The sequence below is a fragment of the Thunnus thynnus genome, chromosome 22, assembly GCF_963924715.1.
Source record: "Thunnus thynnus chromosome 22, fThuThy2.1, whole genome shotgun sequence".
NCBI lineage: Eukaryota > Metazoa > Chordata > Actinopteri > Scombriformes > Scombridae > Thunnus > Thunnus thynnus.
This window is the reverse complement of record NC_089538.1, coordinates 15334528-15472786: the sequence shown is the minus strand read 5'-3', so window position 1 is coordinate 15472786 and position 138259 is coordinate 15334528. Positions and strand designations below refer to the sequence as shown.

Below are 138259 nucleotides of genomic sequence, written 5' to 3'. Positions count from 1 at the left end.
TTGAAATAAATGATCTTTATATATTACATATAATAAATCATAGTCTAGCTTCAGCACCATTAAACACTCAATCAAAGGAGATACAGAAGATAAAAACACATCTGACTGTCCAGAGGTCATGTGGATTCCTGTAAATGACTGTAAATGTAAATAAATGAAAGTGAAACTCGAATCTCAGAGCACAGTAACACAACACAGTCTATTAGATTGATGACAGCTTTATTTAGGACAGGGCGGAGGCCAAGTGCTTGATTCTTTCAGTAATTCTCATTTTAATACAGTACATTTTATACAGTGTACTAAGGTTTACATAGAATATCTGGATTTGGACTTTTGACTACTTTTTCATTATAAAAATATGAAGTTATTAAATCTTGAAATAAATGATCTGGCTGCATTTTAACTGTGAAGTAATCCATGCAGTGAATCTTTTTATTTTAAACAGTAAACAAGTAAACTGGTGCATCATTCTGAGTTTTGACTCTGAATACATGATGTCCTAATGGCCATATGATTACTTACAATATAAAGTGACATGTAAACATTCAATTATAGGAGATTAGAAGAGAAACACACACCTGACTGTCCAGAAGTCAAGTGAATTCCTGTAAATGTGAAAGAGACTGAAAGTGAAAATCAAATGCAAGTGTTTTGACAGTGGCACAACATAGTCTCTCAGGGCAGGGCTCGATGTGCAGGAATTTCACAGCTGATGTTTCACTCACAGGTTTCTGAGTCAGTGGCAAAGGTATCTAGATCAAGATATATTTCCTGGTTCAAAGAGTTCTATCAAAGTGTACATAACATTATCTCAGATCAGGTTAAACCAGGAGAACAACAGGAAAAACATGAGTCAGGCTGACTATGGGGAAGATGATAGTGTGAAGGAGCATGACAATAATCCTGAACAGTCTTGCAAATTGATTCTGCCACAAAGACAAATGTGGTCAAAAGTCTTTAAATGATCAAATCTGGCTGCACCGACAGTGAGAAACAATTTGAATCAGCAAAGTGATTTGCTGTTTCCACCTCCTTGTAGTTCAGTCCACTGATCATTTGTTTTTATTTAGATAACTTGAACATTTATAGTGAAAACATTCTCAACATCTATTTAACATGTTTTCCAACTTTATTCATCTTCCATCAGTAAAATAGTTTCAAGTGTGATTCCCTCATGTCCAACACTCCCCAATAACAACAACTATTTCTGTACAAGTGACAGTCACATGATGTTCAATAGATCATGGTTTACAATCTGTAGCTGAAGTGTGTTAGAAAGAGTGCAGGGAGTGTTTGCAGTGGACACATATCAGAGAGATGATAAACAGGGAGAAGACCATGTGACTCATCAGAGACACATGTATAAAATCACACACAACAAACTTCATTAATGACTTTCCTCTAATTAGTGACTTTAACACAAACACAATGCATGCTGGTCCTTAGTTTCTAAACACCTTGATTTGATGCGATAAGTGAATGAGTGAATTTAGTCAACACATGCATTGTAAAAGTTCCAAAAGTTCATAGAAATTTGGGTAACACTTTAACTTTTACCACTTTCATTTTTAGATTATAACACCACATGTAATTGCATATTTATATATATATACACAGTTAACACTTGTGTCTCCAACTGTTCAATAAAAGTCAATAAGGCAGGGCAATCTCTCCTGCCCTATAAACTATATGACATGTGAGATGAGTCCAAAGCATTTGTTTTTTAATATTTTATATTATTAATATATCCTGTAGTACAGATTCCACATATCTGCAGCCACATGTTTGATGTGTAATTTATACAAGTGACACACAAAATTTAAACCTTTTTACACAACAATAGTCAGTGGGTTTGGTTCACAAGTGTACTCACTGAGACCAAAAGGCCGTTTCCCCTTATTAAAGTAGTTTATTACAGTGTATAACAGTAAAATAAAAAAACAAACAAAAATGAAAAAAACTTAAAATATCTATGAAATATCTACTGATGCAGATATTTATATGAAATATCTATCTAAGATACATGTGAGATTGAATTTCCTCGGTTCTATCGTTAGATGGACTGAAGAAGACAATGAAAGACTTACAACAGAGCACTACAAACAGAAACTCATAATACATGAAACAAAAATCAAAAGAAAATGATTCTACAGCACTGCCAAAGTTGCCAACTGATCTCTGGCAATGAGAGTGTAAAACTGCAAAGCATCAATCAAAAACTAAACAATACAATAATCTTATGTGTCAAGATGACAACATGCAGTGTTGTAAAATAACAATTTGCGTTATCCTGGTATATCATATATCCTGTTATCCATATTATTCTGACTCTGAATGCCGGTCTCTTTTTCTTTTGTGAAGAAGACCACATGAAATATGCTCCAGCCAACTCTTTCTTCCTTTTTTGCGTCGCTTTTTCTTACTTTCATGTTCAGCCTTTGGACTAAATTCTCCTTCACCTTTTCTTTTATCATCACTTAACTGCCCGCCTCTGTCTTCCATCACATTTTTCTTCAGACTATACAACTCTGATCCCTCTTCTGCAGTATCCCCCTGTCTTTTATATTGGTCACATGGTCTCATCTGTCCACTGTGTACTCTCTGGTTCTCTGTCAGATCTCTGCTTCCTGCTGATCCTGTTTGTCTAAAAGACTCCTTTCTGTTTTGAATATGTCTATTACATTTTTCTGCCACCTTGATTCTTGTCTCATCACCAACATCTTTATGTCCAATTTCCTTTTCCAGTTGCTCTTGTGGTTTTTCCTCCACACCCTCACTACCGTGACTCCCTGACGTCCTTTTCCTTTGTGTACATTCATTGTGTCCTCTCTTCTGCTGTCTGTCTCTGTCACTATCCCTGCTTTCTCCCTGTTTGCCCTCCTGCGCATCATTTGGTTTGTTCTGTCTAAAGTCATTAGCTGTTCTATTATTCATGAGAGAATTTTGTCTTGATCTCTGTTCCTCTCTAACATCACCTAATTTTCTACTGTGCTGGTGTGTCATGGATGTGTCTCCCATTTGTGCATATTTACACTCTATTGTCATTTGTTTCTTGTCTTTCTTAACATCCCTGTTCTCCTCTCCCGGTTGCTCATGTGTGGTAGGTGAAGTGTTACTGATTCCCTGATTCTTTGACATGTTTTCTTCACAATCACCAACTCCTTCATTCTTCTGAAACCCATGACAGGGATCAGAGTTCCCCTTTCCACTCACTGATGCCTTTTCTCTTTCACTAGCTTCAGGTGTGATATCCTCATCTACCTTAACATCTTTTACTGGCTTCTCTTCATTTCTCTGTTTGTCCACACGAACAGAATCTTGCTCCTGTTTACCTTCCTGATCTTCAGTTTTATTCTGTCTAACATTATCTAATGTTTCTTCGCCCTGATGCTTGACATCCTTGTTGTGGTGCTGTTTTGAGGGATTTCTTCCTTTACTTCTCGTAGACTGTTTGTGTCTTGTTGTCTGTTCACTGTTCTGATAATCAGCTGTACTTTCCTGACTGGTTTGATCAACATTGTCTTGTCCCTCACCATGGTTATTTTTCACTAGGATATTTTCTCTCTCTACTGCAGGCTTATCATCTCCAGTCTTTATCTCAGTGTCTCTATTATTATCCACTATTCTCTTCTTATTTTCCTGTTTGTCCACAGTGTAACAATCCCCTCCTGCTGCTTCCTCATCCTTTTTCCTCTTTCTGGTATGACTGGAATCAGACTGGGAGCCTGCATTGGTGGACACCTCCTTGTCTGCAGCTTTCACTGGAAAATGAAACAAAGATAAAAGTAAAATTAATTCAGACAAACTACTAATGTCCTACAATCATTCAGACAACACATCAGTGAGCATAATGGAAATGGTTGCTATCTTACCAGTCTTTTTCCTGTAAAACACAAGATAAGCACTGCTGGATCTAGCAGGAAAAATATGACAAGAATGAAATGTCTGTTTCATATTCAGCAAAATGTATGTTGAGGAAAAATAGATGAAAACTTACTTCATAATGTTATCCATCTGTATTGGCTGGTTATCAGGCTGTTGATGATAAGAATAACAAGGTGTTACATGATGAATAGTTTTTTTTGTCATCTGTCACATAACTGCACAAGATGAACTACTGATACTCTGGGAACAATAACACTGGAGTGGAGGTGATCAGTCTTACCAGTCTGGTAACCATGGTATCATTAAAGTTATACCAACTCTTGTCATCCTGGCACTTGATTGTTGCGGTGTAATGTCCACCTCTCAGATCACCAAAGTGATCAACAAACCCATACAGTTCATATGTCTTGTTCTGAAAACCAATAAAGGACAGAAAAGACAGAAATCAAGTATTGAATTAAAGCTGCAAGCAGCGATGATCGGGCCCTCACACCCTTGCGCACATCGGGGCATGGCGCAGTCGAACGGCTTCTGTCACGGACATGTAGATGTCTCCAGACCCGGGCTGTGTTCAGACAGCCCGAGATAAATGTCACTTCCTTTGTCCACTATTTTACCTGCTGCAGGAGCTGCTGCATTGAAATGTTGTAGGGGGCGCTATGGAGCCAGTTTTCATCAATGACTGAATATTGACATGTAAACGTATTCAGGCCGGGACTCTTATCAAACATGTAAAGTTTCAGGCAGATCCAGCCATGTACACTAAAGTTATAGCAATTTCCTCTGTCATGGCGAAACATCAAATCTCAACGCCACGCCACGGCCACACACTTCAACCATAACTAAATCCTTTGATAACTTTTGATCACATAGTAGTCTAGATGACACACATTGATAATTAAGTCATTATGATGAATTCTGTAGGAGGAGTTCGTTAAAATATAAGACATGCAAAATTGCCAAAATTGACCACTAAATTCAAAATGGCCGACTTCCTGTTGGGTTTCAGCTATGGGTCCAAGAGACTTTTTATGCGCCCTGGCATGATACATGTGTGTACTGTTATTCATACATGTAGGTTTAACGTGGGGCGGGGGCTGCTTTGTTGAAATATTGTAGGGGGTGCTGTAGAGCCATTCTGCCACATTTATGTCAGCCAGTGATATGAAATTACAGACTTTAAGAACTGCCATGTGTGTGCAAAGTTTTGAGTTTTAAAGCATGTCTTGGCCCTTAAAAACAGCTTCGTATTTTGTGGCAAACAATGTGTTGCTTTTGATGAAAACTCAAAAGCTTCACGAGTTATCATCATCAAGGTTTTACACCTTGGCTGACCAAATTTGATGTGTTTCTGACTAACCTGCTGGGAGTAGTTCACAAAAGAGTGGCGCTTCAAACTTCCTGTTGCCAGTAGGTGGCGCTATGACTGTCACTAAATATGGGCCTTTACAGGTGTTCAGACCGGGACTCTTAACAAGCATATGAAATTTGGAAAAGATCAGATCATGTGGAGTCAAGTTATAAGTTATCACCGTGCTACCCACAGGGCGTCACAGCGTAAAACATGTAGCTTCATGTTGCCAGTAGGTGGCGCTATGACTCAGATCCAGTATTGACACATGAATGTGTTCAGGGCGGGACTCTTTCCAAGCTAAAAAGATTTGGGTCTCTTAGGATCATGTATGCCGGAGTTATAGCCATTTCAATTTTCATGGCGAAGGATCAAAATTAACCGCCCGGCCACACCCCCTTGGCAATGTCGAAAACTCACCGTTTTGATAACTTTTAATCTCCAAGGCCTGTAATTGATACTGACTGAATTTGAAGTCGCTGGGGTCAAATCTCTAGGAGGAGTTGGCTAAAGTATGCGGCCTGGAAATGGCAAAATCGGCGTCAAAATCACAGATTTGATCCAAAATGGCTGACTTCCTGTTGGATTTAGGGTATGTCTCCAAGAGACTTGTTGGTGCGTCTGGTCATGATACATATGCATACCAAATTTTATTCTTCTACGACAATCCGTGTCGAAGGGCTCAATTTTCTTAATTTTCTAGGGGGCGCTGTCGAGACATTTTGCTCCGCTTTTTTTATGAGACCCATAAATATTAAATTTTTTTACCACTTCTGATGTATGTGCAAAGTTTAACAACTTTTCGTGCATGTTTAGGCCCTCAAAAATGCATTTGGTTTGGAAGAATAATAATAATTCCTTCAGATCCAATAGGGCCTTCGCACCGCTTGGTGCTCGGGCCCTAATTAAAAATGTTTTAAGAAGTAGAAAATAATCTGTATATAGTATACCTCTGGTATCTTTAGGGTGCAGGGAACATCCACACAGCGGCTGATTTTTACATATTCCATGTAACGATAGTCAAACTCGAACCTTTTCAACAGCAGCACTAAAACCTCTGGATGGTGCTTCATCACACATTTCTAATCAAAATACACAAAAACAATAAGAAGAGATGAAGATTAGTTGGTACCTAAATAAGAAGAAACTATTTGTATCACACTTTGTCCAATAAATCAATACAATGTGAAATGTGTTGCTCTAATCAGACAAATTATCGGTATAATATGACAGAGACTGAACATCTGTGTGTTCTGTCCAAAGACTCTTCAGATAACAGGCAGAGTAGGTGAAATATTCCTATCACACCCACATCACTATACATCATCTAGCTACTCAGTGTAAAGTGCAACAGGACCGCTGGTGTTATCAGCTGTTAGCATCAGTTTACTGCCTTGACTGGTGTTCTTAGAGTTCATGTACACAATGAGTGTTTACTTATAACTCACCATAGTAGCGTCCGCTTTGTCATCACACTCATCACAGTACATCTGGTTATCTCCACTGACATCTGAAGCTTTGAAAAACTCTTTAATCCCATCCACCTGAAATACATTCATGGAAACTGAGTTTTACTTGATACATGGAATATTTCCCATCCTGTGATATATCACAAAGGCCCATGTGAGTAATGTTTGATTGAACCATGAGATTTTATTTTCCTCAGTCACAGTTCTGAACTAAATGTCTGAAAACATTTCATTTAGTCTGCAAATGGCATATTTATTCCAATAAATGACTTCTGGCGAAATAAAATGTTTTAAAGCTGGCAGTTTTGTTCTTACCACTCTATAGTTCTCACTGTAAGAGTCCTTCAATGCAAGAGGTAAACTCCAAAATGGTCCATCAGTGTCAGTCTCTGTGTGACACTTAGAGCATCTGTTCTTATGCGTCAACTGTCCTTGAAATATCTAAAAGAATACAGAGAAAGCTAAAGTGGTATCATCTGAATTTACTCACTAACACTTCACTTAAGACAACAATGTCTGTTAGATTTCATGTTGATAATGTCAATACCTGCGAAGCCTCTGGACTGGTGTGACTTAAAATCTTCTCAAAGTACTCAGCAGCATCACGTTGTTCATGCACTGGAGGTGTAATGAGTACAAATTAAATGTGCTTCTTTACTCGAGGGGTACAGTTATCATGTGACTTTTCAGAAAACTGGTCATTTGTTTAACTTATACTTTATCTGATGACAGCATTGGCAGAAGAAACACTATCTCTAAATCTATAAAATGTGTGTATTCTTAATGCAGACTTTAACTGAGGCTTTTCATGTTAAGAACTACTTTAAGATGTTGCTTCATGTAACCAAATGTAAAATGATCAGTGAAAGATTTTTCCATTTTGTCTTTAAACATTCATGTAAGTCTACTTGCTAACATATACTGTACCTCTACTGATGCCCAGATTCTCTGTGATCTGACGGGTTTGAGCTGTACGCTTTGTTAAATTATCAAACAAGTTTGTAAGATGAAGATCAATATGCTCAGTCTCAGGTTGTTCCCTAAACAAAATAAACACATATTGGCCATGAGTAATGCAAAAAACACTGTAGCGTCACTTAAATATACATGAATAGATAATAAAAGACAAAAATAGCATGGCATTATAAGTTTGGTAACAAACCTTTTCACAGCCTCTCTGAACTCTTTGGTCATGAACAGCACCTGCAGCACACTGTTCAAGTAACATGTAGCTCCCTGGTTCTTTAAGCCATGGTATCTATTGGCTGTTGAAAGGCGACAATCAGTAATGCACGTAAACTACACATCTATCTCCAAAACGTTGTTTTGAATGAAATACTGGCCTTGCAGAGGCGTGTATTTTACCTGGAGGGATAACACTCTTTTTGCTTTCTTTCATTTTGATTCCTTCGATCTGCCGAAAATATCAGTCCACGACTGCCAAATCTTCATCGAGCTGTTATATTAACAATTCAAAGGCACTCCTGAAGATCTTGTTCTCGCGTTTGTCGTGCATGTACACTCGTATCATACAAACCTCTGAATACTTTCTATTTCGCGTAACGCCACACCTACCGGAATGCTGCATTCATGGGTATTGGAAACATTGCATTAGAATCAGGTTTAGCACGACCCACAAGGAAGGTTTATAGTATTATGAGAACCTATTTCAAAACTAAATGATAAAAAATAGAAATGCAAGTAGGATTTGGCTAGTAATGACACATCCTACAATGGTGCTTGCACATTTTGATATGATTTTTCAAAATAGTTCAACACCCAAAAGCATTATTTGTTGTCAGCCAAAATCAGTTGAGGATGTATGTACAAGACCAATTTACAGAGTGAAGTCTAGAGGAGAAGAGGACTATAGTAACATCTGCCCATGCATAGGTGCAATATATTTTTTAAAGAGGTGAGAAATGGTAAATTGCGTAACTGTGTAATTATTTCATCATGAAAGAGCGTTTCAGAATAGGATATATTAAGTATCAAAGACCCCCAAGTGTCAAGTGAAATTTGATAAATGTAATTTTGTCAAAGATAGTCCATTTAAAAAAAACGTGGCTGTAAATGTAATTGTTTAATTTTCTGCAATATGTGGAAAAGGCAGGCTATTGTTGTGACAGTTGAATTAATTATTAACACGTTATTTCTTGTCCTCATGTTGTTGGGGACTTGTTAGATATTTCAGGGCCCTCAGGATCCTATCAACCAGAGAATGTACTGCTCTATTCAAGAATATGTGCTTTGGGTCATTGGCTAGACCTCCTATATCGGCACTAATGGCTTTATGACATGACATAATAATCATTCATGTGACTTCTTGTAAATGCCTACAGGAACTGATACAAAAACCAATCAAACAGGATGTGCCTGCGCGTACCACAAACATATGCCTATGCTTTTGTGGTGTTTATGTAATACTGTAATACAATTGTCAGAAAATATTTAATGTCCAAATGTTCTCATACTGTTGACTTATTTTATATTTTATGTTTACACGGTATTTGTAGTTGTCTGTACTTATCTGTAACACATGGTTCTTTACTTTGCATTTAGCATTTTTTGCCTTTATGTCATTACAAATAATATAATGGATGTGACTTATAATGTGCTTTGAAGAAAACTGTTTTGGTGGCTGGTGATCATAGGCATATTATGCATAATGGGTCCTTATAAATGGCACAGACTATTATCATTGATGTCTTCTATGACATTTTTAGAAGACTTGCCTGATGTGTAACTGTGTTAGTTAATGTTATTTCTCGTATCATGTTCCTGTTATTTTGTCCATCCTTTGTAGACCAGGAGCCTGTGTCTGCTCGCTTGCAGGTTTTCTTCAACAAACCCTGAGTTTCTCTATGTCTCCTCCCTCTTACAGAGCCAGATACTCATCCATTCAGTCCATATCAAAGCGTGTATTGAAGCACATTGATTAGTGGAGGTTAATTGTATGTCAGAATCAAAATCCTGGTTGGATATTAGTTTTTTACTTGGGACTTTCTAAAGTTACTGGTTTTATGTGCATCAGTCATTTCTTTTTTATGTCAGACCCTTAAATGTGAAGGCAGGGGCTACTAAACCAGATTTTACCACTCTTAAAAAGATTTGCTTTGCTCATGCTGCCTGGTAGGCTACTGTTTTGTTTTTTGTTTAACTAATTAGATTTGGAATTTTGACTATTTCTATTCTTCATTTAGTTCACTGTCAAAATATGCAGCTATTAGATCTTGAAATAAATGATCTTTATATATTACATATAATAAATCATAGTCTAGCTTCAGCACCATTAAACACTCAATCAAAGGAGATACAGAAGATAAAAACACATCTGACTGTCCAGAGGTCATGTGGATTCCTGTAAATGACTGTAAATGTAAATAAATGAAAGTGAAACTCGAATCTCAGAGCACAGTAACACAACACAGTCTATTAGATTGATGACAGCTTTATTTAGGACAGGGCGGAGGCCAAGTGCTTGATTCTTTCAGTAATTCTCATTTTAATACAGTACATTTTATACAGTTTACTAAGGTTTACATAGAATATCTGGATTTGGACTTTTGACTACTTTTTCATTATAAAAATATGAAGTTATTAAATCTTGAAATAAATGATCAGGCTGCATTTTAACTGTGAAGTAATCCATGCAGTGAATCTTTTTATTTTAATCAGTAAACAAGTAAACTGGTGCATCATTCTGAGTTTTGACTCTGAATACATGATGTCCTAATGGCCATATGATTACTTACAATATAAAGTGACATGTAAACATTCAATTATAGGAGATTAGAAGAGAAACACACACCTGACTGTCCAGAAGTCAAGTGAATTCCTGTAAATGTGCAAGAGACTGAAAGTGAAAATCAAATGCAAGTGTTTTGACAGTGGCACAACATAGTCTCTCAGGGCAGGGCTCGATGTGCAGGAATTTCACAGCTGATGTTTCACTCACAGGTTTCTGAGTCATTGGCAGAGGTATCTAGATCTAGATATATTTCCTGGTTCAAAGAGTTCTATCAAAGTGTACATAACATTATCTCAGATCAGGTTAAACCAGGAGAACAACAGGAAAAACATGAGTCAGGCTGACTATGGGGAAGATGACAGTGTGAAGGAGCATGACAATAATCCTGAACACAGTCTTGCAAATTGATTCTGCCACAAAGACAAATGTGGTCAAAAGTCTTTAAATGATCAAATCTGGCTGCATCGACAGTGAGAAACAATTTGAATCAGCAAAGTGATTTACTGTTTCCACCTCCTTATAGTTCAGTCCACTGATCATTTGTTTTTATTTAGATAACTTGAACATCTATAGTGAAAACATTCTCAACATCTATTAAACATGTTTTCCAACTTTATTCATCTTCCATCAGTAAAATAGTTTCAAGTGTGATTCTGGCCTTACAGAGGCGTGTATAAATTGCATAATTGTGTAATTATTTCATTATGAAAGAGCGTTTCAGAATAGGATATATTATGTATCAAAAAAATGTAGTTGTAAATGTAATTGTTTAATTTTCTGCAATATGTGGCAAAGGCAGGCTACCTGAAGATTCCCTAGTGTTTCCCTGCTTTTTCCAGTGCTCCCCTGTCTGTTTTTCTCTGTTTATGTTGTGGCCGTGTGTGTGTGTGTGTGTGTGTGTGTGTGTGTGTGTGTGTGTGTGTGTGTGTGTGTGTGTGTGTGTGTGTGTCTGCTCACCTGCCGGTGAGAACCTCCCGGTCGTTGTTTCTGCCCAAGTGGTAGCTTACACCTCAGGCCTCTCACTTATATTTAGTGATTTCTCAAAGTTTGGACTTATGAATTCACCTTCACATCTTTCCTTGACCTCATGACGTTTTCCATCGAGGTCAAAGAAAAATGGTTAGGAAAAGACGATAGGAGGGACTTTTCGACTGCAGCCAGGGTGAACATACTCAGAGTTGATTGAACGGACTGATCAGCTGTTCTTTTGTCTTCATTTTTAGAAGGCTTGCCTGATGTGTAAATGTGTCATTCTCGTGTTATGTTCCTGTTGTTTTGTCCATCCTCTGAAGACCTGGGTACTTTCCACAGTCTATATTTACTTTCCACAGTCTATAGCCCAGGTCTGAAAACATCTACATGCCTGTGACAGAAGCCCTTGGACTGCGCCACACTCCAGTTACTTAGTGTTTCTACACATCCGACAGCAGTGTTCAATTCTTACTTTTTTTCAAGGAGTACATGTGCTCCTAAATAAAAAAAAATAGGAGCACACATATAACTTAAGGAGCACACTGAAAAATGTTCAAGTTTCTAAAAGAAAACAATTCATTACATACATATTTACAATTTATCACATACATATTTAAACTCTTTGTGTGTGTGTGTGTGTGTGTGTGTGTGTGTGTGTGTGTGTGTGTGTGTGTGTGTGTAAATCAAAATTTATGTTGTTTTTAGGGGTGCTCGATTATGGCAAAAATCATAATCACAATTATTTTTGTTCAATATTGAGATCATGATTATTTAACATAATCACTTTTTGTCATTTTTGCCAGTTGCTGATGTTGATATATACACATATATTTTCCACTTGGCTGAGGAGACTATTATACATGTAATCATATATTGTATTAATGATCAAGAAAGACTATAGGGAAGAACTTTAATGCTGAGCTACTGAACTCCAGTCTTCCTAAGTCCTTCCTTCATATATTGTCTTTCTTGATCATAGTATAATCTATGCTTGCGTGCATAATAGCCTCCTCAGCCAGCTGGTAAAAATATGTGCATACATCGGCAATCGGCCACAATGAGTTGGAAATATCAGCATATCGGATATCGGCAAAAATCTAATGTTGTGCATCCCAAGTTAAAAGTCTTTACATTCCTAAAAATAGACTTGATGAAAATTAGGAAATTAATTTGTTTTACACACAAACTCATCAAAGGTTTTCAATTTACTAATTGAAATTCAAGTGAATGGGCACAAAACTTGCATGATTTTTATGGCACAGGTGTGAGCAAGGCAGCCATGTCTCACCCTGCAGAAAATTCTCATCCTCACACAATTGAGATTTGATGTTTCGCCATGACAGAGGAAGTTGCTATAACTTTATTGTAAATGCTCCAATCTGCACCAAACTTTACATGTTTGATAAGACTCCCGGCCTGAACGCGTGTGCATGACAATATTCCATCAGTGATGCAAACCGGCTGAATAGCGCCCCCTACGACATTTCAGTAAATCAGCCCCAACAGCGGGCAAAATAGTGGACAAAGGAAGTGATGTTTATCTACTTCTTGCACAGTCTGAAAACAGCCTGGGTCTGAAGACATCTACATGCCCGTCACAGAAGCCCTTCGATTGCGCCGCGGCCTGACGTGCGCAAGGGCGCGAAGGCCCGTTCAACGCTGCTTGCAGCTTTAATTTTTAACGATATTTCTATTAATCATGATCATCAATATATTTAAGCAGAATATATTGTAGCTGTCTGTACTTATCTGTAACTCATAGACCTACTTCACTTTTTTGCATTTAGCTTTTTTGACTTTATGTCGTTACAAATAATATAATGAATGTAACTCATAATGTGGTTTGAAGAAAACTGTTTTGATGGCTGGTGATCATAGGCCTATTATGTATATCGGGTCCTCGTACATGGCACATTCAATGCCGCAAAGATTGACAAGAATATCATAACAGTGAAACTGTGTTAGTTAATGTTATTTCTCGAGATAAGTTCCTGTTATTTTGTCCATGCTTCGTAGACCTGGGTACTTTCTATGAAAATCACGTTACTTATTAATGTGAAACCTAATCAGAAATGAAACCGAAAACGTCTTGTCTTGTAGCATAGAGACTCGCCTACCACTGCTGTTTGTCGTTATTTACAGCAGACAGCAGCGTAAAATGGAGAAGTGTTATGACCCTCGCGACACCAGTCTTAAATTTGTCGATAGAGATGATGATTTAGATTGTAAGTAGCCGAATTTGTCCTCGGTCAATCCATGAGAAAAAGTAATTTGCATGAAAAGAAAAGTAATTTGAAAATCAGTTTATGTTTTTTGAGCTAAGATAAACACAAGCCTAATGCTCAAGCTTTTAATAACGCTTTCGTGTGTTTTTCTCAGTTCTGTGTGAAGGCTTCAAGTCTAGAAGAGCGCAGATGTCCTGTGGTCATGCTGTAACTCCGACGTCTCTCACCAACTGGTGTCGCAGATTATTAGACGAGGTAGGATGTTATGACCTGCATTTCAAAAATGCTTCACGGAAGACATTTTGAAATGTCGCCGTAGCAAAAGCTCAGGTGTAATGAGGATGAATTCCTTTTAGCTGCTTGAGGTGCTGTTATTGTGCAGTTGAGGAAGTACTACCTTTAAGAAGGCTAATATGCTCCAACTTTTAAAGAAAACACTCTACACTAAAAGTAGTACGGGTACTTAGCAGCAAAATGTAGACTAAAAGTAGTATCAAACGTAAAAGTACACGTCCACAGAAAAAGCATCCTGTCACTGATCTATTACTGTAGGCTATAAAGCCTGAAAATAGCCCTATTCAATTAAGGGGTGGTTTTCATGGTTTTCGCACCATTTTTAGTTGTTTTTACCCAAAGTACACAAATTGCCTCTAAAATATTTAAATAGAAGTAGCCTTTAAAGTAGCAAAAAATACTCAACAATAGCACGAGTTCCACAAAATTATAGTTAAGTACAGTTCTTTAATAAATGTATTTAATTACTTTCCACCACTGATACTGAGGATGCTGGTTCACTGGGTAACTTAGACAGAGTATTAGTAACACCTGTGTTTTTCCTACTATAACAAATCAAAGTTAAAATCCATTAATACTTGGTCATCAGTCACAATATTGACCAACAATTGATTTGACATAGAAATTGATTACAGCAAGTTATGAAATAATCATATATTTGACGATACAACCCTAGAAATACCAAGACTAGGATATTATGTTTCATTAGGTGATAGAGGGAATTAATTAACAAATGTTTAAATGCTATTTACACAGTAACCCTTCACAATATGACACTTGTAGTCAAAGTTTGACCTTGACCAAAAATCAAGACTCCAAGTGAATTCAAAGTCATTCAAATTTCCAGGATGCAGATTCTTGACACTGACATTGTTGACTCATAGCAGCCGTAGAGAATGGCTGTTAGTACAGTCTTAAGATTTTGCATAGTGTTAGTGGCTTGTTTCCAACCTGCGATTCTAATGAATTAATTTACTTTTCAATTTTTCAATAAAGGGTAAAAGCAGATTTGTGTGTGGCTGTTGTCGTCAAGAGTGGTCTTACGTGGAGGTTCGTAAAATGGCCCTTCTGACCCCTGAAGAAATGGAGTACTTTGAAAAGACCATGGCTGTCAATGCCATCAGGGACAACTTTCATGCCAAATTAGTAAGTGTCTCATTGAAACCACAATATTTAATAGCTGTACTTGAAAACAACATTTGCTATTTAAATGTGTTCTTCATGCTAATAAAATGGTGAAATATAATAATATCCTTCTCTATTTTCCCTCTTCTTTCACCACCTACAATATCACAGTGTCCTGGATGCAAATCTTCTGTGGTGAGAAAGGATGAATCTAATCTGAGTGTCCGCTGCACATTTTGCACTGCTAATAAACAAAAGCCCTATGAATTCTGCTGGCAGTGTTTAAGTGAATGGAAAGGTCCATCTCCAAGATCAGACCGCTGTGAAAATGATGGCTGCTGCAACAGTCTACTAGAAACACTGAGAACCTGTCCAGACATCGTCTTTGACAGAGTGGTGGTCTCTGGCTGTCCCTCCATCCGTGCCTGTCCCACCTGTGGTGCACTGGTGCAGCATGACAAAACAAAATGCAAAAACACAGTCTGTCTCCAGTGCAAGAAGGAGTTCTGCTTTGTTTGTCTGAAGCTAACTAAAGAGTGCATGATGGGAAACACAGCGTATTACGCACTCTGTTCTAGCGGTGTAGCACCTAGACAGACCTCTATACCTGTATGGCAGCAGAATTAATGTAAACAACACGAGACCATATGTGCTTTGGTTTCTGTTGATATCTGTCATAGAGGCATCTTTCTGGCAAATATAATCATCTTTGTGTTTTGTTGATGAGAAATTGGCAACTAAATGTAATCATCATAACTAGTCTCTGAAATGTGAAGCATTTATCAATTCAGAAATTTGAAACTTAGCTGGAACATACATATACTTATCCTTTCATATCCACCACCACATTTTGTTATTTGTTATCCTTTCTTTGTGTGTCGCTTCTTTAATGTCAGCTAATTGTAATTTAGCCCTTGTAATCTCCACAATGTTACCCAATGTTTGTATATTTTTTGACAAACATGCTATTTGTTTAACTAAATAATTTCTGTTTCACATAAAAATAGTAATTTAGACCTGGATTAAAAAATCAAACCAGAAAAGTCATATTTTATTCAAGTTTCTGTACTGATTGTTGATTGATTGATTATTGATTGATATTGTATATCACAGAAACCCTAAAGGCAAACAAATGTCAAGTGAAATTTTATAAATATAAATTTGTCCCAAATAAGCCAGAGAGAAGATGGAGAAATTGTATTGCTAATTAACTAATTATTTATCTAACATATGAGATAATGTCTAGTCCTCATATTGTTGGGGACCTGCTATAGATATTTCAGGGCCTATAGTTTTCAATGAAGATGCACCTAAACATCATCAAATTTGACAGGAACACTTTAGTTTTCATCCAAAACTCCTGAGAGAAGGTCTTCCTCTAAGCTAATTCTACAGACTGCAAAGAGTTTGCTCCTCTATTCTTAAAGACAAGTACCAAGCAAGGGGTTCCCCTTCTCAATGGATCGATTGTGCTCACAACAAGGCCAGAGAAAGACCTGGAGAATCTTTAATGAAAGAGTTCAGCTTGTTTGATAACATGATGAACAAATGTACAATGCGTTTTACATTTCTCGTATGAATAAATTTTAAAAAAAGAAATTCACGTGCTTTTCCCGTTTTCGTCTGCAATTGGAATAGATATTTAACCAAAACCAGAAAACAACTTGTTTTTCACTTTTATTGTTATATCTGTATTATCTGCCCCTACTGAATCTCTACAAAAACACTGTCGCTGACCATGCATGCTATAAGATAGATAGATAGATAGATAGATAGATAGATAGATAGATAGATAGATAGATAGATAGATAGATAGATAGATAGATAGATAATGATCAATGAAGTTACGCTGCTGTGCCTCGTGCGTAAATGCGCACAGCGTCTGTCTTAATGGGGAAAAGCACGTATCGTTTCTGCTGCAGGGGGGTGATCACTGCAGGTATTTAATAATCCTTCCTCTGTAGCTCAACCAGGAAACACTGTCTATTAACTTTTAATTTATATTAGATCCTAACCGGTCCTGCCGGCGTATCTGGAGATTTGAATAATCAATGATGTTTCGCTGCTTTCCACTTTTTCTTTCCCTGTACAGTGTTTCCATGTCGAGCTGCAGTAGAAGTATTATAACAAAAAGAAGGAATTTCGACTGTAACGTTGAAAGATATCTACTTGAGTTTATTAAATACTTGCAGGGATCACCCCCATTAAGAGAGACGCTGTGCACATTTACGCACGAGGCACAGCAGCGTAACTTGTATTATTTAAATCTCCAGACACGCCGTTTTACTTTACACGAAAAACGGCAACAAAATAATGCGTTGTATATTTGTTTATCCTGTTATCATACAAGCTGAACACAGCTTTGGACGGAGGGTACACGGACGCACAGCTTGTATCAACCATAACAACTTTAAAGCACAAACAAGTCAACATTTCAAGGTGTTTGGGTTTGTATGTGGTGGTTCTTAAACTATTATATACATTATAGGCTATTAACAGATTATAATCGGCATATTAACCATAACACAGTAGTCTGTCTTTCAAGAAAAAGGGATATGAGATTTATTTAGTCAGATGATGCTTTTAATTCAACATGTTTGAAACTTAAGAATGAGTGATGTGTACAGTAGTAGATTTGTAGGTCTAACATGTTCTGCCTATCTTTGATACATTTCACATTACTTTTCATACTATAATTGGGATTCAGGAGGGTGAGTGTGACTAAGCATTCTCAATGTGACAATTTCGTTTCAGTTTTGTGGCTGGTAGCCTGTATTCCTTTTTTAAAAATTCAATTCTGACCATTGTAATGAAGTTACTTTTCAGCGTGTTGTCCACGTTTATGTAGCTTGCATGAAAGATGCGCTTTTTGTAGTCTATCTTCAGAGCATTGTAGTTTCACCACGGCAGACCCACGTCAATAACATCCGCCGTCTCATAATTACGTATTCGAGTGTAAATGCAGTCAGATTCTCTCAGCACAACGATTGTCCTTTCCTAAGTCCTTATGAGTTCTCCTTCACATCTTTCCTTGACCTCATGACGTTTTCCATCGAGGTCAAAGAAAAATGGTTAGGAAAAGACGATAGGAGGGACTTTTCGACTGCAGCCAGGGTGAACATACTCAGAGTTGATTGAACGGACTGATCAGCTGTTCTTTTGTCTTCATTTTTAGAAGGCTTGCCTGATGTGTAACTGTGTCATTCTCGTGTTATGTTCCTGTTGTTTTGTCCATCCTCTGAAGACCTGGGTACTTTCCACAGTCTATACTTCTCACGCGCATGGGCAAAGGTCACACTGGCTTCTTAACGTTTCAGTTGACGGGAAAACAAATGTGAAACCTAATCAGAAATGAAACCAGAAAAGTTTTATCTTGCATAGCATGTCATTTCACAGAAGACAGCGGCGTAAGATGGACCCAAATTTTTGATGGCTTGCACGTTTCAGATTAGGATATATCATATATCATAGATCCCCAAGTGTCAAACGAAATTTGATGAATGTCATTTTGTAATAGATAACCCATCATAGCAAAAAATGTAGTTGCAAAATGTAATTGTTTAATTTTTCTAGAATAAATGGAAAATGTATGCTATTGTTTTAACAGTTTAATTAATCATTCATTTAAAACATTATTTCAGTCCTCATGTTGTTGGGGACCTGCTTCAGGGCCCACAGTTTTTTATACATCAACCAGAGAAAGGTTATGTGCTTTGGGTCATTGGCTAGACCTTCTATGTCTGCGATGAGGAGACGTTGTCTGCTTTACATAGAGAATCAGAGAGAAGCTGTTTATTTTTTCTATTACAACAATTTATTTTTCAAAAATCTGTCAACAAGATGTACATATTGTAATAAAAGTCTGGGCAGTAAAGCCTTGGAATCTATTAGCATCAAGGGTCTTTAGAAGATATGACATAAATCAGCAGAAGCACGAGGAGATGATGATGATGACGATGACGATGACGATGACGATGATGATGATGATGATGATGATGGTCTCTGCCTCTCTCTAAGGTGTCAGAGCTGTCAGTCCTCCAGGAAGTCTCGCCACCAACTGGATAACTGACATGTGTTGGATTCCATATCCAGACAGCAGGGTGGCGTCTCCTTCCAGCTCCTTGTTTGTGAAGATCAGCCGTATATCTACACACACACACACACACACACACACACACACACACACACACACACACAAACAAAATAAATTCATCATTGATCGTTAAAATTTAATCGCAAGTTGATTTAATACTCAGCTGCATTAAATGTTATTATTGCTATTGGAAACACAGTGAATATCGCAGGTGGCAGTGAGTTATGAAATAGTTCAAAGCTACGTTTGTATTTCAAAATATACAACAATGAATTGCATTTGAAAACATTCGACATGTATGAAGTAAATACTTCAATTTTCTAGCTTAAGTGTGTCAGATGGCTAAGCTCACTCATGGCACTGTAATTTTCTATTCATCAGTTTTAAGTATAGCTATTACCTTCTTCCCAATGAAACTTATCCGATATTTTCTTCTTCAGCATCAGCACAGTCATGCTCTTCATCTCCTCCTCTGTGGTGCACAGGTCGATCATTTTCATCTCACCTGTAATCCCGAACACCTTGACCTGGTAGATTTTACCCATTTTATTCACTATATTCGTGTGTGAGGCTCACCGGGTTTAACAGGAATGCAGGTTGACTGTGTTGTTCTCGATAAACGGGATGCTACCTACGTCACAGAGGGCACGCCTATTTTTTTTTAACGATATTTCTATTCATCATGATCATCAATGTATTTAAGCAGAATATATTGTAGCTGTCTGTACTTATCTGTAACTCATAGACCTACTTCACTTTTTTGCATTTAGCTTTTTTGACTTTATGTCGTTACAAATAATATAATGAATGTAACTCGTAATGTGGTTTGAAGAAAACTGTTTTGATGGCTGGTGATCATAGGCCTATTATGTATACAATATGTCCTCGTACATGGCACATTCAAGGCTGCAAAGATTGACAAGAATATCATAACAGTGAAACTGTGTTAGTTAATGTTATTTCTCGAGATAAGTTCCTGTTATTTTGTCCATGCTTTGTAGACCTGGGTACCTTCTATGAAAATCACGTTACTTATCAATGTGAAACCTAATCAGAAATGAAACCGAAAACGTCTTGTCTTGTAGCATAGAGACTCGCCTACCACTGCTGTTTGTCGTTATTTACAGCAGACAGCAGCGTAAAATGGAGAAGTGTTATGACCCTCGCGACACCAGTCTTAAATTTGTCGATAGAGATGATGATTTAGATTGTAAGTAGCCGAATTTGTCCTCGGTCAATCCATGAAAAGAAAAGTAATTTGCATGAAAAGAAAAGTAATTTGAAAATCAGTTTATGTTTTTTGAGCTAAGATAAACACAAGCCTAATGCTCAAGCTTTTAATAACGCTTTCGTGTGTTTTTCTCAGTTCTGTATGAAGGCTTCAAGTCTAGAAGAGCGCAGATGTCCTGTGGTCATGCTGTAACTCCGACGTCTCTCACCAACTGGTGTCGCAGATTATTAGACGAGGTAGGATGTTATGACCTGCATTTCAAAAATGCTTCACGGAAGACATTTTGAAATGTCGCCGTAGCAAAAGCTCAGGTGTAATGAGGATGAATTCTTTTTAGCTGCCTGAGGTGCTGTTATTGTGCAGTTGAGGAAGTACTACCTTTAAGAAGGCTAATATGCTCCAACTTTTAAAGAAAACACTCTACACTAAAAGTAGTACGGGTACTTAGCAGCAAAATGTAGACTAAAAGTAGTATCAAACGTAAAAGTACACGTCCACAGAAAAAGCATCCTGTCACTGATCTATTACTGTAGGCTATAAAGCCTGAAAATAGCCCTATTCAATTAATTTACCCATTAATGATGATGGAATTAAGGTATTTATTAATGAGTATTTAAGGGGATAATTCATGTATAAATTATTGGATTGAAATAAATTAAAGTAAGGTGTTTGAAAAAAAAAAATTTCAATCAAGGGTTTTGTGCCCCTTAAAATGGACCAAAACCCTGGAAAACTACCCCTGAGTTTCCCCCTTAATTAGAAAATTAAGGCATTTAAAGGTATAAATTAAGGGGTGGTTTTCATGGTTTTTGCACCATTTTTAGTTGTTTTTACCCCGAGTACACAAATTGCCTCTAAAATATTTAAATAGAAGTAGCCTTTAAAGTAGCAAAAATACTCAACAATAGTACGAGTTCCACAAAATTATAGTTAAGTACAGTTCTTTAATAAATGTATTTAATTACTTTCCACCACTGATACTGAGGATGCTGGTTCACTGGGTAACTTAGACAGAGTATTAGTAAAACACCTGTGTTTTTCCTACTATAACAAATCAAAGTTAAAATCCATTAATACTTGGTCATCAGTCACAATATTGACCAACAATTGATTTGACATAGAAATTGATTACAGCAAGTTATGAAATAATCATATATTTGACGATACAACCCTAGAAATACCAAGACTAGGATATTATATTTCATTAGGTGATAGAGGGAATTAATTAACAAATGTTTAAATGCTATTTACACAGTAACCCTTCACAATATGACACTTGTAGTCAAAGTTTGACCTTGACCAAAAATCAAGACTCCAAGTGAATTCAAAGTCATTCAAATTTCCAGGATGCAGATTCTTGACACTGACATTGTTGACTCATAGCAGCCGTAGAGAATGGCTGTTAGTACAGTCTTAAGATTTTGCATAGTGTTAGTGGCTTGTTTCCAACCTGCGATTCTAATGAATTAATTTACTTTTCAATTTTTCAATAAAGGGTAAAAGCAGATTTGTGTGTGGCTGTTGTCGTCAAGAGTGGTCTTACGTGGAGGTTCGTAAAATGGCCCTTCTGACCCCTGAAGAAATGGAGTACTTTGAAAAGACCATGGCTGTCAATGCCATCAGGGACAACTTTCATGCCAAATTAGTAAGTGTCTCATTGAAACCACAATATTTAATAGCTGTACTTGAAAACAACATTTGCTATTTAAATGTGTTCTTCATGCTAATAAAATGGTGAAATATAATAATATCCTTCTCTATTTTCCCTCTTCTTTCACCACCTACAATATCACAGTGTCCCGGATGCAAATCGTCTGTGGTGAGAAAGGATGAATCTAATCTGAGTGTCCGCTGCACATTTTGCACTGCTAATAAACAAAAGCCCTATGAATTCTGCTGGCAGTGTTTAAGTGAATGGAAAGGTCCATCTCCAAGATCAGACCGCTGTGAAAATGATGGCTGCTGCAACAGTCTACTAGAAACACTAAGAACCTGTCCAGACATTGTCTTTGACAGAGTGGTGGTCTCTGGCTGTCCCTCCATCCGTGCCTGTCCCACCTGTGGTGCACTGGTGCAGCATGACAAAACAAAATGCAAAAACACAGTCTGTCTCCAGTGCAAGAAGGAGTTCTGCTTTGTTTGTCTGAAGCTAACTAAAGAGTGCATGATGGGAAACACAGCGTATTACGCACTCTGTTCTAGCGGTGTAGCACCTAGACAGACCTCTATACCTGTATGGCAGCAGAAATAATGTAAACAACACCAGACCATATGTGCTTTGGTTTCTGTTGATATCTGGCATAGAGGCATCTTTCTGGCAAATATAATCATCTTTGTGTTTTGTTGATGAGAAATTGGCAACTAAATGTAATCATCATAACTAGTCTCTGAAATGTGAAGCATTTATCAATTCAGAAATTTGAAACTTAGCTGGAACATACATATACTTATCCTTTCATATCCACCACCACATTTTGTTATTTGTTATCCTTTCTTTGTGTGTCGCTTCTTTAATGTCAGCTAATTGTAATTTAGCCCTTGTAATCTCCACAATGTTACCAAATGTTTGTATATTTTTTGTCTTATTTTATCACTATATTACTTTGTTCCTTTGTCCTCACTGTGGGACAACTGTCAAGCCCACAGCAGACAATGTTATCCTTGTAGAATTTAACTGTTTTTCTTGTTAAATAAAAGTTAAGATACAAACATGCTATTTGTTTAACTAAATAATTTCTGTTTCACATAAAAATAGTAATTTAGACCTGGATTAGAAAATCAAACCAGAAAAGTCATATTTTATTCAAGTTTCTGTACTGATTGTTGATTGATTGATTATTGATTGGTATTGTATATCACAGAAACCCTAAAGGCAAACAAATGTCAAGTGAAATTTTATAAATATAATTTCGTCCCAAATAAGCCAGAGAGAAGATAGAGAAATTGTATTGCTAATTAACTAATTATTTATCTAACATATGAGTAATAAAAGTAGAAGCATGTCGGGGGTGGGTGTATTGGGTATTCAAACAGCAGGGTGGAGTCTCCCTGTAGCATGATGATGAAGGGTTTAGGTAATAGAGCCAAAGAAACACAGAGCCTAATAGATCTACATGTGTTGTGTAGCACAAAAAGCTCTATACTGATCTAGTCAGAAAGTAAACCCTAAGTTTCGCTTTTGTAGTTCAGCAACCAAAATAGGAGTTTTGTATGACACAAGATTTGTATACTGCTGATGTAAAATTTAATTATCAAACTTTCTATAATGTGATACAAATTAAAAAGAGATTTGAAAGTTTTAGGAATTGTTGTAGGTCACTAAAACCCTTTCAGCGAGCCATGGTGAACACTGTACAACAATCAAAGAGCCTGAAACTCTAAATTACAGCTTACTGTGCTTCATTTGTCAGAAAATAGCAATGCGACTTTCTTTGCGTAGCGTATGCCTCCTAATATCTGCATATTTAAGCAAAGATGAAGCATTAGAGAGGACTTTTACCTTTTTATTTAACAAAAAACATGAAATTTTCACCGGAATGTAGCAATAAAATGAGAGCAGAGCAGTCTCCAAACTCTCTCCTGTACACAGACACACACACACACACACACACACAAACAGAGAGAGAAATGAAACCATCAACGATTAGTCATCCAAAACCAAAAACATCATTTTTTATCCCATAAAGTGACACAGAGGTACATTTAAAAATGCAAACATTGTGGCACAAAGCTGGACTTAACAAACCTTTCCACAGCCTCTCTGAAGTATTTGGTCATGAACAGCATCTGCAGCACACTGTTCAAATAATCTGTTGCTCCCTGGTTTATCAAACTATGGTACTTGTCTGCTGGGATGAGATTTTTAATAATGCATGTTTATATGTATATGTATTATGTTTATATGTATGATATTATATAACACTTATCTTACCTTGAGAGGTAAAAATGCCGGCCATTTTCCCAGAGATTCATTTTGACACCTTCATTTGAAGTTCATATAGGCCTATAGGTCGTCAACTACAACACATTTTCTAGAAACTGATACACTGGATTACAAGAGAAATCCAAATGCAGGACAGAAGGAGGAGATATTAGCATACCCTCAGCTGGTATTTACAGATGAATTAACAGAAAGCCTCTGTTTTATATTCTTTAGTGAGTCAAAGCTGTTTTAGCAACAAGCCCATCCATTGTTGTTAATATAAGGTGTTTTAAACCTTTTATGTCAGACCCTAAATGTGAGGGCAGGGGGTACTAAACCAGAATTTACCACTCTTGGAAAGATTTGCTTTGCTCATGCTGCCTAGTACTGTTTTTTGTTGTTGTTGTTGTTGTTGTTTTTGTTTATTTGTTTGATTTTTTAGTCGTCATGTGTGGACAGATTAGGAGTGAAACTAATATGATTTGGAATTTTGACTATTTCTATTCATCATTTAGTTCACTGGAAAATATGAAGCTATTGGATCTTGAAATAAATGATCTTAATATATTACTTATAATCAGTTATACAGACTGGCTTTGTGAGGTTGTCATGTGAGGACAGATTAGGAGTAAAACTAATTAGAGTTGGACTTTTGACTATTTCTTTTCTTCATTTAGTTCACTCTAAAAATATGAAGTTATTAAATTTTGAAATAAATTGTCTTTACTATATTATGTATAATCAATTATAGTCTAGCTTCAGCACCTTTACACATTCAATTAGAGGAGATACAGAAGAGAAAAACACATCTGACTGTCCAGAACTCATGTGGATTCCTGTAAATGACTGTAAGTTTAAATAAATGAATGTGAAACTCTTATCTCAGAACACAGTGACACAACACAGTCTATTAGATTTATGATGACTTCATTTAGGACAGAGTTAGTGCTTGATTCTTTCAGTAATTCTCATTTTAGTACAATACATAACACTAAAATAAGACAACACATAATGGAAATAAAATATTTACATATATAGGTTATATATATATATATATATATAGGTTTACATGTAATATTTAATTTCCGTCAAACAATCTCTTGTCATAGATCATATTATACGTTACGTTCTGTGCCGTCTATTCATGTATCTTTGAGCAATTCAACATGAAAATAAAATGTTAGCCTATAGGTCGATACATTTGACTGTAAATTTTTTTTAAAAACTTCAAAGGATCAACAAAAGACAAAAAAAGTATGATCACTCAGCAAGTACATGTGAAATGAATTTTACACACACAAAAAACTTATTGCTTCATACCTTGACATTTTTGACGTTAAACATTTTTACATTTGTTGCACACACAAAACAATCCAAACAAACAAGATGATCTGCTGCATGGACTGAACCAGAATAAAAATCAAAAGAAACCCTCAAACTGCACTAACCAAAAACAAAGGAAAAAAGCAAAAAGCAAAGGAAAAATATATCATAGTTCTGCTGACAAAGTGTAAATTACCAAGTAGCTTATCAATCAACAGGATGAGAGTCTACAGCTATGCTAACAGCTCTGTGAGGCTGTACTTAGTCACAGCTGTGTTTTGAGCTAAATGCTAACATTAGCATGCTTACATGTTCACAATGACAATGCTTGCATGGGTCCTTACATATTGATATTTAGCAGGTATGTTTACCATGTTCACCTCTTAGTTCAGCGTCTTATGCTCACATTAACATAGCATTACATTTACATACTCACACAGCAGTAAACACAGGAGGAACATGCCAAATTATCTCACAATCAATCCAATACTTGTTGAAACTTTTCACTAAAAGCCAAAAATGTCACCCTTGTGGTGGCACTTGAGGAAAACTCAGGGGATCACCAAAGTCAGGAGGATTCATCCTCTGGGGTAATAAATGAACAAAATTCCAATCCATCCAATACATGTTAAGATTTTTCATTGCTGGACCAATAAACAGACAGTACCAATTATAGAGATCATCATTTAAACTAAAAAATATAAGAATCTTGTGAATCACTGCTAAAATATCTGTGTTATCATGGACAAAGTTTGTATTTCATTTTTATTCCGACTCTGAGATCTGGCCTGCACAAAAACAAAAAGTAGTTTTGTTTTGTCCCTTTTTTTCTTCTTTTTTCCCATCCACATCTTTTTTCTTACTTTTATGTTTTATTTCAGCAGCCTGTGTGTCAGGCACAACTCACAATATTTTGGCATTTGAATCAGTTGCAAGTTTGTCTCATCTCCTTCTTCTACACTTCCAATAAGTCTTTTGGTAGTGTTTCTTTGACTCATTCAGGTTCAAATTGCACACACTCATTGACAGATTGTCCTGTGGCTCTGTTTTTGGATTAGATTTTCTTTAAGCATTTATTTTAATAAATCTTACATCTTACATGACTCTACTGCTGCTTCTTGGGGTTTCCATCACAGTTATTCTTATGTTCTTCGTAACACTGCTTATTTTAATACCACTATCAGTTTTTTTTAATATTGTTTCTCAATTATCTTGACATAATATTATTTTAATAATATTTTTTTCTGCTTTGTACCATCTTTAACGTCCATCGTATCTTCCCTTAATCCAGATCTTGCATTTGGCTGAGAATTCACGTGTCTTGCCTTTTCGTCACTGCCAACTCTCTGGTTCTCTGTCAGTCTTCCCCTTCCTGCCAATCCTGCTTGTCGAGAAGAAGAGTCCTCCCTGTTTTGAATATTTTCATTCTGCTCTTTGGCTTGTTTCTCCATACCAACATCTTTATGTGTTGTAACACTGATTTCCTGCTTTACATTGTTTGGATACTCTACACCCTGACTGAAGTGCTGTTGTTTCTGTGATGGCCCTACCCTTTGTTCATTATCTCCTCTCTTTTGTTCTCTCTGTTGCTGATGTCTTTTACAAAAAGTGTTACTGATTCCCTGATTATCTTTTGGCATGTTCTGTTTACCATCACTATCTCTTCTATTGTTAAAATCCTCTGATCTTAGCACATATAATAGCGTCACACTCCCTGATGCTGATTCATCATCTCCAGTTTTTCTTTCCTTGTTACCTTTAACATTTATTTCCATCCTCTCCTCTTCTCCCTGTGTGTCCACACCAACAGGTTCAAGGTCATAATATTGTTTCTGTTTACCCTCCTGATCTTCATATATGTTTTGACATATATGAACATTGTCTTCATACTCCTTGTCATTCTTGTTGAGGTATTTTATGGAGGATTTTCTTTTTTTTGACTGACTGTCTCCAGTCTTTCCATCCTCTTCTGTCATCTGTGTATTGCTCATGTCATCTTGTTTGTTAAAATAACCATGCCCACCACTGACATCCTGTTTAAAATCACTAATATACGGTATGTTCTGTCTGACATCTCCTTCCACGTGTTCCTGTGATATTTTCTGTGTAACATCATCTAGTCCTCCATTGTAATTGCTCTGATCCCCTACATTCTGATCAGTGTGAGTTTCTACAGAGAACACTTTTCTCTTTTTTGCCTGGTCATCAGCTCCTGTCTTTCCTCCCATATCCTCCTCCTCAACCCTCATCATTTTCACTTGTCTAGACCCAAAACTGTGCATGTCTCTGCTCTCTTTCTCTTCATATCTGTCAATGGAAACAGCCTCTGCAGTGTCATTACTCACTTCTACTTTTTCCCCACCCTCATGGTTCTCTCTAATCTTTACAGCATCTTGAAGTTGCTCGACATTATCACTGATGTCCATTGGTAGGCCTTCAGAAGTGGACATCTCCCTGGTGTCTTGAGTACAAGTATCTGCAGCATCCGCTAGAAAGTAAGTATAAAATCAATCAAGTACCAAACAATTTGATGCAGTCATTCACACATACATAACTATAAGTATAATGAAAATGTATGCCTCTTACTTTTCTTTTTCCTGTAAAAAAGAAGATGAGCAGTCTGGGATCTAGAGGAAAAAATATAGAAAGAAAGTAAAGTTATTTTCATATCAGCAAACTGTACGGTGGGAAAGAAAAGACAGATGGACACTTACCTCTCAGCGTTATCCACCTGGAATGGCTGGTAATCAAGCTATTGATGAAAAGAATAACCAAGCATTTAGATGATTAAATAATTATCATATAAAGTAAATTTGGAACAATTTTCCACAATACTATAGTTGAAGTTATCATTCTTACCCTTGACACTCTGGCATCATCAAATTTATACCATATGTCATTATCATCAGACTTGATTGTTGCAGTGTAATGTCCACTTCTCAGATTTCCAAAATGATCTACAACTGCATATAGTTCATATATCTGATTCTGATCAGCAGTGGAAAAAAATTAGACATTAGGATCAGAATTTAAAAAGAAATGCAATGTGATGCCCATTCATCCTTCTCTAAATGTACACACACACGCACACACACAAATACATGCATAGGATATACTGTATATACATATGATTCATATATATCAATCTTAATGTTGTGTTTATGTTCATATTACTGTTATTGTGTACTGTCCAAATATTTGGACAAATTGTACTTAGATGTTTTGGTAACATTGTTCTTGAAACTTTCATGCTAATAAGGCCCTTTGAATGGAATTAAATTGAAATAAAATAGTAAAATATTCAGCATACCTCTGGTATCTGCAAGGTGAAGGGAATATTCACAAAGTGGTTGATTTTAACATACGCCATGTAACGGTAGTCAAACTCGAACCTTTTCAACTGCAGCATCAAAACGTCTGGATGATGTGTCATTAAAGATTTCTGAAAGAAAAACACCGGTCCCCAACATTAGTTGTTATGTCGTTATAATTCCCTTAAAACATCATAAACTCTTAATGTTATCATTGCACAACTATAGAGTTAATATACACAAATTAGATACTCACAAAAGTAGCATCAGCTTTGTCATCACACTTTTCACAATACATCTGGTTTTCTCCGCTGACCTCTGAGGTGCTAAAAAACTTCTCAATGCCATCCACCTGAAAAATACACTGATGTCATTTGCGTTTGAAATTAGCCTCTGCACAGATGTCCTAAACAGCTTTATGAGTGTGTCAGAGGTCAACTGATATTTAAAAGATTGTTTATGTTTATTATTTGGGGTATTTCCTACTGTTACCTGTTTTGTATTTGTCATCAGGGATCCTGCAATTTTTTTTTGTATAATTAAGTTTAATTAATTTAACAGGTTAATTCTTCATTTCTATGCAGGTAATGTTTATAATTCAATAAACAATTAACCTTAAGCTGCTTAATCGAACCTTTTGATAATGCATTAGGAGTTTGACAGAATAGAATGACTCTGTAATCAAATACTGACATAAAAGTTAAAAGACAGTCTTCACAAAAAGGTAGTGTTCTGGGGGTAGATATTGAACATCACTGTACTTGGTCTTACATGCATTTAAAAGTGACGATTAAAAAAGGGTGTCTGGCATGCCTCAGAGGCAGACTAAAGATGAGTTAGGAGGTTGGAGTAGAGCCAGGGCCATATAAAATTGTCGTCGGCATATAAATTGATAAAGTAGTGCTTAGATAATGTAAATAGTAAATGACCTAGACCAGACCCCTGTGGCACCCCATTATTGATTGCAAGAAGTCTCGACTCAACACCATCACCAACAACAGTCTGAGTTTTCTTGGCTTTCACTTCTCATAATTACATAAAAGATCTCTAGCGTTGTGTTTTGCACCATGTTTCAGCAAAGCATCTCTCACTGCCAGTTAAAACACACAAACAGAGGCTCCTGCTGTGCCATTGCCACTGGCAGGTGAGAGCCAATCCGCACTGCCCAACCTGCAAAAATATGCATTAATCAACCACCCGAACTTGACCCAACCTGCAAACTGCAACTTCTTTTTACCAACCATGTTCACTAAATACCAGTAGGCTCAGTGAGCTCTGGCCGGGGAGCAACGCACTGCTCTTTTGTTATGAAATGTTTTCTTACTACCACCTTTGGTCTACCAACAGAAAAAACAAAAGGGGTAAGCTATGTTCTGTTATCGCTCTAGAGCTTGTTGTCTGCTCCTTTATTGAGGAAATAATGTTGTTTATCTGTGCTCAGGAGTAGGCGACTTGTCATTGCGGGGGTGTTTTGTTGTGAAGTGTGTTGAGCTCGACAGAGGCAGCTAGCTGTCTCATTCACTGGAGAGCTAATATCTGCAGGGTGTTTCTACTCAGATAGCACTGTTGTTTTATTTTGTTGTTTTGTTGTGTCGTTATGCTGGTTGTTTGTTGATGTTTTCCAAAAGTTGACTCTAGCTCAACTTTCCGGCCACAGGCCAGTGTGGCGCCGCTGCAGCCAAAATGCCCACAGGCTAAACACACTACCTCCATGTGCATGAGACAAAGGCAGGACTGCACACAGTCACAAAGCCTGATAGCAAAGAAAGGCGCCATGTCAAACAAAAGGAGTCCAAAACGGACTTAAACTCCCATTATGCTCTGCTCAACTCTCGGCTCTCATTGGAAAAGACCCACCGGAAAAGCATGGGATTTCCTCTTCCCAGCCGTGACTTCACTGTCAGAACTTTACTTCCAACTGCCTGCACAGTTAATGAAAGGAATGAACTCCCGCACGTATGTTAAACTCTAACCAGGCCGCACAATCTCAACCTCGCTAGGCGAGTAGAGATTCCTCTGTGTTCAACCAAGCACAATTACCGGATCCGAAAGAAGCCGCTGTTGCAACCCAGCACTCCCTGTTTGCCTGCAGAAGAAAGAAAAGGATTTTTTCACGAAGACTTGTGAAGACTTGCCTCAACTCCGTGTTTTCACCACACCCCCACCGAAGATCAGCTGCCTTGAAACCCACCGATAGAGCATGAAGAACTGAGCCGGACCCGAAAGACGGACTGAAGATTAAGTCTGGGCAGAGATAGGTTACTGTGTTATTTTCAGCCTTACTGCTGTTGTTTGTTATGAGGTTAATGGACCATGAGTCCGGTTGCTGCTGCTGAGGATACTGTCAAGTATTGTTGTTGTTTGCTGCTTGCTAAATTGATTTGTGTCTGTCCGACTGCTTGTGATAACAGCTTGTTGACGGGGTCAGCGCTCAAATTCAAACCTTCACTGTTCATCCTATAATGTTAATATCTCTCGGATGTTGACATTCTCGGATCAACACCCTTTTGAGACTGTTGTAACTGTTTGGTTACTGGTCCCTGACTCTCAGGGTGGTGCCTCATTATTATTCATTCACATTAATATTTTTATTGATTTGTTATAATTAATCATTATTTTCGATAATGATTAATTACTGCTAATAACCAAACCTACTCCTAACTGAGTACCAACACCTTATTCAAATGAATGGGAGGACCAGCGTTTTCACTGTACCGCCTGATTTGGTCTGAATACAGCCTTAGTGGGAGAGAGGCAATGCACTAAGGAGCATACAAAAATATCACTTCCATTGGATTTTTGCAGAAAATCTGGCCTGGGTCCCTCACATAGAAATCAGTCCATAGGCTGTTACAGGCAACCAGGAAAGTCAGAGAAGGTCTCATTTTTTTACGTTATATTACTACCCGTTCACTAATTGACAATAAAAAACCATTAATACATGTAAATTGTTTCATAATTCTACATATAAAACCTTTAAGCCACCTGCTCTGACATCACTGAGCATTCAGCTGTCATGCTCAAAGATTTCGACACATGCATTAGAGGGCAGTGCAGCAGCATTTCTCTGTGGACCCCAGGAAGACTAGCAACGACTTTGAGGAGGCTATTGGGGATCTAAATAAAGAATTTCTCCCACCTGTATGATTCAATGCCATGTTCACACAAGACATTTACCATTGATTATATTCAAATCTCATCAGCTCTGCACTGAAAAACCTCATGTTGTATCTTTGTGGGTGTCTCCAAAACCTGTAAGACTGTCTGTTCAAATTTCATTATATAATGAAGTCCATTGGTGGATGACTTAAGCTCCATGTTAAGTTTAACTAGCTGAGATTTTTAGATGGACTGTGACACACCCCAAAAACATATAATATATAACAATATTTCCTAGTTTTTTATATACTAGTACAATGCCCGTTGAAAATGTGCCTGTTCAGAACAGGCCAATTGCTTATTTTTTCTTGAGAACCACATATATATGTCAATTGACAAATGTCTCGATTGAAACGATACGGATTTAATAAATTAAATGGTTTTAATCCAGACAGAAACTTCACCAGTGAGACTAAACTGAGGTTGAACCGTAGAAGCAGTTTACAGCCTTCCATTGGTTGATTCTGATGCCAATAAAATCAGGCTGCGTTCCTATTGGCTAGTTTTACTGCCTGTGCCTCTGTTTTTTTTCTCCTATGTATGCTCGTTCTTCTCTCTTGGGCACTTTAACTTAGAGGCGTGCGTGCCATTGTCCCACTCAGTAAGTCAGACCCCAGAAGCCCTGCCCTGTCGCTGCAGAGCGGAGCGGCTGATGGCTTGTTTATTCAGAGTTTAAGCTTATTAATATTAATCGTGCCGTGTGTCCAAACTGCACCAAATTCGACATTGTAATCCATTTGTTCCCCAGCAATGCACCAGCCAAGTGTCATCAAGAGATGTACGAAGGACATACAGACATACAGAGATTCCCTCCTTTAGTAGATAGATAGATCACAAATGTTTCACTCAGCTGACTTGATAAACTGAATATCTAGTCTGCCAATGATGCATTTAGTCTACTAAATGTCTCCTGACAAAAGAAAAATGTTTAAAAGTTTGCAGGTTTTCAGATCCTTACCACACTATAGTCTTCACTGGAGGAATCAACCAATGCAAGAGGAAGATGCCAAAATGGACCATCAGTGTTTGTCTCTGTACGACATTCAGAGCATTTGATCGTATGTGTCAACTCTCCATGGAAAATCTGAAAACAGAAAAAAACTGAAATTGATATTTAAAAAAAAACAAACAGATATTGATATAAAAGTGTTATGTTTAATTTCAGCTACAGATAATTTTCCTTGAGGCCATGTCTATTTGAGTTGATATTAATGATGAATTTACCTGCATTGCCTTAGAACTCATCAGACTTAATATCTTCTCAAAGTATTCAGCAGCATCACGTTGTTCAAACACTGAGGGTAGAAAGATTACAAATCATTTGGTATTTCATTTTGGATACTTTTGGTATCCCTTATAACTAAAGAAAAAATAAAAACACAAACTCTGTACTACTACAGGGGCTATCTCCTAACACCAGAAAATCTATTTGGCTTAAAGGTTCTATATGTAAAATTATGAAGCAATTTACATTAATTATTATATTATTATTATAATATTAATGGTTTTTTATTGCCAATGAGTGAACAGGTAGTAATATAACGTAAAAAAATGAGACCTTCCCCGACTTCCTCAGTTGCCTGTAACAGCCTGTGGACAGATTTTTATGTGAGGACCCAGGCCGGATTTTCCACAAAAACCCAGTGGATGTGATATTTTTGCATGCTCCCAAGTGCCTTGCTTCTCTTCCACTAAGGCCATATTCAGACTAAATCAGGCAGTGCGGTGAAAACGCCAGTCCTCTCATTAATTTGAATGGGGGAGTACGTTTAGCCGGCAGGCGTTTTGGCCGCAGCAGCGCTGCATCGGCCTGCGGCCAGAAAGTTGAGCCAGAGTCAAGTTTTGGAAAACATCAACAAACAACCAGCATAACAACACAACAAAAACGGTGCTATCTGAGTAGAAACACCCTGCAGATATTAGCTCTCCAGCTAACGAGACAGCTAGCTGCCTAAATTGACCACAACACATTTCACAACAAAACTCCCCTGCAATCACAAGTCGCCCTCTCCCTAACACACACAGCTAAATAACATTATTTCCTCAACAAAGGAGCAGACAACAAGCTCCAGAGTGATAACAGAACATAGGTTACCCCTTTTGTTTTTATGTTGGTACACCAAAGGTAGTAATAAGCACACATCTCACAACAAAATCGAAGCCTGTTGCTCCCCAGCCACAGCTCACTCAGCCTAGCAGTGTTTAGTAAACACCTGTGTGTGTGTTTGTTTGTTTGATTGTGTGTGAGCAAGTGAGCATGCGCACATACAACAAGGAAGGGGGCTGACTGCAGTGAGAGATGCTTTTTACCATACAATTTACTGTATGTTAAAACTTTTTGTGCATACAATGCAGATCTAAATCACAAGGTATTACACTTCATGTAACCTAAATTTGAACTGAGAAAATTTCCACCAAATAAGTTTTGGTCCTCTGACATGTAGCCTATTCAAAGACTTTGTTGTTCCATGTGCCAATTTACTGTATTAACTCTGGATTTTCTAGGATTCGGGACTGACCGTATATCAGATATGCTGTCTATTAATGAGACTTAATTTACTGATAACTGTTAAAGTGTTCTGCACACAAGATGCAGATATCTAAATCACTAGATATTATTTTAGGCTGTACTACTACATGTAATTACCCAAAGTAACTGTAACTTTGGTCATGTAAGGTGTAAAGAATATACTGTACCATTCTTGATGCCCAGCTTCTTTGTGATGTTAAAGGTGTAAACTGGATTATATCTCTTTAAGTCTTCAAACAAGTTTTTAAGATGAAGCTCAAAACACTCAGTGTCAGGATTTTCACTGGTGTGCCTACAGAAAGTAAATACAGACCATGAGTGGTGCAGAACAGCACTAACCTCAGTTCAGTTCAAATAAAGACAACATTATATTGAAATATAAGTTTTGTAACAAACCTTTCCACAGCTTCTTTGAACTCTTTGGTCATGAACAACACCTGCAGCACACTGTTCAAGTAACACGTAGCTCCTTGGTTCATCAAGCCATAGTACTTAATATCAGCCGCTGGGAGAACATTAATACAGGCGCCATACTGCAGAACGGTCTTCATGCCATTACTATGGATGATAAAACACGCAACAGCACATATTGTATATCTTACCTGGAGAGGTAAAACCATGGTTAAGAAACCGTCGATCATTTTCCACCAATGTATTCATTTTGATTCCTTTTGGATATCAGTCCTCTTTTACCTCGGTGCAAAGTATTTGCAGTTGACACTCAGTTGCTGAAAATCAGTAGGCCTAGTTATTTTAAGAACGAATACAAATTCATGACAAAAAAACTGAGCAGAAATACCTTCAGTTGTAAGATTCGCACTTTCAAGACATTTCCCCAGATTCCTGTAAAACAAGTTGTCCTCTCTGTTTATTCTCGATGGACACGAACAGTCCTATCTCTATATCCTGCTAAATATAACCTTCCCGAAGCTTTCTTTCGCTTGTGGAAACGCCTGCTGGAAGGCTGCATTCAGAGTGTGTCGGAAATATTGGATTTGTTTACAGACGGCTCACACGTCTAACAACGAAACTGAATATTATTCGCGAGAAAAAAAGGTAATAGATTCAAAGAAACACATAGCCTAGACCTACGTGTGTCATATAACCATAAAATGTGTCATATAATAAACCACAAGCCTCTCTACCGTAGTTCAACAACCAATATAGGAGTTTTGTATAACCTAAAATAAATAGTAACATGTAGGATCTCTTTTCAGGAAGACATCAATGCAGCATATGCAGCTGGAAATATATATATATATATATATATATATATATATATATATATATATATATATATATATATATATATAATGTAATAAAGTGAGAAATAGCAAATTGTAATAAAGTGAGAAATAGCAAATTGCCTACTTGTGTATGATATATTGAAGCTAATATCATTTCTATATTCAAAACGTAAGAGTTATTTTCCTTTTGCATATCACAAAATCCATATAGTCACACTAGAGGTGTTGTGATTTTGTTCATAAATTTGATCAAATGGGTTTGTACTAAATTCCCTTGAAAGATTTGTATATTGCTGATGTAGAATGTAATTATCCAACTTTCTATAATGTGATGCAACTTAAAGAGATTTGACAGTTTTAGATATTGTTGTAGGTCACTAAAACCCTTTCAGGGAGCCATGGTGGACACTGTATAACAATTAGCTTTCTTATTCGTCAGAAAATAGCGATGAGACTTTCATATTGTTGTTACCTGTCTTGTATATGTGGGTTCTTAGTGTAGGACTCCTAATATCTACATGTTGAAGTAAAGATGAAGCATTAGTGAAGACATTTTTATTTAACAACAAACATTTTAGAAGTAACATGAACTTTGAACAAGAATGTTGCAATAAAATATCCTATACAGTAAAATCTTTAAAAATCTGTAAACAAATATATGACATAAAACAACAGCCAGCAGAAGGACGAGGAGTTGGAAGAACACTAGGAGATGAAGATGGTGATGGTCTCTCTGCCTCCATCAAGCTGCCAGTCCTCCAGGAACCCTTATCACCATCTGGATGACGGACTTGTGCTGGATCCCATATTCAGACAACAGTTTGGAGTCTCCCTCCAGGCTCTTGTTTGTGAAGATCAGCCGCAGAGTGTCCAAACTCTCTCCTATACACACACACGCACGCACGCGCGCGCGCACACACACGCACACACACACACACACACACACACACACACAGAAACAAAATCAGTCGTCAGTCATCCAAAACCAAAAACAACATTCCTCAGCCCTTAAAAGTTCACTTTCAAGTTCAACTTCAAATTAAAGTTCTCAGCCCTGCAACCATAGAACAGTTCTCTTAATTATGGGACTTTAATGTGACTGAAAACAGTAATGGATTGAAATCGCAGGTCGGAATCAGCTGAAGTTCAAAATAGGCTAAATCAAGGTCGTCCACTTTTCAGGGAAAACAAAACTAAAGCTTCCTCGTCTGCTGACTATATTGAACACATAATGTATCTGTATTTCTAGACATCCTGTTATATTTTAAAACATACAACAATATATTTATAGAAGAGAATTCACAATTTCACTATTCAGTGTATTGTTTTTAGTTGCATTAGCCCACCTGTGCTCCCGGGAAGCCTCTCTGCTATCTTTTCCTTCAGCTGCAGCACTGTCATACTCTGCATCTGCTCCTCTGTGTTGCACAGGTCGATCACCATCTTCTCCCCCCTTAAACCATGAACAACGACCTGGTAGAGTTTTCCCATTCTGCGCTGCTTCTGTGTGCGAGCTGCTGCTCCTGTCAGGTTCTGTCGCTGAGAGCCAATGCCTCTTCAGGGTGTTGACTGAAATAACCAAATGATCTGACGTCAGAGAGGGGCAAGGGATACTTTCACTTTCATCTTAACAAAAATGTAACAACAGTAATACATATTTTAATCTCCTCAGCGTCAAGAACTGTTTTAAAATGTATTCAAACCTTTATTTAACCACCTTTACTTTCAATGGTGCCCTGACACACACATGAAAACTGTAAGCTGCTTAAATTGATCAAAGGGAAATAGTGTGTCTAATTTTATTTGTCTTTGTAGACTGTTCCATGTTTATGGGGCGTGATAACTAAAAGACATTTTTCTCACAGTGTTCTCAAAGTGAGATTTCCTGTCATCGAGTGTGGTACATCGATGGATGCAGATGCAGGTGGCTTTTTGTAGTTGTTCTCAAACATTTTCACGTCAAGGACCCCTAAACTGAGACAAATTAGACCAAAGACCCTCATGTGATAAGACTTTTGCTTTTAGATGTCATATTACAGAAAGTGTATGAAACCAATGACGAAAACAGTAATACATACTGTCATTGTGTTACTTATGGATGGAATTATAGTGAAAATAAATTATTCTCCTTTTTGCTGGGGACCCCTGGAGCCCCCTCAATGACCTATGGGGGTCCCCAAACCCCACTTTGAGAACCACTGGTTTACTGAGTAAGGCTTTATAAATCATAAATAAATAAAATACAATGATGTTTCCTTCTCAGGGTCAAAGGTGGCCATCCCATTTTCTGATAATTTCACAATGGTGAGTCCTGAAAGTGTCTCTGGTAACAAATAATCTAATGAAAGATATTGAGGCAGAGGTGTGCATATAGATAACATTGCCGTAGTCCAGTACAGATAAAAATGTTGTAAATGCAAAGTGAAAGCTAATTTCCCTGTTTTTGTGAAACACACAGGCAGGATGACATGTGATCACATCAATTCCTTTATAACTATACAGTATGTGCTTTTATTGCCTCTTCCTATTTTTCATAACAGCATCGAGTCTTGCCATAAAATCCCTTGGAAATCGCCCGATATTCCAGCAGCGCTTGTTCACCACCGTCTCCACATTCTGGATGTTTTATTAAAAGCTGCTGTGTGAAGAGGAAAAAAATAAAAGTGATCATTTTGTGTATAACCTTTGCATTTAAATGTGATTCTCTGTGGTTTACAATTTTGTGGAAAGCAGGACTGGCTCCCTTTCTGCTGAACTTTGCTCGTACCCCTGATACTATAAATGAACTGTCTTTCTGAATACAATGCCTGATCTGTGTACCACATTTATGTATTTAATGATGTAGCGTTGAAACCCCATTAATCTGAGACAAGAGTGTACCCTCATTAGGGGAATGCCTTAATTTAATCATTGATGTGTTTCCCCTCATTGAATGTAACTATTGACTCTTTGTTCTTATGCATATAAAAACTCTGATGACGATGCACTCGGTATTGATTCCTCGGTGGTCGCTGACTGTCACTTTGTAGGTTTCAGTCCTTTTGCGCAAAAGCTAAATACACAAAGACAAATTTCTCTTTGTTGGTCTCCTTTATTCGGTCAACTTCCACCACACTGTGAAACAACTTATTAATAACATAGTGTAAAATAATATTCATAAACAGTATCTAAATAATTATTAATATAGGAGAATGTAAATAAATACCTTTAAAGTAAAAGTAAAGTCAAATAAAGACCTTTTACCCACAAATAAGCGCATACATCAAAGCTGCCTGTAGCCTTAATAATGCTTAAAAATAAATCAAATGATATAGACAGAATCTAGAGCTACTAACTTGCATTCACGTGACTTCTTGTAACTACCAGGAAGAAATCGAAAGTGAGAATGAACCTGCATGGGTGTATTACTGATCACTGTACTACTGACAGCGACACAGCCGGCAGCCTCAGTGTTTACTGAGTGCAGACAGAGAAGCAGTTTGTCCACGGAGGAAAGAGAGGCTGATCTAAAACAAAATGTCTACACAGAATCAGGAGGAAAAAAGATACGACCCCAGAGACACGACTCTGAAATTTGTCAACAGACCAGATGATCTGGATCCACTACGTAAGTACTAAGAAGAAATGACCCAAAGTATTTATACTGTGGCACTCTGCAAGGTCTCCTAAACTCATGTTTGTTATTTGTAATGGTTTCATTACTGTGGTGCTTACATAAAGTTAACTAAATCAAGTCAATTCACGCACCCAGTGGTGCTGCTGCTGAACTTTCGGGATGAGATTTTGGCACTGTCGTATAAATTTCACTTTGTTGACATGTAACGAAAGATGGCTATGTAAAACATTATTTTATATTTTCCTCTCTATAGGAAGGTATGTGGGATCAGTTGTGCAAATATGTGACTGTGATGCTGAGTATAATGTGTCTTGCTGTTGTGCTCTTCAGCCCCAGAGGAAGGAGACCAGGGTCTCCGAGCAGAGATGTCCTGCGGTCATGCCGTCACTCCAGAGTCGCTCACTGGGTGGTGTCGCAGTCTGCTGGATCAGGTACTTTCCACTACCTTACTGACACTAAACAGGGTGTGTTTAGCTCCATCCGTCATAAGAGTTAGTTTCCCAAATCTGTCTCCTAAGAATTACTTTCCATTTACTGTAATATGGGTCCATTCAGGGCAGTTTGAAGCCCCCACAAAGGCATTTTGACAATATATTAATTCAATTAAATTCAAAATACTTCATCCCCCAGGGGAGCTTGCAAAAACAAGTACACAACACAAAAACATAGAAGAACAGAGGAAAATAGTTGAAATGTTGTGTTAATGGCAGAGATTAATCTATAGCTCGATATCCAACACCATAAAGGCTACCATATTTTCTATTTTGATACATGTTTCCTTAAAATTGGCAACGGCACACTGACTTTTAACTACTAATTGTACATCTTTTTCATCTTCAAATTTTAAAATTTTATTTTATTCTTGGAAACTAAGACACATTTCTACAGTGTCATGTCCTCAGTTTGTAAGTGTGCAGTTTTTCCAGGTCTGATCTGAGTTTAAATGTTTTAGTCATTTAAAGTGTTGTCGATTAATTATTCTGAATTAAACCTCTCTCAAGTCTACATGTACGGGATATTCAACTGGCTGCTGTGATGGCAACCCTAGACAGGTACACCACATCTTGGAGTGGCCATATTACCTAATCTGTTCTTTAATTTCTAGGGCCAGTACAAATTTAAGTGCCCTGCTTTGAAGGACGGCACCTTACACAAGTGTGATGCTGAGTGGTCTTATCAAGAGGTGCGCAGGCTGGCAGTGCTGACAGCTGAAGAGATGCAGTACTTTGAAGAGAACATCGCTCGTCTGGCTGCTACAGAATACTGTGAATTCAAAACAGTGAGTGCTTCTACCTTCAAAAAGATACAGACTGGGTCAATTATGGGTTCAGCAGAGATTGTTTTTTTCTATAACATCCAGTAATCATGAAAAACACATAGATAACTTAATGTTTCTCACATCCTTTCCAACAGTGTCCTGGGTGCAAAACCTGTGTGGAGAGAGAGGACCTCACCAATCTCTGTGTGCATTGCACAATCTGCACAGCAGATAAGCAGAAAGTCTATGAGTTCTGCTGGCAGTGTCTGCAGCAGTGGAAAGGTAAAGCTCCACGCTCTGACCGCTGTGACAACAATGGCTGTGTCAACCATGACCTCGAGCTGCTCAAGAAGTGCAAGATGACTGCCCTCCCTCAGGTGGAAGGGGTCAACGAGTGTCCCTCCATCCGGGCCTGTCCCACCTGTGGTCAGAGGGTGGAGCACGACAAGACGGGCTGCAAGAACGTCCTGTGTCCTCGCTGTCAGATTGAGTTCTGCTTTGTGTGTCTGAAGCTCACTCCTGAGTGCCTGAAGACAAGTTCCTACTTCATCCCCTGCAGTGGTGGTGTGGCTCCCAGACAAACCTCCATACCCGTGTGGCACAGAAACTAAGAGGGAATATGCACTCACAATCTGTACTCATAATGTGTATTTACAGCTTTCTTCTGTCACACTAAACTTTTCCTGTTAGATTTCATTGGGAGATGCTCATTGCAACAGTAACCAAACATGTAGTCTTCATTTAAATAAATATTATTACAACATATCTGCTGTATTCACTTAATTCTGTATAATTCACATTTTTTTCTTTTGCCACTCAAGGTTAATTCCAAATTAAGGTCTGCTCAATGATGGTTCATCATTAATAACTGCATCACTTAATAAAGTTTACATCCACATGAAAGCAGAATGTCTATGTTTTCTCCAAATATGGGACTGAATTTGCTGGATGTTGTACAAGATAAACAAGAGTCAAATTATAACGTTTATTCACATGCAATATAAAATTCAAAATACCAAATAGATATTTTACATGAAGCATAAAGAAGGTAAAGAAGTGTAAAAATTTGCACAACCCTATGACCTTTCATCCTAAACAAAACCTGTTGTGGAATCAATTTTGCAGCAGAGGTCCAGTAGCACCCTATAGGTCAATCATCAAATAACCCTGCACAATAATGACACTGATGACAAAAAGCGCTTTAATTTCCAATAAAATCTGAAAAATTGTCAAAAAAGATTTTTTTTAAAAAATATTTCTTAACATTTTGGGGAAAAAACAACAGACCCTTGACTTACTGACAAAATTACACTTAAAAATTTTCTTAATATCTTTGAGTGCCATGATTTTCCATGAGCATGAGCCCATAAAAATGCTTCAGTTTAATACTAAGGTCTGGAAAGCCTTGCATGTGACTACAAAGCAAAGAGAATTAAAATAAGAACTAGTACAGACTACATCATATTAAGAGTTAAGGATTTAAGGATACAATTCAGAGGTTTTTAACCAGCTTTATGGTGGCTATAAACAGCTCCACAGAGTGTTTATCATTTACAGGGACAAGACAAGGTCAAAAAACTTGTTTTTAACAAGGTTAGTGCAAATAATCAGTGTGTGCTGGTCAGTATTAATCTGATTTTTGTTTGTTTTGCAGCCACATCAGTTAATTTAAAAGTACAAAGACATTTTAAAAAATCATAAGTAATACAACACAATACAACTTTATTAGAGTCCAACACTGTTATTTTAAAAGATCCCTGATTCTGTGTCATCCAAAACCTGATACATAACTCAAGTAGAAAAAAGTAGACTGTATGATTTTGTCCATTGAATCCTGAAGTGACGACCAAATGGCAATAACTCTAAACTAAACAAGAAGGGTACAGGACAGAGACGGATAGCAGCAGCCTGACTTACTCCAATAATTTTGCTTGTCACTTCTTGTTTGAACTGTTGAGGTGAAACTTGTTAATGTGATGTAGAGAGCATCTTGCTGTCTGTCTGTGTGGCTTCTTTGAGTGTCTGGTAGGAAATCCTCTGCATTAATCTTTCCGGAGATGGCTTGACTGTTGCTAGTTGTGCCTCACTTTTGGCATATTCTTGGTCTGATATCACTTCCAAGTGATGTATGTGTATGTGCGCACATATTGTACATGTATAATTTTCTCCCTTTTCTTCATTCAGTAGCTTTCCTCCTGTCCTCTTTGGACAATAATGCCATGCTACATGCTTTAATTTGATTTTATGTGACCAGTACCTGTTGCAAAATAACCAGGCAAATTTCTGTGGTTCATGTGAGTCAAAATGGTTGGTTACAGTGTCCCAGTCTGTCCATAGTTCAGGACTTCATGTGTACAGATAGTGGGGCCACTTGGACCACCAGAGTGCCACACTGGTGTAACATCAGTGTGAAGCATGACAGTGCAAGGCACTGATATATCCTGAATAGTTTCAGAGTTTTTCCACACTTTGGTATTTTTATTTTTTGTGTACTGTTATGTTCCTCTGGTGCTCCTCAGTGTCGCACAGGTCGATCAACATCTCTTCACTTCTAAAGCCATCCAAGACAACCTTGATAATGATTTTAGTTGCTCCTCTGCTTTTTTGTGCAGACACAAGACATAGAATGTAACAAAGTATATTTACTTAAGTACTGTATTTAAGTACAATTTTAAGATGCTTGTAGCTTACTTAACTTGAGTAGCCTATTTCCGTTTTGTGCTACTTTATACCTTTTACCCCACTACATTTGACAGCTGTAGTTACTAGTTACTTTTCAGATTAAAATTTTACACAAAATCATGAGTTTAGAAGTTATGCTGCATTGTTAAAGACTAAACCCCTAGTTCCAAACGTTGTCCCTTGAGCTCCTCTATAATATCAGCGTGTAGTTTTAGCTCATGTTTAAGATATTTATGAGTTGTTAGAAGTTCCACCAAAGAGACATTTTCCCTCTAGACTTCTCACATGGTTTCATGGTTCAAAGCCCAAAGAGTAAAATTCCAAATCAAAGAGTAAAGTCTGAAAAATGAATCCAAATTAATAGCAAAACTTAGTTTTTTCTTCTTTCCTCTCTAATTAATCACTGTCACAGTGAGTGGAGCAGGTGGACCCAAACGCAAAGGATGGCAGGCAGGATCAAAAGCAGAATATTTATTGAATAACTCAAAAGACTGAGACACAGACGTAAAAGGTACAAAAATGATATCAAAATAAAACAGGAACTAAACTAAAAATCCAGACACATACAGAAAGTCCTGGCAGGAAGTGACACTCATGACCCCTCAGATTTATCTAGTGACCCTTGGAAGGGGCCCCACCCCTAGGTTGGGAACCACTGAACTAGCTAATATGAAGTAGTTGAAACTAACCAGTAAAATACTGCTTACACACCGATTCATTAGTATTAATAATGTACTTTATTAAACATATTTAATGTATCAGTCACTGCTGTGGATTTTCTACAAACCTTGTACTTTTACTATTAATACTTTGAGTAAATTTAGCAGATAGTACTTCTGTACTTTTACTTAAGTAGGATTTTTCATGCTGGACTTTCACTTATAATGGAGTATTTTTACATTGAGATATTGCTACTTTTACTTAAGTAAAGGATCTGAGTACTTTTTCCACCACTTCCTATTTCTGTATGCTGTACCAAATGGTAACATTTATCAATAACAAGCAAGACATTTAATCAAAACAAACAAACAAACAAACAAAAAAATCCCTGATCACAGTCAGTTTATGTGTCACAGTTGATAGAAATACATAATAGACAGCCAACAATGTCAAAAGGTCTGCATGAGTCTTGCTACAGAAGTATTTTTTCAATGTTAATCCTGTTTCAGAGGCAGAAACATTTTTTGACTTTGGCCTCACTCTTCCTAGCATTTCTTTTCTCTCTCAGACTTGCAGTGTTTTCTCCTTTTGTCACAGTTTGTGCAGCCTGCAGTTTGCAGCCGTCATCTACATGAATAACATCCTGCACTTTCTCCTTGTTCTTCCTTAAGTTGCTTGATTTTCTGCATAGATTGGTCTCCATCTGCTACAAAGTCTGTTTGAGGCAACATCTATTTGTGTGACCTCACGCATGCTGCTCTCTGTTTTGTCTGTTTTTTCGGTTCTCCAGAAATGTTCAGCACTTTCTTCCTAACCGTGTCATCCTTGCTCTTCTTTACTATATCACCATTGGAGTGTCTCAAGTGTTTCCCTCCGTTGTCCTTCAGCTGATGACGAGGAACAGGAACCTCTCCTCTCTCTGCTTTGTCACGTCTTCCTTCAGATTCAACATCTGAATGTGCAAAATAAGCTTCCTGGTCACCTGGTCCTGGATTTCTGTTCACTTCGAAGAGAGAGAAGGGAGGTTATTTCTAACATACATAAACAGCAGAAGTGTACAGACCTAGCCTTGTAATAAACTATATTTCAAGCAGGCAATAGTGAAGTAATGTCTGTCTTTAATTGGCTGACAAAGGTCCTTCTCATTGGATCTAAATAAAGTCTTGGGCTAATTTAAAGAGCAAATACATTCATTTAATTAGAAATGAAAAGTCAGAACAGTGACAAACAAAAATCAATAAACCAAGAAGTTATACATTTGTGAACTTACCCTTCCTGTACATGAGCAGGTAAGCAGTGGAAGACCTGGGAAAAATTAGAAACAACAAAAGCCCTATTGAATGTTACATTTTTATAAGGTTATAGATTGCAACTAAGTGTCACTGCTTAGTCTGTGGATTGTTTTCAAGTGACCCCAGAAATGTACGTGGTGATATTAGTTGTTGTAGGCAACTGCAGTGCCAATCCTTGTGTATGCATATTGTTAAGTATTTATAGAGTTGGTGCACAGGTTTTATAATATTATTAATGTTGTATGTGTACACAAATATGTACCCATTTGTGAACACAATGCTTCTGACTGGGTGTATGTAGAATTTATCTAATTAACTTATTAATCTAACAATATCAAATTGCTTGCCAAATTTATGTGCTCAGTTTTTTTGTTAATTTGCTTTTTAAATTGTATTTATGATTTGTATGTTCATCTTGATTTATTGTAATAGTTTAAAATATTATTCACAAAAAACAGCAAAAGACCAATCAAAGTGCATTTGAGCAAGGCACATAAACTCTAGTTGCCTCACTGCTGAATGACATCATGAACACTCCGGAAATGATGCTCATCTCTGGTTAAAATGAAGGCAACATTTACCTCAAAGAGTTCTTTCCAGCCACAAAGAGTGGTCGTTGGAGCTGTAGACATGAGAACAATATCACATTAATTGATATGATGGTAAACTTGATGTTGTATGTTTAACTGTGTGAAATTTGACTGCTTATACAATAAGAGATAGAAAAATTAACCCGCTTACGCTTTGAACAGTGTGGTCATCGAACTGATACCATGCATCAGTTTCAAAAGATTTGATTTGTGCAGTATAATGACCTCCCATTAGATTACCCAAGTGGTTCACTAAAGCGTAGAGGTTATACGTGCAACTCTGAAGAGAGAAAAATAAAACAAAGTCACCACATTTAAAAAATGTTAAGTTAAAACAATTTGCTGCTGAGAAAATAAAAACACACCTTTATGTGTAAAGTTTGGGGCACGTCAACTTCACAGTGAAGCTTGAAATAACACCTGCGCTTGAAGTCAAAGCTGAATCTCTTCAGCAGCAGGGTCAGAATCTCTGGATTTTGTGTTATCTCACATTCCTGCACCAAATAATCAAAACAACTGTGTGAATAAGAGGCAGTCGCAGAGTCAACCATCTTACTGAAGAGTTCAGAAGATCAAATTTAACACTCACAAAGTCTGCATCTTGCTTTTTACTGCAGCGGTCGCAGTACATCTTGTTGTCCCCGCAGACTTTTTCTTCCTTGAAGAATGCCTTCAACCCTTTCTCCTGTAAACATAATAAATTGATTAACTCTTCATGTTCTTCTTTTCTCCCTTAATAAAAAAATACATTTTTATCAGTATATTACCACGCTGTAGATTTGACCAAATGAACTTTCCACCGTAAGTGGCAGAGTCCAGAAAAAGCTCCTGCAATCGTTCCTCTCCTTGCATTTGAGACATATGGTCTTGTGATTCAGCTCTCCCTTGAATATCTAGACACAAATATACAGGAAAGGTTCAGTAAGTGCTCTGTAGCCTGGTAGTTAAAGCAATACATAATATATTTTTTTTTTTTTGTATAAAATATAAAAAGGCCAACACCACTTGGATTATTCATCCCTGCTCGCCTCCAGTACTGAGGCTCATCAACAAGGCCCGGGACCCCCACTGACATGGACTCTATCCCACCCATGGGCATTACATGTTATATTAACATAAAATCTCATAATCTTATATTTGCACACTGCTATGATTTTTGATCTAACATGGCACGTTACTTTAACGCAATTTGTAGTATTATTATTATTATTATTCATTGCACACTGCATATACTGTTTACACTATGATCATCTGCACATTCCTGGTCAATATTTTGCACATTTCATTCCATTCTCTTCAATTTAACATTTAAACTTGTAGCAATTTTTCTCACTTAGAATATGTTTTACATATTTTTTATTGTAAATTTCTTTTTTATATCATTTGCAATTACTGACATGTTCCTTTGCCCCGGAGGGTATGGACATGTTGGTTTATTAGAAATGGCTCCAAAGACTACATTCATGTTTTCAGTCTTCAGAGAGTAGTTCTGAGTAAGGTAGATGTCACTACATATGTGTGGGAACGCTGTTCCATTTAAGGAGCTTTACTAGCTTGTTGTGCTACATCTCGCAACCTCTTGCCTTTGTACTACATTGTAAATTTCTCAAAGAACTTTGGTACAAAGTCAAGTGTAATGATGTGGCTTATTTATGTGTTTTAATAGTTTTTGGAAAACAGGTCTATGGCACAGAGGAATAAGATAAATCAGGCTCTGGATGCACACATCATACTCGTCAGTAGATCAGTTCATTGTTTGTTTGGTTCTGCACATGAGATTTGTTGACAAATAGAAAAAAATACAGAAAAACACCAGCTTTATCCTTTAATGGCATGTTCTGTGATTTGTCTCTACCTTGGATGCCTCTGGATTGGTCAGACACAGGATCTTCTCAAAATACTCAGCAGCATCACGTTGCTTATATACTGAAAGTAGAATTGATTGGACAATGAAAGGGCTTTTAATGTAAAAGAGTAGTATCATTTATATGCGTGCAGCCTCTCTGAGACCGTGCTAGGCTCAAGAGTCTGCAGGTTTTTAATCCACAAGCACCTACAGCAGCAATGTGGTGTCTAAAGTCGTGACTTACCGTCTGTAATCCCCAGCGTTTCGGTGATGCCATGTGTTTTGGCCGTACTCTGTTTTAAATCAGTAAACAATCTTTCCAGGTGTTGGTCAATGGTTGTTGGATCTTTAATGTGGCATCTGTAGCAAATACAAGAGGTAAATGTCACTTTAGTAGATGTAAAGCCAGTGAGGCAAAGTCAAGTGATTTCACATTCTAGCCTTGAGTTAATATAAAGACCTAGATAAACCTCTTTCTTTTGATTCTCATTTGATCAAATCAAAACACACTCAGAACAAAGCTGAGGTTACAAACCGTTTTATTGCCTCCCGGAAGTCTTCAGTCATGAAAAGCACCTGAAGCACGCTGTTTAAATAGCAGGTAAGACCTGGACTGTTCAGGCCATAATGATCTAAAGACACAAGTTCAAAAATGGAAAAAAAAATTAACAGTGAAAGAATAAAAAACAAGCACATTATCATAGAACTCATCATTTTATGTCACTCACCTGAGATGCTGATGCGGTCTAGTTCCTCTGTGAACTTTTCAAAAAGGTAACGATTCATACTGATGTCCTTCAAACGAGAGTGTTGACATTTTTAGATCACTGAATTTGTCTTCAGATGTGTGGAATGAACCTGTTAAAACACATGTGATACAGCAGAAGTTAAAGGACAGCAAGCAAGTTACAAAACACCTGCAGAAGGACAACCTTTAAGGCAACAGTTTGGTATTTTTGAAGTGTGGCCTTTTTTTACACTCACTGCTTATGAACTAGGCAGGTAGCATTCACTTTAATAATGTCAATAGAACATTGCACTGTAAAAACAGCCAGAGTTAAGCATTAAAGAATTATACTGTAGTGGATTTATAACCAAAATAATTTAGAAATTTAAGTGTTTGGGTCGTGCTAAGCACAAAAGTGGATAATTAGGAACTTGGGTTGGGTAACACGAGTAGATACAGAAGGTTTTACATTTATTTTGATACCACTTTGTTAGCTAATAAGAAATGTTATTTTTGGTGCATTAAACTCTTGAAGGAGCCTGTTGGGTGGATGACTGAAATACTTTTTCGCATACAGTATGGAATTTATTATGATTTCAATAATACTGGCAATAATTGTCAAAATTTGATTAAAGTTTACCTATTTTTTTTTATCATTACTCTGTTGTACTGGTTTAATGCAGAAACACTTTATTTTTATGTTTAGATGTAGCTATCTATGTGTTTAGAGGTTACTGAGCAAAAATTAGTCGGTAATCTCTGAATTAGTAACTAATCAGTAACAGTGATCTCCAAATCTGTTGATTTCATGGCTGTCCTGGCTTGAAACGATTATTTGATCATCATAATAGTTCCCAATTGATTTTCTTGCGATCAACTAATTGATTAATTGATTAATAGTTGCAGCTCAGTGTAAAATAGTGATAAAATAGGGTTTCTGCGCTGCTCCTTTAAGAAACAGCAGTGCAGAAACCATTTCGAGGTGACCCTAAAATATTTGTATGCACACTATATGAATGACAGAAAAGCGTATGGATCTATAATTTAACAAGGAAACTACAGGATGAAACTTTAAGACTTCTTAACCAAAAGAAACTCCACAGCAGCAGATTTACTAAATAAAAAGGAACCAGTGAACGCAGTGAACTGTTGTGTTCGGGTGTTATGGAAACCATGCAGCCTCAATCCTCCATTACCTACCGACTCCAAAAGACAGTTAAAAAATTGACACGAATACAGTAAAACCACAAAAAATAAACCTTAAAGTGCCACAAACAGACACACTATAACTCTTACGGTGTGTATACACGTGTGGTGACTTAGTGCATGTATTGAAATGGGAGGGTAAATCACGAGAATACTCACCGTGCAGCTTATCTGGATCCAACGTCTTTCCTACATTCTTCTTTCGCTTTCGATACCAGCGTTGAAGGAGGAAGATACCGCGTCACACAGACAGAGGGAGGGTCAACACTTCAAATTAGACCCAGACCCTGAAACTTTACTCTAAAGTATCGAATTCTTGCGAAATAATCCTCCCGAGTGCAGTTTCAGGTGAGGCTGTCGTACTACCTGTTAAGCACGACACTGACGGGAAAGTCCTTAAAAACTGCGACAAGCTGTGCCACCAAGGTAAGACGTAACATTTCTCCTCATAAATCTTCTTTTATTTACCAGTTTAAGGATTGAGGAGGTTTTATCTTTCTCTATAGGCTTCAGCTCTTCTCCTAAATTAAAATCCACTTGTTTTTACTAATAGTTTCATTAATTTATTTTTAAATAGTCTACAAAAAGCTGCGCAAAATAAACATGCTCTGTAACATTCACTTAAATAAGTAACTTAAATTGTTCATTGGTTTAACAGTTTTGTTTTTCATAGGTTTGTTTCACTGTAAATACATCTACTTCAACATGAATCAGCTGGAAGTTCACTGAGTTTATTTGATATCAGCTCAGTTACGCTCATATAAAACATGTTGACAGCCATGATGTTTGTCTTAAATACCTCAGATGCTAATCATAGTCATGACATTTAGTCTGTAAACTGGGATCTAGTGTCACTTTAAATCAACTTTTTCACTACTAAAAGTGTAAATAGTCTTTAAACTTGTAACTCTTTCCACTTAGGAACATCAAAATGAGCATTCAGGGACAGGAAGAGGTGCAGAAGAGATACGACCCACGAGACACGACCCTGAAGTTTGTCAACAGGAGGGATGACTTGGATCCACTGTGTAAGATTCATTTATTACCTCCTCCTTCTCTGTTTCCGACATTTTCATAAATTACATTTCACTAATTTACTTCTTTTGTGCACTTCAGGTTCAGATGATGAAGATGACTGTCTCAGAGCAGAGATGTCCTGCGGTCACGCTGTCACTCCTGATTCTCTGACACAATGGTGTCGCAGCCAGCTGGATGAGGTACCTCATGTCTTAAAAACACGTTTTCTATGTAGATTTTAATTAAAGCAATCTGATCCAGTTGGGAGGGAGACAGGGATCATACAAATACAGCTGTATGCTCAACTGTGCTTGTGTTTCCCCAGTCAGACTTTGATGGCATTAATGGAGTACTTTTGTACAAGAATCAGCAAAACAACATTGGGCACAGAAACCTCAATGACATGGCATGGGCCGGTCCATAAACTGCAACTAATATTATTCTAAGTTGCTTCCACTAATGTACAACATTTAGCTTATTCTGCCACCTACTGGCAGGTTCAAGACATGTAACTCTGAAACAAGAACTGAAGACAACAACTTAAAAAGTTAAGAATCTCAGCAATGCTGAACATTTCTTAGTAAAACATTTGTAATTATGGTATGACAATCTTTCAATCAAAGATCAAGTGATAAAAACTTTGTTTTTAACAGATTCAATTGAAAACATGTTGCATATTGACTTCAGTGTTGCTGATATTCCTTAGTTTTTATTGATGGTATGTGTCTGTCCTCTGTTCAGCACTTGAAAATAGTTTTTATTTCCCTCTCTTCCTCCCCACAGACCCAAGAGGAAAAGTTTTGTTGAGACACTACTATATTCACACCAAAAGCCTGTTTTCTGTAATCCTAAACTGATTCTTCTCTTTGTTGTTTTCAGGGCATTTATAAATTCAAATGTCCTGCATTGGTAGAAGGTACCAGACTGTGCAATAAACTGTGGTCATACCAAGAAGTGCGCAGACTGGCTGATTTGTCTGTTGAAGAAATGCAGCATTTTGAAGAGAATATTGCCCGCCTGGCTGCTGCAGAATACTGTGAAATCAAACCGGTGAGTAGTCAAATGTTTTTGATTGTTTGAATGTTGATTTTTCTGTGGATTGTTTATGATTTAGACATTTTCAAAGAAATCACATTGATTGTCAAATACTGTGATGTTCTTCTTTCCTGCATTGTTTCCACATCAGTGCCCCCAGTGCAAAACAACAGTGGAAAGGAAAGATCTCTCCAACCTGTGTGTCACGTGCACCATATGTACAGCTGATCAGAAGAAGACCTACCAGTTCTGCTGGCAGTGTCAGAAGCAGTGGAAAGGTCCACGCCCTCGTTCTGACCGCTGCAACAACAACGGCTGCATCAACCACGACCTCGAGCTTCTAAAGAATTGCAAGATGACCGCCCTCCCTCAGGTGAAAGGGGTCAACGCCTGTCCCTCCATCCGTGCCTGTCCCACCTGTGGTCAGACGGTGGAGCACGACAAGACGGGCTGCAAGAACGTCATCTGTCCTCGCTGTAAGGTTGAGTTCTGCTTTGTGTGTCTGAAGCTCACTCTTGCATGTCTGAAGACAAGTTCCTACTTCATCCCCTGCAGTGGTGGTGTGGCTCCCAGACAAACTTCCGTACCCGTGTGGCGGAGAAATTAAGAGGGAATATTCTTTTCCTGTCTGTTATCACTGGGAGATAGTTATAGATTTAGGGGTCTATTCTCACCTGTAAATCAATCAATTGAAAATATCTGTTGTATTCACTGATAAATGCTGTATTTTCTGTGTCACTGAAGTTTGCTTTGTTAGAATTAATAACTGATGAATAAAAGTTAATTATTAATAACTGCATAAATTAAGAAGGTATTACTTTACATGGATGCAGAATGTCTAATTGATGTTTTATCCAAATTGTTGTATGTATGTGACTGAAATTGCTGCATATTATTAGTTTAAATAACAGTGATCCACCTACATCATCAAACCAGACATTATATTTAAACACATATTTAGTCCAGTGTATAGTGTTTAGTCCTGTATAGCTCCAGATTGGTCAATCTGGCCCACTTTGGTATACAGTAGATGTGTAATCTGCATAACTGTATGACTTTGCTGTAATCCCAAAACATCAACTTTACTTTCATAAATCTTTTTTTTAATATGCAGCCCTATAAATTGATAACATTGTGGGTGGATTTATCCCTAACTAGAGTGCATCTACAGTCTTGTCAATTTCATACTTACTTTAAGTTAGATGCAGTATTTCCTCAGGTATTCAGTGATTTAAATTGTATCAAAATGCATATTTGATTGAACTTGTTGGTCAATAGTGGCAATGGTGTTTCTTAATTTTTGATTAGTCATTTTCTAATTAATTGCACTAATATTCACTGTAATGTATGTAATTTAAATTGTTAATTAACTAATAAAAGTCTTCCCAGTGAGTCAGTATCTATGTCTTAAAAGGATGTGTCAAAAAGTGGTAAAACATGCTGACAGCCATGGTGTGGCTTTCCCCTGCCATCAGCATATGAATGTGTGTGTGTGAATGGGTGAATGAACATGTGTAAGTGCAGTCCATTTATTCATTAATCACAGGTTTGCTGGTTTGATCACTGACTCCTGCCCATGTGTTATGATAAGAGTGCTGTATAAATAAAGGATAAATCTCAGTGCTGAAGCATATAGCAAACATTTACTGTATATTCCCAAAGAATTAGGCAAATAAGCATTCATGTCAATATCAAAATAATTTTAATGCTTTATTTATGTTTTTTCATTATACAAGAAAACATCTCCATGTTCTTTCCTTTTGGTGAATACAATGCACTTCTGTAGTAATTCATATTGCATTTGGTAATTGCTATCAGTTCATCTTAAATGTGTCACATGATGGTAATTTACATGGTTTCCATTTGGTAGGAATTTATAATCTGTTGAATGTTACTTGTCCTTAAAATCATCAGATCTGTCACCTCTTTGGGGCAGAGTCTAGTAACAACCACAATCTGTGACTGTGTTCAGGATTATAAACCATCGTCCTCCACACTTCTCTACCGTCAGTCTGCCTTTGACTGATGTTTTTCCCCTTGTTCTTCTGGTTTAACTTCACCTGAGATCATATCATAATATCAAGAACACTTTGTACCAGGAAATATACTTTGAGTGTAAAATACCTCTTCCACTGACTCTGCCCTACATGAAGCTGCCCTAAATACACATCTAATAAACTGTATTGTGTCACTGTGTTCACTGAGATCAGATTTTCACTTTCAGTCTTTTGCACATCTACAGGAATCCACATGACTTCTGGACAGTGTGGTGTGGTTTTTCTCTTCAGTATCTCCTTTAATTGAATGTTTAATGGCACTGAAGCCAGACTCTGTATAATTGATTATACACAGTCTGATTATACAAAGTCTGTATGCTTCAGGTTGATTTCAACAGACTGCGCAAAGGTAGTTGAATTTGTATGATTTTGCAATTTTGTAAAAAAATTTTATATTGTTTTGAAATTAGATTTTGACATGATTTTCCATGATTGATCCATATTACAGTAATTACCATGTTACTATTAAATAATACAAATTAACAGATTCTTAAGGGGTTTAATAAATGGTGCATGATGTCAGAGCAGCTTTTTAATCAAACAAACACCATAGCTGTTGACAATATCAGGTGATTAACAGTTAACTGGTCAACAACAGTGTACACCTTATTAATACACCCTGTTACAAATTCAGCAACATACTCTCATGTGTTTCATGTGTCGCCCCCAGACAAACCTCTTTACCTGTGTGCCAGAGGAAACAATCTTAACAACACCAGACTGTTCTTCTGTTGATGCAACACTGTGGTGTTTTGACACAACATTCGTTTTCTTCAAGGCATCTGTTCTATGCTGTAAGTCTGAAGCATTTAGAAACTCAGAAACAGTAAATTACCTGGAATAAGTGTATTTTTTGTGAAAAAAGTATTTTCATTTTTCCAAGAAACCTTTGTCTATATCACGCTCTATTGTTTCAAAGCTTTGGTGTTTATTTTGACAACTAAACTAAATCAAGTTTGTGTTCAAAGACTTATAAAAATGTTTATCATAAAACATACAGTGTGCTTTAAAACCAGCTTAAGCCACATTACTGCCTGTTACAAATATATAAAGTATCTTAATGCAGTTATATATACATATATATATATATATATACTGCTCAAAAAATTAAGGGAACACTTAATTGTCACAGTATAACACCAAGTCGGTTAAACTTCAGGGATATCAATCTGTGCATTTAGGAAGCACAAGTGATTGTGAATCAGTTTCACCTGCTTTAGTGCAAATGAAAGTGACAACAGGTGCAATTAAGAGGCAAAAGCAAGACAACCCCCAAAAAGGGAATGGTTTTGCATGTGGTGGCCACAGACAATTGCTCTCTCCTTATCCTTCCTGACTGATTCTTCTCTAGTTTTGTGTTCTGCTAGTGTCCTTGTTACTACTGGTAGCATCAGGTGGTACCTGCAGCCCAATCAGGCTGCGCAGGTAGTGCAGCTCCTCCAGAAGGTCACATCCATAGGTGCGGTTGCAAGAAGGTTTGCTGTGTCTCCCAGCACAGTCTCAAGAGCATGAGTCTCAAGAGCATGGAGGAGATACCAGGAGACCGGCTGTTACATGAGGAGAGCTGTAGAAGGGGCCATAGAAGGGAATCAACCCAGCAACAGGACCGGTATCTGCTCCTTTGTGTGAGGAGGAACAGGAGGAGCACTTCTAGAGCCCTACAAAATGACCTCCAGCAGGCTACTGGTGTGCATGTTTCTGACCAAACTGTCAGAAACAGACTCCATGAGGCTGGCATGAGGGCCCGATGTCCTCTAGTGGGACCTGTGCTCACAGCCCAGCACTGTGCAGCTTGATTGGCATTCGCCAGAGAGCACCAGAAATGGTAGGTCCGCCACTGGCACCCCGTTCTCTTCACAGATGAGAGCAGGTTCACACTGAGCACATGTGACAGGCGTGAAAGACCTCATGTGGCCAGAGTGTGCAGGCAGTTCCTGGATGACGAAGGCATTGATGCCATTGACTGGCCCTCTCGTTCCCCTGACCTAAATCCAACTGAGCACCTATGGGACGTTATGTATCGAGGCATCTGACGCTGCCAAGTACCACCACAGACTGTCCAGGAGCTCACTGATGCCCTGATCCAGGTCTGGAAAGAGATCCACCATGACACTATCCACCGACTCATCAGGAGCATGCCCAGATTTTTTACTTTGATTTTTGGTGTGATTTTGAATCCAGCCCTTGATTTCGACCGTTATTACGTAATTTTGTTCTCAACAATTTAAACAATATACATCAGTAAAGATTTTCAACTTGACTAATTCGTTCATCAAGATCTGATGAGTGATTTAAGTGTTCCCTTAATTTTGTTGAGCAGTGTGTGTATGTATGTATGTATATGGTCACCACATATATATATATATATATATATATATATATATATATATATACACACACACACACATACACACACACAACATCAGCATGTTGATTTTCCAACAAGAGGAAATAATACACTGAACCTTGTTTACACAAATCACAAAGCATACAAGGCTGCCCCCCTCCCCCACCTAAGCCTATCTGACCACATCACTGTTATGCTAAAGCCAGCATAATACAAACCATGGATGAAAGTCACTAAACCAGTTCAGAAACAGGTACGTGTGTAGCCTGAGGGTGCCAACTCTGCACTCCAAGATTGTTTTGATAACACTGGCAAGGCCATGTTCAAGCAAGCAGCCACATACAACCAACACACTGACATACAGGTGTACACTGAGACTGTGACAGCCTATATCATTAAAAGCACTGACAACATGACTGTCACTAAGACCATCACCACTTGGGCAAATCAGCCATGGCTGGGAGGTTCACAGACTACTGAGAACCCAAAATGCTGACTTCTGCCAAACTGAGAGCAGCCAGAGCCAACCTGTCCCATTGCATCTGGAAAGCCAAACATCTGTACACCAATAAGATAAGCCATCATTTCAAAGACAGCAGAGACACACAGAGCCTGTGGCAGGGGATCCAGACCATCACGGGCTACAAACCTCCACCACAGGCACCACCAACATCTTTCTGCTGATCTAACTCAACAACTTCTTTGCACGTTTTGAAGCACTAAACAACATGCCCGAACAGAAGACACCACCCCCTCTCAACAACCAGGTTCTGTCCCTTGCCTCAGCCAGCATGAACAAATCCCTCTCCATGATTAACGGCTGAAATGCTGCCGTCTGGACAACATACCCGGTTGTATGTTGAATGACTGTGCAGAGCTCAAGGAAGTCCTCACAGACATCTTCAACACCTTCTTGAATCAGACTGTTGCCCCCAAATGCTCCAAAGCCACCACCATCATACCTGTGCCAAAGTCACCCCCATCATGCTTCAATGACTACCACCCTGTCGCATTGACCTCCACCATCATGGAGTGCTTTGAGAGGCAAGTCATGCACCACATAAAATCCATCCTTCCTCCCATCCTGGACCCCGTTCAGTTTGCATATCGTGCCAACCGGTCCACTGATGACGTAATCTCCTCTGCCCTCCCCTTAACCGTCACCCACCTGGACATGAAAGGTTCTTATGTGAGAATGCTGTTCATAGATTTCAGTCCAGCATTCAACAGCATCATCCCCCAGCAGCTGACTAAGGAAACTGGGCCTGCTGGACCTGAATACCTCACTCTGCAACTGGATACTAGACCTTTTCACTGAGAGATCACAGTCAGTTAGGATTCGGCATCATGCTTTTTTTGCTTGTCATGATGAGCAAACTACTAATAATATGTGATATGCATAAAAAGTTATTCTGATGCCTCTAGAATCTATATGAAGCAAGGAATATCTGTTTGTCTGTCCTTCACATATCTCAAGAACTGTTCATCCGATCTACTTCATACCTGGAAGGTGGATTGCTGGGGAAATGAGGAAGTGCACTGTCAGTGTGTGAAGTTGTTTGGATGAGTGATTCCCGAGAAATATATAAAATACCTCATAAATAATGTTAATTTGCTTCTTCTTCTGCCCATGTAGTCAACGAATGGAAATATGGACAATGCCACTCTGCCATTGCAACCCACATTGTGGTCAGAGGTGGGATTACATCCATAGTGTTAATGACTTGAAAATGTTTAAGAGACTTAAACTCTACTATTGAACTGTGTTCTCTGAATGAAACTTGGCATGTACGTGCAAGACTTAGTGCTCAATGTCTGTAGCACATTCAGAAATATATAAAAATACCTCATAAACAATGTTGCTTCTGATTCCTCTCCTGCACATTGATTCAACGAGCAGAAATACAGACAGTGCCACTCTGCCATTGCAACCCACATTGTGGTTGGAGGTGGGATTACACCCGTAGTGATGAGAACTACCATAGAGAATAAATTGAAAAAGTTTAGAGAGTTAAGCTCTATTCACGTTCCTCACACAGGAGAACTTTGTATGTATGTTCAAGACATAGTGCAGGATGTCTCAGGCACATTTTGCACAGGCACTACAGTTCAGCCAATCAACTTCAACTCAACTCAAAATTGTAGTATCCAAATATTCTGCATGTGAGGCATTTAGGGAGCATCGGTGAATTGTAGTGTCTACCGATGCATGTCTGCATGAGAGACATTTAGGGGACGGGCAAGTTTTGAATGGGCACTGCACTAGTTGTGACAAAAAGAGGGACTCTGGCAATAAAAGAACAGTAACAGTGAAAGATATGTGCTTGATTTGAATCATTTGGACAGCTGAGGCTTGATATTAGCTTCTGATAAACTTTTAAATACATTTTTGCACAGGAGGAGGCCACCAAGTGTCACGTGGAGTAGCAGAAATGGACCCAAATGCAGAGACCATAGGCAAAGCAGATCTGAAGAAAACTTCTTTATTAGAAGTGTGCAGCAAAAACAAAAAGCTGGAGGGTCAAAAAGCAAAACTGGACACTGAGCCAAGCAGGACAGACAAGACTAGACAGGACAGGACAGGACAGAACAAAACAGATGATCCAACAAAACTCAACTGAAAACCAGACTTTAAATACAAACTAAACTAATCAGACAACAAGGAACAGGTGACAAGACACAAGCGCAGGCTGGGAGCTAATAGGCTGAGGGAAACACAGAGCAGGGCAGGGCTAACAAGGGTAATGCACGGCAGGTGAAAGGAGGAGCACATGAACACAGGAGGAGTGACGGAACACACAAAGGAAACACAGAGCAACAGAAAACTAAAATCCAGAAAACACAATATTTTTAATACAACCCAGCATATCAATGGGCAAAAACCATATGACCAAAAGGCAACCAAAGTAATATATATATCAGATAGGCCTTCAGAAAGTCCAACTCAAAATAAGCCCTCTCCCACATGGTCCAATATTCAGAAAACAGAAAAAGTCTGAGGGCATCTGGTGGATAATGGCAACCAAGGAATTGAAACAGACAGACTCACAAGAGTAACTAGAGTCAATGACAGAACCATGACACCAAATTCATTTCTGCAACCTCAATATGTGTGTTGACTTGATCTGAAACATGTATGTGTGTAATGTCTCTGTGATTATGTGCACCCAATTTTTGATGTGAAATTCATCACATTTAATTGTATGTAATGTAAATTCTGTCTTTTTTATCTTAAATTTAACACACAATAAAAATCATACAATTGTATTAATACATTTATGTCATTTTATGCAACTGTTTAATAAATGGCAGACAGTATTAAGAAGCAAAGTTGATTCATAAGAAAGTATAATTATACTTTATTACTTTGACAGCAGGTATTTGAGAACATACACGAAAGGGCCTGTGCACTTTCATGCTTGGGCTCTAATAACAATATTTTTTTAAGACGGAAGTGAAAGAGTCCTTTGCTCTGACATCAGATCAGTTGATTATTTTAGACAACAACCTGAGGTTGTATAACCTCTCAGCAGCAGAACCTCAAAAGGAGCACAGCAGCTGTCACACAAAAACAGTGCAAAATGCGTGAAATCAACAATGTCGTGATAAAGACCACTAGTGGGATGAGGATAGTGCTCGATGTGTCCAAAGAGGAGACGCAGAGCTTGACAGCGTGGCGGCTGAAGGAGATGATAAGAGCTACGTTGTGCATACCCGAAGGTAACTCACTAAAAGAAGAAAAAAAAACAAAAAAAAACATGAATTTGCAGCTGTTTAATGTATTTGGTTATGGTGAAGCTGGTGAAGGTTAAGCTACTTAATTTCAATACTGTTGGGTATGTTTACAGACTCTCTGTGTATGTGTGGTGTGTGTATTTCTTCATTTCCTCACTGATTTTCCCCATGAGTCTGTATCAAAGTGTGTATCATCTGTTTTAACAGTATCATCTGTCCCTATGTAATGTCTTTTCTGTTTGATATAGGCTTATTTATAAACATAGCACAAAAAGTAAGGAAATTTGTGTTTGGTATATTATTTCTTTGTTGTAACAATGCTTCCTGGCAATAAATCTTAAAGTGTTTAAATAAACAGGCTTTCCAACAGAACAATTGAATTGACCTTTTAAGAATTATAAATTAGATCTTTGGAATTAATTTGTTTAGCCTTGGCAGATAATTATAGATCCTTTTCTTTTAACTTTCTTTGTGTGTGTGTGTGTGTGTGTGTGTGTGTGTGTGTGTGTGTGTGTGTGTGTGTGTGTGTGTGTAATTATGGTAGATCACCAGAGACTGATCTTCGCTGGAAAGCAACTGGAGGACTCCAGCCTGCTGTCTTCATGTATCGCAGACGGGGCTACCATTTTCCTAAAAGACAGGCTTAGGGGGGGAGGGGGTGGGGGAGGCATTCCAAGTATGGAAAGGTTAGATGATTTTCAAACCCCCTCAGGATGTCACTGTGCCCTACAGTGATACTTTAATGTTTCATTTTGACTTTACCGTCACACCATTAGTGGCCTAAATCCCCCTGCAGGTAACGCAAGCCATGCTCAGGTGTGTGTAAGAGAACCTGTGCACACCAAATCCTCATCTATGGACAGACTGGGACACTTTAACCAACCGTTTTGACTTCCACAGAAGCACAGACATTTGTGTTGTTATTTTATCATTACCTTGGTACCGGTCACACAAACCTGCACTTCAAAGAAGAAAGGATGAAAGTGGTTGAGTCTGAACCAGTTCTTCTGTTAATTCTCTTTGCTTTGTATGCTTTGACTTTCTAGACATTAGTATGTGTAGCTGTCACATGAATATGTGTTGATTTCCAGAGATTTGAACTCCTTTCTGAAGAAAATGGCTTGTTTACTTTGTAATAATATTGTAAATAATTCTTTTGCAAGTGTGATTTGGTTTCCCTAGGGTAATGGCGACACCTAATGTTAAACCTGTGAATTACGTTGAATGACAATATGTTCACATGATCACTGGTGGGAGAGGAAATGCATGTACAGCCAGAAGCTACACAGGGAGTAAAGGGTTCACCAATGAAGAGTATCAGTGCGACATTAAGAGACTGCAATAACTCCTAAATTTCTGGTCAGAAGGTGCGCATAGTATGTGTTTATACATTTAATTTTCATTGATAATATCTTTGTTTGTACATTCATTTTGTACTGCTAATATCTTCATTTGTAATATGTATTTCATTTTAGTTTTTCACAGTGTTTGCTGGTTAAAAGCAGAAAATAAACATTGGTCAAACATCAGTCGGAGTGTGACTTATCTGTACCAGAAGAAAAACCTTTGAGAGCAGTTATAGTATGAAACTGAAGCATTTTCTGTGGGCTCATTGTGTGGTGTAGCCTGACTGGAGTGGCTGGTCACTTGGTAGGAGGCACACAGGAAACCTTATCCAGGTATCACAAGGTGGTTTATTTACAAGAAAAAGTGGCACCATGCTACACATGTAACAAAAAAAATGTACAAAAACAAAAAAACAACTAAATAGTTAACTTGGTCTAACTGATCAAAACTCAACTCATGACAACTCAACTTATATTAACTTATCATCATGTGCACACTGCTACACACTGACATACTAACCCCCCACAGCCAAAAAGCAACTGCTTAAATAGACCCTTCCATCAGCAGTCCATCAGACTCAATCTGGGCTGTACCATTGCTGCAGGTACATCCCATGTCTCTCCTAAAAACAGGTAAGAGATGAGTTATTCAATCTTACTAACCTCGAAGGTGAAACACTTTTCCATAGCTTACCATATAACACACTTGCAACCATACATAAACAGATCAAAGTCACAATAAATAACTTACTTAACATAATTTACTACCACCCCCCACATGATCCAACCCAGTGACATCACCAATGATGTCACCCAGTGTATAAATACAGGACACTTTTATATTGTATTGTCTCCTTCCTTTGTCTGGAGCACATAGTGGGTATGGTAAGTAGCACAGAAAGAAATTTATTAAATTATGAAACACAGAACCAACCCAATAAACAATAACTAAACTTAACAATACTCGGCAGTGTTTTACTTTAACCAAAAATGTTGCTGGTATGTGAACTGTAACCAAACATAATGCAAACCACAAACAAACCCTGGATAGTATGTGTCTGCAAGTTACAGATTGATCATGGACATATGGCTAAACAAACAATTAACAAGCATGGTTAAATTCATAAGCTATTTGGCATTTATGGTGAAAATGGGGACAAATGGTGTATTCTCACCCACTTTGTCACACATTGTCTCTTGTTTTTATCATAAAATGTAAAAGAATACTAAATAATGTTTTTGTTTTTGTTTTTTTTTAAATTATGACTTTGAAATTAAACCATTTTTTGTCATCAGTGTCATCATTGTTCAGTGTTATTTTGAGATTGAGATTGACCTATAGAGGGTGCTACAGCTCCTCCTGGGCCTCTGCAAAATCAAGTTTTGCTCAGGATGAAAGGTTATAACCTACAGGTCTGCAACTTTTTACACTCCTGTACCTGAGTTAGCAAAAATGACCACTTTTCAGCTATACTACATGTAACTAAATATCACTGTTGTTTATTCTGTGCCACATACAGCAAGTTTAGTCACACCTTGGAGAAAACAACATAACATTTTTTTGATGAAGACCTCTTTGTCTATAGACTATATCTCAGCATAAACTTGACACAGAAGGACTGGATGCATAACATGTCAAAGCTATAGTTTACTGTACTTAAAGGACAGGTTGTCGATGTCACATCTGTCTTAAAACAAGTGTGTCCATCAGGTGTCCATATAAACATTGAACGGGGTTTTTTCCTCGCTGTAATCATTCCTCCTGTTCATACTTATTGTTAAAAGATCCCCTTCAGATGTGCTTTCAATTTAAGTGATGGAGGCCAAAATCCACAGTGTGTCCACACAGTCATTTTGTGCAGAAATGAATTTAAAAGTTTAGCTGAAGCTTATATGAGGCTTCAGCAGTCTGAGTTAGTCATATAAAGTGGATATCTGCCATATTTACAGTCTTTTTAGCATCAAATTCCCTCTTTGTGTTTCCCTGTTGAGCTGCAGTGGAAGTAAAGTAACAAAAAGAGGGACTTTGACACTAAAAAGACTGCAAAGTTGATAGATATCTACTTGATTTGACTCATTTGAAGCTTCATATTAGCTTCAGATAAACTTTTAAATACATTGCTGCACAGAAGGAGGACACCAAGTTCATTTCTGCAACCTCAATATGTGTGTTGACTTCATCTGAAACATGTATGTGTGTAATGTCTCTGTGATTTTTTGCCCCCGATTTTTGACATGAAATTCATCACATTTAATAGTATTTAATATAAATTCTTTGTTATTTTGAATTTAACACAACAATAATTATACAACTGTATTAGTACATTTACATCATTTTACACACTTGCTAATTATATAATTAATTATACTTTATTACTTTGACAGCAGGTGTTTGACAACATTAGTGGTTTGTATTTCTGAACCCATGTAGCTCAGAATAAGTGCTAAAAGAGACGTCTCCTCCTTCTATTAAATCTAGTTAAGAATTTAAAAGAGTTGTTATGACAAAAGTATCATAAAAGAATAATGAACAACCAAAAACAAACATATTGAGCATTTGATTCTACTCCAGCTGGCTTGTTGAGACATATCATCTGGTGGGAGAGTAAACCAGAAAGTAATTCTTCACACTAACATGTAACATAACAGAAAGAAAAAGACACACAAAAAAAGTTAAAAAACGAAAATGATGTCAGTTGATGTCTCATATATATCTCATCTAACAGGAATGAAGTTTGACACTTTCCAACATTGTGCAACACCCACTCTGGGGTCTTTGTCTCTTTTTTCAAATCTACTCTCATCTGTCCCTCATCTTCTTCACTTTGTCCCACCTGTCTGTTTTCTTCATCATCAGTGTTTATTTCTCCTATATTTCTTTTGTGTTCTTGTCTTCTTTCAGTTCTTCTAGATTCATGTCTTCACCCTGTTGTTCTTTCACCTCACCTGTCAGATCTTCTGCATTGGTCTCAACATGCATCTGACACTCTGTTTCTTTGAAGAGGAAGAAAACTAATAGATTCAGTAATGGTCGTCATCAGTATCACTATCAGTGAGCCAAAAATAGGCTACATGCAGACTACTGGACAAACTCTGTGTTCAAAATGTGTGTTGTTTGATGATGACACTGACCCCAGCTTCTTTTTCACAGTTTATTTTCTGGTCCACCTTAAAAGTGATATGAGAAGTGATGCTGTTCAGTTATTTTCACTTTAATTCATTAACTGAAAAACTTAAAAAAGTAGTGAAGAATACATTCATAAACATGGGTTACCTGGGGTATATCAAGGAAACATGTTAAAAAGACCAGTTTCACATCAACAGTCTTGTCCAAGTAGCAAATAAAATGATTGGAGTAAGTCAGGTCCACCAGCTCTTTAAGAAGACTGATGTTATCCTCACATGCTGTGATCAAACCTTGTTCAAAGAGTATTTACGTCTGGTCGTCCCTTCAAGACTCCAGTTGGACTGACTGAAGAGACTCAAATCTTCAGTTGGACTGTTATCAGCTGGACATGAGTTATAAATGCTACAGAATGAGAATAAGTGATTTTTATATAAAAAAAACTAGTGTTAAGATGATCTGATGTTGACTCTAAGTTGTATTGTGTTTTATGACTTTTCCTTTATGTTACTGTAGCCCGTGGAATTAGATGCCACACAGGACACAATTACTTCCGGGGTTCTTGTAGCTTTAATTTTATTGTTGACCACATTTGCAACAGGTCATTTTAACAGAGTGTGTAAGCTACTGAGCCCTTTTAGAGAGCAGCTCTTTTTTCCCTTTATGTGACAATAACTGATGTTTGACTAAGTGACGTGGCTGCAAACCAAGCAACAGATCAGATGAACCAGCACACACAGATTATTTGTACTAACCTTGTTAAAAACAGGTGGTTCCACCTACCAGTTTCTGTAAATCATAACAAACACTCTGTGGAATTGTTTAAAGAGACACTAAAGCTGCTTAAAAACCTCCAAAAGTTATCCTTAAATCCTGAACTCCTGAAGATGTTTGTGTTAAAAATGTGAGTGAAAACATAGTTTGTTTGACGTGACTTGTTTCAGTATTCACAGTGAACATAGTCTGTACCGGTTCTTCTGTTAATCCTCTTTGCTTTGTAGTGTGAGACTGAAGCATTTTCATGCTCATGGAAAAAGAAAAGTGCATCCGTAGGTCAAGAGGTCAGTTGTTTTTATCCTAAAATGTAAAGGAATAATATGTCATTCTTGTTAAATGTTCCTGACTTTGTTGGAAATTAAAAAAATGTTTTGTCACAAGTGTCATTATTGTTCAGTGTTATTTTGAGATTGATCTATAGATGATGCTACAGTTCCTCCTGGGCCTCTGCAAAATTTACTCTATCAGGTTTTGTTCAGTATGAAGGTTATAACCTACAAGTCTGCAAATGTTTACACTTCAATTGACCAATTTCAGCTACGTTACAAGTTACATGGTGTCATTTAGCCTATATAATATATATCATAGCAATGTTTTGATGGAAACTTAAAAAGTGTTTGGAAGATCATGCTATAATGATTGAATAGAATATAATAAATAGGTGAATGACATAAATGTTATGTATATAAATGAGAGGGCTGATGTGTATTCTTTGTCTATGGACTATAGTTCAGCATAATCTTTAAATTTGACTCAGTAGGACTGGATGCATAACATGTCAAAGATACAATCTACTGTATTTAAGTATAGTTTTGAGTTACTTTGAGGGCAAAAATGTCTGTTCAAAGAAATGACTGATACTGATGTAACTTTGTGTGACAAATTAAAATCCGACCGGGATTGATTCTGATATAAACCTCTCCAAATGACTGAATGAATGAGGAAATGGCTCTAAAGGAGAGATGAAGACAGTCTCTGGGTGTTTGTTACAAAAAGTACAAGTTACATTATTATTATGGTTATATGAACCAGACAACACCCTGAAGTAGCAAAACTTGAAAGCAGCGCAACAGCTCGCAATTAGTGATGAGAGAAATTAAGCTTTCTGAAGCACTGAATCATATGAAACAATTGTGTTGAAAATGGTTCACCGTTTTGAAGCATTTGATACAGTCAAAATGGCGACATCTGCTGGGCAACGTTGACATTGCTTTTATATGTAAAGATTCGAGACAAGACGTCATGAAACAGGCAAAATACGACTAAACTCACCGCTGTCATCTGTTTGATGTTTTCTGTCATATTTAAGAAGGTTTATAGTAATCCCTTTCTACTTTTATAAACTCCTTGATTAATTAGGGACATTGACTTATATAATAACTGGCTTTAAGCAGTGACATGAAATAAAGGAATAAAAGTGATTGTGCTATAATGATAATATAGTATTTAAGGATATGCTTGTGCAACTTGGAAAGTAATGAAAAAAGAAAAGAAAAAAAAAACTTGTGGGGGATTTTGATGTGTACGTCCTCTTGGTCACTGCCTCTCCAGTGAGACCTGTTCACATATCATCGATGTTGCTGGCATATTAAGGCACCTTTTAGCCTGTTTAAAAAGGTTTGGTTACACTGTCAGCTCTTGAGCACAGATCAAACACCTGACCTTTTTAGGAATAATCAAGACAAAGTGCCCCCACACATATGAATTCCTTTTTTTCTTGCTTCCTCATTCTATCAAACACTCGCACAATCTGCCTGTCAACTACACGCACATGAGCACAACACGCCCCCAATATGCACGTGTGACGTATATTTGTTTTGCACGGTCGCATGACTTGTGTTACATCAGCCAGCAACAAGTTAGCTTACTTTTGCATCGAAGGATCGATCCAGTGTCGAGTAGTCTGCTTCGAGCGTTACACCACTTTTTAAAGCCTTTCCGATGTGGTCCGGACCAAATTAAGGTAGAAAACTGTTTTGGGAACTTTTTTGAATTAGTTTTTGAAATAGTTTTTGTAGCTCTCGTGAGTGCAACCACGCGCAGTCTTCCGTGTTGCGTGTTTTCATTTGTTAGTACTGTAAATCCTGGACATCTGCATTAAAACAACTGCCTATACAAGGTTTTAATGTAACATTTAACGAAGTGAATACTGTAGATTTTAAGGGAGTGAGCTTCATGTTTAGTGTATAGTTATTTAAATGTTAATAGTCGTTCATTCGAGTCAGTGCACTATGTTAATGTTGTAGGACGGTTAAATGTGATATTTTCGTAATGTTAAATGACCAAGGGTGTTGATATATTATATATGTATAAATGTTTGTATTTTGTAGAAGTGCTCGTGTATACAGTACATCAGAAAAGGCTAAACAAAACAACCTTGAAAACAGCGTTAAAGATTCTAGTAAAGTATATCTTGCAAGCTGGTTACGGCAGCAGTAAAATAATGTGAGTTGTAGTACACAAAGAGTTTACAGCAGTATTTGATAACTATTAATGGTAAACGTAACTACTGATTGGTGTGTAGAGGTCATAATAGAAGTCATACGTGACGAGGCTGAAGTTGGCATCCGATCCACAGCTTCCGATCTGTATTTCCTGGTCTAGCTAAAAAATAGCAAAATGCTTATTGATGGCGTTGTTCAATCATTTTGAAGCTAATTCATTAACTGAAAATATAACAAATAGGGGGAAGATAAAATGAGAATGAATCGTAGAATGAAATTGTCCTAAATTTTAATCATTGTAACTGTAGTATGTTTTTCTTATTGTCCTCACTCATGGTAAACTGATTTTCAGTTTTATTGCTATTTCTGCCTATTTGCTACCTGCTCACTATTAAAAAGTCTTAACACTAATTCTCCAGTATGACAGGAGACATCACACAAGGTATCATAATCCTGAGTTTTAATCATTTTTACCGTAGCATTTTTTCATATTGATCTAGAACCCTTCATTATATATTTGTGAAAATTGAAAAAAAAAAGGGCAATTTCACTGTTTTTTTTCCCCATCCAGACCACATTAGACCAGGTCCAGATCAAAAACCACTATACTTAGACCTGTTATTTCTGGAGTGGATTAACATGGAGACTCCAGACACTCATTAAAACACAGTTTCATATTTATGAAATCTTTATTCTATTTCTATTTTTAGGGTCTAGACCACATTAAACCAGGTCTGGATCAAAAACCACTATACTTAGACCTGTCAAATATGGACTAAATTATCTAAGAGAGGCTAAAGATTCTTTGCCCTTTTTCAGTTTTCACAATTAGAATAAAGGTTTCACAAATATGCAATTGTGTTTTAATGAGTGTCTTGGGTCTCATTGGTTATCTAGTCCAGATTTGACAGGTCTAAGTATAGTGGTTTTTGATCTGGACCTGGTCTAATCAGTTTACTATGAGTGAGGACAACAAAAAATACAATTTCATTCTACTATTCATTCTCATTTCATCTTCCCCCTATTTGTTAGGTTTTTCAGTTCAGTTCAATGACTGAACTCCGCCATCTACAGGCGTTATGCCACTTTTTAGGTGGACTGGGAAATTCCAATCAGAAGCTGTGAATCGGATGCCAACTTCAGCCTTGTGTTATTCTTGCAGTAACCGGTGACAGTTCATCATTGTTGTATTGAGAATAGATAAATTATGGTTTTTGTTACGTGAAGATTATTGTGAACAATAAACTTATGGTTTAAGTTTAAAAGAGAGAAGAAAGATGAAGTCTGTTTTAATAAAGACAGAGAACAGCCTGCAGAACGAACACAACTAACTTGTCCTGTCTCTGCTTTTCATGTATAAAACAGGACTCATCTGTTCACAGGTAACTCATGCCTGAGGCCAGTAACATTATGATTTTGTTAAGACAAAAGTAAAAGTGTCCTTTACCCCTCTCTCATGTCAGATCCCATTGATTAACCCAGACAACACCCTGAAGTCACACACAGAAACAGCGCAAAATGAGTAAAATCTACAAGGTCGTCGTTTATGGCATAAGGGGGAAGAAGATTGCGATCCACCTGTGCAACAAAGAGGAGCTGAAGAAGAGAATGACTGCACTGCGGGTCAAGGAGAAGATAGCAGACAGGCTTTCTAAGTATGGAGGTAAAAGAACTAAAAGAAAAACACGATTTGAACTCACAGCTGTTTATTGAAGCTGGTGAAAGTTAAACTACTTAATTTAAATACTGTTGGGTATTTTTAAGCTATAACAAATGTATGTATTCCTCTGTGTGCACCTAATTTAGATACCGCACGACTGAATTTCACAAACAAGAAGCTGTTTGGAGACTCCACCGAGCTGTCTGAATATGGAATCCAACACATGTCCATCATTCAAATGGTTGAGCGTCTAGCGGGTGGAGGTTGGCCCGGAGGGGGCATTGGAGGGACTGGAGATGGTGGGATGGGTGACAAGGGGGGCAAAAATCGAAGTATTGAAAAGCTCCCAGATTTCTAAACCTACTAAGGATATAACTGGGATACTTCAATAGAGCCCAACCGATATATCGGTCGATATTGGCCTATCACAGATATATTGGTATGGGGGTATATGTCTTCTGATATGCGCCGATATATATGTATATATTTTTTAAAAATATATTGGCAGAATATTATGTATATTTAATCATTTTTCTTAAAGTTTAACATATATGTACATATACTTTTTTGTTCTGTGTTTTTTTTTTAAATTTATGGTTACTTGTTGGGGGTGTACAGCACACTACACCAAGTTCACTGTTCAGCATGATTTTGGCACAGCAGGAAAAAAGAAAGGTAAAAAAAATAACATTTTGGTTTTTCATTTTGAAAAAATTAGACATCCAACAATGGCTCATTGACCAAAACTATTACTGAAACAGTTTAGTTGTGCTGTAGTAGAAAAGGGAAAACAACCTTTATGTTTGTTACAAGGAGTCAGGACAGCTGCTGACAGCTGTTTTCTAACTGTATATAAAATAGTTGAAACTAGCTCCACCTCCAGCAGCTACAACAGTAACATGCTGCTCTAACACTAATGCTTATGTGTGTACATATATATATATGTGTGTGTGTGTGTGTGTATGTGTGTGTATATATATATATATGTGTGTGTGTATATATATATATATATATATGTATATATTTCTGTATATATATTTCTGTATATATATATATATTTCTGTATATATATATATATATTTCTGTATATATAAGATTATCAGATTTTTTTTACTCCCTAACATCATTGGCAGGGGCCCCAAAAATCCAGTATCAGTCAGGCCCTGTACTTTAATGTTTAATTTTCACTCTACCGTCATAATTTACTCTTTGTCACATTATTCAGTATTAAAGGTTACAGCCTACAGGTCTGCACATTTTTACACTTTTTTACCTATGTGAGCAAAACTGAACACTTGTCAGCTACATTACATGTAAAATATCTGTTTAATACTTTGAATTTTATATTGCATGTGAATGAATGTTAGAATTTCACTGATGTTTATCCTGTACAACAAACAGGAAGTTCAGTCACTTACATGTATGGAGAAAACATCTGATAGACATTGTACATTTTATTCTCATGTCTTTTCCTATTATTAAATATTATTGTGTCATTAAACTTATTTTATGTCATAACAATGTTTTTTGATGGAGACTTAAAAAATAAAATAGCCTTGGACTACTGTTTTATGGAAGATCATCATGTTTTTTGAGATTGAAATAAATGCAAGAATGAAATAAAAGTTAATATTATTATGAATTAATAGGTGGCTGATGTGTATTTGTGTACTTAAAGGATAGGTTGTGAATTTTTCATGTCTATCTTTTAATCATTTTAACTATAGCATTTTTTTTCTTATCGTCCTCACTCATGGTAAACTGATTTTCAGTCTTATTGCTGTTTCTGTCTATTTGCTGTGGTCCGACCTGCTCAGTATTAAACAATCTCGAGAAACCGACAATCCAATATGACAAAGAACATCACAGAGTATCATAATCCTGAATATTAATAAAATCCAAAGTGGCATTTTCTGTCTTACTGAACTTATAAATTAGCTTGAAAATGGCTGAATATCATCTACAGGTGTATAATGCCACTTTCAAGGTGGACTGGAAAATATCAACAAAAAGCTGTGAAAAAATAAGCCAGTTTCAGCATTGATTAGTAATGAGGGTTGTTTTTTATTATAAGACTCGATATGAATTTTTACTAAATAAGTGGACGCAATACGAACAGGAGAAGAAAATAGTTAAGACAAGTTAAGACAAAAGTGAATGTGTCCTTTGCCCTTTCCTGATATCAGTTCCCGTATTTTAACCAGAAATAACACTGAAGTTGCTGAACTTGAAAGGCTCGCAAACGAAAACAGCGCAAAATGAGTAAATCTACAAAGTCGTGATTGATGACAGGAGGGAGAGGACAGAGATCGACCTGAGCGACTCAGAGGAGCAGATGCAGAGAATGACTGTGAAGCAGCTGAAGGAGAAAATACTAGAGAGGCTTCCCGAGTGTGCAGGTAAAGGAACTAAAAGATAAAACATGATTTTTTTTCAGTATTAAAGGTTATAACCTACAAGTCTGCAAATGTTTACACTTCTATACCTGCGTGAGCGAAATTGACCTATGTTACAAGTTACAAAGTGTCATTTAGCTCATCTAATATATATCATAGCAATGTTTTGATAGAGACTTAAAAAGTGTTTTTGGAAGATCATGTTATGATGATTGAATAGAATATAATAAATAGGTGAATGACATAAATGTTATGTATATAAGTGGGTGGCCTGATGTGTATTCTTTGTCTATGGACTATAGTTCAGCATAATCTTTAAACTTGACTCAGTAGGACTGGATGCATGTCAAAATTATATAATTTACTGTACTTTATCATTTTGAGTTACTTTTGAGAGCAAAAATGTCTGTTCAAAGAAATGACTGATACTGATGTAACTTTGTGTAACAAATTAATATCTGGACAGGATTGATTCTGATATAAACCTCTGCAAATGACTGAATGAATGATGAAATGGCTCTGCAGGAGAGAGGAGACACACCTGACAGCGAGCGTTATTGGTTCACAGATAAGTTATCTCGGTAACTGACACACAGTCAGTGTCCAAAAAAATATGTCAGTGATGAGACTTTTTTTTCATGACAAGACTCAAGGCTGTTATTAAGTTTTCAATATAAGTGTAAGTTATACGCTGAGGAGAATAAAACAAGCATTTTTTATTATCATTATTATTGTAATTATTATCACATTTTTTTTAAGGCGAAAGTGAATGTGTCCCTTTGCTCCTCCCTGACGTCAGATCCCGTAGATTAACAAACAACACCTTGAAGTGGCAGAGCCTGAAAGCAGCGCAGCAGCTCGCACACAAAAACAGCGCAAAATGAGTAAAATCTACCAGGTTGTGGTTCATGGTTTGATGGGGCAGAAGAAGGAGATCGACCTGTGCGACTCAGAGGAGCAGCTGCAGAGAATGACTGTGCTGCAGCTGAAGGAGAAGATAGCAGAGAGTTTTCCCGAATACGCAGGTAAAGGAACTACAAGAAAAACATGATTTGAACTTTCAACTGTTTAATGAAGCTTGTGAAGTTTAAACTATTTCATTTAAATACTGTTGGGTATGTTTGAGCTATAATAAATTCCCTGTGTATGTGGTGTACTGGCCATCAGGCATACCGGGACAAATTCGGTTGGACCGGTGTCACAAATCAACTGGTTTTCCTGTTAACTGGTTACCTTGGTTTGTAAACGTCGGGAGTGGCTCATGATGACAGCAGAGGGAATTACTATGAAGGGAGATTGGTGGGTTAGTGAGGTATGCTGAGCCTAAAATCAGGGTTTTCAATGTCACAAAGGTGTCTCTCTTTTAACCTGGCTAGATCACCATGGTAACTTATGCTGCAAATTTAACCTGATCCGGATCAGGTTATGTTCCGAGTTTCGGCTTAAATTGGCGATAAAAAGCGCCGCCCTTTCGCTAACCACCTGATTTTTCTGCCAAGTTCGTTTAACACTGCTGGTACTGCAGCTATTAGAACACCAATTAGAAAATTGATTAGCCTTTTATCATACTTACCATTGATTTGATATGTCATATTGTAAATTTGTAATGGTGCAATAGGTTAGGGTTACTTGTGGGATGGGATTTTGTTACAATATATCAAACTGTATTTCAAATAAATTAAAAAAAATAATAATGAAAAAATACTTTGAACAAAAAAATAAAATTGATTAGTCTATTGGTATTTATCACAGATAATATTCAATCTATCAATGATTTCCACTTATCTTTCGTTATGGGACAGAGTCAAACCCTAAATTCACTTCTTGAGTATAATGTTTAAACCTGCTGCATCAAGTTTAAAGTTTAAGAGCTCTGGATTTGGGAGGCACAGAGAGTGCATTGAGTGGTAAAATAAGTATATAAACTAATTACGAATAAGTTTCTTAACAAATTTACACAATCAGCAATTTTCTGCCAGCATTCCTCTCTCGCCTCATTTGCGGTAACAGTGTTGTTTTTTGTTATGATAATGTATTTATATTCTTCATAGCTCTCCATTATAATGACCTGTTCCTCTTGACTGAAGTAGGCGGCACACAATTGGTCCATTTTGTGCAGAAGAAGAGTCAAATAACGTGCCAAACACCCCTTTTTATGGGAGCACGCACAGAGCCTGAAGCAGAAAGCCTGAGTTAACAAAAAAAAGTTGATAACCACTGTCATGATACCAAGCTGTCGAGCCAGCTTACAAAAAGAAAGCCTGGGTATGTTGAACTTGATTCGTAGTACAGCCCTCTGATGTTCCAATCACGGAAGAGGAAACGTAACTCACCTTGCAAATGCCTGATTATGATTTTATATCCTTATGTTTTTATTCTTTTAGGTTTAACACTAGAGGCCTGTACTACGATGCAGGATTTGGGGTTAGCAAGGTAACTGCAGGTTTAACTCTGGGTTTTCAGTCCTACAACGGTGGTTCACTTCTTACTGGGGTTCATCGCCATGGTAACTGATGCTGATCAATTAACGTGCTCCAGAGCAGGTTAACCTCAGAGGATCACAACCTGTCAACACTGCAACCACTGACCAATCAGATCACTGGGGGAAAAAAGTCATCATTCCTACAAGTTCCCGGCATGGACAAAACTCCTGAGTTTACAATAAAGTGACAAGTAAAAAAGAGCAATATATATTGTAATAGGTCAGTGGAAACATTTTATTGTTCCAGGCTTTCTATTTCCACTTTGGTTTTAAAACAGAGCTTCTAATAAATGGAGAGATCGTTTACGCAACTAGTATAAAGTTTATTTATCCCCAGAGTGACAGGTGACAGTGTGGATGATTTTACACTCTGATTCCATCACTGCAGCTCAGAATAACATGAGACAACTATGTGACGATAACTAGAAATAAAAACGAAATGTTGTCTTTTATCAGAAAAATAATCCACACTGTTAATTGGCTCCATGATTATAAATGCAACATTTGGGTCAGACAGACCTCATCAGTCATTAAATACTTTAACACTCTTTGCTTCGGTAGCAGAAACAGTCTGGCATTACTTTTAAGTTTGTTTTTTTATGTGACATATTCAGAATGGTTTCTTCATCATCCAACTAAATAGCAAAAAATACTCTCTCTGTACTTAAGTCATATATTTTTAATATATTTTTAACTCACTCCTCAATCTGCCTCCTCCTCCGTCCTCCACTCTGCTCACTGCAGACACGTTTGCCTCATTTTTTACCGATAAGGTCGCTGCCATCAGTAACCAGTTCTCTGAACCTGACCAAATTAGTCTACAGCTGCCAATTAACAAGGCCACTCCTTATTCTCCCCAATGACCGAGGAGGAAGTCTCCAATATTCTGCTAGACTCTCATCCCACTACCTGTCCACTGGACCCAATACCATCCAGTTTGCTACAGAAAATTTCCCCCACACTTAACCCAGCAGTCACACACACCATCAACTCCTCACTTACAGCGGAATTCCTTTCTGAGAACAATCTGTACAACCCAAATCAGTCAGGCTTTAAGCAGGGTCACTCTACCGAGGCTGCACTCTTGTTGGTTATGGAATCACTACGCTCAGTTAGAGCTGCTGGTCAGTCCTCAGCCCTTTTTCTACTGGATCTGTCAGCTGCCTTTGATACAGTTAACCACCAACTCCTCCTCTCCACACTCACTGAGCTTGGTATCTCAGGATCCACCCTCTGCTGGTTCATGTCCTACCTGTCAGGGAGATATTTTAGAGTATCTTGGAGTGGAGAACTTATCCACAGGGGTTCCTCAAGGGTCAGTGTTTGGTTCACTTCTTTTCTCATTATACATCACCTTACTTGGTGCAATCATCCACCCCCATGGTTTCTCATACCATTGCTATGCTGATGACACCCAGCTCTTCCTGTTATTCCCGTCGGAAGACCACACACTCTCAGCTAGGATCCCGTCATGCCTTGCCAATACATCAGCATGGATGAAAGAACACCACCTTCAACTCAACCTCTCTAAGACTGAGCTCCTTGTCATCCCAGCCAGTCCCTCCATACAACAAAACATCAGCATCCAGCTCGAATCAACCCAACTCATGCCCACAAAGTCTGCCCGGAACTTGGGTGTCATGATCGATGACCAGCTAACCTTTAAGGTTCACGTGGCCTCAATCGCTCGGTCGTGTCGGTTTGCCCTGTACAACTTCAGGAAGATCAGATCCTACCTGTCTGAGCATTCAGCACAACTCCTGGTACAGGCTCTCGTAATATCATGCATTGACTACTGCAACTCCTTACTGGTAGGCCTCCCCACATGCACATACAAACCTCTGCAGATGATTCAGGACGTGGCGGCACGTGTGGTCGTCACCCTGCTATTCATATTCCTCCACTGGCTCCCAGTTGCTGCCTGCATCAAATTCAAAACCCTGACACTTGCTTACAAAACAGCAACTAAAACAGCTCCTGCTTACCTGAACTCCATCTTTCAAGTGTACACTCCCTCCTGCTCACCACGCTCTGCCAACGAAAGGTGCCTGGTACCACCACCACAACAGGGCCCTAAGTCACTAGCTAGACTCTTCTCCTCTGTAGTTCCCTGGTGGTGGAGCGAGTTATCTAACTCTGTTCAATCTGCAGAGTCCCTCTCAATCTGAGACTAAGATTGAAGACTAAAGACTCAGCTCTTTCGCGAACACCTCTGCAATTGATGGACTGGAGGTAGAGAGAAAAAAAGAAAAAAAAAACCCTTCTTCTATGCAATCTATGCACTCTATGCATTGACTTGGTGCACTGCCTGTGGGCATCTACGTCCTATCGGACTCTATCTTCAGCTTTATGGCACTTACTCGTGTTGTTGTCTCCTGACTAGATCCCTGCTTGTGTTGTATCAGTTTTAGATGTACGTTTCTTTGGATAAAAGCGTCTGCTAAATGAAATTACATTAAATGAAAAATGAAAAATATATAATAATTCCTACATGTATTTTAAGCCATAGCCTACTTTTAATATGGCGAAATTGTTGCTAGTGTTTCTACATCTTATTCTGTTGTATGATTACAGGCTGTCATTTACATTTCACTTTGTTGAATATGACTTTTTGCTGTCTCTTAAACAGAAGTTCTCCACAGGTACTTGGTATCAATGTTTCATCTCATTTCATGAAGTACTTCATTCATGGGTCTGATGATGTCGCTCGTAATTAACAACCCCGCCTCTTTCACATGAATGCACTCGTAGCTGGATAGGAAAACCCTGGGTTGACTGAGCTGGTTGATAACTAGTTTCATATTACTGGTTATCTGGACAGCCAATGTTAGGTTCACTGAAGCCAGATAACGAAAAGATATCCAGGATATGTTGAACTTGTTTCATAGTACAGGCCTCTGGTATCGAAACCCGGCTGGAGAGTTTTTATTTTGAATATTTCTAATCCCACAGTTGCACTGAACTCCATTATGTCACGTCTGATTGTGATGGGCAGGCCCGCTTGACCATCTTCCATTGGAGCCAGGCAGAGACTCATTACGCCGCTGGCTGGGCTCACTGGCCAATCACTGGAGAGACAGAGAGCATGCCTGTAGCTAGCTTAAAACATTAGGTTTAATCATGTCATGTATGTCTACCAGAGAATAAAAGGTAGTTTATAGCTTTATATGCTGAAACCCATTGCATTGTATATGCTAACTACATGCAAGGGCTGACATCACGTCTACAGTAGCGATAGCACAACTATATAGCAAACTCAACTACATAACAGGCTGGCATGACACTTTTCACAGCTGATATGGGAGTACAGTTTGTAAACATAGATGGAATTTTATTAAAAATTACACACACAGACATGAAATAATTTCCCACTCAGGCTCTTTTTACAGTTAGCATTTCAGCTGAATGCAGGTTATTCTGTGATTTAAACATCTAAACACTACGTACCTTTCAATTAAACAGCTGTTCTGTTTTTACTTTCATGTGTGTTCTCTGTGACTGGCAGAGGTATGTGTATGCTCAGGTATGTGTCATTTTTACGGAGGTTTTGCAGCTGCACGCTGTCCGTGCACTTCAGGTCAAGTCTCTTCCACCACTCAGCACACAGCCCTGTAACGTTATCCTTTTCTCCTCAGTTTTTCAGTTTGGCAGCTTATAAAAACTTGGGTCTGGGTTGTTTACCCTGTTAGTAGTGTAGTGTAAGGTCAAAAGATTGGTCAGCTATTCATTAGCCAATCAGCATGCAGGAAACCAGTTGATGTACACAGTCCACTACATATGTCAGCAGTGTGATTTTTGGCGTGGGTCACATCTTGCGATTTTAATATAAGAGGGGAGTCAGATTTTGCTAGGTGTAAAAACTTACATAATATGACTCCCCCTCAGTCTCTCCCCTGTTGCCACTAGTGACAAATAGGATCCAGATATGTCAGCAAATAGATTTTGTTTGTGTCACACCTTGAATTGTTTAATGTAGCCTAAGAGGGGACTTGAACTTTGTTTAGCGAAACTTGCGAAACGAAACTAAGTGAATTGAAATCCCTCATAAAACCATCTCCCTCCCGATTTACTATTCTTTCATTATTCATTCATCCTGCAGTGAACTGAAGATAACAAGACTGTTTTCAGTAAACAGTTTTCAGCTTGTAGCACAAAGTGTGTGCTACAACACCTGTCCCAGCAGGTAAGTTCAGGGCTGAATTTATTTCCCAGTACACTCCTGCCTGTGTGTATGTGTGATTTGTGTATTTCTCTTTGTGCAGATGAATTTGGTAGGCTCACCGTAGGACTGCACCTTAGAGAGAATGTGAGAGACTCCACCCTGCTGTCTGAATGTGGAATCCAACACATGTCCGACCTTCAGCTTGAGCGCACGGTCCTGGTGAAAAATTCAAATGGGAAGATGATTAAGATCAACTACGATGAGGGGATGACAGTGGACAACCTGAGGGCAAAGATGCAATATAAGGAAGGCACCCCCACAGGTAACTCACTGAAAGAAAAACATGACTTGAACATGCAGCTGTACAACTTTATTGTTAGATCAACGTGTTTCAGCATGTGGCCTTCATCAGGGTCATCCATCCGGTAATCGATGACAGGTTTTCTTCAGCAAACCCTGAGTTTCTCTCCTCCTTCTTACACAGCAAGACCATAGACTGTATATAAAGATATATATATATATATATATATATATATATATATATATATAAAAAAAATACTACTATAGTCTGAGCCAGACTCACTGTTTCATTTCCTCATTCATTCAGTCCTCTAGAATAAGGGACCAGCAGGTTTATCCTCTGCGGAAGTGTTTCACTGGACAGCAACACCCCTTTGATCGAGTGTGTTTATTGATTGGTTATTAATTGGTCAGCTGATCTGACGGGACAGTCGGGCTGTTGTTGTAATACAGCAGATGAATCGTGAATCAATCATAAAAAAAACACTCTTGTAGCTTTATTATTTTTCCTCATCAGCCAAAAGGCTTCTCCTTTCTTCTTTTCTGTATCAAGTACAATTAGGGTCCTCCAGGAAAATATGACGCTGCACAGCTGCGTCTCCTATAAAATCATCTTAAGCCTGACGTCAGACGTTCACAAACTAAATAAGCAATATTTTATTTAAACATATTCTGCAGGCTGCAGCTGTTTTTATTGCTCTTTTTCATCATTTATGTTCTTTCATTAATTAACTGATTTAAATTGTCTATTGTGTCTTATGACAGACAGACGCTGCTATAGATCTATAATCAAATGATAACAATTGGAGTACTTATCAGCTGTTTTCCTTCCAGCTATTATTAAGTAACAGTTTAAATTGTTAATTAGTTATTCATGAATTTTAAGGCTAAATTTAAGTGTTTGAACTATTACTTAATAATTTCTACATATTGATAGCTGACTTCTATTTGACAGTTAAGGTGCATCATGAGTAGTTACCGTCTCCTCAAAATGATGCTGGAGTGAGTGAGAACATCCCGTTTGGTCAATTAAACTCCTTCGTCCTGAGTCACAGTCAAAATCCTGGTTGGAGATCAGTTTGTTACTCAAGGACTATCCTTAACAATGTTACCGCGTCTAGACAGTAGTCAGTCATTTATTTGAACATCGGTTTTAGTCCTCACATTCAAATATCACACAGTGTGAATTCACCCTCAGCTCAGAATAAAACCTCTTTATGTCCTTCTGTTATAACACTGTGACTCTGTGCACATCGATCAGGCAGCTGTCAGGTTATTACAATAGTTCCTGCACTTAAATGTTTGTTGCACATTATGTCAGTTTAAATTAAAAAGTCTGTATGAAGCTTTAAACACACAAGATCAATGAATAAGTCAGCCTGATAATTATCTCTATAACTCATGATGTGATTGGTCGCACTGATGGAACAATCATAGGTTTCATGTCATATTTCAGATGCAAACTCAATGTAGTTTGAAAGTGAGTCCTTTAAACAGGCTGCGTATACTTTGAATGTGCTTTAACAGCATTTCAGTTACTGTATTTAAATGTACATTTGTTGAAATAAAGTCGCTGAATGCTGTTGGGCGAAGATCTAAATAGACGTCTAAAAATGTTCTCTCAGTCTGGACCTTGAAGCCTTTTCAACTGCAAATCACCAAACTCATTATTATTGTCTCAGACTGTTGGGTTTGTTTTTTTTTTTTACAATATTTTAATAGACAATAGTCTTTTTAACTATATATTTTTTTGCTGCCCCCTGTGATTTGTCACCTTCAAAGCTGAATAAATATATTTTAAATGTATTGCACAGCAAGATGTTTACTTCTAATACACTGGTTGCAGGTCCAAGAAGGACAAATTGAATTGACCTTTTAAGAATCATAAATTATATCTTTGGAATTAATTTTTTTCATCCTTGGCAGATAGTGAATGAGTCTTTTCTTACTGTGTGTGTGTGTGTGTGTGTGTGTGTGTGTTTGTAATTATGGTAGATCAGCAGAGACTGATCTACAGAGGAAAGGTACTGCAGCATGGCAGACTGTCTGACTATGGAATCCAACACATGGATACCATTGATTTAACGCTCAAGCTTCGAGGGGGATGGCTTCCAGCAGAGGAGGGCAAAGGATGTGTCATCCCAGATACTGTGGATGGTGCAATGGGTGACAAGGAGGGCAGAAATCAAAGTATGGAAAACTTCTCAAATTTTAAAACCCCTTCAGGATCTAACTGTGCCATACTTTAATGTCTCATTTTCATTCCACCGTCACACCATTAGTGGCCGAAGTGACCCTGCTTGTAGCTCAAGTTCTGCTCAGGTGTGTGTAAGAGAACCTGTTCACACCAAGTCCTCATCTATGGACAGACTGGGACACTGTGTTTTAACCATTGTTACTTGGAACAGAAGCACAGAGATTTGTTTGGTTAATTTATAGCCGCTTGGTACTGGTCACGGAAAATATAACCCTGTATTTGATGTTTAAAAGAAGAAAAGATGAAAGCAGTTGAATCTGCACCAGTTCTTCTGTTAATTCTCTTTGCTTTGTTTGCTTTGACTTTCCAGACCTTAGTATGAAACTGAAGCATTTATGTGAGCTCATTGTCTGTTGTTTTTATCCTAAAATGTAAAGAAAAATTTAGAAATATGCCATTTTTGAAAAAAATTTCTAACTTTGTTGGAGATTACACCATTTTTTGTCATCAGTGTCATAATTGTTCAGTGTTATTAGAGGATTGACCTATAGATGGTGCTACAGATCTTCTGGGCCTCTGCAAAGTTTACTCTATATTAAGTTACTCAGTATGAAAGCTTATGGCCTTCAGGTCTGCACATTTTTACACTTCTTTACCTACGTGAGCAGAATTGAGCACCTTTCCACTACGCTACATGTAAAATAAATGTTTAATATTTTGAAATTTATATTGCATTTGAATAAATGTTACAATTTCACTGTCAACATGCAGGAAGTTCAGTCACATACATATATGGAGAAAATATCTAAAAATAAGCATTTTATTCTCTTGGCTTTTCTTGTTATTCAATATTGTTGTGTCATTAAACTTATTTTATGTCATAAGATTTTTTGATTGATACTAAAAAAATTAAATAAAATTATAGCCTTGGACCAATGTTTTATGCAAGATTATTATGTTTTTGAGATTGAAATAAATACATGGATGAAATAAAAGTTCATACTATTAATAAATGGGGGGTGGTTGATGTGTATTCTTTGTCTATAGGCCACATTTCTGCATAAACTTTACACAGAAGGGCTGGATGGATAACATGTCTGTCTTAAAGCAACAGTCAGGTGTCCATATGAACATTGAAAGAGGTTTTCCTCGCTGTAATCATTCCTCCTGTTCATACTGGCTGTTAAAAGATCCTCTTCAAATGTGCTTTCAATATAAGTGATGGGGGACAAATTCCACAGTTTGTCCACACAGTCATTTTATGCAAAAATGCATTTAAAAGTTTATTTGAAGCTTATATGAGGCTTCAGCAGTCTGAGTTAGTCATATCAAGTGGATATTTGCCACATTTACAGTCTTTTTAGCATCAAATTCCCTCTTTGTGTTTCCCTGTTGAGCTGTGGAGGAAGTATAGTAACAAAAAAAGGGATTTTGGTACTAAAAAAGACTGTAATGTTGAAAGATATCTACTTGATTTGACTCATTTGGACAACTGAAACTTCTATTATTATTAACTTCAGATAAAGTTTTGAATACATTTTTGCACAGAAGGAGGACTGTGGATTTTGACCCCCATCACATCTGCCTGTATTGAGGCAGATGTTAGAACTCCTGTTGTTTTAAGATGTACTATATAAATAAAAGTGATTGACTTACATTTTAAGTGCATTATGAACTGATCTTCTAATGGTCCGTATGAATAGGAAGGGTGATTATGGCAAGAAAAACCTGTTTCAATGTTCATTTGGACGCCTAACAATATTATATAGGCTACTGTGTACAAGTATTTATAATCGTTTGAGTTTTGGCAGAAATGTGGAGAAGGGGCAGAGAGAAATCCCATTATATTTCAACAGAATGACACTACACCGCCCTATCAATAAACAAAAACAAACAACACGTCACGTCGGGCTAAGAACATGCTGAGAACAGCCGAGTGAATTGACTCTTCGCGCTTTCCGTAGCAGGTTGTATTCCCTGCCAACATGGCTGCCATCAGGAGTGGGGTGACTCCGGGCTGCTTAGCGAGGTGTTTTCTGAGACAAACTGGAAAACCGAGCCGAGGCAGCCATCCTCTTTCAGACACATGGAACCACGTAGGTCTCACTTACAATTTACTGCCTGTTACTTTCCCGCTGCTTTTTAAACAAAGACACAAACAGCGGCTTTCTCTCGGCTAACTCGCTAGCCGATTAGCATCCTCACAGCGTAGTAATGTGCATGTCTTCTGTGTGACTTTGACAGCAGCAGCCTCTACAGGAGACACACATTTCACTGTTTAAGTTTTAATCACCACGGTTCATAAGCGACAACATAGATAATTTAGTTAAAAGTAACGAAATGCTTGCTGCTGATCATTAGGAGTGTTTTTATGGCATTATTGAGGTTTACCCTTCATCTCTGGGGCTCCTGCCAGCTTTGTCAACATCTACCGCAGAAATCTCTCCTAAAGTACAGATATTACAGCTGTTGCTCTGCCCTTTGTTTAACTGATGTTAATACAGGTCTAAATCTTAAGTAACTAACCTCAGGTTTAACACAGAGTCCTGTAGAAATCACCTAAATGCCCCTAGAGGTCACTGTATACAAGTGAGTAACGTCACTGTTTTCAAGCCTGTTATAAAACAGTCAGGAGCCCAAATTAACATTGACATCATAGGTTTTTCTTTCTGTAATTATTCCTCCGGTTCATACTGGCCATTAGAAGATCCCTTCATATTGCACTTATGCGTACATGCACTATACACCAACCTGATGGTACACACACATACATAAGCACATATATTTACACATATACTATACACATATAGATATTTAGTCATATATCATAGGTAGGACATGCATACTGCACTTTACATACATACACTCATATATTTTTTAGACTATTTATGTTGTTTATAGTCTTGTTTATTACTGTTGCTTTCACTCTTTTAAATATTAGTTTTTTTCCTTTCTGGAAAAAAAAAAACAGTGACTTAAACGATTGATTATCAAAATAGTTTCAGATCAATTTCCTGATAGTCAATTGTTTCAGCTCTAAAATATTTCAATGCATGTAGGCTATGAATGATAAAACGTGCATTGTATATTGTTCCAGTGGTATTTCTGATTTCCTTCATGGCTGCAACAGCACCAACATGTGTCATCAGGTTGTATTTTATTGTGTGAAGTGAGCACCTGCCTGACGCTCGTTCCCTCTGGTTTACAAACAGCGGTTGCTGCAGAGGTCCCACCTGCACACAGTGTTTGAGTGCAGCAGTCCGACCACAAGGACTCTGCTTGGCCGGAGACAACATGGAAAGTTGCTGTGGGTGAACGCCGTGGCAGTCAGACACAACAGCTCACAGGTGAGTTGGCACACGGGTGATAACTGTTGTATGAGTAGCATCAGTGACCAGCGGAGGAGTGAGATTATCCTGTTATGGCTGCTTAGTCTAAAGCTCTGTCTGTGTTTTTTCACCATGTACATGACGCTATATTCAAATATACATTGTAAGAATTTGAGTTACAGGTCAACAAAAAGCATTTTTTGTTTTAAAATGACCAGAATTGGAAATATAAGCCTGTTTCACTGCCTTTTTTCAATCATTATTAATGTAAATAAATCTCTAATATGATCATAAATTACTGGTAACTTACTGGTAACTGGTAACTAAGTTTTTGGAGTAACAACGTGTTCCAATGCTGTGTTTGACATTTTGAAAAAAACAGTCAAGGCCTTGAAAGTTTTTGAAAGTAGACATAAATAGACTTGGGTCAATAAAAGTGCTTGAATTTATATATTTTGTGCAAGAATAGAACATTGTTTTGCTGCGTTAAAGAAGGAAAGAGACCACATAGTCTGTGAGCTTCTGTAAATCCTACCAGGTATTCTGTGTTGTAACAGTAATTAACTTTGATCCATGTCTCAAACTGTTCTGTGTTGGGTCCTTGAATTTGAGGGGATTGGGCCTGGAAAGTATTTTAATTTGATGTTTCAGGAGGTGTGGGAACCCTACTTTAATTTTTTCTCAAAAATACATTTAGTATTAAGTAAAAATTTTATCACAGTAATTTTATATTGCAATATTAATATGTAATGTCAAATATATTGAGAATATAAAACAGATAAAATAACTAGATGGATGGAAATGCCTGTTTTAGTATTATCCAGAAGAGAAATATACCTGACAAATCAAGGCAAAAACAATGTAAAAATGTCATAAAGCTTTGATTTGCAATATTACCCACAATGGACTAATATAACCACAGATATGAAAGGGATTATATCCTCACACACACACACATAATGTATATCTTCATATTACCCTTAAGACAATTGCTTAAATTTTGTCTTGAAAATAAGTTTTTTGCTTTTTGGAAGAATTGAAATGTTTCAAAGTAAACTGAATCAAATTGCGGCCACAATTGGAGATTTTATGGTGCGCTAAATCACTGCTAAGAGTCAAATTTATATCAAATAACTGCTAAATCGATACTGATATTGCCAGATCCCACCTGAGGCTGGATCCATGGCAGCTTCCTATGAACCTCCAGTTATTGAGTCGTCACCTGTCTCCCTGCCGGCAGACCCCACCCCCATCATCGCACATCCAATCACTGAACTGGTGGCTGATATTCTCACCTGAATCATGTTTCTCCATTTGGATTCATATTTTCAGATCCCAGTCGAAACTGTTTCCGTGGCAGCACCAGTATCGGACAGCTCTGCTGCTCCTCCAGTTTTGGGGCCCGCTGACCCCACCCCTGTCATAACGCAGCCAATCATTGAGCAGGCGGCCGACGCTGCACTGACTGCGGTGGAGGTCCTGCAGGCTGCGGCTACAGATCCCACTTTAGCAGAGCTGGGACTCGCCGCCCACACACCAGTGGGACTGATCCAGAACTTGTTAGAGTTCATGCATGTGGATCTAGGTTTACCCTGGTGGGGAGCCATCGTTGTCGGTAAGCACAGATCAAGAAAAACTTAGAAAGCAACATTCGGGCATTCTGGGAAAGTAGTGAAGGCAGGTTATATCTGTATCCAAGGATGTACTTCCTGTCTCACTTCTAATCTTCTTCTTCTGTTCCTCTTTGTTTCTGTAAATCTTTCCCTCCATCGTATAGGAACAGTGATCGCTCGTATGGCTGTGTTTCCAGTCATAGTGAAGGGCCAGAGGGAGGCGGCCAAGCTAAACAACGTCATGCCCGAGATGACCAAACTCACCACCAGGATGACTGAGGCCAAACAGAGTGGAAACAAATTTGAATGTAAACGTTCTCTCCTGTTTCTTCACTGTGTTTCTCTTTTCAGTCACAATACAGATGTGTGTGTGTGTGCAATTTCAGAAATGAGCTGCTGTTTTTCATGTTGCAGTTGCCAAAGCCTACTCCGACCTGAACTTGTTCCAGAAGAAGCATGATGTGAATCCTCTCCGTGGCTTCCTGGTTCCTTTGGTGCAGGTCAGTTTATCTCTTCCAATCAAATTTAAAACACAGTATGCATCTAACCGATTAAAGCGGGATTCATTTTCATGTCTGTTTTCTATATGTTGCCCTTTTGTGGTGACAAACCTGAATGAAATAAAATAATCACAATAATGGAGACAATATAAGGAGGTAAAAACTGATCAGGATCTGATTTATGAATTAAGTTTGCATACCAACCTCATACTTAATGCCAGTTTGTGACATTATGTTCAAGATTTGTAGGGTTTTTTGTAGCACAGTTTCTGTTTGGCCATTGTATCTGTTAATGATGAAGACGACTCACTTATCTGTCCATCTCCCCTCAGGCACCAATCTTCATCTCCTTCTTCATCGCACTGAGGAAGATGGCCTACCTGCCAGTGCCCAGCATGCAGACAGGTGGCGTGCTCTGGTTTCCAGATCTGACGATAGCAGATCCTTTCTACATCCTGCCTTTTGCCGTCACTGGAACCATGTTCTTCATCTTGGAGGTGAGCCAGCTTTTACTCAACTTATCAGACAGATAAACGGGACATTGTAACTGTAAAATACCGCATTGGCCTGAATATAGGATGATGTAATCTGGAAATTACATTTGAAAAAGTGAGGTTCTTCTTATATTACATGTTCACAAGAGAGCGCACTGGTGTAACAGCAGCTCCTACAGAGAGTGCTGCATTATGGGTGATTTGGAGCTTTAATGTTGCTAGGCTAACGAGCATATTCAAGTCCATTTGTGGTGCATCTGTCGGCACTAAAAGTGTTTAATTAGCTCAGTTTAACTAACAGGTGTTTCTTAGGGCTCATGTGATGTGTTTTTTCTGCCACAGAGGAAATAAATTCATGGCAAGTGAAAACAAGTCAAAAGCGTCTTCCAACGTCTTGACTGCAGAAACGTACCGGGGTCCGAACTGTCCTTTAAAGCTGCCTAGAATTACTGCTGTCACAGATGATGAAGAGGTCAAACAGACAATCTGAAATATGCTAACTTGACCGCTTCCAAGCTGTGTGTTATATCTGAAAAAAATCTTTTTCCCAAAAACAGGCGTTGGAAAAGGAGAGAACAGGGGGTCGTCTTATATTCGGGCCAATATGTTAATATGAACCCTGTTGATGTGTAATTTTTTCAGTGCTCTTATGCCAAAAACAGTCTCCTTCCTGTTATTATCAAGCCAGACAGAATAACCAATCAGCACAAGCACTTAATTATTAGACTATTAGGACTATCGTTGGACTGACTGTCACCTTAATAATCTTCACATTTGTTGCCTCCAGCTGGGTGCAGAGTCTGGTGTTGACAACCCCAATCTGAAAGCCATGAAGACTGTGTTCAGGATCATGCCCTTCATCATCCTCCCTCTCACCATTAACTTCCCCACGGTGAGTCTGCCTCTCACTCTACTCTTTTCTCCCTCATCTTACATATAAGCAGGTAGTACCAGGAAATACAGTTTAAAGATCTTAAACTCTTTGCCGCATTCAGTGTCTAAAGTCTGTTTCTCCTCAAACAAACCTCAGGCTGTTTTTACATACTGGTTGACCTCCAACTGCTTCTCCTTGGGTCAAGTCGCTCTGCTCAGACACCCCTTCATCAGACAGAAACTGAGGATCCCAGATAGGATCAAACACCCAGAGTCCGCGCTGCCTCCAAATGAAGGCTTAATTGAAAGCATGAAGAAGGGTTGGTGTTTTAAACTACTTAAATCTGATAGATTAAGACATTTCATCTATTTATTGTTTGATTCACTGAAAAATAAATCAGAAAAATTGCAGCACTGATTATTTCTCTGGTTGTGTTTCCAGGCTGGAAGAATGCTCAGCTGGCCCAGCAGCTGGAAGAGAGGGAACGAAGGATCAAGAACCATCTGGACCTCGCTGCCAAAGGTCAGTCCCAACATACGCAGATCCTCTCTCCATATCTTGGTTTGGCTTGATTTTACAATTTGTGACATCAGAACAAAGAGCTGGCTGGAGTTGTTTCTAAATGAGAATATAGGATGGGTAAAAATATATAGGAAAATAAAATATCTCTCCAATACAATGTCCTAATTTTGTACATTATTTGTACTAGTATACAAATAGAGGAGGTGCTCCCCCTTGTGGCCATAGTCAGATATAGCAGCAATGACACTGGAATAATAAAAAGATAATTGTAGAAAAAAGAGAAGAGTATTAATGGGGATTGCGGATGTTTTCTTGCCTTTACTGTCGAAACTTTTACACAAGACTGAGAGCTAGAAAATAGTCTAAAAAATTATCACCTTCATTTATTACCTTCTGTATGAAAATACAAGTTTTTCAACTAACAACCAGACGACCCACCTAATAAAATGTTACTGACTGCAGTTTAGGGAACAGGTACACACTTAAAATTCTGGTACAGCTACTGTATGTATTCAGTCCTGCAGATTTACAGACTTCAAGTTGTGCCGCAGTTGAATCAACAAGGCCATAAAGTTTGTTTCACAGCAAAATCAGCAGGTGATAAACGGCTCTCATATGAGTATTTCGAGTTTTGCATGTAAACTTTTACCAAGTCTGAAACCTTACAGACTTTCCAGAGTGAATTTTTGCTGAATTTACAGCATCTTAACGAGTGTTTTTTGTGTTTATTGTACTAGTATTTAAACAGTTAGTCAATACATCGATAAATTAATCAACAGAATGTTAATTGGCAACTATTTTGATCATCGTTTGTTTGGCAAAAATATACTTGTTCCAGCTTCTTATATTTTTTTTAATTTTCTTGGTATAAAGTAAACATCAGCTGTAGGAACAATAATATGTATTTTGTTGTGTTTGCTGCCTTTTTATAGACCAAATGATTAAGCAAGAACATAATTGGTCAAGAAATCAAAATATTTGTTAGTTGCAGCCCCACATCAATCACACTTTTTGTATCATTTTCCGTGTGTTTACATCTGAAAACAGACATTTATTGAGGACATTTTAGGTTTACAGATGCTGTTGCTGTAACAAAAGCAATTTATGAGGTCACAATTTTTTTATTTATTTTTTGCCTGTTGTGTGCCACTTTAATACCCTTTAACATTTTCACAAAACAGGCCAATGTTATCACCAAAGAGCCACAAAAGCTCACTCTTCAGGTTTGAAGCCACACTAATCAAGTGTTTGTCAAATGTACTTCCACATCCTGACAACTAGATGGAGCCGTCAGCACGATTGTCTGGCTGCTGCCAAGCGTTCCGACGCCTGAGACCATTTACAACGAACACTGCAGCAAGTGTGTTTCATTCAGTTTGTCATTTCTAAAAGTCCTTCTCTCTCTGCAGGTCCACTGAGGCAGACTTTTACCCAAAATCCTCTCCAGCAGACGCCTCCCATAGGCGCCGCATCAGCTAAAGACAAGACAGCCGTTGGCAAAGCGAGGCCATGGAAGGACACTATTGGATAAATCAGAGATAAATCAGAGTGGCTGAGTGTTTGAGAGTATCATGAATTATGTACATATTTATAGATGCAGGAGAAGGAGGGAAAAGATGACAGGGTGGGTAAGAGTTGTCATTGTGTATGTGTTATTCTAATTAAAATGTAAAATCTGCCTCAAAACAACCACTTTGGTGCATGTATTGTCATTATATTTCACTACACAACATATTAATACACTCAACCAGTAATGTCCTTGTAGCAAAATGAAAGAAATAAGACATTTATGTTGTCAACAAGTAATTTTATTATAAATACATGTTTGCAGTTCAACTGTCTCATACTCTTCTACATTTAACAGCCTGTGTGTGAGAGACACTGAAGACAAAATGAGTTAATTTGAGTAAAAATAGCCCTTTGTTTCACTAGACTTTGCACCTGAAAGTACAAAACTTTTATGAACTTTTTCTCCACATGAATGAATGTGGATTTACATATTTAAATCTTTTATTGTTTGTTTTACTTTGTGCAAATAATAATATCACCAAGGCTGTTTCTATGGTCTGCAGTGCTTTTAGTTTCAAAATGTTCTCCTGTCCACTTAATTTAACCATAATAATAATAATCTGTAACCTTCCAGTAAAATCAAAAAGATATCTCTCGGGTTATATGATGTCATACATGACATATCAATTAAATAATTTTCTACTAATACTTTCAGTTCTGTGATAAAAAAAACAAAACAAAACAGGTGTAGTTGATTTTTTTCAGGAGTGCATTAAAAATGGTCTCTCTGAAGTCGCAGTCAGCTTGAATAAAATCTTGCCAACAAGCACCCGGGCGCCATCATGCATGCATTCGTTAACATTATCGCCGGGGTGATGATTGACAGGTCAGAGAGCTGCGTCCAGCTCAAGCCCAATGTTAGTCCATCAAGGCCTAACAGTAGTAGTTGACTGGCCAGGATGAGTTCAGGTTGAGCCTCTGTGTGTGTTTGTGCGTCGTCAGTCTCTGGCAAGGTATTAAAACCAAAATGTCTCTACTCTTCCTTGTCAATGTCCATTTCAGTCAGAACGGAGAAGCACACCTTCTGAATGAGTATGCCAGATTTAGCTGAAAGAGGAAGAAACAGGAGAAGAGTTAACGTGAATCCAGCTGTAAAAATCAACAGTTTAGTCCTGGGTCCAATTTGAATTTTTAAAACTTAATTGGGCAACTTTTGAGCCGTGATATCTGGTTTTAAAATTTAGTTTTACTTAATGTGAGTGAAGAGTGTATGGTAGACACGGACATCCAAAAAACCTCAAACAGGTGCTGGACCAAAGAAACGTACAAAAGAAAGAAGAAAGTCTGCACACTGTAGCTCCCTTTTTCTTCAAATGCAATTTAATGGGACATCCACACTTTGTGAAAAAGGGAGTTACAGTGTGTGGACTTTCTTCTTTCTTTTGTGCTTCACCTGAATGATCTATCTCTAATTATTTAATCAGTTTAGCTTTAAACAGCTAACAGTATATTGTAAATTAATATCCAAAAAGTCTGATAACTTTGTAATAATTCTTCAAATCATGCTACACCAGTTGGTAGAAATGTCCATCTATGTTAAGGTAATGTATTGCTAACATTTTTATTTTTTTAATTAAAAACGTCATATTGCCTGGAACACAAGATCTACAAAATCTAATGGTATTTCAACTAAATTAGTATTAGTAGTATTAGTATTTACTTTAATGACATTTTTTCTCCCTTAAAGTGAAATAAAAGATAGTAAAAGTACATTAAATCATGCAGATTGAGTTTACTTTTAATGTAAGTGGACGTCTCTACCATTTGGTTGAGGCTCATATTTAAAAAAAAGCATTCAGTTAAAAAAAAACAAAAAAAACGTTTTTGTTATTATTTTTGCCCAAAGAAACTAAGAAATAAAATTTAAAAAAAAAAAAAAAGTTTCCTTTGAAAGGTTAAAATAAATACAATTTCTTGTATTTCATCCAGCCTGCATTTAAGTAAATGCAGTTAATGCTGAATGATACAAATGGATCCTTTTAAACTTCAAACTACTTGAACCCCTGTTTTTTTAACTCCCATTGTTATTTTTATTTCTTTTCATTTCTTGTCTTTTTTTTTACAGTAAAGATTTCATTTACTAGCAAAGTTGCAAAACTGGAGCATAAAAATGTATTTCATCATTATTTCACATTTAAGATTTAAGAAGTTGCACCGACATGCGTTACTTGTCGACATAAACACTTTAACTATGACCAACAGCAGTCTGATTTACCACGATGCACCTCACACATCTGCAAACTCCAACTCTATACGATCTCAAGCAGCATTACTCTATTAAACATGTGGAGCATTACGTTCGGTATGAGGGAGAGGTGAGAAACTCAGCTTTGTGGTGCATGTTGTTGTTATTATTATTGTTAAAACAAGTGTCTAAGGACGTCCCTAGAACAACGAGAGCAACCCAGTCATTTACCACCAGGTAATTTGACTTTGAGACCCCTGCTTTAAAAACAAACGGACAATTTTTCAAATATGAAAACAATGAGAGAATCCTGGGGCTTTCTTACCAATCATCTTCCGTAGCAGCAGCGGCCTCTTATGGGCCGGAGTGTAGCAGCAAAGGAAGTAAACGGGCACTCCTGACAGGGCGATACCAATGCCGATGAGGGAGTTGATGGTGTCACTGTAGAGCGGCACCACCACCAGGAAGACAGTGAGCAAACAGAAAACGATGGGGTAGAACAGACTGAGCTGAGGGAGGACGAGAGAGGGAAAGATTAGACATTGTGGCCTTGAATTGTTGATGAAATAAAGCACTGTACTTTAGATGAGTGAGCTACCTTCAGTGGTCTCTTCCTGTCCGGCTGCTTCCAGCGCAGATACAGTTGTCCCAAAATGGACAGACCCACAAAGAACCAGTAGCTGAAGCTGTAGTAGTTGATCAGCCTGAAGACATCCTCTACGCACAGGTAAATGAGAGCCATGAGCCCCTGCAGAGTATAAAGCAAGTCAGATTGAGAAATGTGAGGATGTGGGGTTTTTTTTTTTGCAAATATACAACACTGTAAATAAAACAGATAAAACAGACGATGAAGGCAGACTGACGTTGAAGAGCAGAGCGGGGACGGGGGTGTAGCGGGTGACATGGATCATGCACAGGTAGTCGGGCAGGTGGCCCTCTCTGGAGCCCACGAAGAACAGCCTTTTGAGACACAAAAATGTGGATCAGAGTGGTGATGAGTGACGCCGACGGACACAAGTGACAATGAGTGGGGTTCTGATAACACACGGATGAAATGACGGCGCAAAACGTTTCCTAAAAGTGCAGAATCACTCACCTGGAGGACGCCAGGATGGAGGCGTTTAGTCCTCCGAAACAGGACAGAGCCACAGCTAAGGGAATAGTCCAGTTCATCACTCCGAACACCTGGTCTGCAAACGTCTGGAGAGAGAAGACAGAAGAGTCTTTAACAAAAGGATGACGAATACAAAGCTTAAATAAAATGATTTATTGTGGATTATAGACACTTACCACTGCTACAGCATCACTGTCTAAGATTGCATTCATGGGAAGGATGGTGTAGTACGCCACGTTGGTCAAAATGTAGATTACTGTCACTATGGGCATGGAAATAGCGATGGCCAGTGGCAGATTCCTGTAATTAACACAAATAAACAGCAGAGGGAAGCAAAAGAGAGATGAGACGTAGATTCAGGGTTCCTCATGAGTCGGCGGGACAAGAGCCAATCGACCCTATGGGTGAGGGAAGGATGAGGATTGGGATAAGGTTGGGGTGTTTATCACTTAATCTGCCTGGGAACTCGGGGAGAAGCTTGAGATCCGATCACATGTGTAGCCTTGCTTCATTTGATCAGCATTTGGAAGTGTGAATCACAGCAATAAATTTCAAGCACACATTTGTGGTTTCAATGCGGTTTCCTTTAAAAACATCATCACAAACTCTTTCACACCTATTGTTTCACCCACTCTTTATTTTGTCTGTCACATATTGTTCACTACTCAGCAATTTGCTCCTTACTGGCTGACATTTATTTCAGAAAGAAAAAAAGCTAATTTATCTTCTTTTTTAACTCAGGACAGAAAGAATTTTCTTTGGTTCAACAATAATCTAATTATTCTGGTAAATTTGAGGTCATTGATTAACCTCTGTTAGATATAGTAAAAATATGCGAATAAAAACTCAGTAACACTTTATTTTACAGGTTCTTTAATTTTATACTAATTACCTGGAAATTTTCTGAATAATTGTTTATCTAATACTTTTCTCATATTCTATAAAATTACATAACTCTTTCAAAGAAATGTCCCAAGATTTATCAGTTAAACAGCAGCTACTTTTAGGAAGTTTTGAAAATACGTCTTGGAAATAAGTAAAAAAGTAAGAAATCCGTGAAGTGTTATCTTAATTGTTGCTAGAAGTGTTTTCAAGAAACAATCTAATACGCAAAGACAAAACTACACACTGAAAAATACTTTTTTTCTGTCTGATGAAGAATTGTTAAGAGTCTAAATTTTTAAGAGGTTTTGCAAATTAACAATTACATACAAATACTGTATAATGAGTGGGCACTTTTTTTCAAATTTTCTAATAATTTTTGCAAAATGTCAGAAAAATGGATTGTTAAATACCTGCAAATTTCTGGGAAATTAGTATAAAATTAAGGGACGTGTAAAATAAAGTGTTACCAAACACTCTCTTAACTTTAGTTTGTGTCCAAGACAAATCTGGATGATATTTGTTTCTCCACCTTTAGACTGATGATAGATTTTTTTCTTTGAAAATGAGAACAAATTCATAAATGTGTGGACAAAATGTAAGTGTACGAAATACACAATCTTCAATTCATTAGTGGCATCAGATAAGGTTCAAAATGTGTTAGCACAGTGTTAGCAATGAGTTTCATTTAATTAATCTGTGTCTGTCTAGGAGAGGTAGATGAAGAGAGGAGGAGCTCTTATTTAAGATTCTGCCCTGAAACACTGTGATAGATGTAAATGCACCATGGATTTAGGAAACAAGTATATTGAAACATAGTAAAAAATAGTAAAAGAATTAAATAAAAACAAAGTTGCTTAATGTTTTCTTTGTATTTATTTTTCAGGAGTCTCTTCCAGCTCTCAATGTTGACAAAAACATGTACATCCACAATAAGGATGAACATATTTTGCTTGTATTAAGTGATGGTAAATAATAAATGTTCTACCAAAGTGAATTATCGCTGAAATTTATTTCAAAACCTGATATTATGGATTGGAAGTAGAAAATGCTGAACTGGTCACAATCAAATGCCATCATCCGACAAGTGTATCATCTTTATCACCCTCCTGCCCGCCCTCCTCACCTCTCTGGGTTCTTGATCTCCTCTGTGACAAAGTTGAGGGTGTCCCATCCAGAGTAGGAGAACAGAGCCGAGTACAGAGCCAGAGCGATGCCTCCGGGGTCCTGGGATGAGCCTTCGAACATGCCCTCGAAGTTCTGTGTGTAACCTGAAACACAACACAAAGGGAAAGAATAATCATGGTAAGTAATGGAATATAATTTCATGATTGTTACAGTATTTGGGTTAATATTCTGAATGTAAGATAAAAGACCTTGTCCGAGCTTCACCAGCCCAGTGATGATGACCGCAATGAGAGCAATGACTTTGGCGTAGGTGAAGAAGTCCTGGACCCTGGTGCCATACTTCACATAGGCACAGTTCACAAAGGTCAGCAAACCTGAGGGGAAATAACCACAGTAAGTTCATAAACACTCTATAAACATGCACGTATTACTGATACACACATCCAAACGGATTTCTTGAAATCCTTCAACGGTCTCAATGGTGACATTTGCTCTGTAAACTCAGCGCTTGTTTCCGTGTGAGTTTGCCAGGTTTAAGGAAATGGTGCTGCTGACTCAAGCAGACTGCCGTGTTGTTTTTCAGACGAGGAAACAGCTGAGTGCAGCACATACAAACTCACACACACACACACACACACACACAGACACACACACAAACACAAGGGCCCACAGGTACAGCCATAGAGATGAGAGAAAATATAAAAGCTTTTGTGAAATTAGATCTTTTCTCTGATTTTTCAGCATTTACTCTTCTCAGCTGCTTCATTTTTCCTTTACTGCCCTAGTTTCACTTGAAGCAGTATTGATGTTTTTGGAAAACATGTTTTCATGCTTCTTTCTTTCTGAGACTTATCTCTCTCTGGGCTCTTATCAGCACATGATTCCTCCAGTTTCTAAACATTAAGATAGTAAAGTGCAGGATGTCTGCTCATTTTGAATCCTCCTGTGTCCCAGCAGTGGTCAATTGCCTAAGAAGCAACAAAAACTCAAAATTACTCTAATTTCCTGCTCTAAAAAGTAGTTTTTTATTGCACTATTCTTTTGTTCACAAATGTGTTTTTAATTGGATTTTGAGGGGATAATTAATGGATTAAAATTAAAAGGTATTTTTAACAGGAAATGGAATTTTTACAAACTTAAAATTGACCAAAAACCATGTAAACCACCCCTAAGTTATACCTTAAAGCGCCCGGATTTTCAAATTACAGTGAAAATTAAGTATACAGAAAATATATGTGTAAATCAAGGGAGTTTTCAAATTAGAGTGTTTTAAGGAGTTTAGTTTTTGCTTTAAGAACCCCTTAATTACTCCTCAAATTAATAAATAAGGGATTATGTAGCCCTTGAATAGTACCTAATTTGTAAATTAAAGGTGAAATATATGACATTCAACCCCACTAGATGTCATACTAGAACACCAGCATCTCAGACCAAAACAAATGTGCAGCTCACAAAACTCAGATCAACCTATTTCTCACCTCAATGTTTTCATATTTTACTGTACTGTTTAGCTGTGATATGAGAAACTTTGTGACATGGCTGCCATGTTGGAAATGGACGTGGGGAGGACACAGAGGGACCCACATGCACTAATATGTACACAAGCCGGACCAGTTACCTAGACAAAGAACAGAGAGGCTCGGATTACAACACACACAGAGGGAGTGTGACTTCTCTCTCTGCTCAGTACGCCATTACTTCACTATATCTTTACATAGCAAATAGTTGTTTGCTTACATCTAGTGGGGCTGAATGTCGTGTATTGCACCTTTAAGGGCTTCTCAAATTAAGGTGTTTAGAGGGGTTTGGGTTTGCCTTTTCAAATCAAAAGGATCTCTGACAGTCATACTGAACAATTAAAGGGGTTTTGGTATGTTTTCAGGGGTAAATTACGGAGCAATTAATGGTATTTTAAGAGATTCTTGTTTCATAGTCGTTATTTAAATATTTCTCCAGACTCTACAAGTCTTGTAAGCACTGATTTAACAAGTTCAGCTGCAAACCAGCTGAGTGCACATATTTTATCTACCGTTGCGTCAAGTTCTTATCACCTCTCGCTAACCTCCACATCAGCCAGACGTTTAAAGAAGACACCAAAACAGGATTACATCACTGTCCTTCTCCTCCACGCTGACCATCGAAAGGCCTCCCACTCAGGCCGCAGTAAGAGGAGGCTTCAGTGATGAATCATAACACTATCATCTTCCACCACATTGACAGGTAGAGGATCATAACAAGTCCATTATCAGCACGAGGCCCAGTCAAACACAACAAAACACAACGCTTTAGACAGAGGCGAGGGAGACTTTGCCACACAGAAGTAGAGGCGTGGTGTATTGACAGTGGAAGGTTAGAAGGGTGGGAGGTGTGAGATCGGGTGTAGGAGGATGGCTTGACTGGTAGTGGAGGTCAAATGTGGTCCAGATGTGAGATGAAATGGAGATCTTGAAAAACTCATTCATTTGTTCGCTAACTGTGAACTCACGTGCTGGTGGAACATCCAGACTCTGGATGTAAGCAGCTAAAATGCATTAAATTTCCATGTTATTTTATTGGAAAATAAGTTATTGACAACTGTGGAGCTCTTTGAAATGTTGATGTAGATTTTGCTCCTTCTTAATTGAAATGGTTAATTATGTTTTTTTTCTGTGAAGCAAAGATGTTTTCTTACGTCTAATGGATACAAATTTAGATTTTCTGTCATTTTGGAAATGGGAAAGTCAGTGAAAGTTTCCAAATTTGTGGTTAAAGGTGTAACTAATGTGACATTAAAGGTGTCATCTTAAACCACAAAGGCATTCATGTGAAATTTCCACGTAGTACATTTTCCTCATTTCCACCAATAAAAGAAAAAAAATCCATAAAAATATAGGCCTGATAAAAATGTAAAGTATTTCTTAAATTTTTAATAGTTGTTTTACTTACAAAGTCAATAATTATGAGATTCTAATTTCTACACAGTTTTCAAAAGTCTGAGATACTAAGTTGAGTTTTTGACTTACTGAGTCAAAATTATGAGATAGTAAGTAAATTATGACTTACTAAAAAAAACAAAAAACTTTTTACTCAGTAAGTCATAATTATTAAACAGGAATTCAAAATTTTGATTCAGTATCTTATCATGTTTACTCAGTAAGTTGTAATATTGACTTAGTAAATTAAAACTATCTTATATTTTTAACTTTGTTTTTTGGGGGTTTTTTTGTTTTTGTTTTGAATCACTAACTGTTTTGGTTTTTTTTACTTGGCATAAATGAGCTTCCATATAATTGGAACAACTTCTGTTAAAGCTAGCATGTAATAGTCTGAAGATCTGCCTTGAACTAATTAAGAAGTAGGATATAAGAATTAACCTGTTAAATTAATGGTATGACCTAAACCTTAATCTCAACAGAAACAGGATAAGACTAAATTGGGGCATAGGGGAACTACAACCTCTATGCCCCGACCTGTCTGATCGCATCATTTCCGCACCATTTCTCAGTCTCAAAGAGTAAAAGTTTGTCAATGAGACTTTCACTAACAGGAAGCATGTTTAATTTGGTTTAAAGCTTGACTCCTGTGCTGAGCTGTCAGAAGCTGCTCAGGTCAGAGTCTCACTGCAATAAGGACTTTACCTCACGGCTATCAGCACTCTAAGCCCTCCTCTGAGCGCTGCTTATCGGTGCGTGGCGGGAGTGTGTAGGCTATGTGAGTGTATGTTCAGGTGAGTGGGCGGATGAATGAGTAATATTTATTGCGCCCCAGCACATTATGTGTAGTTTTTATCTTTAATATTTGCGCTTATCTGTGAACTACTGCCTACATAAGCTCTCTGTCCGTCTTTGGCTTTTTGTCTCAGTGTGCGGTTGCCAGAGTGTTGGTATTTCATTGCCTCCAGAGTTGCTCTCAGTTGCTTAGCGAGCAGTTTTGTGAATTTCTTGTTAGTTTGATTAATTCAGTTTGTCGGCTTTACTCTTTCTGTGCGCCATTGTGTTCTAGTTACCTCAGCAATCTGGGCTGCATCCATCAGAAAGGCTATGTCTACATTTATGAAGAGTTTCTTGCCGTTTCCCAGAACAAAAACCCTGTGACTTGACTCCTCATGTGCAAGACGCCACGCCAGGATTTCTAAATCAGCGCTCTGAGATTGAGTAAAATGGCTTTTTCCCTACTCTTCCTAATTGGCGCAGAAGCCTTGGGGTCACTTGGTTCCTCTTTCATGTGCTGTGAGTGTGTTCTTCTGCTGACAGCAGCTGTGTTGTCACCATTTTTCAGTTCTCCTGTCTATAAACCACAAGTCACATGCTTCATTTCAAATGTGAAATTGAATGCTGCTATAACTTCGTTGACTCATATTTCACCACTTACACTGACTCATCTGTCATTCTGTCTGTGTCACACACAAGCAATAGACACACAGTCGCACACACTCCAGATTTGTAGGCTACTTACATATACAAGCAGCTGCCAGCAGCCTGTTGGCCAAGTATGGAGCGATACAGGTGGGGAAGATAGGCTGCACCATGTAGTTGGAGAACGTGATGGCTATGATGGCCTGGCTGGTCGGCTCGATGATCAGCAGCGATGTCCACAGGCGGATGAAGGCCAGGAAACCCCCGAACGCCTCCAGGATGTAGGCGTAGGAGGCGCCCGACTTGGTGATGGTGGTCCCCAGCTCGGCGTAGCAAAGGGCCCCGAACACGGAGAAGATCCCGCCGACGGTCCACACCACCAGCGACAGGCCATAGGAGGCGCTGTGGATGAGGACGCCCTTGGGTGAGACGAAGATCCCAGAGCCGATCATGTTGCCCACGATCAAGCACACCCCGTTCAGGAGGGAGATCTCCTTCTTCAGCTTCATGGACCCATCAGAGCCTTCAGACTTCACAGATGGGGGGCCGCCATTTGATACCTCTTGTGTTGGGGCAGAGCTGTAGGACGCCATTGTTCGTGTTTTTGTAGCTATTTACTATATATTAATTTTAAAAAACTGAGAAGCTGTTTTCTGAATGAGATTTCAGTCACAAAAGTATAGTTTTTCGCCTTGACGTGACACTGAAGACTTCAACTTTTCCTTCAGCTATCTTTGATCATCTCCTGTCATCTGTGGAGGGAACGCAGAAGCTCATGTCAGTGATGCTGTTACCATAGAGACTGATTTGTCATAGCACATATAAATACCTATGTTGTTTCCATCTTGTCCAAATCTAGTCAAACGAAAACATATTTATATGTCACAGGCACTAAAGTGGGAACAAACGTAAAAATACCACACTGGTGTGCTCGCTGCTGGATTTGAGGGCAGTTTGGCAGATTGGAGAGCCATTAGGCCGCACAGCAAATGGCCTTTTAAGGTTGAGTGTATTGACAGAGAGAGAGAGAGAGGAGCAAACATGCCTGAAAACACTGGCTCTTCATTAGTAACCATACGTCTAGCTGAGGAAGAATTACCGACTGAGACACACACACACATTTTGATTATTAGCCGCCCACCCCTTCCACCTAGTACACACACACACACACACACACACACACACACACACACACTAGCTTGCAGAATTTGAGAGTGTCAGCACAGTGACTGGTCACATGTTTTCCAAAGTTCATTATCATCAGCATGTATGGAGATGATGATGAGTCAGACACATGTCGGACAGCATTCACCTTTCTGCATGACAGGCTTCAACAGGTAAATGTCATTGTGTTAATGGGCTCCAATTAGCTGCAGTCTGAACAAACTCACTCATTTAATGAGGTGTTGAATGAGCTTAATAAAGGCCAACTTTGCAGTGACATTATATTAAGATTTTCAACAAAAACATGCAGATTTTCTGAATTGAAATTTAGACTCTCATCTTAAACTTTTTTTAGGGGATTTAAGGGTGAGAAGACATAAAGAGCATACAAAAAATATTTCATTTTATCGACTTTTTCTACCCTCTAGCTTTATCGTAAAGCTGTTACGGCTCCATATAGACGTCTATAAAAGGCATGTTTTCACCTTAAAATCACCCAAAATCTTTCTTGGGCTGCTTAAGCATTTTTTCACGAGCAGAGATTGATCAAACAACCAAGAACGGTGACTCATGCTGAGATGAAATGTAGCTTAGAAACACAAAAAGACCTCAGGGAGACTGGCAGAGATCGAAACAACAATTGATCCCAAGATAATAGACAGAGGACACTGCATGAGTGATACAGGCTGAGAAAGGAAGTGAGATAACTCAATCAACACGTGCAAGGACCTACTTTACAGTGTGATCAACCAGGTATTGAAAATGCAGATTAGAAGCAAAAGATGTGAGTGTGAAGCCTTTGAGGAGACTTGAAAAAAAGTTCAGATACCTTGTGGCAGCGGCAGCAGATCAGCAGCACGTGGGTTCAGGAAGGAGTGACTGCAAAGGAGAAGGACAGTAGATTGAGTGTCTCTACGTGAGATCAAACGCGTGCCGGAGACACTGAGGAGGCGAGACTCGTACAGAAAGAGAGTGCAAGGTCCAAAAGCTGCTGATAAGCATAGTCCTTCATGAGTTACTCAAGGTTACATCCTGGACCATGAAAATCCTCTCCACTGGAGGCGTATAGTGAGGTTATTCAGTTCCTTATCAGAGATTAATAAAGCAATAATCACCTTTTTTTATCTTGAAGAATTATTTGAATTAGATTTGAAAGATGCCATTAAGATATCATCTTCTACCAAACCTTTAAAATACTTATTCTGATTTATCACTTTTTCCTTATTTTAACTGATAAATGAGCTAAATCTAATACACTTAAGGATGCAGTTGTGCACACAGTGCTTAAAGTCAACAGGGAAAGGCACTATAAGTTAATAAATGATAAATAGACCTCAGCCAGTGTTGTAAACGAGTCTGTAACTATCTTGTATCACTGGAGAAGCCTTGTTGAGTAAAGACAGTGAAGTACAAGCAGCTATTCTTTTGGGGGGGGGAGACTCACCTTCTCCAGACGCGTTTCAAGCTCCGTTTTGGGTCTCCTTCCTGGTGTCGAAAAACGCGCAGCAGCAGCAGCAGCAGCAGCAGTAAGCAGCAGCAAATCTTGATCACTTCACTGATCACAAAAAATGTACGGCTTCAAATGCGTTATCTCTCCTCACCAAATCGCCTCATGTCTCATTTTTCTGTGTTTTTCTGCCGGTGCAATGAAGCCCCAGCACAGTACGTCCTGTTTCCTCTCGTTTTTGACTCTGCGCTCCTCAGCTGATGCACTTGTGGCTTTTATGCACTTCTGGTTTCTATAGCTTTACTACCAAGGAAACGGGTAAGACGAGGGGAGGAGGAGGAGGAGGAGGAGGAGGAGGAGGGGTGGTGGGGGGGGGGGGGGGTTCTTAATTGCCTCGCATTGTGTCTCCTGAGTGAGTTTAATTTAATTATCGCGCACATCAAGCGCGCTTGATAAATGTTACAGAGAAAAGAACAGCAGAGCAATGTGATTATGAATATTATCATGCAAATAAAACTACAGTCACTTTATTGTAATAAAAATAAGAAGCACATATACACTGTAAGTCTATATATTTATTTTTCAATAGGATCTATTTAACAGTAGTTGAATCTAACTAATTTTTATTTTTATATATTTACTCAAGTATGTAGTTGAGTATTTACATTTCCTGCAGCTTTAAACTTCTACTCAACTACATTTTAGAGGGAAATATTGTACATTTTACTCCATACAGTATGTATATGTATGTATATATATGTATATGACAGCTTTAGCTACTTTTAGGATTAAAATGTTACATGAAAATATGATATATTTTTATAGATTTAACTATAAAACAGTAAAAAAAAAAAAAAAAAAAAAGGAAAGTGGTTAGAATTACTTTCACTTCAGTCAAGTACAATAAAATAATCCACCGTGCAGTAATAATAATCTAATGTTTTTATAGGGTAATATTATATCTCTTGCAGGGGCAATTTTTCTGAATTAGGAGTATATTTTTGATACATTAAGTTCATTTTCCTCACAGGCTGTGTACTTTTATTTAAAGGACAGGTTCACAATTTTTCAAGTCTGTCTTAAAACAACAGTCAGGAGCCCAAATGAGCACTGAAAGAGGTTTTCTTCCCTGTAATCATTCCTCCTGCTCATACAAGATCCCTTCATAATTCACTTACAATGTAAGGGATGGCGGCCAAAATCCACAAGCTTCCTACTGTGCAAAAATGTATTTAACGTTATCTGAAGCTGATACGAAGCTTCAGCCGTCCAAATGAGTCAAATCAAGTAGATATCTCTCAGCGTTACACTCTTTTTAGTGCCAAAGTCCCTCTTTTTGTTACTACACTGATATTATCTTGAACTTTGCAGATGACTCAGTTATAATCAGTCTCTTCCACGATGATGAATCAAGTCATGGTCCTGCGGTTGATTATTTTTTAAACTTGTGCAAAAAGTCCTCTAACTCAGTGCATCAAAGATAAAGCCGTGCATAGACTTCAGATGCTGTCCTCCTACCGCTCAAAACACCATCATTGAGGGTCAAGAGGTGGAATCGTTTGTGAGCTATGAATACCTGTACCCTCTTTAATCATTGATAACACTTTTGAATGTAACACTGAAATGGTTTGCAGTAGAGGTCAATAGCGGCTTTTCTGCCCACAGAAACTCGCCAAGTTTAATAATTTTCCCTCATCTGCTGGTATGGCAGTCTACATATCAAATCCAAGAATGCACTGGCTACACTCGTGAATGCAAGCAGCAAGATTACAGGTGTCCAGCAGAGTAGACTGCCTGTTGTGTATAACAGTCAGGTGGTGAAGAGGGCAAATTCCATCCTGTCTGACTGCACTCACCCTCTTCATCAGGACTTTCAATCCCTGCCCTCTGGCACCCGCTTCAGATTCCTCTCAGTCAAGACAAACAGATACAAACACTCATTCATCCCCACAGCCGTTACGCTCCTCAACTCACAGAAAGGGAGGTAACTTGCACATCAGGAGTATGAACGTCTACTTGTAGAATGATGTTGCCACCGGACAAATTTGTTCATGTATTTTGATTGTTATGCTATGTTGGTCATACTTTATGTAGCGGGTTGACAGGATAGTCTTCACTGTTAGTATTATTATTGCTGTTCCGATGATTATGCTTGTTAATTGATGCAGTGCTGCTGAGTCTGTGTTACTCTTACTAATTTATTTGATGTTGCATTTTATGCTGCAAAACCAACTGCCCCTCAGGGACCAATAAAGTTGAATTATTACTTCAACCGCAGCTCAACAGGGAAACACTGTCCGAGGAAACACAAAGAGGGAATTAAATGCTAAAAAGACTGTAAATGCGGCAGATATCCGCTTGATATGACTATCGCAGGTTGATGAGGCTTCATATAAGCTTCAGATAAACTTTTAAATGCATTTTTGCACAAAATGACTGTGTGGACACACTGTGGATTTTGGCCCCCATCACTTATATTGAAAACACAATTGAATGGGATCTTTTAATATCCAGTATGAACAGGAGGGATGATTACAGCGAGGAAAACATCTTTCAGTGTTCATATGGACACCTGACTGTTGTTTTAAAGCACACATGAAAAATTGTGAACCTGTCCTTTAAGTGACATTTTCAATGCATGACTTTTACTGACTTTAATTTTTTGACGAATATTTATTTATTTATTCACTCACTCAGTCAACTGCTTTTTTAATCACCACAGCCTCTGTGCCTGTATGTGTTGTGTGTTTATTGTGTTTTAATGTCTTACTGGTGTTTTCATGTATTTTTGTTGTCTGTCATGGCTGCTGTGACAATTTCCCTCCGGGATTAATAAAGTTTTCTATCTATCTATCTATCTATCTATCTATCTATCTATCTATCTATCTATCTATCTATCTATCTATCTATCTAATTATCATGTTTTATTTTTATTTTTTTGGAGTATTGTTACTTTTACTTAAAGTAAAAGATGAATATTGCATTCATGAATCTGTCTTAAATCACTATCTGGAAAGGTAAAATGATAGGGTGTTATTTGCAAACATGTCATCTGTCTATATATAACATAAAAATCCTTCTGAAGTATATATGGATGCATGTGTTGGCAAATGATTTTACTTGGTTGATGGATGTAAAAACTTTGGATCATAGCTCCCTCTTGTGGATTTTTCAAAAACACTGGAGGCCTTCCAGTGTGTCTCGTAATTGGGAGTTTATGCCAACTTGAGCAGGCCCTTTTCTCAGCATTCAGCTCATATAACATTTATATAAATTGTTTAAACTGGATTCACCATGTAGCGTTTGCATGGTTAAGTTTGGTTTATTCGGGAATTGAGATCAAGATCTATTTTACAGAAAAAGACTTGAGAAAAAATTATATATATACAACTTTAAAGTCCCTTTGTTGAGATATTTGTGCAGTTTCCTTTCAAAATATAACTAAAGTTTGCATTCTGCTTGTACAGAATGTAGATAAATACTTTTCACTAGTTTCTCCAACAAACAGAATCTATTTATACATTTCTGTGGCTAACAATTAAAACAAAAACTGCTCAGAAAGTCTTCCTGAAACAAAATGTTATCAAATATCAAATGCATACGTAGTATTGGGATATATTCATTTAAATCTTTTATATATATTAGTGCTTAAATGTGTATTTAACATACTATCTCTTTGTCTATAACTGGTGAGGAAATGGAGTCATGTTGAGTGGCAGGTTTAATTACTAAGAGCAAATGAATGATGCCCAATGTGGAGTAAACAACCTCTTTGTCTTCCAAATTGGTGTTGATTCTTCATTAATTGCAGGCTAAATATGCATATTAGACGACCTTTAACACCTTAGAAAAAACTTTTGTCCATCCTACTGAAGATGATTGATGTCCACAGAGTGTTGATTGATGCGTATTGATGAGTGATAAATGTGTTATAGGCTATGTGATCAAAGCCTGCTGCCTTCCACATCACACCTGTGGACTTCTGTATTCACCTCTCCTTCTTTGCTATAACTATTAAAATAAATTTCTTTTCTTTCTTTCTTTCTTTCTTTCTTTCTTTCTCTCTTTCTTTCTTTTTTTTTGATTGAGACACGTCCCTTGTCGCTCACGAATGCATGTAGACAAACTTCTCACACATGGCTCCTTTCACTCCTTTTGTCCCCTGGGCATTCTTTTCCTTGGTTACCGGTTGTCATGGTTTCGGGAGCCCCTGTAGGCTAAAAACTGGAGGGATTAAAGGCGGCCATTTTGGGGACAGCTGGGCCAGGTTGGTCCCTGTTGCCCCCTGTCCCGCTCCCAGTCACTCTGGGGGGAAGAGGGGTGGCATTGTGTGAGGATTAGAGCTTCCTGTGTGTCAGCTCATTACATGGGTTGGGAGGAGGGGGGCAGAGGGGGAGTATAGGGGTGAGGGGGGTGAGGCGGTGAGGGAGGGGGGGGGGGGGGGGGGGGCAGAAAGAGTGAGGGAGAGAAATGAAAGAGAAAATGAAAGAGCGTACGTATGAAAGAGAGTATGACACAGAATGGGGGAGGGAGAGGGGGGGGGGCGGTGGCGGCCTCTACAGCTGCACCCTCAATCACACTCATACAGGCTCTGATTATCCTTTTCACACACACACATACGCAGACACACATACAGAGAGAGAGAGAGAGAGAGAGACTACTGGGGAACTGAAACATATTAAAAGACATTGAGGGCAAAAAAAGGCAGAATTAGGAGACAGCTAGCCCAGCGCCCCAGACAAAGGACCCCCCAATCCAGACACACCGAGAGCTGGAACAAACAAGAGAAAACTGACCAGCATGCAGGCACACACAGAATCAGAGTCATGCAAACAGAATGCTTAAACAGATAAATTAATTCACAGAGACGCGGGCTTAAACTGAGCCCAGACAAAAAAATACGAATCCCATGGCCCTGAAAAACCACAGACAAGCAACAAACAGGTCTCCCCTTCACATCACCATTGTTTTATTTATCTTTTATACATCACATGGGAACCATGGGAACATATTTTGTGTCATTGCTACAAAAAAGGGATACAAAGGGTAAAGAAAAGCATACAAATACTAAACTGGGATAAGCAGGAATGCAGTGAGTGCAGACAATTTCTGCAGGAGCAGAAAACTCTCAAGTGCTTTGAGAGAGGAGAGTAGGGAGAAGAGGGGGGAAAAAAGAAAGATAAAGGAGGGGGAATTTTAACGGACGGGGCTCATCCTTGTCGTTGGTTTCTGCAAGAGTCCAACATGAAACTGCAGATTGCCTCGACAATCAGGAAAACCATTTACAATCATCAATATGAGTACGGTAATTTGCCACTAGCAAAGTTTACAGCTATAAGTACAGGACTGTTCACAGAGTTACTGATAATCTAACACATTCATCGCCATCATTATCAACATCATCATCATTGCTAGCATGTGGTGTTTGTTTCAGCAGATGTTTCAGCAGCACAGGACACAGTGCAACTCATAGTGCAACTCAGCACATCAGAAACATGCATTCAGCAGCATCACATTAAAAAAAAGGAAAGAAGAAAGTAACAATAAAAAGGCATAAAATGTAACCGCAGCTCATATTTACAGACGTTGGCCATTACTAATTTGGCCTGTTTTGGTATGGAGTTCATCTTGTGAGTTTCATTTTCTGGACCGTCTTCTATTTCAAATCAGCTTATACTGGTTGTTTATACAGTATGTGCTGAGAAATGTCAGCAAAAAAAGGCGCAAACAGTTAATTCTCATCATGACAATGCTGTGAAGTGTGTAAGATAAGGCCTCACTGTGGTCTTTGAAGTACAAAAATACATAGGTAAGATGACTCATGCTCTACATTCACAAATCTCTTGCAATTTTACTACATCACAAACTAGATCTATCTGCCTAATATGAAAGGTAAACATGAATTAGAATCAATAACTCTAGAAAACAAATCTTATTCTATTAAAAAAATACATTCCCTTGTCAGGACCCTTTAAAAACTGACTGCAGCCATTCAACAATACTAACTTTTTCTACACAGCAGTGTCCATAGGCTCGCCCGCCTCATCCGAACCAACACTGATCGGTAGTGGGTCTGTGCTGCCACCTTTCTCAGGGGATTTAGCCAATCCCTGCTTTTCTTCCTGTTGTCCTGGATTCTTATTGGCTGAATGAGAACTGTGATCCTCCACAATGTCATTGTCATTGTCATTGGTTTGAGCCTTGGAGGGGGTATTGGTCAACACTCCAGGGTGGGTTTTCATGTGCCCCTGTTGTTGGGAGAAACAACAAAATAATAATTTAGTCACAAGTCCAAAAGGGTGAATTCTGACATAATATTGCATCACCACATACATATCATTATCTTACAAGGTATAACTCAAGAGCAGTGTTAATCTTCAATATCTTAAACTCTTACCTTAAGTCCACTACGGCTGGCGTATGCCTTTCCACACTGGGAGCAACTGTAGGGTTTGTCCAGGCGAGGAGGCTGGGAATGTGGTGCTGGTGCTGGGACAGAGGGCTCTGGGTCCTCTGAAGGCTCTTCTGGCACGCTGTAACCCTCCTCAATTGGAGTGTCCTTCTCTGGATCTAATGCTGGCAAAGGCTCTCTGGGTGTGCTGGTCTCACCCTTCCCTTTACTTTGGGCAGCATCTCTCTCCTGTGGCTCCTGTGGTACACTGCCACAGGCCTCTTCTGCTTCTCCCCTGGCTTTGGGGCTGGCAGGAGGGGTGAGGGAAGGTAATGGGTTTGCACCTGGGGGTTTCGGGTTAGAATCAGGACTAGTAGTTTGCTCTTCTGTGGAGCAATCGTGATTCTCTTTAGAAGAGGTGGCATCATTATTAATCGCTCTGTGCGGCATATCATTTTCTGCGCCAGGCTTTGAAACACAGAGGGAAAGAGGGGTGTCATCTGCCTCTGAATCTCCATTCACTACAGCTGAATTAAAAGTAGCTATGGGTGCTTTGCCCAGGTCAGCGTGGGTCTCCTCCTCAGAGTACATGGAGCTGTTCATGGGGCTACTATCAATTAGGGTGTTCTCTCTCACACGCAGGGGGTCCTCTGCTCCCGCTGAGGAGGGATTACGGGTCAGGGGTGGGCTGGGTGTTGAGCTCTCGGATTCCTCTGTCTTCACAGAAGATGCATCAGCAGCTGTGGGTTGCTTAGAAGTGGACCCTGAGTCAGGAACACCAATTGGAGACTTGGAGCCTGTTGTTAAGGCCAGGGGAAGGAGTTGTTGGGCTTTAGATGGGGAGCCAATGGAGTCATTCTCACCATCATCAAAGACAGCATTCTCAGTTTCTGCGCCATCTTCAGGTGGCATGTCTTCATCAGGTGGTATTTGCCCTCCTAGGTGCAAGCGGATGTGGTGCTGAAGAACCAAGGCATTTGTGAACTTGCGTGGGCACAGTGGGCAGGAGTTCAAGGCACGGGCATTGGGTGGTCTTGCACGGTGAGTGGCTTGGTGGGCCCTGAGGCTACCCTTGGTGGAGAAGGAACGACCGCACAGCTTACAAGGGAATGGCCGCTCTCCCAGATGTGTGGCCTGGTGCAAACGCAGAGCTCTAGGGCAACTGAGGACACGCAGGCACACGCCACACTGGTTAGCCTGAACAGTAGGCAGAGAAGGGGTAGTGGTGGTGGTGGTTGTGGTACTAGAACCTGAGACTCCCTGGCTGGTCACTAGTCCTGCAGCATTGGCACTTGGGCTCAGGCCGAGAGCAGCCAACATTTCCCTGCGATAGGCACTAGAGGTGGTGGTCAGGTCATGGCCATGTGTGTCCCCATTGGCTTCAGCAGGGGTTAGTGAGGAGGTGGAGGCAGAAGAAGAACCTCCCTGTGGTTGCTTTTCAAGCTTCTGAACCAGGCGCTGCAACTTGGAGGTGTCTGAGGTCTGGGTAGAGGTGTTGGGAGATGATGAAGAGGGAGAAGAGGTTGATGGTTTGGGGAAAGGTGGAAAGGGGAAGGGTAGCTGATGAGGTGAGGTGAGGTGGGAAGTGGATGGGTGGCCTGGAGGTCGGAGAAGTGCAAGGTGGTGAGGGGAGGTACCTCCAGGGAAGAGAATCTTGGGAAGGTGGGCCAGCTGGGAGTATGGGGAGGTTGCATGGAGGGCTGAGTGAGGAGGTGTATTCTCATCAAATCGCTGCTGCTTTGCTCCTTTGAACTGACTGCCCATGGAGGAGGATGAAGATGAGGATGAAGAGGAAGGCATTACAGTGCTAGATACACTGGCAGCAGCTGCAGCTGAAGCTCTGTTCAGCTGTAGAAGTGAATGGGCTGTGGACAGCAGCGCCATGTCCACTGAGGGGGGCAGAGGTAGAGAGGAAGGCGAGGGGCGAGAGGACGTACCAGACAGGAATCCTAAAGCCATGTTCTCTGTCATCCCGGGAATGCTTCCTTTCACTCCATTAAATGGCTCATCATCATCAGCTCGCCTTTTTCTCCTTCTCTGGATGGCACCAGGAGCAGAGCCACTCTGTGTCTGCTCTGACAGCGCTGGGGGCAGCAATGAGAGAGACAGCTCTGGGTTCTGCTCTCTGTGTCGCAGGAAATGGGCTTTGAGGTTCCCTCTGGTTGTAAAACGGCTCAAGCAGACCGGACACTGGTAGGGCCTTTCACCTGTGTGTGACCTCAGATGGATCTGGAGTGATGAATCACTGCTAAGCACCTTGCCGCAAAAACGGCAGACATGCTGAGGGCGTCCCGATGAGGAGGCAGAGCCGAGGGAGGAGCTGGGTTGGAGGTCCTGGGAATGGCTGGTGGTAGGAAGGGGAGGAGTGGGGAAACTGATACCATTACTGTGACCAAATGAAGAGGTGTTAGATGACTTCTCATGGAGGTAGCGTGGCGGTAACCCCAATGACAAAGACAGTGGGTGTAGGGAGGCAACAGAGGAGCTGATAGTGGATGAAAGAGATGAGGAAGACGAGGACGATAATGAGGAGGAGGATGGAGCCCTGCTGCCATTAACATGTGAAGCACCTGATTTGGAGACAGATGGCTGAGGAAAGAGGGAAGAGGGGAGGCCAGTCAAAAGCGATGAAGCTGTAGTTACTGGAGTGGCAGTAGAGGGGTGTGTTGGTGATGGTGAAGACACTGCTCCTGCAGTTTTCTGGCTGCTGTCAGCACCACTAGCCTGTGTGTTATTATCTTGGCCAAAGACAGCCCCTCCAAGCCTTAGAACATGCCTACAGATTTCCTCTGTTATCTGCATCTGGTGGATTTGCCTCTGCTGTAAAACTCTAAGCTCCTCCAAGAGTACTGCCAGGGTGGGAGGCACCTGGATCTGTCCCTGCTGCCCTGGAGAGCTGGAGGCCTGCTGCTGACCTGGGCTGGAGCTGTCACGGTGGGGTGGCACACAAGATGAGGAGATGGAAGAGGAGGAGGAGGTAGTGGTGGTGGCCGAACTGCCCATCGGTGGGGAGGTCATGGTGGAGTGAGAGTTTCCTTGGTGGGACAGGGTGTGGGAGCCTGAGGTTTGACCCAGGGGAGGAGGTGAGTGAGTCTGGGAAGACAGCGAGGGGTGAGGAAAGTCTGGGGAGAGGGAAGAGTGGGTGTTAGGGAGGGAGGTGGTGAAGGGGGCAATGTGGCTTGGCCAGTGGGGAGGAGGCGAGCTCTCGCTGGGTAAGGAGGGCGCGTGGAGCCCACCGGGGGATGGGCGAGGGGCCAGAGGCGGCTGGCAGTCTTGAAGAGAGGTGGGGGATGAGGAGGAGGACCCTGATGAGGTCACTTCTGAGCCAAGAGATGTGGATGGTGACTTCATGCCCAGGTGGTCATCTGCGAATTGAGAGAAAACAGAAGAAAGAGGTTTTTTAAAACTGAACAGTCACAGTGAGTGTGTATCTTTGCAGTGTTTATTATTATGCAATACACAATCTCCAATATCAGCCCAAATGTCCAGGTATGTAAATTCATTAAAACTTTCTGCTTCACTTACAAAGTGTTTTTATTTCATTGCTTCCAGTTATTGTTTACAATTTTGTTTGCAAATTTGTGTGTATGCCAAAAGATCCTGTTACAACTTCAAAAGAAATGCCTGCTAGGAAATGGACTTGAACAAGCAAATAAACAAGTGGGAGAAACTCCGCAGTCTATGAGTCTTTGTAATGTCTTGCCTCAATCTGTGCTCTCCAGTGCAAAACTCCTCAAACATCTTGCACACACAAAAAAGCTTACAGACCACCTTGCTGCTATGGCAACACATTTTAGAGGACAATGGGCATCACCAAGACAACCCATAACCCCTCTTAACCCACCCCCTCCCTTCAGGAGTTACGTCTTTCATCTCCCTATTCACCCTTCCCCCCTTACGTCACAGTGGAGGTCAAGGGTCAGGCCATGCTAAGGGTTCTGGGCACTGTCCAGACACTCTGATTGGTCAACTAATCTGACCTCTGCCGCTCAGGGGTCAAATTCTTTCAGAATCTTGAGCACAGAGTGAGAAAGAGTAAAAAGAAAGAGAAGGGGGGAGGGTAACAACAATGGAGAGACAAACTAACTATTCCCTCCTGGAGAGATATAGTGATGGAATGAAAGACTGTACCTCAGTGAAATTCCTTCCCTGTGACTTATAAACAGACCCGAACCTGCAGGGAGAATATAAATAATTCCCAATCTGAACTCTTACTTTCATGTAGAAGTTTACCTGCAGAGTTTCTAAGGTGCATGCACTTGAAGCTATCACCCAGTACAACTGTGAGAACAATCTCTCTATCACCCCTCAATCTTTTTTTTTCTCTCATCCATCTGAACCCCCCCAACTGTGTAGGAGTATACAGTCAATAGGGCTGGGGTGTGTGTGTGGGGGGGGGGGGGGGGGTGTGGGGGTGAGAAAGAGGGAGAAAGAAAGGGGAGGGAAGTAATGAGAAAGTGGAAAATGGGGGAAGAGGGGAGCATAAGGAAGAATAGCATGGATGAAGAGCGAAAGAAGGAGAGAATAGAAGGGTGGAAGATTAATCTTTACCAAAAACACTGCTTTCCCTTCCCCCCAACCCATGCACCTTATTGTTAACAAATAAGAGAGTGCTCTATACTAATCAAAGACCTCCAGCAGTCAGCGCTGAGCAGCCTGTTGGTTTCCTAGAGGATGAACAGCACATGAAAATGGCCACAGATGTATGTTAGTTAATCCTTCTCTATTCACTTCACAGGGACAAGTTTATTGGCCCCGACCAAAGTGCCTAAGGCCTCCATTTAGTGGGGCCCATAACAGTGAATGACTAAGCAGGAGGGGTTTCTACAGTTGACAAACTCAGACCTTAAACTTTTTTTAGTCTGTTAAATCAGGTGTGTTTGATGGAATGTGGCCATGCATGCATAAACGTCTGATAAATGACAGAAATCAAAGAGAAACCACACAATACACATGAAACATATCCCTCTAAATCCAAACTTTTGCTTTTGTTAAGTGTTTTTTTTAAGTTTTCAAACTCTGAAAGTAAATTCTACATGCAATGATGAGCACCATTTGCCTGTGAGTTGCAGGGTGGATGCTCTCTCTCTCTCTCTCTCTCTTTCTCTTTGACTCAAGAAATTCAAAGACAAAAACGCATGCCATGCACACTCATAAAGATGTTTTCTCACCGTGAGATAGCAGCCTTGGGCCCCCCGGATCCGCATTAACGAGATGCTGGGGTCGCTTCTGCTTCCGGCGTGACATGATTCACGGCGAGTCAGACAGAGAGGGGGGCATCAGTCGATTGAATGGCACCAGGCACGTTTTTGCGCACTTGGACGCGCTCCTGAAACCATCCAACCATCAACAATTTAAAAAAAGTCGCGCAAATCCCGCAAGCTCTGAGATGAAAGGGGAATTTAAAAATAACAAAACAGCGTAGAACCAGTTTTAAATGTTGAAAGAGACGTTTTTTCGTGGAAGAAGGTCAAAAAAAGGAGGGCAGTAGTGTTTTGGAAATCCGCAGGTCTGCGCCGTGTCATATGAAGCTGCCGTGAGTGCGTGTGTGTGGCTGTTTTCTAAAGTCTCTTCTCCCCCAAAAAACTTGTCCAATTTGCGCCCCTCCTCTCCCACTGCTGCCCCGCTGCATGCACATACAGGGAACACACACACACACATGCAAACACACACCATACACACACACACACACACACAGACACACAGAACCACTCCTTGTTCTTCAATGATATTTGCATTTCAATGGCGTGTAACACACAGCCTCCCTGGTTCTCTCTTTCTCTTTCTCCCCAGCTTTATTTTTCTTTACACACTCACACAGCAGCCATAAACTTTCAATAAAACATGACAATGAGGTGTCAGAGCCGTTGGTTGCTTAAAAAACATTGAAAATGGGCGTTAGAGTTGGCTATTTGTTAAAGATAAATGTTTCAACCGTTGCTGGAAGATAAATTAAACCATCATGGGGCAAATTAAGATTCAATAATAGATCTGAAATAAGTCTTACAGGTTACTGATGAATCAGGTGACATCTGTTTATGACCCGCCTGGTGTACCACTGTCTAAGCAAGGTGGATAATGAAATCATAGCAGTAATAATTGAGTGGCAGGTGGTCTGCATCAGTAAGAGTCAAAAATCCGTCTTCCCAGCGGTTATTGTGCCAGATGAGGGGTGCACCAGGCAATATCTCTACCCTTTGATTTCCATAGGGCCAATTATCAACAACAGTGCCCGTGAGTCGCTGTTGTGTGCAAGTGGGGCCACACAGCCATTCCACATGCATGCATGTATTTCGTGTGTTATCACCAAGCGCATAATACCCCCCCTCCACACCCCACCCCACCCCAAAAAAGCATCTTACACTGGAGCTCTATTTAAAAGGCAGAGAATAGATGGGAATCTTTGACAATGGCGTGCTGGCCACAGTTGAGTGAGCATCTCCCCTCTCTCACTATGAATCCCCGGATCCACTGCTGCACAGCACAATGCCCCTCTTTCACCCCCCGCCTTTACTCCTGTACCACGTGGAGAAATGGATAAAAGAGAGAAAGAGAAAAAAGTGGGTGGAGGAGGAGGTGGAGGAGGAGGGGGGGCCATATTTAAGTAGGTGTCTCACATTATAGGGTACATATATATCCACTTAGAGACCGTATAAGAAAATAGGGGAATTGTTTGATCTGGAGGAAATTACGGACTCCTATATTTGTACAAAAGGTTACAATGTGGGCTGTTTGAAATGTTTGACTTCATTCCAGATCATTAGCATCACCTGGAAAATAAATAGGAAAATGGTGCCAGAGTCAAAGTCCAAAATGCTGTTTGAAGCGCCCAATTTCTCCTTGATGATCCTCTTATCAGTATTGAATAAAGTCGATTCAGAACTTTTACTGAAGAATGAAAAGTGCAGTACAAATTAAATGTATTATTATTTATTATCATTGAAGTAAAAATAATAACATTTATATAGGAGTTACAAACAGCCAATTAGATTACAGGGCTGATTAAGCGTCACCTGCTGCCACCTGCGGAGAGAAGAATCAACTGGTAAGTTGTGTGGCTGCTGAAATTTACTGTTAATAACGACATATATTCGCTCTCCCATTATGGTTAAAGTGTCCATTTCGAGTTTAACAGAAAAAAAGGTAGTTTTAGTTGTTGAAGATGTTTTTTTTAAACAGCAGTTGAAGAAAAGAGAGCTGATATTAACGTACAATTAGCATGAGTAGACTGTAAGCTAACGTAAGTAGCCCGCTAATGCTAGTTAGCAGTTAATGGCAGTTGACAGTTAATAACTAACAACGTCATTTAACAAAGTTATGATATTTGGAATATATAACTAAACGCTAACAAGTATTTATTATCTAGTATTTTCTTAAATGATACTTTGAAACGGATTAAAATTAAATTAAACATTGAAAATTAGTTAAAGTTATATCAAATTGCTGTTTTAGAGGATTTCACATTAGCAACCAGATTCACTCTGCAGTCGCAACACTTGATTTATTCACTATTGAAGAGCTGCTAGTACAAACACAGGAGTTTTACTGTTTGTTGCAACTAGCTAAACAAGCAAACACACCTCCTGAAAACATGTTCATAGATAAATAGATCCAGTGGGCCTTAATTATCCATGGAAGTTGTAGATTTTAGTAAAAATAAAACCTTCAAACACCTTAGGTGAAAATAAAACTAAACACCTTTGACATTTCTCAGCTTTTTGCAGCTCTTCATGTTACATTTAAATAAGACTCAACTTTAAATTTGAATGGCTAAAGTAGTATTTATTCCTTATTTCTCTACTTGACAAGATAAGGAGTCTAAATTAAAGTATTCATGATATCTACCTATGATCAATATCATACTGTAATATGTGTAAAATCCTCTTATCATCTTCAGTTTATGATGTGCCTATTGCACTAATCCTCATTACTGAACTGTTTCTGTACTTTTTGCAGTCAGGAACATGTCTCTCTGCGATGATACGCTCCTGTGTAACTTCCCAAAGTGTCGGACCAAGTTGAGCGGCTTCGCCTGGGTCACGGCTTGCTCACACGTTTTCTGTGACCAGCACGGATCCGGTGAGTTCAGCCGCTCTCCTGCCATCTGCCCGGCCTGCTCATCCGCTCTGTCTGGGAAACTGGACATTGTGAGGACAGAACTGTCGCCCTCTGAGGACTACAAAGCCATGGTGTTGGCAGGTCTGCGACCAGATGTAGTTCTGGACATCAGTGCCCGCGCTCTGGCCTTCTGGAGCTATCAGGTCAAATATCTTTCTTTCAGTTAAAACCTAGAAAACTCATACACCACATACTCCTAGAATAAAGGTGTGTTGACATCTGTGTTACATCTGTTTGTCTGTGTCAGTCTGGTTGTCTTCTCTTTTCCTATAAAACACCAAGCTCATCAGTTTGTTTGTATACAGGTCCATCAGGAGCGTCTGTATCAAGAGTACAGTCTGTCACGGTCCGAGGCACAGCTGAAGCAGATGGAGAAGGTGTTGACCCAGCAGAACCAGAGCAGAGAACTGGAGCTCACTTCCATGAGAGGGGAAATTGCCTCCCTGAAGAAAGTAAACAGCAACTCTTGAACTCAAGTGCATATTCATAATCTCATGTTTGAAATGAAGCCCTAAGACTGTTATCAATTGTCAAATTTAATTTTTAGTTGTAATTTGGATAAAAATGGCTTCAGCTGGCCCTCTGACCTGCTAAGGGATACTTTTGAGGATGAAGAAATAAAAATAGGAGCCGTAAGCCTCATGTTTTCAATCTTCATCTCTGCTTATGATCCACAAATAAGTTAGAATTTGGCCAGCGATCTATTAAAAACACATCAGACCATTGAGATAAGGAACAGGATATTATTTAATCTTTGGACTCGATTTAGAAAACTTCAAATTCAGAAGAGTAATGTTAGATGAAATATTTAGAAATCAAGGAAATCTTTTTTCCATCAGGTGATGGAGGAGTATAAGAGGAAGTACAGCGAGGTGTCTGAGAGGCTGATGGAGAGGAACAGGCAGTACCAGAAACTACAGGGGCTGTACGACTCTCTGAGGCTGCGCAATATGGTGGTGGGTGTGGGGGACAGAGACACCCTGACACATCCAGGACATCACGACTTCAACACTGGTAAGAACAATAATTTGATCTCAGATTAATGCCTTTCTACGTTTAAATGTGCACTCATGAAAGGGTAGATTGGATAGGTTTAAATTCATGTAAAACTTGAAGTGCACATAATTTTATAGGAGTTTATGAATCAGCTTTTTAAGAAGATGTAAAACAAGGAAATGAGCTGTAATATTTTAATATATTTTCCCCTGTTTTCAAATATTGTTTTTTCTTATTATATGTATTATTTTTGTTATAGGGATAAACTTTTCAAAACTGCCTTGTCACAGAAACAGAAACTTAATGTTTTCAGGGTATCAAAGGACAATTTTTTTTCATATCTATATTAGTATGAACAATTTAAGAAAATAAATAAACTGATGGTTACAACAGGAGATCCACAGGCCAGCTTTTGCTTTGGAATGGCAGCTCCTGATAAAAAATATTATAGCTGAAACAATTAGTCAATTAATTAGGCAAAAATCAATTGCTACAATTTTGTTAAGTCAAACAAAAATGTCCACATTTCCTTGGGTCCACCCTCTAAAATGTGAATATTTGCTGGTTTTTCTAAGTCTTCTATGATAGTAAATTGAATATTTTGGGGGTTTTTTGGCTGCTGGTCAGACAAAATTAACTAAAAAAAATCACCTTTGGGAAATTTGGCATTTTCATTAATACGAGAAAATAATTGGCAGATTGATTGATAATGAAAATAATGGTGAGTTGCAATATAACAGTCATCTTTAATATGGGCTAAAGTATCACTTTCATTTACTTGAGATGAAATAACATAATAATGTGAGCTGTTCTGCCCTTGCGGTAGAATTTGATGCTTTTATAAAATCAGTTGTCACATTTGAGTTGTGCCCACGGTGATTAACGAGTAAAGGAAGGAAACAGCAAGGATAATGTTAAGTGGCACAAAAGGCGACACAGCTGTAGGTGTTTTGTCAAGAAGAGGTGGTCATCCAGAAAGAACACTGGGAGTAATGAGCTGATTGTCTATGTAAGGGAATTTTACTCAGTGTAACAATGAGGGACATCCGTCAACCTCCCGTGTGTCACCCAGGGGTGGCTCGGCAGGCGACTCCCCAGAGGAGCCCTCAGTTCCTCTCAGTGAGCCACGACGGGGACAGCCGGTTCTTCTCCTGCCTGGAGGCTGACGGAGCAAAGACCTTCTTCCAGTTCAGCTCCCCTGCCAGGGACAAAGGCCGGGCCTTCATCAAGAAGCACTGAGACAGGCACAGGTTTCACAGTGGATGTGGGGCATCAGCTTAACCGCATTTATTCATATATGTTAACAAAGTTCTGTTATTATTTAAGTTGAAGTTGTTGCTTGGGTGCATTTTCATAGTGTTATTTGTCATTTTGAGACATAAATGTGGCCAAAAAAAGCAAATACTGGGCTACAACTGGCAGTGAAAGCCAATATGAATTTTCAGTCCTGCTCTCTGTTCAAGCAGTAGACAATGTAAATACAACATAAACTGTTTGTTTGCGCAGAACAGACTTCCCTGTTCATGTAAATTGTGTCAGATTGACCGTAAATGAGTAAGCTTCACCTGCTCCTTGTCAAAAAAACAGACAGATTTTACGAAATAAAACATTTGAGAAGACATCGCTGTAGAATTCAGCCCTTAGTTTTTCCCGTCAGTAATTTCATGTGTGATTAACATCTGAAATGTACAAAAAAGTTTTGCTAGTCATGGATAGTCTAACCCTAACTGGAGTGGAGAAAACTGAGGGAGAATACAGTGTAACATCAAAAGGTCAGTGGTGTTATTGCCACATCAGATCGGCATAAAAAAAAAATCACATTTTCCTTTACCTTATACAGTACATAAATGTTACTGGATGACTAAGGGTAGGTTGTAATTTGATTTGCAGTGTTGCACAGAGCAGAAAACAAGTTAATTTGTATGAATTGCAGCAATCTGGGTTGTTGATTGGAGAACCAGTGGAGTCTGGATTAGATATCTTGTGTAATGTGAATTGTGTGTTTTGTACAGATATTTTTTTTTAACTAGAGTAACACCAGATAGACAATGTCATTAGGCCTTTTTCACAGAGGACATTTTAACATGCCACAGTAGGAAAAGCACAGGTGTAAATAGTAAAATGAACGATGGCTGAATTCCATTTACTTGGTATTGTTCATTCAGACACTTTAATACAACAAGACGTCGTTAATGTTATTAGTAACACCTGCACTTTTCCTAATATGACACGTCAACATGTCTGCTGTGTAAAAGGCCTATAAAGTCATTCATGTCCCTGGACCTGATCAGGAATTGTTGCGTTAAGACAGGCGTACTGAAAGGAAATCATAAATACTGTACAATGTTTTAAAAACATAGCATACCAGTTGTAGCTTTGACATCTGAGGCTACAAACATCTGACAAGATCTTTCACATCAGTTAAGGAAAAGAGATATTTGATAAAAATAGTCTTTAAACATTTCTTCCATTTTGCTTATTGTTGAATGAATTTAACACCAAAACAGTAAATTTAAACAACATTTTTTTCTCCAACCTCACTTTGAGAATCGCTCTTTTATGACGCTGCACCACTTGAGGTATAAGAGGATTTGTTTTTTTTTCCAGGGTAAACTGAAGTTAAAATTACTCTGACATCACACAGTCATCATCACAGGTTCATTCATTTACAAAAGAACTCATTTTGCTCACATAACAACAGAATACAAAAAAAAAAAGGAATTATTTATAAATATAAACAACCTGTCTCTCTAAAGACAATGTAACAGGGAGACCACTATGTACAAAACAACATAAAACAGGCACAAACTTTGGAATCTTCACACTCCCATAATTATCCAAACTCTTCATCCATGTCCAGCATCTGACTTGGTCCTATTTGCTTCTCGCTCGGCTCATTCGCTCTGAGGCTTGTAGCTGACGGAGGCAGCGATCTGACTTTGGATATTTTGTTTCTTGCCATTGACAATAGTGAGCAGAGGAGAGTCCACTCGTATACTTTTGAAGTCAAACGACTGGAAAAGGAAGAAATAGAAAAAAGAAGAAAAAAAAAAATCAGACATTATTATATTGTGAACTAATTGATGAAGGACACTGAAATTTTTACCGACTCACAAACACTGACCTTATCTTTATGTGTTATACTGTGTCGTTTGACCTGAGGTTCAGGAATGACTACAGTGTCTCCTATCAGGACGCCCCAGCTGTCTGCCGTGTTGTAAACCATCACCACTATGCACGTCTCCTCGCTGTCCACCATGCCGAACGTACTGGAGAAAAGCGAGTGCAAGATTTTAAAATTCAAGAAATCGCTCTCCGTTATCACAACAAGACCGAAGCATACGGATAAGTGCACTTACAAGGCCATGCGACCCTCAGAGGCCAGACTGAACACCACCTTGCCCAGGGCGGCCACCCCGGCGTTGTGGCCGTGCGTGAGGGAGGACAAAGTTCGAGGCTCCAGGCTGCCCACGCGCCCTGTCGGAGCGCGAAACTGAGGGGAAGAGCAGGGACCCAAAGCCGACGTGTTGAGGTTAGAGAGCATCGTCCGTAACCGACGCGCCTTCACCTTCCCCTGCAGAGATGCACAGACTGGATGTAAGAGGCAAAACAAGGAACATAGCAGGACTTTGCTGCCACCTTGTGGTGAAAAACAGAATATTATCGCCTTGACAATAGTTAAGGCTAAGAGATGAAATTTTTATGAATACAAATGTATTAATTCTATAATATTGACATAAAAAATAATGACAAAAACCAAAAGGAGATGATAAAAGCGTATAACAAACGTTCACTTTTTACAACACAATATTTCTGTCTTAATAAACGAGTTCAGGAATGTATCTATTTTTTATAATGACAACATTTAATCTATCTTCTTTATATAATTGCATGTTCCCTCTTTCCTGAAATGCAATTTGCTCTATTGAATTTTCCCATAATTTTGTTCCAGATTTGACTGCAAGGACTACATTATTTCTGTAACCATAATTTAGTTTAAAGTTTGTGACGACCCTCTCCAGACAGACTCTTTGGCGTCTCGCTGCAGGAGCCTGGAGAGCAGAGTTAGGTCATCGGGGAGATTAGCCACTTGCCCTTTTTTCCCCTGACTTCCACCCTGTTGGTTTGGTTTTGTTGTGTTTAGTTGGTCTTTCATTTCTATTTTAGTTATCCACAACAAAACTATTTTTACTTACAACTCATGTGTGGTCTCCCCTAATTTGTCCAGCTTTGAGTCGGGTTGTGACAAGTTTCAAAGTGGAGAGCTTTAAATTTTTCAGGAAACGTGTAATTTTTTTAATTCAAGTTCTGCTGTCATTCTGCCAAGTGATAAAGATTCTACTCGAGCTAAAACAATCAGTTGATAAATCAAAGTCTTAGTTGACCGACTGAAAATTAATCAGCAACATAGTTGATAAGATAGTTGATTAATTGTTTAATGCTGCAAAAATTCACTCGTTCTGGCTTCTGAAATGTGAATATTTCCTAGTTTTCTCTGTCTTCTATCACAGTTAACTAAAGATCTGTGAGTTTGGACTGTTTGTCTGACAAAACAAGACATTTGAAGACGTCACCTTGAGCTCTGGGATCTTGTGATGGGCATTTTTCTCTATTTGCTGACATTTTTTAGACCAAACAATCAATCAATTGAGAAAATAATCTAAAGATTGAAAAGAATCCTTAGTTTTAGCCTACTAGAGAAGCTCTCTAATGATTTTATCAATTTCTCTTTATTTACTCCCAAAATGGGGAAAAACCAAAAAATTATATTAAATGAATTTTATTAAAAACATTTTTTATCACATTTTGTCCAAAATTCTGTAAACACTGATGAATTCTATCTATTTTTCTTAATGAATCAGTGCGGTAACAAATGAATTTGTATTTTCTGTGCATATCCTGACCAGAAACTGGAAGCATTAGTTGTGTGTTTTGTTTCAAGGAACTCCCACCTTGTTCTGTATGAGTTCTGTGACTTTCCCCAGGTACTCCAGCAGCTGCCTCTCCCTCTCTGGAGGCTCCTCCCAGCTTGGGTCAAGTGCGGCCGCTCGGCTGTAGCCGCCGAGCGCAGACCCGAACATCTCCTCGTACTGGAACAGCGTGGCTCGGTTAAAATGCAGCTCCGGGTAACAAGACGCAGTTCTGTCGACTTTCTCCTACAAAGGGGAGAGAAAGAGAAAACATTTGTACAATAATGAAATTAGGGATTTTATTATTGGATTTTTATAAACATGTTCAGCTCCAGTCAGCATGCGTATACTCACAGACTGTGCATAGGCACTTAGAGCTTGTTGAGACAACTGTGGATTCTGTCCACAGGTGAAAAACAGGGACACATAGGCATTTCCCAGAATATCTGTGAAAAGAACAACATGAAAAAACATTTTAACATAATCTGCATTATCACTGTTACAACTCCCATCTAACTCTGGGTCTGTATAACAAAGAGCTCCTTCATTACAGAGAACAACACTACCCACTGCCCCCACAAAGAAGCAGGTACCCTGAGGCTCTACTCACACCAGGACGTCCCATCCGTGACATCCAGCTGGACGGCTTGTCGGGCCATGTCCACACTCTCCAGCACCTGCTTGCCGTGTGCGTCGCTGTCCGCTGCTGGCAGCTGCCTCAGCACCATGGACAGGTTGCGCAGAGACACTTTGTTCTTGCTCTAAAGAGGAGGACGATAAAGCAAGATGAGGCACAGACAGGTGAATCAATAAGTAAAACCCAGTGATTAGCATAGTCCCAGATTATCTGTTATTTCGCAGTTTTTAATGGAAAACCAATTTGAAAGGATGAAAACAAATTGTGCCGGTTTGCAACAGCTCAGGCTGCATTTTCAATCCTTCACGATGAAAACTTAACAATAAATGGTGAAAAAGAAACTTTTTAATAGAGCCACAATATAAAACAACACCATCTAGAAACGCAATGCTTGAATTACGGATTATGTGTAAAGCCAAGGGGACCAAATGGAAACAGACCGAGTGAAAAACATATCCCCCTCTTTCTGTCCTTAATGTACCTGTTGCATGGCTCCAGTGAAGCAGTTCTTGGCACCAGTTAAGTCTCCTTTTTTCCAGTACTGCTCCCCCAACGTGTTCCAGCCCTCGACCAGGCCGGGCTCCAGTTTCACAGCCCGGGAAAGGCACTCTTCTGCTGCGGCGCTGAAATCGGGAGCTACGTTCAGACACCTGCCCTTCTGCAGCAGAAACTCCGCTTTGTGTTTAAAGCGCTCTGTGGGAAATCAGAAATACAGTGTAAATTATATTCCACAAATAAGCCATATAAATATGCTCTTTGTCTAATTACGACACCTTCTTTCTCCTCCAGCTTCTTCAACGTCTTTTCCATCTCCTCCGCGACATCGGGCTGTTTCCTTCCAGCATCCTCCACACTGTGAGTCTCAAAGTAACAGTCTCTGTAATTATACAGCTCATCCACAAGTTCCTGTAACAGAGGGGGCATAGAGAGGGAGGGTAGATGTTGAAATTTTAACAGCAGTTAAAAATAGACCAAAGGCACATTTCTCTCTGGCAAATCTGCCTGATGTGCAATTCTGAGTTGGTGAAAAACTAGGGCATCATGCGCCGCTAGAGATGGTCCAATATAACAGCACACTATTAGGACTGGATGATATCTACATTTTTGTGATTCATGTTCTAAGTAAGCCACTTAATTACTACTATCAAATCTGAAACAGTAAAATTGTCATGGTTGTTTTAAGTTTGCTTTGGCTTGGTTTATTGATAACATCCCAATATGTTATAAAATAGAGAAATAATAATGAAAGTCCTGGACTTATCATATTACATTTATCAAGATGGAGACTCCATGTTTAGCCAAGTAAATATTGGAAACTAAGAGCTAAATACTAGAAAGATGAACCACAAAAACACAATACATAGGCTAAATAAAAATTTAAGCCTTTAGCAGCTCTTCACACTTACAATATATTTTAATTTTCATGTAAATTTCCATCTTCTTATATATTATTCAAGATGCTTTAATTTTTTGTATATTTTATTTACATTATGCATGTTTTTGGCTGTTATGCACCACAACACAAAGGCTTGTATGTGCAAACCTACTTGGCTATAAATCTGATTCTGATTCTTAAAAAGTATCACAATTGACTTGCAACAAATATGCACAGATTTACCTTTATGATAGGCATTTCTGAAAGGTTTAAACCGTCTACACACCTGCATGAAACATGCACTGGCTTCAGAAAAGACATCAGAGCATCTCTGGTGCATTAAATGTCCTCAAGCTAACTGACAATCTGGTGACTCAGCAAGAAGGATGAATGCAAGCAAAGAGTGCACATTTAAGGCCATTTTAAGGCAGTTTAATGAGGCAAAAATTAAAACGCTGAAGCCATTCTTCACAAAAATGGTGTGAGCCACAAACACATTAGTAAATTAGATTAATAGAAATGAATTAAATTAAAAGCATGGCAGTTGCAGGCAGTTGTTATAGTAACGAGTGGCTCAGAAGATGATAAGGGAGCAAACTAAAGAGGCGACACACGACACCGACCGCATGAGAAGCCAACAAAAAACAAACACTGAGAAAATAAACACAACAGGTTGTATTTTAGTAGTGGTGTGAATCAGCTGGGAGGAATTACCTTCATAATGTGCAGTTCGTTTTTGTCTTTCACAGGCTCGCTGCTCTTCTCTTCCTCCGCCATCTTTACGTCGCTTAGAGGAGCAACAGTCTGAGCTGAGACGCCGCCGTAGAGGAGCAAAATGCTCTAAGTTACGAGATGAGTATTAAACCCAAGACTCTAGTATCTCTGTGCTGACAGAAAAAAGTCATTTCTTTCAGGAAAATATCACGAAGGCGATAACTTTTAGCACCGAGGAAACAGGTTATTAATTTCAGTGGCGCCGGAAGTCGGAGTTGTCCGTACGCAAAATGCTTCCGGGAAAAGACATCTAAACAAATTAATTGGGGGACTGTCATCTGTGGCGTGTAGTGTTTCTGTTCCCTAAATACGGCTTTCAGTTTAGGCTAATTATACGATTATAGATCATTTCACAACCGGGTCTTTTTTTCTCGTAGCAGCAATTAGCCGGAACCTTTCAGTCAAGATTCTCGTCCGACACTTTTTCGCTGTGTACCATACATTCTTTGCTCCTCGCAGGGCCGGCGGGACAACTTTTGTCCAAAGAGTGGCTTGTGTTTGTGTTTGTGTCGGCGCTGAGCCCGGCTCGTCATGTCGGATACATGGAGCAACATCCAGGCGCACAAGAAGCAGTTGGACTCTCTGCGGGAGAGGCTGCAGCGGCGGCGGAAAGACCCAACACAGCTGTCCGCGGGTACGTGCAGACAACACAGCGGGGGTGGAAACTAACGAGTGTTTCATTGTCAAATACTCAATGTAGTATTCGTCCAATTAATTAGTTAGCTACGTAGTGTATACACTAAAAAGTGCATGTCCTTTTAAAATTGCAAGAGGCCATCGTGAAATTTCCCACTGACTGTGGAAAATGATCACAACAATTCAGTCAAACTTTCAGCTTCAGGTTTAAGTATGAAATTGCATGCACTGTGAACCTGTCGGTCTGTTGATTACTTCTTGATTAATCATTGTTTAGTCAATTTATAGTCGTTTTGATCTATAAAGTGTTAAAAAATAGAGCTGCAGCGAAAGATTATCTTCATTATTGATTAATCCGTCGATTATTTTCTCTATTGGTCGTTTGGTCTATAAAATGTCAAAGAATTGTGAACAATATTGATCACTGGAACCAGAGAATTTAACATTTTTTCTTAAAAAATGACTCAAAACTATTAATTGAGTATCATAATAGTTGGGGACAAATTTTCTGTTGGTCGACTAATTGTTGCAGCTCCAGTGAAAAACGTCGATCACTGTTTCCATGATGCAAGCTCAGATGTCCCGTTTTGTCCCGACTAACAGTCCACAACCTAAAGATATTCAGTTTACTGTCACAGAGGACAAAAAAAAACAGAAAATATTCACATTTAAGAAGCTGCAATCAGAGAATTTTGGCATTTTTTCATAAAAAATGATTATTCGGTTATCAAAAAGAGTTGGCAATTAATTCTCTGTCAATTGACTAATCAATTAATGGACTAATTGTTGCAGCTCTAAATTAATTCATAGCTTGAGCCACTTTCCAAGCAAAATGCCAAATATTCAGTGATACCAGCCCCTTAAATTCTTTCTCCTTTCTTTCTGTTTTTTATTTTTTTTAAGTGGGGTAAGTTTTCTCTTAACTCAACCCCTCTTGTCTCCTCTCGGTCAGACGGTGGAGGCAGCACAGATGGTTCCACAGCCAGGAGCGACAGCCCGGCTCCATCAGCTCCACCACCCGCTCAGGAGGAGACTGAAAAACCACCAGATCCTGAACTAGAGAAGAGGCTGCTGGGATATTTGTCTGATCTGAGTCTTTCAATGCCGACAGACTCCCTTGCCATCACAAATGAGCTAAACAGTGTAAGTCTCTGTATCCAAAACACATAAATGCTTGTGGCAAATAATATGATTAAAGATTTTTTTCTTCTTCTTCCTCTTCCTCCTTTAATGCGTATGTCTTGTTCACAGTCTGAATCAACCATCACTCATGGATGCATCCAGAGTCTTCTCTTGAAATTCTCAGCTCAGGAGCTCATCGAGGTCCGGCAGCCTAATTTAGCCTCTTCTTCTACAACTTCCTCCGCCACAGTCGTCGTAGCAGTGGATCATACAAAACTATGGGCGATGATTGGGTCTGGGGCTGGAGCTCAGCGGACTGGAGTCAAGAGGAAAGCTGAAGACCAAACGCAGCACAAAAGAGCTCCAGGCTTCTCACCCTCGTTACAGAGCTCTGCTTCTCCTCCGCGCTCTACCACCACCTCCCTGACGCCAGCATTGTCCTTGCAGATGGCGGGGCCATCGGCGTCAGGGAGCGGGGCAGAGAAGAAGGGCAGGAGCAGTAAAAGCCAGTCGTCTCACGTGGACATGGAGATTGAGAGCCTCCTGAACCAGCAGTCCACAAAAGAGCAGCAGAGCAAGAAGGTAGGACGGTCAAGGAGGAGAGTTGAGGAGAGGTTAGGTTTGAGTGTGATTACTGATGCGGGGTTATGTGGACGTTATTCATGTGCAGGTGAGCAGAGAGATCCTGGAGCTGCTGAACACCAGCACAGCCAAGGAGCAGTCCATCGTGGAGAAGTTCCGGTCTCGCGGCCGCGCTCAGGTCCAAGAGTTCTGCGATCACGGGACCAAAGAGGAGTGTGTGCGTTCCGGGGACACACCTCAGCCGTGCACAAAGTTACATTTCCGGTCAGTGTTCATCAGCATACTTGTGTTTTTTCAAACTTTTTCTGTCTTTATTTATGTCACATGACATGATGAAATCTTCACAGCAGCTAAATCTGACAGCACAGGTCTGACTTTTACATAAATTAAATAAATAGGGCATCTTTGCACCACACTTCAGTGTTATATTCTGTTTGTCCTTTACATGGTGCTATAATTAAGGTTAAAAAAAACATGCCAAATTCATATTAGAAACACCACATTTTGACACAGTTTTGGCTAAACACTTGGGTTTCATGTAAATACAAGTACAAATTTTAAACTCAGCTAAATCAGCTAAATCAGTTACTGCTAAATCAGTTTCATTTTGATCAAATTGAGAAGAACAGTGTATTTTCATATTAGTTTTTTGTCTCAAAATATATAATTTGTGGAGCTTTTTCTCATCCAGAAGAGCAGCAGTTGCTAACCTCTGGTCGGGACTTTCTAAATGGGTTGCAAGATAAATCTGAGGGTTCATAAGATGAATGATAGAATATGAATGAATCAAAAACTTTTTCTACTACAATGAATTGTGTTTATATTGTGTTTTCTGTAACCTTTGCTAATTTTCTAGAGAAGTGCTAGATAGTTTTATCCCCAAAATCTAAAAGATTGGGAACCATTGCTCTAAGAAAAGTGGGTGTTTCTGTGCAGAGTCAACATATTTATATTAGCTTCCCTGCATTTTAACTTATAACTTTTGTGTGGCTCTGTTTGTTGCTTTACACAAACATGTTTATGCAGCCGTTTCACTGTGATTTATTATATATTTCTCTTAGTCGCATCATCAACAAGCACACAGACGAGAGCCTCGGCGACTGCTCCTTCCTCAACACTTGTTTCCACATGGACACCTGTAAATACGTCCACTATGAGATCGACAGTCCTCCGGAAGCTGAGGGGAGCCTGCTGGGGCCCCAGGCGGGGACCACAGAGCTTGGCCTGCACGAGGGGGACGCGGACAGCAACGTTGGCAAACTCTTCCCTTCACAGGTGAGGAAGAGAGAGGACGGATGAAGAAAGAAAATGAAGACAGATGGATAGATTTTTTTTAAATAGAGGAGTAAAAAATGATCAGATGAAGTGGATATTTAAGTAGAGGGCTTGAAAACTGTGTTTATACATTTTTTAGCAGGTTATAAAAGTGTCTGTTGTGTTTTCATTTGCAGTGGATCTGCTGTGATATCCGCTACTTGGATGTTTCCATCCTGGGTAAGTTCGCCGTGGTGATGGCCGACCCTCCCTGGGACATCCACATGGAGCTGCCCTATGGCACGCTGACTGACGACGAGATGAGAAAACTCAACATCCCCATCTTGCAGGATGACGGCTTCCTTTTCCTCTGGGTCACCGGCAGGTAACCGCAGCAACACAAACAGTCTCAACAGCACAGATGAGAGTGATGTGAATGGTTTCTCTGTCCTACAATGTCAGTGTGTCCTTGAACTAAGCACTGAAAATTCCTTCAACTTCTTGCTTTTTAGTACAACTATAAAAACTGCAGGAACACAATTTAAATATATTTGAATACACTTGTTTATCCAGTAACATGTTCAGAAGTGATGCCTTGACAAGAAGGTTATTATTTAACAACTAAATGTTTTGGTTCAGAAGTTTTGTGAATTAAATCAAGTGGTCTAGAGAATGATATGATTCCTTTTGCTTACTTTATAATATCTAACAATATTTAGTCTATAATCAGTCTTAATGGGTTGAATCAGCAGTGTATGGTTTTTACAGGGCTATGGAGCTGGGCAGAGAGTGTCTCAGTCTTTGGGGGTAAGTCTCTCTGTCTGTGCATCTACCACCATCAAGTTATCATTTTGTTAGGACACCATTTGATTCATGTATTTTCTGCCTCTTTTTTTTTCCTGCTTTATTTTCCTCTCTCAGGTACGAGCGTGTCGATGAAATCATTTGGGTAAAAACCAACCAGCTTCAGAGAATCATCCGCACAGGGAGGACGGGCCATTGGCTGAACCACGGGAAGGAGCACTGCCTGGTGTGTTTACATGCCTCTGTGTTCTTGTATATCCTCTTGCATACTGTATTTAAATCTGTCGTATGTTTCTGTAAAAGTGTGTCTGACTAATGTTGACAATGTGCCTTGTGATTTGTGTTCAGGTGGGTGTGAAGGGAAACCCTCAGGGATTCAACAGAGGTTTGGACTGCGATGTCATCGTAGCCGAGGTAAATAACTGCTGTCATACGTGCTGTAGTTACTCATATGATCACTACAGCCTGAAAGGAAAGCTTCTGTAGTATCAAACAGATTATATATCTTCATTTAACTCCACTCACTCCCTCCCAGGTCCGCTCCACCAGTCACAAACCAGATGAGATCTACGGCATGATAGAGAGACTCTCACCCGGCACCAGGAAGATTGAGCTGTTCGGTCGACCCCACAACGTCCAGCCCAACTGGTAACACATCATCACATTTAACAGGCCAGCTAACTGTTCTACATATTTTACACGTACTGATCGGCCCGCGCTGTATGTTTCACTTTCCTGTCCAGGGTCACTCTCGGAAACCAGCTCGATGGCATTCACCTCTTGGATCCTGAAGTCGTGGCTCGCTTCAAGAAGCGCTACCCAGACGGCGTCATCTCCAAACCCAAGAACATGCAGTGACGACGTCATCAGTGGACACAGGTCTGGAGAAGTTTGCTGTGATCATCTATAGACAGGTTTTTTTGTTTATTTTTTTTTTATACTAAGGAGCTAATTTTTAAATAAATATTGTTATGATACATCGTCTGTGTCTTTGTTCAGATACTGTGAGCGAATAAAACCACACGTGGAAATAATGTGAATTACATTTGGTGTTTTGTAGTGATGTTTTCCATGTACATGTAATCAACATACAGTAAATGCTGCAAGACTTGACATTCAGCATCAATAAAAACACAGGAGACAGTGTTTAGTGTAACTTTTGTTATTATTTGTTAGTAAAGAATAAAGACGCTGGTCTTTTGACTCACTGTAGATTCGAATAACTGACAGTTAGTTTTGCATGAAAAGGACAAACATTGACATTTTCACCAAGTTTTTCACACTCATTTTGGATCAGTGCTTACATTCACATCTGCTGTGTTTTATGCACATACAGAACCCTGTTCGTCCTAAAAAAAAATCTTCTGCTTCTGTCGGTTAAAAATAAATGCATTTTAACATGAAATGCAACCAGGAGTTTTTTTTAATTATAAAAATATTAAAGAAGAAATTAACCAGAATGAGTCAAACATGATTGATGAAATAAACAGAAAAAATATTGTGCAACTCGGTTTACTTTTCCAAAAAAAAAAAAGAACTAGTTAGAGGCAAAAACAGCTGCTGAAATGTGATCTGTAAATGTACATAATGTGTCAATATGACGCTTATACACTTAGTTACAGTCAGTGCTTTTTGTAAAAGAGGAAAGTGTTTTTCTGTTTTGTACAGTGCAATGCTTCACTGTCAGTGTAGAGGGTTTTTGTCACAGAGCAGGATCAGAAAGTTTAGGAATATGATTCATTCACACATGATGATGATGATGACTGATAATAGTAAACTCTCACAAGATACTGACCATCTGTTAACTGACTCGCCCTACTTTGTGCAACACCCATATTTCACACAGACCATGACCTAATCAGTAAATTTATTCCACAATAGGTAGTTAAAAAAAAAAAAAGAAAGAAAGAAAAACAAACAGTAAAAAAAACAAGAAAACAATGCACTTGTTGGTGGTGAATGCTGTAAACAAGTCTTCTCTCGTCAGTAAAAGGTGCGTTTGGGCAGTGGATCCACTCTGTTCAGGATTTAGTCTTATATTCTCGCTCCAGAGGAGATATTAATGCACTGAGACCGAAAACAAAGTCTGTTTTAGTCCGTTTTATCCACTTCATTCCCGTGTTGAAACTGATGAATGTCTGAGCACAAGAGTTCTTCGTGGGCAACGTGGAAGAAGATGTTAAAATCCTAATTGTGGCGGCGCACAACTAACTTCAAATTTCATCTATCATGAATGGGCAGCTGGTTGAATACTAAAAAACTTCAAATACTGGAGTCAATTTTTTTTTATTTCTCCTGTGCAGCCTCTCGTCCTCTTCAGTAGGTGGCGTCCACTGCGTTGATGTTGCTGTCCAGCTGGTGTCTAAAAGACAGCCTGGCCTTGGTGGAGAAATAGATTTGGGAGCCCCGACTGAGGCTTCCCGCTCCTTCGCTGTCACTGCCCCAGGATGTTGTGGAGGCCAGGCGCGGCTTCATCTCCTCTATGGGCACTGAAGGATGAAAGATAGGAGCAGGAAGTCAGATTTAATTGGGTGTGACATGAAATTAAAAAAATGGTATTTTGCCTACAAAGTAGTCAGACTGTAAGTGCCGCTCACCTGCCGCTGGGGGGCACTGCCGGCCCTTGCAGCGCTCTTTACAGCGTCTGTAGAAAGGAAAACACTGAAGCATCTTCACACCCATGACAGCAACGTCTGCGTAGAGAGGACAGTGAACAGAAACATGAATACTCAAGGTTACATTTGAGACAAAGCTCTCACTTCCCATTTAAGCTGTTCTATCACAGCAGAACTGAGTGTTCAGGCCTCGCTGACAGCTCCTTGTCTTCTCCTCAGGTCACACTTTAATGGAATTATGATCCCGCGCCTCACTGACATGATAGCCTAATGTAATCTGACAATATCACTGAATGGCACGGCGGCCCAGCAGCCAACCAATTAGCCTGCAACTCCAGCGCCATCATCATCATCATCACCCTCCCTCCTGCTGTCTAATCTTGGAAAAGGACGTCAATGAGCTACGGCAGCCAGATTAATTGATAAGCCCTCTTCTGACACACACACACAATCAAACACAGATTACACAGAGGTCATCCAACCTATGGCGGTCCTGACTAACAGGCAGACACAGGTGCATATCTTAACTCCGACGACAAGCTTTTGTTTCCATTTCAAGAAAAGTTTTTTTTTTGAACTTTTCCCTCTCAGCCAGCTATCGTGGGGTTTCACTCAACCTGCACAAACAGTAGCTGCTTTACGCCGCTCAACCTTGAACTATCCCACTGCAGATTGAGACTTAAATCTGTTCTGAGCACACACGCCCGATCTTTGATCCAACTTCTTGAAAGTAGATCAGATTCACAGAGCAACAAGTCGGTCAAATTCCTCATTTTCCGAAGGATTGTAAGTTTATGTGTGGCACCGCTGAACGATAAGATAAAGCCGAGGGGGCCACACACCCCACCTGTTTGCTTAGAGTGAAAAAAAGGTATTTATTTTAGTCTAATCAGGTTAAGAAATAGGTCAGGTTAAATGGAAAGGGGGTGGAGGGGGAGGGCAGCCTGTATTGTAACTGTGCAGAGAAGTAAAAGAATTATTGTTCTTCTTCTCCCGGGTGAACAAGGGCGAAACACTGAAGCATTTCACGCATCTTTTCATCATTAAAAAAACTAAAATAGCTCTTTGGGAGACTAAACGACAGAGGATGATTTCCTGCAAAGCACACAGCAACGTTTCAGCATTTCCACGATGAGATCTGGACTGTTGTTAGATGTCATTTTTACCTCTTTTCTAAGTCTTTTAAGCAGGAGACGTGATCGAACTTTCAGGCCTCCAAGCTGTGTCAAAATCACACCAATGTATCAGAGTTCAATTTAAAAAAAGTGGCATTTTCATAACAGCACCCCCTTCAGCCAATCAGTCTGATTTTTTAAAATATCTTTGCAGACTTCCAACATGCTTCCTGCGGTGCCTGAAACGAACCTCTTACCTCTGTTTGATGGGAAAACCCAATTGTGTGTGATAATCCACTGAGCCCCATTGTTCATTAATGACAGAGGGGAAAGATTTGGATATCCGATGTCAGATAGTAAACTGTGATTGCAACATACACACACAGTAGTTCAGTGTTCAGCTAACATCTTTCTCCTCTTTTTTTTTTTTTTTTTTTTTTTCCCTTTCGCTGTTTACTGCTGATTCCTCATGCGGCTTGACTCAGTGAGGCAATTTGGTGGAGACGTGACAGCTCACACACACAGTCGCAGATCTGCTGTGGCACGTTAAACAGAAGACAGAGAGGACTTGTAAGTGGAAAAAAAACTCTGTATCTAATTTCATTAGCTCTTTTTTTGGGGGGGATAAATTCACACAGAAAAACCATTTCTTCTAGCTTCTCTTTAATGCACCTTCCTTCTCTCTTTCACACAGGTGTGGCTCTGAAATCCTATCCCGTTTACAGACACAGTGAATCCATTATATTTAGGTCAATGCAGACGTTCTGCCTTTGAGATGAGAACTCACAGTACAGAACAAAACGGGAACAGACTGACGACGTTTCCTCCCCCACCTACTATAGTTTCGTTATACTTGCACGGTGATTATAAATTCTTTCTGTATTAACCAAGAACTCGCACACTCACTCACTGACAGACACAATATTAAGGCCTTGGTCAGTGGTGTGGAATTTTGGGCCCAGATCATGACTGGCTGAGGGGGTCTGGCAGCACACAGCAGCCTGCTAGTTTAGAAAGAGAAAAACAACCCAGATGGTAAACACACACACTTAGAAAGTAGAGAGACAGTAACCACATTGACCACAGAGAGCCGAGAGGGGGGGTGGCGGGTGGTTAGGCTGAAGAAGGAAAAGCAGGAGAACCACAAGATGAGAGGTAGATGTGATGGGAAAGAGCAGGAGGATAAAAAAAAACAAAGCTAAAAAGGGAGGAAATAATATCATGAGAGGGGGTTTGAGCTTGTGCATTGACCTCTTTTTCTCCTGTTTGTTTGTTTTTTTTGTCAAACTGGAGGCTCCAGCCTGCAGGCAGCCGATGTGCGCGACGTGCAGCCCTGAATAATGCCGTTTTACTCGTTTCAATCAGAGGTGGGTCCACTTACGGAGCTGAAAATTGCGCAATCACCCCCACCGGAGAAGCATTAGTTGGCTGATGATTTATCGTCTCAGATGTGGCACGTGTCGCCGCAGCTTCTCATCATTTTGAGTGCATGTTTGTGCATGTGTGTTTACAGGGAAATTAGAGTAAAGCTACTCAGACATGATTGCCAACAATTGTAACTGTCGTTACATATTTTTAGTCATCAGTCAAACTTTTCTCCCAAGAAAACCACCTCACTAGTCCCCTCTGTCCCCACTCAGCTCCTTATCTGCTCTGTAAACAACATTACAGCGTGTAAAGCTTGCAGTAACATGATAATAATCTTCCCACAGCCGTGTAGCTCCACATGTCCACCTTTATTTTTTATCCAAATCAGACCCTAGAGCTTTATGGAGAAAGTGCAGTCCTGTGGCAGCATGCAGCTCTTAACACAAGAGCCTCACACAGGCCTGCCAGGCTGGATGACGCACGCACACACACACACACACACTCACACTGTGCATGTATGAGTGTTTGTGTGTCCACTAATAGCAACATACAATCCTCTTTCATTAATATTCATTATAACCACAGTGGATAAATCAGCTTTCAAAGTGTTTCTGCAGAAGTCTAATACAAGAGAAACATCAAACAATGGCCATAATGTTATCAGTAGTGGAAAGTAACTCAAATACTGTGTTTAAGTACTTGAGTATTTCCATTATATGCTAATCTATACTTCTACTTCTCTACATTTCAGAAGCAAATGTACTTTTTATACTCCACTACATTTATTTGACAGCTATTAGGGTTACTGATAAAGATTTTACAAACAAAATGCAAAGAGCTCATAAAATATGGTGCGTTTTTATAGATTGAACCACCCAGCAACATATAAAGTACCAAATGCAGCTTACGTATTAATGTAATAGTACAGAAACAGTACAGTAATGTAATATATATGCTGCAAGCATTAAAATACAATAAAAAAGAGACAGCTCTGAAAAATAACTAGTTTTATGTTTGCTACTCAAAGTACAATTTGTTGATAATACTTGCACGCTTTTTTTTATAATGCAGGACTTTACTTGTAATTGAGTGTTTTGTTCATGGTGGGATTTGACCCATTTTAACTTTTGAGAGCAGTAAAAACACCAAGAACACTTTTCTTTTAGCCTAAAGTTGATGATTTGAGTGTTTGACCCACATTCATTCAAACATACTGTTGCATTCTTCACATTTAATATAATCCACTGAAATCGTTATGTTCTCCTGTTTTATGTAACATAAGACCATTATATACAGTAGTGTGATTATAAATGTTTTTTCCTCCATAAACAAAAAGCATAAAAACTAAAGAATGCACTCTGTTTGCTCTCTGAAAGCTTCATTAAGGATTAATCCTCCATTTATCTGTGGCTAATGAGCTGTTCATGAATGAATGAATGATTTATTGTTCGGAAATGTGGTAAAGAGACATATTATGAGGGGATACATTAAAGAGTCAGAATCTGAGAGGTATGTAAGGGCTTATTGCTTTCAGGTATGTTATGGTGGACGTGCGCAGGCGCTCGTGCGAGGGGGCGGAAGCCCGGCTCTGCGCGCGTGCAGGTAGAAGGTTGAATGAAAAGCTGCGCCAGACAGGCTAATCCGAGTTTTCACCTGATGTACTATGCATCACTTATCTCTCTGTCTGAACGAATAAACCCTTAAAGACCCGTCAGGAAGTGAACGCTGACATTATTCGCTTATTTAAGTGAGAAGTCGAGCCTGAACTTGTTGATAAACCCCCGTTATTCGCACTAATCAGTGACGCCAATTAAGATGACCGACCGGATAGCTTGTTAACGAGAAGAATGGGTGAATTACTGGGGCGTGCAGAATGAAGTTTGACAAGTGGTTTTCACAAACAGTAGCACAAACACACACACAAAAAGCTCTCAGCATACCAGACAGACTTATTTATGATCAGCAACCCTCCTGCAGACACACCCCCTGCTCCAGAACCAAAAAAGCAACCCTTACACTTAAGCTGTTTTGATAACAGAGGCTTAAATGTCAAGTATATTATATTTATCCACTTGTCTCACTGCTTTGTTTTGCCTCAGTAGAGACCCTGAGCAAATCCAGAAACCAGTGGTCTTTTCATTTGAGGCTCAAATAGGTAAAGTGGCGTTACCTACCTGGTGAAATGAACTGTAGGCTTGGAGATAGGCAATGAAAGCTGGGTATTCTTGGTAGTTTTCCACCTGCGACACGACTATTCTCTCTTCATTTGCGTGTTTCTTGGCGCTTTCCCTCACTGAAATGTGTCCTCGGAGCGCTGCCCGGTTCAGCGCGTCCTGGAAAAAGCTGCGTCCTGGTGCGTCCTTATTGGCAATACGGAAAGGTCTCTGTGGCGCGGAGCGACTGAACTTTAAATAGCTAATCCCTGGAGCATGGTGAGTGAGTGGACACGCCTGCTGTCTCTCTCACCCTCCCCTCCTTCTGTCCTCCTCTCCCTCCCTCTGAGCTCCCAACTCCCCTTTTCCTCATTTGCTGCTTCTCACCCATCCCACATAAACCCACACAAACCCACACACACTTCCTTCAGCATGCTCTGCTTTGTTTTGCCTCCATCTTATGTACATTTTCGTTCATAAATGATCAAAAAATAGCCTATAGTGTATAAATAGCTGCTCTTCCTTGTAATGTAAGTCACGTAGGATGAAGTCATAGGCGCAACTCACAGGTCAAATGACAATAAAATCATGAATCAAGGTGATTTGACCTTTTGTGCTATGGTTTAGATGAGGTAATTACAATCTGTCAAGAGACTCATTAGTTATTGTGAGCTGTAGATGTGATCTTTTCACCTCATTCTCTTTTTAGTGATTCATGTAGGGAGTTTATTTCTCCTTCCCAGCCCACTTTAGAGGCAGATTGTTGATGGTATCAGTAAAGGAAATGGAAAAATAACTGGAAATTTACAGTAGTAGTGAGCATGTTGTCTCTAAAATGCAGCTCCAGACACAGCAAACACAAAAACGAAACAGAACCAAACAGAAATTATACCATCAAAAAAGGTGAAATATAAGTTAAGAAAAGTGCAGGAATACAGTAAATGCTATTTTATGTTATGTTACGAGACAAAAACTGACATAATTTAACAGGCTGGGATGGCGGATGGGCGTACACATTAACCTTCAGTTAACGTGAACACCAATCCTACAAGTTGTTTAACCACAAACAAAACCTCAGCATGGCCTTCACCAAATTTCTTTGCTTGCTTATTGCCCAGACTTGAACTGTTTGTGTTCGAAACACATGCACAACAGTTATGTTTTTGTGCTTAACTGTCAATTTGTATTTGAGGAAAGAGATATGCGAAGGAAATCCCCACCTATCCTATTAGAGTGAGAGGGTTTTAGTCTCCAGTGGATCAAACCTACTGCGAAGAATTAACAAGTCATACATGCTTCAGGTGATAGTGGACATTTTTATGTCCACCTCTGCCTCTCCCCCTTTATCTTTTTGACAAAAAGCCACCTTACAGACTACAAGGACTCAGAAAGCACTTCGTTTGAATATAG

The 138259-nt window shown here is 39.0% G+C and overlaps 16 protein-coding genes and 1 long non-coding RNA gene across 20 annotated transcripts; 9 read left to right on the top strand and 8 right to left on the bottom strand.

The window, feature by feature from the left end:
- Positions 1 to 1763: 1763 nt before the first annotated feature.
- On the bottom strand, positions 1764 to 6775 carry LOC137174462 (cylicin-2-like). The gene is made up of 5 exons (XM_067579758.1): positions 6685 to 6775; positions 6187 to 6318; positions 4140 to 4297; positions 3873 to 3913; positions 1764 to 3761 (listed from the first exon to the last, which is right to left on the bottom strand). The coding sequence occupies exons 1-5, from the start codon at positions 6724 to 6726 to the stop codon at positions 2320 to 2322; spliced, it is 1815 nt and encodes a 604-aa protein (XP_067435859.1). The 5' UTR covers positions 6727 to 6775; the 3' UTR covers positions 1764 to 2319.
- On the bottom strand, positions 6767 to 8220 carry LOC137175171 (ubiquitin carboxyl-terminal hydrolase 46-like). Its single transcript, XM_067580878.1, has 6 exons — positions 8071 to 8220; positions 7868 to 7970; positions 7633 to 7745; positions 7253 to 7323; positions 7021 to 7146; positions 6767 to 6835 (listed from the first exon to the last, which is right to left on the bottom strand). Exons 1-6 carry the CDS (start codon positions 8102 to 8104, stop codon positions 6767 to 6769), a joined length of 516 nt encoding a protein of 171 aa, XP_067436979.1. The 5' UTR covers positions 8105 to 8220.
- Positions 8221 to 12342: 4122 nt separating this feature from the next.
- Positions 12343 to 16562, top strand: LOC137174427 (E3 ubiquitin-protein ligase RNF19A-like). The gene is made up of 4 exons (XM_067579687.1): positions 12343 to 13653; positions 13808 to 13908; positions 14944 to 15093; positions 15244 to 16562. Exons 1-4 carry the CDS (start codon positions 13587 to 13589, stop codon positions 15697 to 15699), a joined length of 774 nt encoding a protein of 257 aa, XP_067435788.1. The 5' UTR covers positions 12343 to 13586; the 3' UTR covers positions 15700 to 16562.
- Positions 16563 to 20120: 3558 nt separating this feature from the next.
- On the top strand, positions 20121 to 23099 carry LOC137174562 (E3 ubiquitin-protein ligase RNF19A-like). Its single transcript, XM_067579944.1, has 4 exons — positions 20121 to 20375; positions 20532 to 20632; positions 21892 to 22041; positions 22192 to 23099. The coding sequence occupies exons 1-4, from the start codon at positions 20309 to 20311 to the stop codon at positions 22645 to 22647; spliced, it is 774 nt and encodes a 257-aa protein (XP_067436045.1). The 5' UTR covers positions 20121 to 20308; the 3' UTR covers positions 22648 to 23099.
- Positions 23100 to 25255: 2156 nt separating this feature from the next.
- On the bottom strand, positions 25256 to 35586 carry LOC137174756 (uncharacterized). Of its 4 annotated transcripts, XM_067580215.1 has the most exons (12): positions 35441 to 35586; positions 35244 to 35369; positions 35038 to 35146; positions 34809 to 34933; positions 33336 to 33406; positions 33070 to 33195; positions 29209 to 29304; positions 28952 to 29083; positions 28501 to 28629; positions 28356 to 28393; positions 28228 to 28268; positions 25256 to 28129 (listed from the first exon to the last, which is right to left on the bottom strand). In XM_067580215.1, the coding sequence occupies exons 2-12, from the start codon at positions 35299 to 35301 to the stop codon at positions 26865 to 26867; spliced, it is 2190 nt and encodes a 729-aa protein (XP_067436316.1). In that variant the 5' UTR covers positions 35302 to 35369; positions 35441 to 35586; the 3' UTR covers positions 25256 to 26864. The 4 variants fall into 4 exon arrangements, with proteins under 4 accessions (XP_067436316.1, XP_067436317.1, XP_067436318.1 ...); XM_067580216.1 differs by lacking the exon at positions 35244 to 35369 and having other exon boundaries at positions 35038 to 35199; XM_067580217.1 differs by lacking the exon at positions 35441 to 35586 and having other exon boundaries at positions 25256 to 27857; positions 27993 to 28129; positions 35038 to 35365.
- Positions 35587 to 39297: 3711 nt separating this feature from the next.
- si:ch211-212k18.15 (uncharacterized protein LOC563681 homolog) lies at positions 39298 to 41665 on the top strand. Its single transcript, XM_067579437.1, has 4 exons — positions 39298 to 39495; positions 39835 to 39935; positions 40610 to 40783; positions 40918 to 41665. Exons 1-4 carry the CDS (start codon positions 39405 to 39407, stop codon positions 41371 to 41373), a joined length of 822 nt encoding a protein of 273 aa, XP_067435538.1. The 5' UTR covers positions 39298 to 39404; the 3' UTR covers positions 41374 to 41665.
- Positions 41666 to 44005: 2340 nt separating this feature from the next.
- LOC137174772 (ubiquitin carboxyl-terminal hydrolase 48-like) lies at positions 44006 to 50024 on the bottom strand. The gene is made up of 12 exons (XM_067580252.1): positions 49925 to 50024; positions 48561 to 48690; positions 48368 to 48464; positions 48077 to 48192; positions 47842 to 47912; positions 46754 to 46879; positions 46576 to 46671; positions 46352 to 46480; positions 46138 to 46266; positions 45978 to 46018; positions 45375 to 45409; positions 44006 to 45107 (listed from the first exon to the last, which is right to left on the bottom strand). The coding sequence occupies exons 2-12, from the start codon at positions 48616 to 48618 to the stop codon at positions 44836 to 44838; spliced, it is 1170 nt and encodes a 389-aa protein (XP_067436353.1). The 5' UTR covers positions 48619 to 48690; positions 49925 to 50024; the 3' UTR covers positions 44006 to 44835.
- Positions 50025 to 50085: 61 nt separating this feature from the next.
- Positions 50086 to 53088, top strand: LOC137174773 (E3 ubiquitin-protein ligase RNF19A-like). The gene is made up of 5 exons (XM_067580253.1): positions 50086 to 50191; positions 50687 to 50793; positions 50882 to 50982; positions 51662 to 51832; positions 51969 to 53088. Exons 2-5 carry the CDS (start codon positions 50697 to 50699, stop codon positions 52422 to 52424), a joined length of 825 nt encoding a protein of 274 aa, XP_067436354.1. The 5' UTR covers positions 50086 to 50191; positions 50687 to 50696; the 3' UTR covers positions 52425 to 53088.
- Positions 53089 to 64567: 11479 nt separating this feature from the next.
- On the top strand, positions 64568 to 65589 carry LOC137174853 (uncharacterized). Its single transcript, XR_010925492.1, has 2 exons — positions 64568 to 64747; positions 64783 to 65589. It is a non-coding gene; the product is annotated as an uncharacterized lncRNA (long non-coding RNA).
- Positions 65590 to 66993: 1404 nt separating this feature from the next.
- On the top strand, positions 66994 to 81799 carry LOC137174443 (polyubiquitin-like). The gene is made up of 4 exons (XM_067579713.1): positions 66994 to 67166; positions 72503 to 72728; positions 78448 to 78669; positions 80643 to 81799. The coding sequence occupies exons 2-4, from the start codon at positions 72584 to 72586 to the stop codon at positions 80894 to 80896; spliced, it is 621 nt and encodes a 206-aa protein (XP_067435814.1). The 5' UTR covers positions 66994 to 67166; positions 72503 to 72583; the 3' UTR covers positions 80897 to 81799.
- Positions 81800 to 82787: 988 nt separating this feature from the next.
- oxa1l (OXA1L mitochondrial inner membrane protein) lies at positions 82788 to 89865 on the top strand. Its single transcript, XM_067579475.1, has 10 exons — positions 82788 to 82940; positions 84057 to 84191; positions 85506 to 85788; positions 85951 to 86094; positions 86201 to 86286; positions 86619 to 86783; positions 87568 to 87672; positions 87811 to 87973; positions 88096 to 88176; positions 89586 to 89865. The coding sequence occupies exons 1-10, from the start codon at positions 82830 to 82832 to the stop codon at positions 89705 to 89707; spliced, it is 1395 nt and encodes a 464-aa protein (XP_067435576.1). The 5' UTR covers positions 82788 to 82829; the 3' UTR covers positions 89708 to 89865.
- Positions 89866 to 89970: 105 nt separating this feature from the next.
- Positions 89971 to 102289, bottom strand: slc7a7 (solute carrier family 7 member 7). Its single transcript, XM_067579474.1, has 11 exons — positions 101997 to 102289; positions 101382 to 101431; positions 99489 to 100140; positions 95303 to 95428; positions 95053 to 95197; positions 93221 to 93344; positions 93027 to 93130; positions 92794 to 92890; positions 92529 to 92678; positions 92256 to 92439; positions 89971 to 90792 (listed from the first exon to the last, which is right to left on the bottom strand). Exons 3-11 carry the CDS (start codon positions 99979 to 99981, stop codon positions 90719 to 90721), a joined length of 1497 nt encoding a protein of 498 aa, XP_067435575.1. The 5' UTR covers positions 99982 to 100140; positions 101382 to 101431; positions 101997 to 102289; the 3' UTR covers positions 89971 to 90718.
- A 4682-nt stretch (positions 102290 to 106971) lies between these two features.
- Positions 106972 to 114004, bottom strand: si:ch211-212k18.5 (sal-like protein 2). Its single transcript, XM_067580510.1, has 3 exons — positions 113562 to 114004; positions 108397 to 111755; positions 106972 to 108247 (listed from the first exon to the last, which is right to left on the bottom strand). Exons 1-3 carry the CDS (start codon positions 113635 to 113637, stop codon positions 108011 to 108013), a joined length of 3672 nt encoding a protein of 1223 aa, XP_067436611.1. The 5' UTR covers positions 113638 to 114004; the 3' UTR covers positions 106972 to 108010.
- A 2346-nt stretch (positions 114005 to 116350) lies between these two features.
- LOC137175106 (E3 ubiquitin-protein ligase CCNB1IP1) lies at positions 116351 to 118743 on the top strand. Its single transcript, XM_067580802.1, has 4 exons — positions 116351 to 116651; positions 116814 to 116960; positions 117348 to 117522; positions 118577 to 118743. Exons 1-4 carry the CDS (start codon positions 116355 to 116357, stop codon positions 118741 to 118743), a joined length of 786 nt encoding a protein of 261 aa, XP_067436903.1. The 5' UTR covers positions 116351 to 116354.
- A 12-nt stretch (positions 118744 to 118755) lies between these two features.
- Positions 118756 to 125386, bottom strand: ttc5 (tetratricopeptide repeat domain 5). Its single transcript, XM_067580800.1, has 9 exons — positions 125141 to 125386; positions 123825 to 123957; positions 123533 to 123744; positions 123025 to 123175; positions 122769 to 122860; positions 122457 to 122660; positions 120864 to 121078; positions 120629 to 120773; positions 118756 to 120518 (listed from the first exon to the last, which is right to left on the bottom strand). The coding sequence occupies exons 1-9, from the start codon at positions 125201 to 125203 to the stop codon at positions 120399 to 120401; spliced, it is 1335 nt and encodes a 444-aa protein (XP_067436901.1). The 5' UTR covers positions 125204 to 125386; the 3' UTR covers positions 118756 to 120398.
- Positions 125387 to 125428: 42 nt separating this feature from the next.
- Positions 125429 to 130641, top strand: mettl3 (methyltransferase like 3). The gene is made up of 11 exons (XM_067580799.1): positions 125429 to 125834; positions 126789 to 126979; positions 127088 to 127540; positions 127629 to 127804; positions 128602 to 128815; positions 128992 to 129179; positions 129563 to 129601; positions 129716 to 129824; positions 129947 to 130012; positions 130134 to 130246; positions 130342 to 130641. Exons 1-11 carry the CDS (start codon positions 125732 to 125734, stop codon positions 130454 to 130456), a joined length of 1767 nt encoding a protein of 588 aa, XP_067436900.1. The 5' UTR covers positions 125429 to 125731; the 3' UTR covers positions 130457 to 130641.
- A 103-nt stretch (positions 130642 to 130744) lies between these two features.
- On the bottom strand, positions 130745 to 137108 carry si:ch211-237l4.6 (uncharacterized protein LOC446130 homolog). Its single transcript, XM_067580801.1, has 3 exons — positions 136871 to 137108; positions 132196 to 132291; positions 130745 to 132087 (listed from the first exon to the last, which is right to left on the bottom strand). The coding sequence occupies exons 2-3, from the start codon at positions 132278 to 132280 to the stop codon at positions 131915 to 131917; spliced, it is 258 nt and encodes an 85-aa protein (XP_067436902.1). The 5' UTR covers positions 132281 to 132291; positions 136871 to 137108; the 3' UTR covers positions 130745 to 131914.
- Positions 137109 to 138259: the final 1151 nt, after the last annotated feature.

Excerpts from the sequence above, each read along its gene's own strand:
- LOC137175171 (XM_067580878.1), bottom strand. The coding sequence starts at position 8,104 with ATGAAAGAAAGCAAAAAGAGTGTTATCCCTCCAG. Across the intron at positions 7,746-7,867 it reads TTCAGAGAGGCTGTGAAAAG|GGAACAACCTGAGACTGAGC; the intron begins GTTTGTTACCAA and ends TATTTTGTTTAG. Across the intron at positions 7,324-7,632 it reads GAATCTGGGCATCAGTAGAG|TGCATGAACAACGTGATGCT; the intron begins GTACAGTATATG and ends TTACACCTCCAG.
- ttc5 (XM_067580800.1), bottom strand. The coding sequence starts at position 125,203 with ATGGCGGAGGAAGAGAAGAGCAGCGAGCCTGTGAAAGACAAAAACGAA. Across the intron at positions 123,745-123,824 it reads GAAGCTGGAGGAGAAAGAAG|AGCGCTTTAAACACAAAGCG; the intron begins GTGTCGTAATTA and ends GATTTCCCACAG. Across the intron at positions 123,176-123,532 it reads TCACTGGAGCCATGCAACAG|AGCAAGAACAAAGTGTCTCT; the intron begins GTACATTAAGGA and ends CCTCCTCTTTAG.
- LOC137174443 (XM_067579713.1), top strand. The coding sequence starts at position 72,584 with ATGAGTAAAATCTACCAGGTTGTGGTTCATGGTTTGATGGGGCAGAAG. Across the intron at positions 72,729-78,447 it reads GAGTTTTCCCGAATACGCAG|ATGAATTTGGTAGGCTCACC; the intron begins GTAAAGGAACTA and ends CTCTTTGTGCAG. Across the intron at positions 78,670-80,642 it reads TAAGGAAGGCACCCCCACAG|ATCAGCAGAGACTGATCTAC; the intron begins GTAACTCACTGA and ends TAATTATGGTAG.
- si:ch211-212k18.5 (XM_067580510.1), bottom strand. The coding sequence starts at position 113,637 with ATGTCACGCCGGAAGCAGAAGCGACCCCAGCATCTCGTTAATGCGGAT. Across the intron at positions 111,756-113,561 it reads CCCAAGGCTGCTATCTCACG|ATGACCACCTGGGCATGAAG; the intron begins GTGAGAAAACAT and ends CTCAATTCGCAG. Across the intron at positions 108,248-108,396 it reads CCAGCCGTAGTGGACTTAAG|GGGCACATGAAAACCCACCC; the intron begins GTAAGAGTTTAA and ends TCCCAACAACAG.
- si:ch211-212k18.15 (XM_067579437.1), top strand. The coding sequence starts at position 39,405 with ATGTCTACACAGAATCAGGAGGAAAAAAGATACGACCCCAGAGACACG. Across the intron at positions 39,496-39,834 it reads AGATGATCTGGATCCACTAC|CCCCAGAGGAAGGAGACCAG; the intron begins GTAAGTACTAAG and ends TGTGCTCTTCAG. Across the intron at positions 39,936-40,609 it reads GTCGCAGTCTGCTGGATCAG|GGCCAGTACAAATTTAAGTG; the intron begins GTACTTTCCACT and ends TTTAATTTCTAG.
- LOC137174462 (XM_067579758.1), bottom strand. The coding sequence starts at position 6,726 with ATGTACTGTGATGAGTGTGATGACAAAGCGGACGCTACTATG. Across the intron at positions 6,319-6,684 it reads ACAAAGCGGACGCTACTATG|AAATGTGTGATGAAGCACCA; the intron begins GTGAGTTATAAG and ends TATTTTGATTAG. Across the intron at positions 3,762-3,872 it reads GTTTTACAGGAAAAAGACTG|TGAAAGCTGCAGACAAGGAG; the intron begins GTAAGATAGCAA and ends TTCATTTTCCAG.
- LOC137174772 (XM_067580252.1), bottom strand. The coding sequence starts at position 48,618 with ATGAATCGTTACCTTTTTGAAAAGTTCACAGAGGAACTAGACCGCATC. Across the intron at positions 46,267-46,351 it reads CCCAAACTTTACACATAAAG|AGTTGCACGTATAACCTCTA; the intron begins GTGTGTTTTTAT and ends TTCTCTCTTCAG. Across the intron at positions 46,019-46,137 it reads ATGACCACACTGTTCAAAGC|CTCCAACGACCACTCTTTGT; the intron begins GTAAGCGGGTTA and ends TCATGTCTACAG.
- LOC137174773 (XM_067580253.1), top strand. The coding sequence starts at position 50,697 with ATGAGCATTCAGGGACAGGAAGAGGTGCAGAAGAGATACGACCCACGA. Across the intron at positions 50,794-50,881 it reads GGATGACTTGGATCCACTGT|GTTCAGATGATGAAGATGAC; the intron begins GTAAGATTCATT and ends TGTGCACTTCAG. Across the intron at positions 51,833-51,968 it reads AATACTGTGAAATCAAACCG|TGCCCCCAGTGCAAAACAAC; the intron begins GTGAGTAGTCAA and ends TTTCCACATCAG.
- slc7a7 (XM_067579474.1), bottom strand. The coding sequence starts at position 99,981 with ATGGCGTCCTACAGCTCTGCCCCAACACAAGAGGTATCAAATGGCGGC. Across the intron at positions 92,679-92,793 it reads TCCCCGCTCTGCTCTTCAAC|GGGCTCATGGCTCTCATTTA; the intron begins GTCAGTCTGCCT and ends TATACTCTGCAG. Across the intron at positions 90,793-92,255 it reads GCTGCTACGGAAGATGATTG|CTAAATCTGGCATACTCATT; the intron begins GTAAGAAAGCCC and ends TTCCTCTTTCAG.
- LOC137174562 (XM_067579944.1), top strand. The coding sequence starts at position 20,309 with ATGGAGAAGTGTTATGACCCTCGCGACACCAGTCTTAAATTTGTCGAT. Across the intron at positions 20,633-21,891 it reads GTCGCAGATTATTAGACGAG|GGTAAAAGCAGATTTGTGTG; the intron begins GTAGGATGTTAT and ends TTTTCAATAAAG. Across the intron at positions 22,042-22,191 it reads ACAACTTTCATGCCAAATTA|TGTCCCGGATGCAAATCGTC; the intron begins GTAAGTGTCTCA and ends ACAATATCACAG.
- LOC137175106 (XM_067580802.1), top strand. The coding sequence starts at position 116,355 with ATGTCTCTCTGCGATGATACGCTCCTGTGTAACTTCCCAAAGTGTCGG. Across the intron at positions 116,652-116,813 it reads TGGCCTTCTGGAGCTATCAG|GTCCATCAGGAGCGTCTGTA; the intron begins GTCAAATATCTT and ends GTTTGTATACAG. Across the intron at positions 117,523-118,576 it reads ACATCACGACTTCAACACTG|GGGTGGCTCGGCAGGCGACT; the intron begins GTAAGAACAATA and ends TGTGTCACCCAG.
- mettl3 (XM_067580799.1), top strand. The coding sequence starts at position 125,732 with ATGTCGGATACATGGAGCAACATCCAGGCGCACAAGAAGCAGTTGGAC. Across the intron at positions 126,980-127,087 it reads TCACAAATGAGCTAAACAGT|TCTGAATCAACCATCACTCA; the intron begins GTAAGTCTCTGT and ends TCTTGTTCACAG. Across the intron at positions 128,816-128,991 it reads GCAAACTCTTCCCTTCACAG|TGGATCTGCTGTGATATCCG; the intron begins GTGAGGAAGAGA and ends TTTCATTTGCAG.
- si:ch211-237l4.6 (XM_067580801.1), bottom strand. The coding sequence starts at position 132,280 with ATGGGTGTGAAGATGCTTCAGTGTTTTCCTTTCTACAGACGCTGTAAA. Across the intron at positions 132,088-132,195 it reads GCAGTGCCCCCCAGCGGCAG|TGCCCATAGAGGAGATGAAG; the intron begins GTGAGCGGCACT and ends TTCATCCTTCAG.
- oxa1l (XM_067579475.1), top strand. The coding sequence starts at position 82,830 with ATGGCTGCCATCAGGAGTGGGGTGACTCCGGGCTGCTTAGCGAGGTGT. Across the intron at positions 85,789-85,950 it reads GTGGGGAGCCATCGTTGTCG|GAACAGTGATCGCTCGTATG; the intron begins GTAAGCACAGAT and ends TCCATCGTATAG. Across the intron at positions 86,095-86,200 it reads GAGTGGAAACAAATTTGAAT|TTGCCAAAGCCTACTCCGAC; the intron begins GTAAACGTTCTC and ends TTCATGTTGCAG.
- LOC137174756 (XM_067580214.1), bottom strand. The coding sequence starts at position 35,282 with ATGATCGACGGTTTCTTAACCATGGTTTTACCTCTCCAGGTAAGATAT. Across the intron at positions 29,305-33,069 it reads CCAGTGAAGACTATAGTGTG|GTGGATGGCATTGAGAAGTT; the intron begins GTAAGGATCTGA and ends TGTATTTTTCAG. Across the intron at positions 29,084-29,208 it reads ACAAAGCTGATGCTACTTTT|AAATCTTTAATGACACATCA; the intron begins GTGAGTATCTAA and ends TTTTTCTTTCAG.
- LOC137174427 (XM_067579687.1), top strand. The coding sequence starts at position 13,587 with ATGGAGAAGTGTTATGACCCTCGCGACACCAGTCTTAAATTTGTCGAT. Across the intron at positions 13,654-13,807 it reads TAGAGATGATGATTTAGATT|TTCTGTGTGAAGGCTTCAAG; the intron begins GTAAGTAGCCGA and ends TGTTTTTCTCAG. Across the intron at positions 13,909-14,943 it reads GTCGCAGATTATTAGACGAG|GGTAAAAGCAGATTTGTGTG; the intron begins GTAGGATGTTAT and ends TTTTCAATAAAG.